Source organism: Chanos chanos, chromosome 4 (assembly GCF_902362185.1).
Source record: "Chanos chanos chromosome 4, fChaCha1.1, whole genome shotgun sequence".
Taxonomy (NCBI): domain Eukaryota; kingdom Metazoa; phylum Chordata; class Actinopteri; order Gonorynchiformes; family Chanidae; genus Chanos; species Chanos chanos.
In genome coordinates this window covers 15,433,498-15,577,676 of record NC_044498.1, presented here as the reverse complement: position 1 = coordinate 15,577,676, position 144,179 = coordinate 15,433,498, and the positions used below count along the sequence as shown (strand labels likewise).

The 144,179-nt window shown below is 38.7% G+C and overlaps 5 protein-coding genes across 6 annotated transcripts; 3 read left to right on the top strand and 2 right to left on the bottom strand.

Moving 5' to 3' along the window:
- Positions 1-54,537: 54,537 nt before the first annotated feature.
- Positions 54,538-61,146, bottom strand: frk (fyn-related Src family tyrosine kinase). The gene is made up of 8 exons (XM_030770844.1): positions 60,600-61,146; positions 59,084-59,205; positions 57,826-57,989; positions 56,623-56,791; positions 55,954-56,112; positions 55,264-55,445; positions 54,924-55,107; positions 54,538-54,796 (listed from the first exon to the last, which is right to left on the bottom strand). Exons 1-8 carry the CDS (start codon positions 60,971-60,973, stop codon positions 54,585-54,587), a joined length of 1,566 nt encoding a protein of 521 aa, XP_030626704.1. The 5' UTR covers positions 60,974-61,146; the 3' UTR covers positions 54,538-54,584.
- Positions 61,147-64,125: 2,979 nt separating this feature from the next.
- Positions 64,126-104,570, top strand: nt5dc1 (5'-nucleotidase domain containing 1). The gene is made up of 12 exons (XM_030772118.1): positions 64,126-64,218; positions 64,812-64,903; positions 65,352-65,423; positions 65,824-65,933; positions 66,259-66,338; positions 66,444-66,525; positions 92,448-92,622; positions 95,063-95,160; positions 97,870-97,991; positions 100,911-101,084; positions 103,159-103,327; positions 104,458-104,570. Exons 1-12 carry the CDS (start codon positions 64,126-64,128, stop codon positions 104,568-104,570), a joined length of 1,380 nt encoding a protein of 459 aa, XP_030627978.1.
- Positions 69,202-77,317, bottom strand: col10a1b (collagen, type X, alpha 1b). The gene is made up of 3 exons (XM_030771371.1): positions 77,298-77,317; positions 73,394-73,503; positions 69,202-71,072 (listed from the first exon to the last, which is right to left on the bottom strand). Exons 2-3 carry the CDS (start codon positions 73,500-73,502, stop codon positions 69,202-69,204), a joined length of 1,980 nt encoding a protein of 659 aa, XP_030627231.1. The 5' UTR covers position 73,503; positions 77,298-77,317.
- Positions 104,571-108,808: 4,238 nt separating the features above from the next.
- On the top strand, positions 108,809-120,970 carry dse (dermatan sulfate epimerase). 2 transcript variants are annotated; one of them, XM_030772680.1, is made up of 6 exons: positions 108,809-109,227; positions 112,590-112,843; positions 115,971-116,210; positions 117,515-117,722; positions 119,224-120,545; positions 120,588-120,970. In XM_030772680.1, the coding sequence occupies exons 1-6, from the start codon at positions 108,809-108,811 to the stop codon at positions 120,968-120,970; spliced, it is 2,826 nt and encodes a 941-aa protein (XP_030628540.1). The 2 variants fall into 2 exon arrangements, with proteins under 2 accessions (XP_030628540.1, XP_030628538.1); XM_030772678.1 differs by having other exon boundaries at positions 119,224-120,970.
- Positions 120,971-135,108: 14,138 nt separating this feature from the next.
- nr0b1 (nuclear receptor subfamily 0, group B, member 1) lies at positions 135,109-136,238 on the top strand. The gene is made up of 2 exons (XM_030772117.1): positions 135,109-135,658; positions 135,928-136,238. Exons 1-2 carry the CDS (start codon positions 135,109-135,111, stop codon positions 136,236-136,238), a joined length of 861 nt encoding a protein of 286 aa, XP_030627977.1.
- The last annotated feature ends 7,941 nt before the right edge of the window (positions 136,239-144,179 follow it).

Sequence of the window (144,179 nt, the reverse complement as noted above, 5' to 3'; positions counted from 1 at the left end):
TGATGAGCAAGTTTCTCTGGGCAGAGCCCCTGAGTTCTGACTTTATCAAGACTGCGGGTCAGACAGTCAGTTTTCAGAACATCAGATTTCTGCAGCACAGTTTGTGAAAAACTGAATGATTAGCTGACAGATTGAAAATGTAAAATGCTTGTTGTACATCCTAGAATGCTGATTACTATTGAACAACAAGCCCTCAAGGCCGGTTTGCCCTGACATATTTAAGTAAACCTCAGTTCTCTTGCATGTTTGATACAGATATTGAACGCATTTTATCAAGGATTAGGAACCTTTCATTCACGTGCTACGAGCCACTGTAACATATGTCAAAGTGATTTATTGCTGCAATCAAATCATAAAAAAGTTGTCTGCTAATTCATAGTCCCTGGGAAGTTTCATTTCAAAGTATAATCCATATCCTACATCCCATACTTTTACAACATAGAATTCAGTTCAATGATTTTAATAACATGCATGGATGGGTAGGTCTCTTTTCTAAAGAGATGGAATGGTTGAAAAGACACCCCCTCCCTTCCTCAAATTTCTCTCTCTCTCCTGACATTGGGGACCAATCAGTGGACAAACAATTTCTTTAACAGTTTATTAGAATCATTTAAATAGTTACATACATTTCAAGGTGTGTAGTCAAATGTCTCCAATGGCCAATTCTTCAGTTTCTGTTACAGTATGGTTAAAAAAAATCAGCAAATAATAAAGATAATGTTCACTGTGCAATGATTTTCCATTTTCTCTAAAGTTGTACCCTGTTATTAGCAAGATCAGTATGGGGGTGAAAATTAATTTCCTTTCCACACAAGGGAAGCATTACCATGATTAATTTCTCTGTGGAGTGGTGGAAACGGGAGGATTTCAGCAATTTGAAAAGTGAAATGAATTTGTCGTGATGCACAAGGAGCCAGAGCGGGCGGTATAAACAAGTATGAAATTACCCTCTCTGTCTTTTCCACTTACAGGAGGAGAGCAGCCATTGGCAAGGCCCTTTATACACAGAAGACATGACCCTTTCTTAAACCCTTCCCAGATGAAAAGAACATGATTTTTTTTAATCTACAAATGGTTACTAAATCTAACACAAAATGGTAATGCTATGGGTTATTGGAAATTTTACAGTTATGTAATTAGGCTCAATCTGAAATGAGATGAAATAAGAGAGAAAACAACTTTGGTAATTTGTAGAAAGTCAGTATGAAAGTGAAGAAAGACTTTTTGAAAATCAGATAAGTCTCAAAATGACACAGTTTTCAAAATGATGGAAACTTGATCTGTTGTCAGTAACTGAAAAAGCCTTTTTTATGTGGACTTCAATTCGTAATATTTCACCATTAGATGCATGCACACATGGGATATAGAATAGAATAGAATAGAATATTTAAGTAATATCACACGAGTAGTATAACAGCACAACCTCGGGTGTGATATTGCTTTTTTATCATACATGTAAAGGCTAGCTATACGGCAGGCAAGCAAGCCACTTTTAATCATAGCCCATTAAGTTCACATTGGTGTAATCAATGTTTACATCAGAACAACTGTAAAGTGAAGGGATACATAATAGTAAAACATCCGAGTACTGTTATCCTCTATATCAGCACTTTTTGGAATGCTCTTGTTCAATCAAATTACTTAACCAGAACTAACTTTTGTATAAAATATGATCTACCACGATATATTTCAATCAGTACAGTACACTAGATGCATAACACAGACAGATTCCTAACTTGTGTGACTGCAGAAATGCTTGCCATGAGCCATATATTAAGTTTACTTTTGAATAAATGAAAGGTTTTGGTTTTATTCATTGAGGGATATGATACGCTTCATCTTCCCTTATTGTTTTGTTTGAGTTGGATTTCAAGTGAACAGGTTTATGGCGACAGGGCTCAGCCCTTTGAGAATCTTAAAAATAATTCCATTTCCAAACCTATTTAACTGGTCCTCACTCTCTTCCAATACTCTCTTCAGCAATGATGTCTGCTTGATTTTGTACATTAAACTTGCATTAGGTTTATTTTTTACAGTGGGATTTCTGCTCTCTGCCTTACATGAAAACGAAAAAAAAAAACCATTGAATTCGTACCATTTACTGTAGTGAGAGGACATATAATTTACCACAATTTACTAGACTAAATTTAACTGTTTTAAAATGTCTTCTCAGTGTTTCTTTCCTCTTATGTTGTTTCTCTAACATTAACTTTAGATATTGAAATTCCTGAACCATCCTTGCTTTTTTCCCTGTCAGATGTCCAAAAAGGCTAATAACTTCTGTTTACTATTCTTGAAATAGTAAACAGAAAGGGGGTGGAGGGGTGAGCAGTGCTTTCCCCTCCCTCAACACCCGCCACGGCTGACGTGCCCTTGAGCAAGGCACTTAACCCCCAACTGCTCCACTGATGGTGGCATGTGAGAAAGTGCAGTGGCTACCTCAGGTCCAGCTTACCATGGTCCTGAGTACCTGCAATTTCGTCCCACTGTGTGTGTAGTTGGGATGGCAATAAAGACAATTTCATTTTCATTTTTCGTCGTGTACTGGTTACTGTTTCTAAGTTACTAACAAGACAGTGGCTAGAGGTGCTTGTATAGAAGCTTCGCCATAATATATTTTAATTCCTTTGCCTACACACAGAGGTTATCAGGTATATATACACTGGAGCTCAATGATCTGGTGAGACTATCTATGTTAAGCCATTGTTTGGACATGAGCTCCCTGTACATATTAAATCTAATGAAAACGGTGGCTCAAATCCCAGTGATCCTTTGAGGCCACAGAGGCTTCTAGATGATGTTACTGTATACTGATCAAATCATCACTCATTCATGCAGACCAGTCTTTTATTGATTGATAGGCTTTTTTGTTGTCAACCACTCTACTCCTGCAAGCTTTAAAGATAAAATGCAACCAGAGCGTACGGGGTGATTCGTGAAATATGTTTTTCTGAAAAGTCCAATTCTGCTCACTCAAGACCAGACATGATTCCAATCTGTCTCTGCAGCTTTACAGAACACACTATTTATTCAGCCAGTGTCTCAAGCCCCCTTTATAAGACTTAGAGAAATGACGTGGTAGGCTGCTCACAGACAGTTCTACATGAAACCCAGAGAAAGGACCATGATGAAGTTGATGGATTGAATTCCGGGCTTGATGGCAGAAAACCTTGTTGGCCCATGAAAAATGGAAAGACTACAGACGGTGCTCTTTGTCCTTGGTCAGAGCTGGACACCTGATGTCATTGCACCTGAACCTGAATCAAGACGAATGGTGTTTCTGTAAGAGCTGCAGACAGGCTGAAGACGCTGCCGAAGGCCTCACACAGACTCTGATAAAGACAGATGAAGACTGATGAGTGCTGATTTGAGGGGCACCTGTAGTCCTATCCCCAGAAGGAAGACCACTGGAGCTAAAGCTGGTGTTGTCCTTGGCCCTTCAGCCTGGTAGATCTGTGGAGGATCTTTGGGGTGGGTTGCGGGGGGGGGGCAGGGGTGGTGAGGAATAGCAGCTTTTGACTGATTGGGGATATATGGAGGAGATGGGCCTCAAGTGTTTTTCATTTGCTGTTCCAGTCTAATCGTCTGATGGATGACAGTGTGTATCCACATGGGTGGGTTTGGAGGATCAATAGCTGGCTTTGGACGGCACACTCTACACGCACATTGTGCATGTCCCACAGTCGTTCATTCTCAAGGTGTGTGAGAGAATGACTGGCAGCAAGAATGGACTTGAATGGACAGTGAGCTCCAGCCTTGAGATATAGCATATCACCCTCACAGAAACAGTCAGAGGGAAAAACAGACACCTTAAAATAAATACCTCTACCTCATAAACCATCCCCCTATGCTACTTTCACATTCCTCTTGTTTTTGCTCAATCTGTTTTCAGTTCTCTGCTTTCATTAAATGTGTTTTATTGTCTTTCAACCACTAAGAAACCCAGTCATTTGTTAATAAAATAATTTCATGTGAGAGGGTATTGACTAATGCTTACTGTTATTGAGAAATTATGCTTTCATCACTAATGATAATTATATTGCTGTTTTCTGCCTACAAAAGCCTCAAAACACTTTACAGTGGAAAAGCCTGCGTAAGATGCAAGATGTTACAAGTGATGCATGGGTGGCCACGATTTGAAGAAAATGCTAAAACAATTACATTCTTCCATGGGGCCTATGTCATGTCATTCAACCATTACTGTCATATCAGAAATGCAGTCTGGTGAGTGGCAAACTGCCTTTAAGTATAGAAAAGAATATTACTTTTCAGTTGTTCCTTGCAGCAGCTGGAAATATACTAGTAACTGTGCTTAATAAACGTAACAGTTTTATGATTTGGTTTGGGATTTGTGGGTTTTTTTCACTACCTCCCAGAGGTGCATATGTTTGAGGCACGATTGTGCAGCTCAGAGGTGCATTTAACACACTGATGAAGGTTAACAGAACATTGTACCTTGATTTAGAAAAGCAGTCTGAATCACCATCTGTTATAGCTATGTAGCGTATGTAGATAATAGATCTATGGTCAGTTCAAAATACACTGCCTTTCAAAATTTGATTGTAATCGAAGCCCTTGCTGAGGCAACCTGGGTCATCCTGGGTCAATCAGCAATGAAGTATGTCATGTACATAAATGCCTCTGTAAGACTGGGATTATAATTTGGTCTTTTGAAATGAACTAATAGAACTGAGAAACATTTCCAAGATTGGAGTTCTTTTAGTCATCATTGTCTCCATACTCTATGTATATGTAAAGCAAACAAAGCAGTGCATGCAGATAAAGTACTAGGAGGTGTGAATGAAATGCTTCTCATTTCCAGATGTGAGGTACACTGTTAGCTCACCATATTACATTGCTGTACTCAGTTACAATGATCAGTCGCATTTCTAATTTTTAGAACACCAATATGATTAGGTGAAGGAGCAACTCGACACTGTCTTCCTGAAATGTGTCTGCTGTTTTAATTGTCAGTTATATACATACTCTCGTTGGCTATATTTTCTTAGTGTGTATCAAATGTATAACACAGAAATTGAGGTACTCTACCTTAGACTGGTCTTAACATCTACTGACAATATGCAGGAAACTAATAGTCTTTCACTGCACAGGGCTTTGTCATTTTGTAAATTTGTTATTATGAAGGAAAGTCTTTCACAGTCCAATCATATTAGTATGAACCTTGAGTTTTTCAGTCCTGAGCTTGCACTATTATTAAACTTTTTCAAACTTTGTCTATGTCTTTTTTTTTGTGGTAGATTAAATCCATTGAAGGTTGATGGGGATTTGAAAATGAATTACAGGCATGAGTTGTTTCAGCATTGTACACTGTTATGTTTGTGACGCATCATGTTCTGCACTGATGGACATTGTCACCTGTCCATTAGCTCCAAACAACATCATGGAGAAATATAGCAGTGGAAATTTGTAGCGGGGACACAGACAGTGACAATCAAGATCCATTTCCTTTTACTGCAGCCTTGTATACCAACTAGCCCTTCTGCAGTGCTTTGGACTTGGTCATAACCTTGTGAAAAATGGTTATGGGACCCTTGTGCAGTTCAACAGCCATTCCTTCTAGCAGTCCAACACAACTGATTTATTTCTACCAATTTTGCCATGTACAGCTGAAATGAGCATAAAATGGAGACCTGTTTGATAGAATGTCAAGTGCAGCACATTACCTTGCCCTGTAGTCCAAGCTCATTCACAAGCTGGTCACAGAGTAATATAACTAAACAAAAAGAAAATATAGACATGTTAATAGCAGACCCTTTTTTCACAAGACGAGGATATGACAGCTTTGAAAATTGAATATAATTAGGGCACTCAAGGAAAAACTCAAGAAATTTCAAGAAGATTTTTTTTAAATAAACAAAAATAATCAAACATCAAAAGTCTTTTCCCAAATAAAATGACATAATGCACCTAGTCAAACAAAAAAACTTTATGATAATGATTACTATATTCTGTATACTACGAACTGTTTAACAGGCAAAATCAACTCAGCTTGTGGGTGCAGAACTAGCTCATCTGGGTGGTATGAACTGTTAATGTGTTCAGCATTACTGTATCACTTTGTCAGAAAAAAAATGTAGCAAAAATGGACAATGTACTTCATTTGATCTTCATCCCGCAGATCTATAAAATTTAAAACAATGCCATACAAATTGTGTCGAATTTGTTGAAAATAAAAGAGAAACTGATCTATGAATTTTTGTACCTTGTGAGTTTTAATATTGACTTTGTAATAAGCTATGGAGAAAGAAAGTATGGTTTTTCAACTCGATACCTCCCAGTTCCCACTGTCACTCTCAGACTTCACATGCACAGAGATGCAATGATGAATTTTTGAGTTTATTGTTTTTAACTTAATTTCTCTGTCATTTCAGTCAGTAGTTTAATGAACATCTAGCTGTTTAGAATGCTGCCATGACAACTTTCTTCAGTCTTCTGTTCTTTTTCCTTTTTTTTTTTGCTTTTTTTTTTTTTTTTGCTTTTTTGTCCCACTAGTGTTTCTTATTCTTAATCATGTCATTAAGCATCCTCATCGTCAATGAGAGTTTCCCCGTATACCCCTGGGAGTGGGGATATCATCAGCAGTTAATTTGCTCTGAGGGGTCAGATTCCGAAAGAGTTTCCTCCCTCTCAGAAAAGTATACTGGAGAAATGCCACCATAAAGAATAGCTTCCAGTAAAGCCCCATTGCTAACATGCTTTAAGCAATGAACACTTCAAACTGTAATAGCTCCCATAACATAAAATAGATAGCCCTTCAAAAGATGTCAAAATACAAAAAAATGGTCAAAACTGGTCCACAAGTATACTTGAGATATCACTCTCTAAGTTATATGAAATTCAGTTGTGGACATTGTCATTTTCCATAGCTGAGAAACGTGACCACTGGAGTTCTTTGAAATATAGAAAATATGTGAGTGTTTCCTAGAACACTCACACACACACACACACACACACACACGGAAATCAATTTAGGAGCACGAAACATTAACATTTGTATTCACACACATACACATTGGCTAGAGCAAAAAGACACATTTGACAAATGAATTTTATCATGTCACTGAATCAGATGTAGCAAGATTCATTTCCAAGAGGTAATTCTTCATTACAAGTAGAAGATATAAGGTTAAATTTTTGACATTACACACTTTACCCATCAATGAATAATTGCAAATCATAAAATGTTTCACCGGCCTCCCACTGTCCATTCAAAAAATCTGGTCAAAAAGAAATTTAAATCTAAGTTTCACATCATGTTTGTTCCTTCCTTCATTTTTTGTAATCTAACCAACTCAGAGTTTTAAACATGAGCTTTGCTCCATGACCCTACACCAGCACTTCATACTGAGTGGCTTTTACAATCACCATGTAAATATTCCTTTATCAAAAAAAGTTTTGTCTAACATAGTGATCCAGATTATTGCAGACAGCTGTGATTTGATATGATCTTACCAAAAAATGTGTTTTAAAAAAGGCATTTAATAAACTGAGGAACTGCATCTTCTTAAAAGTGTAAAACAAAGTGACAATAAATAATAAAACACAATAATACTAAAGTTTATTTACAACAGAACACAGCATTAAGTTGAAAACAAGGACAATGCTTATGAAAATGATTACATACACCATATGTTCAAGGGAATCACCACAACTATCCTTGAGGATTTTGCGGTCTATAGACATTAGCATTGGGTGGTGTTTGGCATATACACAGAAAACCAGGGTTGTTCACTCTCTTTACATATCCCCAAAACATCACTTAACTTTTCACCTCAACACTTCAACTCTCAATGTTATTAAAGATGACACATATTATCTACTTAAGGAAATGGGAGAGGGAAAATGGGTTGTAAATCTTAAGAAGCACTGCTCTCCGGAAACATGCTGATTAGTGTGAAACTTCAGTCAAGATATTATGACTCATAGATGAACCACTGAGAGTGGCAATCAACCAAAGTGCTAATAAATGTGGGTGATATTATAAACCATTTTACAAAACAGAGATGACAGAAAATCAGTTGCTAATGCTGACTGGCCCGGGTTTAATTTAAAAATATTCATGTTCAGTCTTACATCATTGGGTAATTACTGACAACAGGACAGAAATTCGGTCAAAGGAACAGAGCTTGCTCCTATTCAGATTCCTCTCTAATTTGTTTTTAAATACTGCAGTATATTACAATACCCTTTAATTATTTGTTTGATCAGATTTAATGCAGTTTATGTCAATGTTAAATAATATACAGTTTAGTGCCAATGCCAAATTCCAGTTAAAACATCAGACAATTTCAAGTTCTTATTGGTGTGCTGAGAAGTTGGACGTTCTATGTGTTTTTGTTTGTGAATGGAAAAAGTAAGCGATTCCTCTTTTAAGAGAGGAGAGAAAGCCACAGCAGTTGACACAAAAGTCTGTGCTTTCAAACAATACCAGTTTCTTTCTTTTCAGTATGATTCAGCTGCCCTTCACAAACGCGTAGTGGAACGGTTTCACACAAAGTCCCATCGGCCTCACTGTCAGACACCAGAGCCCTGACACATCCTTTTTTGCTGACAGATATCCCATCTACTCACACAGAGCATAACCAACCATACCCAGCAACATGATGTAAAAATGTTCATTTTAAGAGCCATATTGCAGTGATCATATTTAAACAAAAGGGTTACAGATACAATCAGAAAGTGCTAAAATAATTAGATAAGATACAAAATATGGTGCACTGTTCATAGTGCATACTGTGTTGTATCAAATTATACGTCAAGAAATGTATACATAGACAGTACAGTTAATGTATGCTTGTGGCTTTAAAGTAAGGGACCTCACTTAAGCAAGGTTTCTGTCATGTTTGAAAAAAGAATATATTTCTAAAATGCTTCTCTGACCAGTGCGTCAGGTGATGTTTTCGGCCATGTTTTCAAGAGGAGAAGAGAAACTTTTTAACCAAAATAACATTTAGAAGCAAAGATCGAAAATTATTTAACAGAAGACTGTGAACCGCTAATTTATTGTTATACCATTATTCTCCTGAAGTCTGTGTTTCTCTGGCCTAGACAACTGCTAGAGAAAACATTGATTGTAACATAGACAAAGAGTTTCTCTTTCAATCTAAAACTCATTACGGTAATAAGGTAGCAGAGGAAAATATTGTCAGACAGCTGGAAAGTCTTGCCAAGAGTGATCGGTCTCCGTGGTGAGTACATCTTTGTGGGTGTAAAGTGAACAGATGTGCAGTGAAGACAGGCTCATGCTGGGAACTATCAAGTGAAGGAAGTGTAACTCTGGAGAAATGAGCCCTGTGTATGGCTTTCTGGCTGAGCGTTATCTCCTTATGAGGGTAATTATAGGCAGAGTTTCAAGGGTATGTCAGGCTGTTGTTTATTTCATAATACAATGCAGCTGTGTACCTAAAGCATCCTTTTGTGGTTCGAGTGCCTGTCATTTGAGTCTGCTGTGCAAACCAAATCTATGGCTTGTTTTTCACATGTGAATGGCCTATCTTGCAACAAAGAAGTATTCTTTTTTGGTGGTTGCTTAATCCCTGCAGGATTTCAGAGGTGCAGAGAAAATGGGAACAGTTGTGTTTTAAAGTCATGATTATCATATTTTCGTACATCTGCTGACAAAATGAATCAAGCTCTTCTTTTTGCGAGTACAAACATGTTTTCAGAGGAATGTTTTAATATTTTTAGCAAAACCTACCTGGTTTCTAAATAAGCGCACAGATTTACAGATGTTTGGACTTCACAATATGTCCATTTTCATTGCTTTTCGTTTGACTACTGATATTAATCTCTTTTCAGTCGAATCAGTTGCTTGGTAAACATGAAAATGAGCAAATGAAACAAATGTAACCATCTGGGTGATCTTAAAAAAGTATTGTGCATCCATTTTATGTGCATGTATGACAGAGTAATGTTTAACAGATTCAGTTTTCCTTATTTTCATCTCTCCTATTGTCATACTGTGATGATACAGTGATATATCCAGTTTTTTTCTTTTGCTCATTAAAGAGTTTATCATATGACCGAAAATAAAATCCTTCACTTCAAAGGCACGTTGATGATTTTCTTTGTGTGTTCCTTTCAACTTCATGGACTGGATGATTACAAAAGCAACAAAATCCATTTCCTGACAACAGCATAGTGAAACAGAACGAAGTTGAACCAAAAAGCAATATAAAACATAAAAAGCCTACTTTTGCTCTCGGTTGCAAAAAACATCATAAACTCATCTGAAGGCAGATAGATTTTTTTAACCCAAATGCCACCAAGATTTATTCAGTGCTGATAAAATGAAGAGGAAATGCTGATCATTTGTGTATTACAGCACGCACATCTCAGTGCACAGAACAAATGGAAGGCGCTGGAGGTGATTTATACACAGCTGGGTTTCCCTCGTGCTCATATTGGAGGAGGAAAAAAAAAAAACTGAACTCATATTTCTGCACTCACTGGCCACGTGGCAAAGTGATAAATTGCCTCTACTTCCAAACAGGGTGGCATACATTAACATTTATCCTGTCTTTAAAAACACGTACTGTTATTTCCATAAGTCTAACCATAGCATTGACTGGTAATGCCGTTTCTCTGCCTTGCTGCATCCGGTACGTCTCAATGTTTGGCTCCTTGCGGAGACTTCTTTGTTGAGGAGTCAGTTCCATCAAGTTTCCAAAGCAACCTTAATGGAAATTCTTTGTACAATTGTTTGCATGTATGCCATCTAAGCACAGAAACCAGAGTGAATATTAAGATGGGAAAATGGTAATGAAGCTCATCTGAATATTGCCATTAATAGTCACATTTTTTACGCAGGGCACATGCTGCAGCTAGGCCAATGAGCTAGACACACAAATACACACTATTTTGCACCTTTTGTGTACCATCTGCATCAGTTAAGACCTAGGCTTTAAATACCCCGCAAATAGTGCTGTTCCCACACGTGTCCAGTCGGTTGCCATTCAATATAGTAAATAAATAAATAAAACAATGACTTATGACTGAGCCTGCAGATGAAACACGTAAAGACATTTGTCAATAGAAATGTATTGGAGTAAAAAATATAGAATTTCTTTATAATCAGGTTATAATCAGGCGGAAAGTGAATCAGGTGGAAAGTGAAAGTTACTCATATTATTGATAGTCAGAGTACAAATCCACGCAAATCCAAAATCCACCCACTACTTAGGTACAGCGACAAAGTATTTTTACCTGCACACACACACACACACACAAACACACACAATAACACTTACACCTCTGTAAAGAGGTGAAAATTGTGCTATGCTATTAGCATGTTATTTCCATATCCTGACTGACATATCAAATATTTTCCACGCTCAGCAGGCACTAAAGCAGTTGGTATGAACCTACAGCATTCTCATACAATCTCTTACAGAGAAATTTCAAACTACATCAGATCTCCAAACCCTGTAACCACAAGGAGTAGTGGGACAAAACTACAGAGATGTATCGTCCAGAAATACTGCTGCAGGAGAACATGCATACATTATCTTGCCTATATGCCAACAGGAGCAGTTGGACAAGCAGGACCACAGGAACAATGACAGGTTTAGAATTCAACATTCACTTTGGCTTTAGTTTCGGAGCATCAAGGTCATCATAGTCCATTATTCTCTATGTTCTGCTCTTAGTGCCAAAGCACATTTGATATTTTTAGAGGTGTGAATACATATGCATATCTTCAGGTAAAGTGACTTCTCTGTGGTGCCAGTGCATCCCAGAACAAATTTGCTATTCTGTTTCAGTTCTCTTAATGTTAGAGATGGCAGGAAATGCTTGTTGCATATTCTAAACATCGAAGCCAGTTTTATCATCAAGTGCGGTTAAGGAGAGGTTTATCACAGTAACACTGTGTAAAATTTAACTCGTTAAATCAAATAAAACATTATGAGTAAGCATCACTGGGTTCTTCAACTGCTTTCCATTGTAAATAATAACACACGCAGTGCGTTAACACAGAGATTATTTCACCAGTGTGACCTTTCTTTGAAATAACTGAGCTTACTGTACACCTATAAACCAGTTGGAGGTGGCCAGTCAACATGTGTAATGCTCAAGTCCCTTGTTTTTACCTGTGGATTCACTGTGGAGAGGACAATGTCTCTTACACAGAACAGATCACATAAGAATCTAGCTACGTGTTCCTTAAGAAGCTTGGTCAGTTGGGGGTGTGTGTGTGGGGGGGGGGTGCTGTCATTGTAAAAGAGGGCAAAGAACTGTCCTTATTGCACTAGATACTGCATAGACAACGAGGGTTTTCATTTTTTATTGCCCTTCCACATGGTGATCCAGGCTTTGTTTGGACTGGTTCTGCTGAGTGATTTAATGCACCCTGTAAGACCGACTGGACTGTGGGCTAGCATCACGGCTGGAGCACGCAGGAGGAGGAACAGGCTTTCAGAGCAGGGCAAAGTGAGTCACTCTCTCACATTTCAATGAATACATCAAAATATTCCTGCAGCAGGATGGATGTATTACCAGTGGTTGTTGCTGTCTGTGTGTGTGTGCTTGTGTGAAACTGTCCACTCCACTAGTGATAAAAACTTCAGAAATCTCACAAACCTACCCTTACACAACAAGTGGGGGCGTGTCTTATAATGCCATATGCAGCACATTTATGGATCTCACTTGCGCAAACAAATAATTTATGTGATGTAGAAATTGGCATATTGCTATGAGATGAGACTGACCGTTATTAAGGGTATAGACTGAAGATTGTCTAAACAGCAACCACACTCTGGGAAACATCTGGTAACAGGAAAACTCACAGTCGAACCCATCCTTTATTTTCCTAACACCCCACACTGCATATCTGATAAATGCTTCAGTTCAGCAGGCCTAAGGATTGAGGTTGTTTTGTTTCTTATTTCAGACATTGTTGCTCTCTCTGTTCAAATCTGTGTAAAGTGAATGAAAATCAATAACTGAGTTTCTGGCCTTGAGGTATAACTGTATGTTGTACATGATTATAAGACCACAGTACAAACCACTATTCATTACATAAACAAAAGAGACAGAGAATTCCCCCACCAGTGCTGCCCTTTTAAAGCTACTAGAGGTAAAAAAAAAAAAAAAAAAAACAGATGTAAAGAATGTAAGGATAAACCAACAATTATCATTTTCAAGGAAAAGTGTAAAATACACAATTTTATCATCAGTAAACAGGGGAACATTCATTTAGAATGTTTAATGTGAAGTGGTTAAAAGGTCGATGTCTTAGTTTTATACAGGAGCAGATTTAAACTTGTTAACTCCAAGGCTATTCCATTTATATCATTCACATTCTAAATTCAGGATCTGACATTCACTCATACAAAACATTTTGGTATCTTCCACTTATTTAACTATCAGAAAAAAAATCTGTCTAATTACCAATTTAAGCGTAATTTATCAGACAAGTCAGAAACATGGTGTCAATTCCCTGGGTAAAACAGGTTCATTGAGTTTTTCACCGGGGCAGACTCTTTCTCGTCTCGTCTCTGAAAATGAATAGAAGGTGAACATATCTCCTCATGAAATTCTGATGTCTACAGCCTGAGATGACCACGAGCTAGCTGACTCAGCAAGTAAATGGATGAGGCCACTGTAGATTGGTTTGTAGAGAATAAATGATGAAGTGACTCCAAAGGCAAAGTGGAAGAGATTTGGATCAGAGATTAAAATCAGGATTCAGTGGCGTGGATGACAGCCCCTCGAGCCCTTTTCCCGATACTGATAAAGTGATGATGGCAATCCCTTGGGCCATAACCAACCATTACTCATAGGCAGTGTATGAAACTCTCTTTTCAACCAAACACAGTAAAATCGCCTTCACTCAGTCCTTCATGTACTCTGTGCTGATAACGTGTGCATCAGGACAATGGGCTGGTGCAAACGTAGAGCTTTTCTCAAAGAAAAGGCAACTCTGAGAGATAATGACCCGTGACAAAGACTGGAGCTATCGAGGCGTTTCCCAAAAATGCATAAAACTTAAAAATGAAAACGGCTTTATGCAATATGGCCAGCTGTTTGTTATGAAATAATAACCTGTCAAAATCATGGTCCAATGAACAAAAGATTCAGTCTCTCTAACTGATTATACTGAAGGGTTCTAAGTTTCTCAGATGCTCTTTATGCATGGCTATCAGTTGTGTTTTATTAATAACACTTACTGCTGATGATGATGATCTGAGATTTGGTCTCCTCGAAAACGACCAGAGACTCTTCTGTGTGTGTATGTGTGTGCGTGTGTGTGTGTGTGTGTGTGTGTGTGTGTGTGTGTGTGTGTGTGTGTGTGTGAAATCAATGTCAATTGACTCAGTCAGTGAACGCTATATCTGAACAATGTTAATAAAATTGTCATATCTTATGTATAATGGGTTTCCAGTACACAGCTCTCAGTGTACAGATGATAACCAGTTGCAACCCGATGGATGTGATCTCAATTAGCTAATGAACTAACGGGTGCATTCTTGTAATGCAAACAAACAAACAAAAGGACAGTTGTGATACAGAGGAGAAAACTATTCTCAGAAACCTGTGAGAAATGTCCTTCCTGAGCAAAAAACAAAAAAAAAAACAAAAAAAAAAACCTACAGTAAAGATGTGTGAGACATGAAAGAGTGAATGTAGAGCACGGCATCCAAATAACACGATTAAGGATGATGAAGGATGAAGCATGAAGTTTTACCCACATCATGGCCCAAGCACACACAGAAACCAGTCTCATCAGTGTTTTATCTTCATTGCTAGGGAAAAAAAAAATTCTGAAAAATGATATGAACAACATTTTCTAGAGCTTCTGTTTTCATCTCTTTCGTGTATTTGTTCATTTATTCTGCGTTTGTTTTTGCAGCAAGCATCCATTTTGAGTGCTCTGTGTAGAAGAGACCAATCCATCAGAGGCTGCAGTTAATAAAATTACAGCTCACACAGGCTCACACTTCTCCTGATTCATCTCCTGCCTACAGCACACTCTTGCCACACCCCATCTGTCTCAGCCCTGGACAACCAGTACTGTCTAGAGAAGTCGACTTTGGGGAAATCAAAGGAAATCAGTAATGGGATTTTGATTAGCAAACGCTTTACAGCAGCAAAGTACACCCCCTGGTAGTAGTGTGACAGTTTAAAATGTGTATCCATCTTTGGCTAAGGGCGTTATGGCCATGAAGCAGGAATGGGCCTGTTCTTGGCTGTGGTTCAGTGCAGTGGAAAGCTAAGGAGCTGGGCAGACAGTGGCAGATGCTTCAGCCCAGGGGTGACCTCCAAAAGAGAACAGCACATCTGTAAAGCCTGACAGGCCAATAAGAGGCCAGTGCACCATTATCATCATCAGCAGGAGGATAGATCACTGCAGGACACCCTTCTGCAGTCACACTGGCTAAATTACATTCCATTTGACTTCATGGGCTGATGTACTGTTCAACATCTGGGGGTTTTCCTCGTGCATGCCTTATCCCAAACCCTCCCTCAATACCTACTTTATTTAATCAATTATGTTTAAACTGGATGAAATAGTTTCATCTTCATTATTGTTATGATACATTGTTTTCATATTGAGATGGTCTGCTTTTGCACTGCAAGGATTTAAACTTCAATAATAATTCATATTAAATGCGTAACAAGAAGCAGTCAGTTACTGTTACAGTGCATTTAGCCTTCACTAGAAATGTGAATCCAATTTCAAGTCAGTGCATGTTTCCTCAGCCAAGAAATCTTATTTAAAACAAGAAGATAAAACTTCCCAGTCAAAAACTCACAACCGTATGTTAACAGCTGTCAACATATAACGCTTGATGACGTGCAATTTATGTGTTTAACCTGTGAACTGGATTTGAGACCATACTCTGCTGTTGGGTATTTTTTATCTAGGCTAGATACTGTGGCTTGAGAAAGAGGGACCACATTCATATCTCACACTTTCAATTTCCTGATACTGGGGACAGAGAACTCAGAGGGTCCGTATTGGTTTGACTTTATTGCTCCATAGACAGTGTGCTTCCCATCTTCTCAAACGCGCTGAAACCTTATTGCAAGCCAGCACTGGTGACTGAACTCCATAAAAAACTGCATTCAATTATTACATTGCTGCAGGCCTGCTCCCAAGCTTTGTCTTTGGCTGTGGTCTAGACCACTGTATTTGTCATGAAGGAACAAAGGCAATGAGCAGAAACACAACGGACCTATATTCCATTTAGTAGGCACTGCAGTATTAAAACAGTTCCTTGAGAAATCAATAAATTATAGCTTTGCAGCACTGAATGCTGGTTTTAAGAAAAGAATTGTAGAGTGGAACAGTTTTGGACTATAAATGTGTTATGAAGTCCAAGAAAAAGTATCAAGAGCTTCAGTATACTTCTCTAAAGTACAGACAGCAAAACCCACAGTCAAAAGTGAAAGGATAAAATTTTCTTTCTGTCTTGCCTTTGTCCTTTACTTCCTTTGATGACAGTAATATTAATGCAACATGCTTACGAAGATACATAATCCAAACACCTCATATGTTTTTTTTTTCCCCATACCATCATAAATCTGTGTGGAATGTATTTTCCATACTGACAACACTCCAGCAATATTTTAATGATGTTATTTTGATAAAGCTCGGACGAGGTTATTTTACTCCAGCTACCCCAATATTACATGAACTACAAGCGGTGCATAGCAAGATTCATATCTTTCCTGTTGAATCTCTGTTGGCTTCTCAGGAATACATTTCTAAGACATTCCCATACGCCCTCCGTCCCTAGCAGCCATGAGTCTCACTACCACACAGTGGTGGCACAGCACGATGAGAGCCACATTTACAAGAAAAAAAAAAAAAAGAAAAAAGAAAGAAAGAAAGAAAAAGCAAAAAAGAAAGAAAAAAAAAATCACATTCCCATGGAATATTAAAAAAGCAAGTGAATAAATCATTCTAAAGCTCCCTAATGTGTTTATCAGGCTTCAGTTAAGAGAATGCCTCTTCCCTGGTGTGGCCCAGAGAGACACTCTGCCAGTATCATTATGGAAAGACATTAGGGAAGAAATAAATAAAAAAAAAGAGGACAGGGGGATAAGGGAGAGAGAAACAGCCGGCGCCGGCTGCTCCATTTACAAATTCATTACTAAGAGTGAGTGTCTGATTCATTCCAAGAGCTACGATTGATCCTTCTCATATTCTAGCATCCACAGAATCTTCCAGCTGAGCAAAAACACATATCTACCGACAGTCTTTGTATGATAACCAAAGCATATACTTTTTTTTTTTTACTTTGTGTAATTAAAAAATCTATATGGTGTCAATCATATTCCATCTCAAATATGACAGGAACATTTCAAAAGCATATTTACCACATTTAAGGTCTTCACCTGGATTTATTTTTCTAACCAGTAATCCCACACTCCTATGGGAACGAGGCAAGAAGAGTAGCTGTCACAGCAAATCAATACTGAAAAGGCGAATAAATAGATTTTCAATGTAAACATTCCTACTGTTGCTCTGGTATTGACCGAGCCACTGTAATTCAAGGTGTTGAACATGAAAATGCACTCTCTGAGGTAATGCAGGCATAATTTAATCACACTCCAGACATCCCACACTGTCCCTAACAGTCTTTGGAAACACTTTAAAAGGACACTCATCTTTGCCCTAAAGAGAGTCCTCTCATTTGCATTACCTCTTCCAATTTACAGCACACAATAAAATGCCATAATTTACAGCAAAATGGCACTTGTATCAGTTTTGTTATCCTTCCTATAATTAGTTATTGGCATTAAAACATTTTATCAGCTGGAACTTTCACTGTGTTAGCAAGGTTTTGTAGGCTCTATATGCTACTGAAGGGTAAGTTCAATGTGGTTGTTGCTGATGGGCCTCATGAAATCAAGAGCTAGTGACATAATAATAAACTTCAATAGAAAACATACTGAAGATGCTGTCTGAATATGTTGTCACCTATTTTGAGTAGGGACACTGTCTGATCCATTGTCATACCATGCTGCCTAGACAAGGGCAAATGTATTTGACCTTTATTTGCTTTGATTATATTTAGGCTGCTATTTGCTTTAATGTGTCCATGTTTAACTAAAGAGTACTTTAAAGCAAATTCATTTATTGTTAAGTATTTTTACGTTGTGTTTTAACATGCTGATATGCCTACAGTTTCTGTGGTCAAAGACTGAGACCCATGCAGGAATATTTTCATATTCTTCACTTTCTCGTACTTTTTGTGAGTGGGGCTCTTACAAGTTTGTGTAAAATCCAGCACTCTCCTAACTTTACAGAATTGTTGTAAATGAGCGAGGTAAACCAGAAGAATCACACCTTTTTGTAAATAACCACGATTCATGAGAATTGTAAATTAATAATTAATAACTGACACCCCAGATGCCATATGAAACTAAGCATCGCACTCCTTCTAAGTGTCTTTCATAGAAGGGTACCCAAGAGTAAAAAGAACTTTACAGGACTGAAGTCCTGGTTTCATAGATCAGTAAACCAAAACATGTCATTTTCAAAAGCATCAGTGGTGGAATGCAATGACCTGTTTAAGCCAAGGAATGGGAGAATTAGTGGTATTAATGCAGTGTCAATTGATGTCCCTGCTGTCTCTGTATTAAAGAAGCAATGGTTTGGAAGAAAAAATTCATCAGAGAAAGGTGGTCAGTGACTGGCACAGGAGGGTGTCAAGGCAGGGGAAGTCTCCATCGCGGAGACAGATGGAGAGTATATGCCAGAACAGACCATGTTGCATAGTCAGTTTCAGATGTTTATGTTGTAAGATTATACAATAGTCTCAGTTGCCAATTTAAAGTTAATAATATTATTTTATTAGTAAAATTTGAAATGCATTACAATTTCAAACAGCTGAGTAAAACAGTTCAATACCAATGTCAAACATGATAAACTTAACCTGATTATACATTATGAAGTCAAATTTACATATTCAAACTCAAAATTCCCTCAAAGTAATGAAATAGATACAACCCATTAGTCAGCTCCATTTCTCCTTGTAATAAACAACAGGGAGAAAGAAAAAAGAAAGCAAGACAAGAGAGACAAGAGAAAATATCCATACATTGCAGGTTAGCGTTTTTTTTTCACCGCATTAAAGCCGTCCATCTCTATTTTTTACTTTTCTTTTTGCTTTTCTTCTGATTTAAACCAGGTAAAATCATTTGATTACATAAATCATTTGTCTGTATACTCTACTGTTTACTCTTCCGTTTTACATTCTGTACATCTGCATTTTTTTTGTCAGGAACATTCAAACATGAAAGAAAATAGAGAAATAGCTGTCTAAATTAAAGTAGCTACTTGACTAAAATGGTAATAAAATCTGGCAGTTAAAATTTACTGGATAAGTCATGGTTATAAGCTTTTCTATGTTATGCATAAACATCAGACTTTTTAAACATACAACAAAAATTCCATTGTTACACAAAAAATACATCAACATGTCATCATTATTTATATAGTCAAGTGAACCTAACACACAGTTTACAAATGCATCAAATAACTATGATGGATATGTTAATATTTAGAAGAATATTGGAATTACCAAGAAATAATGTGCCAACAATCAATGAGGATCTCATGCATACTTTTATCCTCTTGTAAAATATTAAGATGACTGACATATTCTCAGTTTTTGATACTGTAAACATGTCAACAATATACCATCACTCATAAAGCAAAAATAACACAATTGATTAAAAAAAAATGATATTGTAATAACATAATGCCCTTTTGGGCCTCTCTTTTGAATCCCCCCCACCCCTTCTCTTGACAGTTTTTATCACAAAAGAATGACATTATCCCTCTCACGTGTTCACAGTCACTTAAAGTATTCAGAGTTTCAATTGAAACAAAGATAGTTGCTGTGCTTCCACCTCTTCTAACCCTCTGGTGGATCAGTCCCTTTCACCTACTAACCTGAAATACTGGTGGATAGGCACAGCATCACTTGAATACAGACAACTTTTCAGAATAGTTGTACCCTAAGGTTTAACAGTCCTGTCTGTGGGGCAACTGGAAATCCACATACAAAAACATTAATAAAATTTACTAACAAAAAGAAAGCGAACTTTATGGTAATCCCTCATTTATCAAACTCAGCACTTTTCTCATAGGCCTAATGTTTGCTATGACCCTCTCTATAGTTTCTGGCAGTTAAACAGAGATGCCAAAACTCTCCTTTATGACCTTTGAAATTTGTAATGTCCACTACATGTTTATATGAAGATATATAAACAACTTCTCCTAGGATTCTGAATTCTTCCAAATTGATTTCAGGCACCAAAGACTTAATAATTGCACAGAAGCCTTGCTCTTCTTATCTGAAACATTTCCCCATACACTGTTACTGTGGCACTACTCTAACCTGTCACTTCCTATTGGGACCTGAGAGGTTCCTGTTCCTTCTTCTGCCCTTTTCACCTCAAAGACTTGGAGCCAATCTTCTCCTGGTGGAATATAGGATCCCTTCAGATCTTGATTATTAGAACATTTAGCTTACATGTCTATTAACATAATTTGTCCATTAAGTAAACTGGTGCCCTGAATCATTACCATAATTCATTAATTAATCACAAATGAATAAACAACAGTAATACTTAACCAGTGTCTCCTACAGTATGCTCTGTTTCCTTCACAGTGGGGGTCTGATTACCAAATTTTTTCATCCCATGAGTTGCGTTAGAACAACTTGTCCCAATACAGAAAATCCACTTCAAATATATTTTGTGTTTGGGCTTGAAAATGGGCCCAGCCCAGCTCTGAACCTCTCTGAGACCCACTTAGGACAGATCTCATCTTGTCTGCCCTTTGGGTATGCCATGATGATGGTATGGGATAACATTCCCCTTTGTCGGTAGCTCATGATCGACTCAAAGGGAATGAAAGGTAATTCCTGTAACCACAGCTCCCTGAAGGAGGGCATGAGCTGCTGCCATATGTCACTTAGGCCCCCTCATATTGGGGGTTGTGAAGGACAAAGACTTATCAGTGTGAAACACTTCTACTGTAGATGTATGAGAATCAGTACTTACATTGTGTATTGCTGAGGGTCCTCAGCCAATCTAAGCAAGGTACAGTAGATCAGATTTCCCAGTCTGTGATAGCTTGCTTCCTTTCATTGCTTACTCTATGATACAGTTAAGAGTGCAAAAAAAAAAAAAAAAAAAAAAAGCATCATTACATTAAAAGGTTTATATAAGGCAATAAAATTTTTAGTTTCTTATATGCTTGTAAAAACGTTTTTGTTATGTTTTCAAAACTACAACTGGGAAATCTGAAATAGCTGCAATGTATTCTAGACAATTTTAATATAAAAGTTGACATTTTTTTCCTCTTACCATTGGCCATCAAACTTCTCTTAAGCTACATCTGAGGGGGACCGACACAAAACTCCAAAACAGGCTCCTATGAGAGCCAAACGTAAGGATAACTGCTCAAGGACATAAACTTTCTGGATTAAATAAATTCCACTTATTTAAGTTTATCTAAGTCTTAAGGAACTATACTGAGCCATTTACTCACTTCCTGTTTCACTAGGGTATAAAAATGAGGTAACATGCACAGTATTACCTCATCCTATTACCAGTATCCCTTTGTCATCCAACACCATGAAGAAGACAAAAGAACTGTTCAAAAGAGACAGATTGTCATAGTCCTTGATTAATCTGGTAATGGCTACAAGAAAATCCACAGAATCCACTGTCAGGGAAATTATTAAAAAATTCAAAAGATATGGAACAGTTGAGAACCTCACAGGTAGAGGATGCAATGCATTTTGCCCCCCAGGATAAGGAGGTGGATGGTGAGAGAAACAACAGAATCCTCAAGAGTCACTGTGAAAGAATTTTAGGTCTTGGTGGCATCTTGGGGTCACCAGGTTTCGAAAAGCACCATCAGATGCTACCTCCACAACCACAGGCTCTTTGGAAGGGTTGCCAGAAGAAAGACCTTTCTGACCCCAAGACACAGATGCAAGCTCTTGGAGTTTGCCAAACATTTTCACTGTTGATTGACTAGCGAATCAAATCATATTTTAAAAGATGACATTTGTGTGTTAATTGTAGGGCTGTTCCCGACTCAGAATTTTGTCAGTCGAATCGGATTTGGCTGTTCAATATGAATATTCGACTATTCGTTCCTTTTTTTCCCATATACTGTCTGGCAATCAGAAAATCCACTGGCATGAGTTTCAGTGTTGATTTCGACCATATTAACGTAGTCATAGGGACATATTTTTGAACATTTAAAAATCAATAAAAGACAGCTGCATGATGCAAAATTTGAATTGCGGCCTATTTGAACTGCCGACATATAATGTAGGGCCACCATATGGATTTGTCGGAATTATGAGACGGGCGCACACATGTACACTACTTTATGGCTTTTTTTTAAAATTTCACTTTAAACAACGTGTAGCCTAAATTAATAAACAAATGAAACAGTTTAAAATAAATTCAAGGCGTTGCCCGCGAGGAAACAATAACTTTTCGTCTTCAAGGGGATAGGCTTATTGTATTTCTCTTTGAACATAATGCGTAAATGCGTAATGTGTAGCCTAAACGCAATTTAAGATTTGAGATATTTAAAATAAAAAAGCAAATGTTTGCCTTCAGTCTCTTTGTCGATGGCCGCCTAACTATCCAACTTACCCGTTTCAAATAGTTTGCTGTATTTGATGTTGTTGAATGATCTGTGAATTAAAAGTTCGAAATGCCGTCATACTTAACACTTCTTCTGAGATATGGTTATAGCCAGCCAAGTTTACCAACCACTCCACCTCAGGTTTCAGCTTCTCTAATCAGTTTAAAGTGCTGTGCGGCGAATGGTGTCACATGTTTTGTTTTGTTTTGTTTTTCTTTTTTAGCAGGCGGTCAGTTTACGGAAGTACGGAAGCGAAAAAAATGACACCTTATCTCGTAATTACAAGAAAAGATTTCACAATTAGCCTACTAGAAAGATCTCATAATTACGAGATCAGGGTCTCGTAATAACAGAAGCAGAACTCGTAATTAGGCGGCGCATTGGTTAGCGCTGTCGCCTCACAGCAAGAAGGTCTCGGGTTCGATTCCCGGCCGGGCGTCCCTTCTGTGTGGAGTTTGCATGTTCTCCCCGTGTCTGCGTGGGTTTCCTTCCACAGTCCAAAGACATGCAGGTTAGGTGCATTGGAGATACTAAATTGCTCCTAGGGGTGTGTGTGTTTATCTGGTGGCAGATATGGCAGCACAGGAAAATTAATTAATGGCAATTATCTTTTAAAAATTAACCGTAAAAGTGTCGAAAGAAGTTACAAGTTGCCAGTAAAGGCTGAGAAAATTGTGTAAATTGTGGTTTTCAATCCTGTGTGTTCTTGTTCATAAACAGTTAGGTTTATAGCAAAGTGCATAAACAGTTTACGCCAGTAGCGAACGTCGTGCTTAGGCTACATTGAATCTTTGCAGAACAACACAGTACAGTACTTTAACAACATCATTAGAATTACAGGCTAACGCTCCCTCTCTAAGTGAATACATTGTGTGGTTTTTGTGCCGTAAAATGTTTGCACATGAAGAGTGTCTGGCATTGCCGGAAGCCAATTTTCAAAATGTAGGTTGACAGAGGAATACTCAATAATATTCATAAGAGAAGTGCCACCTGAACTTTGTATCGACCAAACAGGTAGCTGATTACAACTACTTTTATGAATATTAATAAGTTCTCCCTGCCACACTACACATTTCAAAAGTTCGCTTGTTGGAAATGTAACATAGTGTGCGCCTGCTTCCGGAGGGCGCCGCAAATCGGGCAGCTACATTTCATAACTAGGGGATCCTGATCTCGTAATTACGAGGAAAAATCTCGTAATTACGAGATAAGGTGTAATTTTTTTTTCTTTTGTGAATGCAATGCGCTTCCGTAGAGCCCTACTAGAATATAAAAAATATATATTTTTGATTCCCCTTATTTATAATCACCCCTTGAAATGGTATCCCTGTGCATTTTGTGTAAGCTTCTATCTGTTTTATCCTGTTATTGTAATGCACACAGACTGACAAAACCCCCCCCAAAAAAAACCTACGGCTGGACTTGAGTAATCTCAGTCAACTGATGGGTCTCCGACTGATGATTTGATTTCATTTTACAGATTGGGGCCAGCACTGACCAAATACTATCACAACAAAAACCGTTTCTAATTATTTATTTTATATTGTGTACGCCTTTAAAGTAGTCAACCAGAATAGTGTCTTCAATATTTTTTTAAATCTACTTGAATCATAAGCTACTTCCAAGCCAGCTGAACACTGCAATAAAACAGTTAGAGATGAACTTGCAAGAGATGAAATAAAAGTGCAAGTCTTTGCAGTCATCACCATATCTAGGACAAACCTGAAGATTAAATCTTCCCCTTGCATTTCCCAGTTCACAATATATATGAGGTCAGCCAATTGCGAAAGAAAGTGTGGCCTCCTCAATGCTGATTACAACTACTGAAAAACAGTAACACAAACAATAAACATACTGACAGTGTGATTATGATTCAGGAAGGTTCTGCATTGCAAATAGCGTAGATAGTGGAATGATAGATGTAGGCCCACAGTCAAATGTTGACAGAATTAAAATATAAAGTAGTGAAGACAAAGAAGAGGAAGTACATTATTTTTCATACACACACTGAGCAGTGAGCAGTGAAATGCAGCCTCTGCATAATACTCATCTTAACACCAGTAAGCACAAACACACCCTATGAGCTAGGAGCAGCAGGCAGCCGCCACCTGGCAACCAACTCCAGGTCTTTTTGCCAGTGCCTTGGTCAAGGTCACTGACTGGAGTACTAATCCTAACATGCATGTCCTTGTGGTGGGAGGAAATCTACAAAAACATGGAGAGAACATGCAAACTCCACACAGAAATGACCTGGGACAGCTGGAATTCATATCCAGTGCCTTCTTGCTGTAAGGCAACAGTGCTAACCACCGAGCCACCACGAGGATCACGCTGTCTGAGGCAGGATTACCATACCTAGGCCTCTTCTGTGCTCTCTTGCCTTCAGGTTATCACCTTACCACTTAACTGACAGCAACAAACACTTTTGTCTGTTTTTTTTTTTTTTTTTCATTTTGCTAGCTGTCTGCAGACACAACAGTACTTTAAAGTGCTGTTTGCAGGACTTTTTCATGCAAACATTACACCTTTATTTGACCTTCCCCCTCTCCTAAAATTGCTTGTGCACTTCAGTTTTCAAATCTGTTCTAGTCTGTCAGTACTAACTATAGTGGCATCACATGATTGGTTGATGTAAATTTATTCAAGGTGTTTTTGGTAACTTTGTATCAGTGGAATATTTTTTGTCAGTGGAGATGAGCATTAAAGAAAATACATACACTACAGTGTCCTCAGATATATTCTATTTTTTAATTAGAATAGGTTGGTTGTGAGGAAGTTTTTTGCAAATGCATAGCGTGATGTGTGTATATTGTTTAGGCACCCGTATTACCAACTTGCAGAAATGTTTCTTCCTTAGCTGAACATTCAGAATTTGAACCAGCAACTTTATGCATCCTGACATGTGTCCTTAATCTTCTTAATCCCTTTCCGTTACACATTCCTTAATCCTTAAATGCACCAATGGTAAATCTGACCTGTTTTAAATTTTGGCAAATATTTCAGTTGTTTCGGTTTGGGCAAAAGTTCAGTCAGGTAGGGCATGGAACTGAACCAGAGGTCAGCTAAGGAAGTTAATTTAGCCCACTGGTTCTAATGTTTCTACTCATCTTTTGGCCACTGCTGTGCCTTTAAGCAAAACACTTAATATTTTTCCAGAGGTGCTGTGACATGGTAACTCTGTCCCTCCTGCTCCTTGCCATGGCACAGAAATCTTGAAAATCTCCAAATGTACTCAATGTCCCAGCAATGCTTAATTAAAGGGTGATGCCTTGGTTGTTTTGCTGAATTTCTGTTTGAGCAATCATTACAGTAATGAGGGGGCATTCTCGTGTTAATGTGGACATTTGATTGAATGCTCATTTTGCCAATGGGAAATACCCAAATAAGATATTTACACAGGCCACGCAGCACTCAAATAGGCTTAATCCAAACCAATTAATGTACTTACAGGATTTTTGAAACAGGATTCAGGATTCTTGACACATCGACAGTACAATTTCACACACCAAATAATAGAAAACTAGGAGTAGGACAGAACAGGTAGATAAACCAAACCAGGTGCAACAAATGTTATAATTATCAAAATGTAACAAACATGTACAGGGCGCACGGTGGCACTGTCACCTCACAGCAAGAAGGTCTCGGGTTCGATTCCCAGCCAGGGTCCTTTCTGTGTGGAGTTTGCACGTTCTCCCCATGTCTGGGTGGGTTTCGTCCCACAGTCCAAAGACTTGCAGGTCCGGTGAATTGGAGATACTAAATTGCCCCTAGGTGTGAATGAGTGCATGAATGTGTTTGTCTGGGTGTGTCTGCCCTGCGATGGACTGGCGACCTCCCCGCCTTTCGCCCAATGAATGCTGGGATAGGCTCCAGCACCCCCGGCGACCCTAACTAGGATAAGCGGCTTAGCTAGTTAGTGAGTGAGCACATGTACAAATCAACAGAAAATGACCAACCGAGGGGGAAAGAGAGAACCAGGGTGTGACATCTCCATACTTAAAATAAGACAAAGGAAAAGGCAAAAAATCTGAGAGATAAATAAGATATGAGATAAAAAAAAAAGCATTGATAAGCATCAACCTCAAGATAAGTACAAACTTTGTTTAGCATATTAGATACTTGGAGCCAAGCAGGTTAATGATGGCCAAACTGTAGGAGGCCCTTGAAATGAAACGTTTCATTTATCAGCCTTAGTGCATCCATGCTCTTTTTTGACTTACTCAAATACAACACTAAGAGCACTAGAGTGAATTTATGAATACACCAGGACACTCTGTGCTAAGTCTCATGGTATTCCACAACTGTTCAGCATTATTGGGGAAGTTAAGGAAAAGAGAAGTTACATTTCCAACTACGTTTTGTAGCCCTTTTCCAGTCATTAATATCTTTCTTAAAGACAAAGGCGTGTTCTTGGGTTGCGCATTACTGTCCTGCTCAGTACAGCTGCCGATGATGAAGGAGACAGTTCACATTTAGACTTACTTAAGTCGTTGTCAGATAATGGAGGTATGTCTCATTTATAACAAAGACCATATTGTGATCCAGCTGGCCGGTAGATGGGAGATCTCATGGGAAGTATTCATTCTTCACATTTGGGTTCATTGTGATGAAAGTTTCATTATTCGGTGTGCAGCAGTTCAGAAATTGTTGGAGGGTGGGTAGAATGTATGACAAAGAGTTAGAAATTCCCTGAGTTTAAAAATACCCTGAGATTAAAACAAGAACATTGGAAGAATCTTTCCGTGCTTTGCTTATCATGAAATGGATCGCCTTAAACTTAGGCCTGATATCAACCAAAGAAAGAATATATACCACTCCATTTATGGAGTGAATCTTCCTAAAGGAATTAATGAGGACAACTCAAAGCAAGAAGTTCTATGTGAGGTGTAGGCCTACATGTCATTTCCCTCACAGTGCAGTTATCTTTAAGGCACCACCTTTTACTTGTAACTTTGTCATTTCCGTCAACAATCCCTTCAAGGAAATGAATTAGTCAGTATTATCAAAAATAAACCAGCCTTTGCACAAGACACGACAGGTTACAGTTAGAAATCTCACTGTGGTAGTTGTCACGGTAGCTTCCATCTTGTTAGCGAACAATAGTACATATCTCAAAATGACAAATGGTAAGAAAGCCCGAACGTTTCTGTCCTAGAGCCTCTAACAGATTCCACTTCTGTGCCCCTGGGTCTCATGTTCTGCAAGAGATCAAGCTGATCTAGCTGTCAGTATTGGAGGGAAGGCTGCAGGCTATAGAATGAAGTTCATCACGCAGTAGGCATGCAGAAGTTTGAAATCCGCATTGACTGCATATATGAACAGAACAGAACAGTCCTTTGACAGAAAAATACCCATCGGATTCATATGATCCTCAGAACATAATGGCAGATTGAAACAGATAATATGGTCGCATGATGCATAGAGTACTGAGACACTGAGATGCCAGTGCAAAGAGACGTGCAGTACTTCAATCAACCAACATATGTTCCTTATAAACATTGGGAAGATGCATGAAAAATTAGTGTTGAGGAGAAGTAAAGTGTTGACATAATATAAGCAAATTTTGTTGGGCAAAATCCATAAAAATTCTTCAAAGACTGGCAGTTAGCATTTATTCAGGAGATGTTATGACTCAGTTCATGGTATTGTGAAGTATCCTCTTTGTTGTGATACAAAAGAAGCACTTTTATTTCAGGCAAGCTGCTTAGATGATATTGTAGCCTACTTGTGAAATGTGCCTTTTTGTCAGGACTTGATCAAATGTTTTCCGGGCTGTGCATTAATACCTGTTGATTCAATGGAGGTGCAGCAGAAGTAGCACTGATGTCCGTTACAGTCCTGTTTTCCGCAGCAGGCATGTTATTTACCATAAGGGGTTGTGGGATCATGCTGACGAGAGTGTGCTTTATCTCAGTATAGCTTACAGATGCCAAGGGCTAGAATTTGGTAGCAGCAGGATATTAATTCCGCTCTGGAGTACCCATCTCTGGAGGAAAGTGTGTGTCTGTATTTGTGCGTATTTATTTTCACAGACATTCAGTGATCTACAGCACAATAAGATTGCAGTTAAAAGACCCTGTAGTTCAATAAAAATCTAACAAAGTATTGTACAATATTCTAACAAAACAGAGGTGAAACTGTCTTAAAAGCAAGGTCACTAAGTGTGACATTTTTTTTCCCTTTAATACAGTAAGATGGGTGCAAAAGACCAACTGCACATAAATGAAAAAAGCAGTGTGGAGGACATTACATGTGTTTCTGATTTCTCTGCCAATCGGTAAACAAATGATGATTCGATTTAAGCGCATTCCGGGCTCTGTGACATTCACAGAATCGTATTTTGGCGATCATTTTCAGATGAGAATGAATCCAGAAATGCCTCATCAGTAGTAGACAGAAAAAAATGAATGAAAACATGATGAAAGACTGTGGGAATCTCTAGGCCATTTGTGACTGATGGACACAGACACTGAAGCAACCTTGACCTTTCCTGTGACACATTCTAATTTTGTCTGAAAGGTAATTGAGGATTTGATGGATGTCCTGCTCCTTTATTATGTTGATTCATCCACTGAATCTCAAACTGTCTGTCGTGGTATCTTTTTATGATGCTTCATCACTAGCTATGAACGGGAACGATCCTCTTAAATGGATTTAATTGATGCTTAGAGAAGAAATAAATCATTGCCTTGTGACGTCAGTTTCTTGAGGGGCTTGCTCTGCCTCTGGTAAATGTTAGCAGCCGCTGAGAGGTAAGTTCTTCAGCTTCAGAGTACTCCTTTGACGCTGAATCCGCAATATGTGAAGCTAAATAGGAACAGACCGTTGCAGTTTTGTGCATTTAGTTATCAATGGCTTGATGAGAAACCTCGTTTGGTGCTTTTTATTTAATGTGATGCGTGGGGTGACGAGCACCATGACAATGTGGCATTTGTTAAATGTCTCAGTGGAAGATTGCAGTTATTGACAGGCTACTGATATGTCCTAGTCCCAGTTAAATGGAAAACAAAAACTTCATGGAAATCAGACTACTTTATAGTCCATTCCTCTGGTACTTTTACACGTTAGATTTGTTAGAAATGCTCCGGATCAATCAAGCAGCATTGTACTTGACTGTGCTGTGAAGTAGGTTCAGTTATCTGTCTTGTCTTCTCTTGGAAAGGTGCTACTTCTGAAATCTTTCAAGGTGGAATGTAGGACCTCTCAGACAGGAGTGGCTGAATACAAATAGGAACAGCGCTGCAACTGAAGTGTGTCTCATGGACGGGAAACCTGCCCCATGAGCAGAGAGACTCAGCATACCCACTGACATATAACAGAGACATGTTGCACCTGCCACATCAAGTGATATAGAGCAGTACCCAGTATAACAGTCTGGTGCTCATGCATTTAACCCAGGCATGCTGCTCTGCAAATCAGCTGAATGCATTACCATGCCTGGCATAAAGGGATTCATTGCATGAAAGATAGACAGATTTGCGGTGACCACGTGACCTCCCTGCATAAACTCACTGTATAAGGTCATCCATATACTTTCATCTTGTGTCATGAGGTTGCAGAGTATAGTGGCAATAATTTAAAGCTTTGTCATTTTATTCATGATATGCCAATGAATGCAAAGAGGTAAACCATCCATATCGTTCTCTCCTTCATAGCAAATCTCTCACTATGCAATTGCTAGCTGGGGAGCTTTATGATTGTAATTATGTCCGTGGATGTTCATTCTGCCTCATGTGTTGCTTCCAGTCTCTAGCTCATGCATCTGGTACATATTGTGTTTCACAGAAGTGTCAGTTAGCAGTGAGAGAATTCTCATCATTCGCAAAGCGTACTTAAGCGTTATGAATTTTCAGCATATCAGCACTGAAAGCAGAAAAGAGAACAATAAAATAAAGTATGGTTTTGGAGGAGTAATGATCTAAAGGCATGTTCATGCTTGATCTATTAGGACAGTTTCATAGTCAGCTTTAAAATAAAAATATAAAACAGAACACATACATAGTCAAAAATTTGCATTTTTGCTTTTCATTTCGTGTCTCTTCCAAGATATCTGGTTGCAAGAACTTTACTCAGCATAATGGCATTTTCTGGAGATGTTTCTTACATTCACTCATTAACTGCAGTCATGGGAGAGGCAGACTCACAGTTTAATCCTTTTTCAGCGACGTGTTTGTTTGTCATGCACTAGAAACTGTATCTTTCTGTTCTAGCCTTAGAGAACGTTTGTCTTGCCACTGTCTGCCATCAGGGCTTGAAACTAGAGTGAGTAAAACATGGCTGAAGCTGAGAGGAGAAAAGGGCTAATGTATCTGTGTGTATGAATCACATGACTGAATGTGTATATAGTGAAGAAGTGTCTTGAGTATATGCATGTAACATGTTCACTGTTGGTGGAATGTGCTTAGTGTATGTGGTGCGTGTATGTGTGTATTCATCGTGCGTCAAGTGTAGGTGGGTCTTTAAAGTTTAGAATACTATTTGACTTTACAATAGTTCTTGATGTTTTTACAGTACCACTGTTAACAGTCTTAGCAGGAGGACCATCAATAGTGACAACTTGCAATAGTGATAGCGCTGAAAGAAGACTACAGTGCAAGCATGGATGATCATATATGGAGGTGTCTTTGGTACATGTGTGTAGTCTTTATGGTGCAAATAGTGAATTTGTATGTTTATGTTGGACCTACAACAGTGGTGAATGGCAGCCTTTCAATAACTTCTGAATGGTTGAACAATATCAGTGACAAATGGTCATAAATATTGATAAGAAAGCATGGGTTGAGAGTTGCTAAAGAGTATACTGAAAAGTAAGAAATGACATGTTTGAAAAAGTGTGTAAACAGTGCAGAATAGTTTAAAAAGTGTTATAGCGTGAGGGAGAGCTAAATACAAATAGGGATTGATAGACAGACGTAAGAAGATAAACATAGGGAGGGAGGGATAAAGAAGGGGCCAGGCAGGCTTTTCTGAAAAGAAGAGCAGGTTGATCTACAACACTATTACACGTTCTGTAACTGTGATTGATGCTGTAATGGTGTGTGAGTTGAACATTGTTTGAGGAGTCTCAGTCACTGATTTCCCTCCCAGGCCCTGTGATTACAAGCTGTGGGTCCCACAGTGAATGACTGTTTTCTGAATCTGCTTTGTTTGGTCCTCTCAGAAATCCTGCCCTTAGTGTATATATGGCTCCTGTCTCTTAATTTGTGATTTTGTTGTGTGCCTCTGAGCTATGTGTGGCAGAGATTTTAATGAGAGGCAGCATGTATGTGGGAATGTGTTTTTAAAAACGTAAAAGATAAAGTTCAAACAAGACAGGCAAGGTTCACAAAACAACAGGTAAGATACATGAAGAATGCAAGATGGGAATAAACTTGACTGGGCTTGGGAACAAACTTTGTTGGGTATGTTAAATACTAACCTGCTATTAATAACTCTAATAGCAGGAAACAGACTCAGTAAATCACACCAAAGTGTTTATAGACTTCACAACAATACTACAGACAGACAGGGTTATATATATATATATATATATACATGACAGAGAAAATGGGTGATGCTGGCTGAATAATTGACAGGGTTAACTGGTGATCAGTGAGCCACCGATGCCAAACATTGGTAGGAAGTGCAGGAGGGAGAGGAAGATGAAGGTGCAGCAATTTGAAATGATCAAGATTTTAAACTTTATTTCAAGGTTCAAGATTTCAGACTTTGTGTACTTTTGAGATATTGGAGAAAAAAAAATCAAGATATTGCCCTAAGTCAATCTGAGGGACCATAAATCTAGCTATGTACACCACTGGTAAAATATCTGCAAAACAGATATAACATCCATGATAAATTACTCTCGTGAGAGTTTGCAAGAAGGAGACAAAACCAGACCAAGACAATATAAGTATGACTTCCTGATAAGCCTGAGCTTTGGAAAGGTTAATGCACCGGATAATATTTCACTTTCACAGGAATAAAAATATCATATATGAATAGTGGCGAAATTATGCAGTGTACATTGTGAACATTTGTAACATTTTTGAAGGTATAAGCAGCTTAGGCAAGTGGCCTTCACAAATCTTTTTTTATGAGACTGTCTGAAGTTTACAGCATTGAGTTATCAGGTTTAGTCAATTCTGTTCAGTCTTATAACCGTATAATAACCTAGAGTGAAAAATCAGATTTTATCGCCCTGGGCTAAATAGATAAAATAACATATTTAATGTATTTTTCAGTGAGCTCTTGTATTGTTTTGTCTTTGATCGTTTAACCAAGACTTGAATAATCTTATATTATTGTTACTTGAGAGCTTTCTGAAAAATCAAGTAGGCTAATATTATCTGGTTTAATCCATTTTAGCTTTTGACCTATTCCATTTTCTTGACAGCTCCCACTGGCATTAAAAGCTCAGTCAAAGGCAGGGAAAGTATGCAAATCTAAGTATTGTTTAGATCTCTTTATGTACATGCCAGAGAATGTTGACACCAGTAGTTGTAGTAATGATCGATGGATTTACATATATTAAATGTGACAAAAAAGCCTTAAAATATGACAAATCCATAGAATATTTTGGAAAAGTCCAGCTACAGCACAGTATGTCTCCTCTTTCATTGTCTGTGTATTTGGGGGGAGATGAATCTCTGTGAGACAATTGCCAAAGTGTGCAATCAAAATGTGTGTGTGTGTGTGTGTGTGCGCGCACACGCATGTGTGTGTGTGTTTGCGTGTGCACTCAAATTTTGGACAACTGTTGTTTATAAACACTTCATTTATTTCCTGCACAGCAGTCACTAGACATAACATATGAGTCCCGGGCCATATTACGTAGCATGTATGGGCCATAAACTGTTTATAGCATGAAATAAACATTGTGTAAGCTGTAATACATCAAAGTGTTTTAGGTATCATTGCTGTACTTTGCCAGCTATTTAAGGTCTATCTTACATTTTACACATGTAACCCTACTGAGTTCAGTCAGTTCACATAAAATTCAGTTGTATGAAATGGACTTTGTGAGATATGTGCTTGAGGGAACCTACACTTGTCTTACCTCTTAGCAGTCATTGTGTTATTGGTAATGGTCAAAATCTGTCATCATCGTAATAGAGGTATTTCAGAGGTATTTCAGAAACAAGTGCTCACAAAATTTCTGAAAAGGTTCAGTCATAATCATTTTAGAATGGAAGTACAGCCACTAGCTCTTATCCACATTATATCAGGATACAATAACACAGGACCTAACCCTAAGTGAAGTTAACAATATGAAGGAAATCTGGGTCTATGTTAAGCTACTTTCCTAAGATGCAGCAATAGGGGTGCTACATACGAGAGTAGTGCAGTTATAACTAAATCAACCAGCAAGCATAGAGCTTATTTTGCGTGTTCTCATTTACTGTTTTAATAGCTCAGACAAATAGTTCTGGAGGTGTGATTATGAATACACTATTTTGTGCATGATTTATTAGAGGTGAACAGGACTTGGCACTGAAAATTCATAATACAAAATAACACACATGACAAACTTCATTCATTCATTTGATGTCTTCCTTTTGCACTCTACTGAACTTGCAACTGTGGCAAAACAATCCCTCTTAATTGCTAAAAACAAGAGTCCAAGTAATGTGTACATTCATGTTATTCAGTGATTGTTGATTCTCTGGCTTATTTCTTCTCAACAGCTAGTTTGTACAATTCTGAAACTGTCCAAAGATTATTAGACTCCTCCTGTGAAATGAGATACTAAAATTCCATTTTACGGTGTCCAAAAATTAAATTAGAGCAGGTGTAGTTGCCATGCTGGACTTTTTTTTTTTTGAGCCCATAAAAAAGTTCATAATGCTTTTACATTAGATTATGAATAATTCTAGACAGCACACCTTATAGACCTTGCTGGACTGTGCCAAACAGACCATTAACACAAGGACTCTCCTCTTGTACATCCCGACTGCACACGTACAGCCAGGTTTCCTGCTATAAATATTACACACTTCAGCTGCCAGGGCGATGAGGGAGAACTTTCAGTTATCTTATGGCCAGCAGAGTCAACAAAGCCCACTGAGGTGAGTCAAGCCTGGAGCCATGTGACCTGTTCATTAAATAGTGCAGATTACTTCATCCTTACCAGTAAAAGACCCGCTCTTGCTCTTCATGAGTTCATTCTGCTGAATCAAGTGACTGTGACTGAGGTGTGATTTCTCGCTTAGTGTGAAAGGTAGTAGGTAGACTCTCCCTAGGGTCAGCATAAAGATGTCAGCCCGCTCAGGCCTTTGGCACAGTGGAGTGATATAGCATTGGATTCTCATGCCCAGACAGTCCCAGGCTGAAGCAATCAATGCAGTGCCAGGTGAGCTGTGCTCCATAGTTGAACAATGTGGTCTGCCCTGTGTCTGTATTTAGGTTCAGACTCCAGTGATACTTGTATTACTTGTACAAAGTACATTGGTGTCGTGACTTATTTGCATAACAATCATTGGAATGTTCAGGTGGTTAGTAATAATGAGTTACAAGCATTAATATTTTAACTGTGCAGAAATAATACAGAAATATATGCATATGGTCTAGATCCCATATTTTTGGTTACTTATCCTCTCATGTACCAATGAATATATGTCTTCTGTAAATGTTTTTAAATCTATGTTTTCAAATATAAACCAAACTTAAATATGTGCTTTCATTATCCGATTTACCTCTCTATATGCATTGATTAAATGATATAGACAGTTCCTCTGGGCCTCATGCATTAAAATTTTCTAAAAATGTCCTCACATTCCCTCTTGAGTATGAATATTTAATGATGTGTGTTTAAAGATGAAAGCCACTTATTCTGAAATTGCACACACTTGCATTCAAGACACAGTAGGAGACTACTACGGCCTTTTTAGGGTCTATATTGAAATTTCAATGGCTGATGGACAATATACTGTAGTTACAGTGATTTTAGTCTAAGACCACTTTTACATACTTAACATGTACTACATTTCCTAAAAATAACAACGTGCAGTATTATGCATTGATCATCCAGGCATGAAACACTTAGACCTGTGTAAATGTATCATAAAGGAAACCTTGAAAAGTGATTTTGTTGCATTTTGCATTTAGCAATTGTTAATAAAAAGGAAAATGTGCTACTGTGAAGAGAAGATATCTTTTTCCTATTTGTTATTGTAAACTGGGGACGCCTTAGCCACTATATGCAGCCTGCATTTCTTTGTCTGTAATGAATCATGAATAAAAAGAGAGTTTATATTGTCAATACCCCTCGAAATAGTTATTTGGTGCCTGAAAGTCTCATTTGCTTCCACAGTATTGTTTGTGCTTTTGGCTCTCGCGTGTGTGGCTGAATAGTGTTTGTAAGGAGAAAAAAAAGGCCTCTTCATGCAGAACAAAGCCCTGCATTCATCATACTGAAATGGCCTTGGTTGTCCTCGGGGACCCAGTTGGACACACCAAAAAGTCAGGTTGATAGGAAGGACTGTTCAGAAACTGTATGAAAGGTCATGCAGAATAAAAAGACCGGAATGTGATTGTGAGATACAAAAGAATATAGTTAAGCTTTTTAATCAGCATTTTGGGTTGTATTTGTCAGAGATATCTTGAAGTTTCAAGCTGGTGACATGTCGAAACTGACCCTGAAAAGCATGGAGCACAAGCAACAGCTTAGAGTGCCACATCAGTTCTCTCAGAGAGTTCAAGCTAAAAGCAGATCTGTTTAATGGCAGATCTGTGCCCCCTGCTCAATGGGCTCCACTTGAATTTGATAAGAGGCAGAGGTGTGTATTCATGAACATGGTCAGGGGTTTACCGGGGCTTGATCCATTGTGAAGGGCTCTTCAAAGTCACATTTTGTCAAGAGCACTCCACACAAGTGGTACTGAGGTAGTTGAGGAGCTTCAAGTGAAAATCACATTGTACATCATCGAGCCCTCAGTGTGAGAGAGGTTCTTTATGTTCCAGTTGAGGCACCGGAAGAAATTACACACAACAGTCTGGGGCTTTTGGAGGAAATTCAAAATGTCATGATAAAAATTCTAGCTCTTCAGCTGTAAAGAGGTAATTCTAAAAGTTTTCAGCAATCAATGATACTCGACAAGTTAAAATTGTAACTTGTAGAAGGATCGCATGTACCTAACATATTTTTAAATATAAGTGATTATTTATATTCAGTATGAGTGTAGTTTAGTTTAAAAAAAAAACCTCTTGTCAAAATCCATTATTTTGTAAAAAAAAATGCACTGAATAAATATACCTAATATAACACACAATTATACTATATTTCCTTTATAAAGAGTGTGCATTTTGTTTAATAGTTTTGTTAGATCATTTTCAGTTGAGGGCTTTTGATGTCAGGCAGCGCTTTTGATGAAGTCCTTTATGAAATGTCAGACATGCAGAGGCTGTTTAGGGAAAAATGGTTTTAGATGGCTAGTTCTCTTTGTAGAATTTTTTTGAGATTCTTGATCAAATAAATATTCCTTAACACTGTTTTGGTGCTAAGTAAATATGATAATGTAATGAAGCAGTTCATTTGAAAAAATCTCTTGCGGTCTGAAACTTTTGTCCAAAACAAAACAAAACAAAACAAAACAAAACAAAACAAAACAAAACAAAAGTTTCAATAAGATTATTGTAAGGTCAGTTCAACTCTGCTAATCAAAAGATATTATCCTTGGAAAGCTATTGACTACATGAAGCAATATGGTTAATTCTGGGGTTACAGTACTAACCACTGTTATGAAACTGGTCAAATTTAGACTTGAGAAGTAAGTTCAGCAGGAGCTGAGGAAGCCACAGTTTTGAGCTTTCTTACAAATTAAGTTTGAGGAGCGAGGTATAGGAAACATACTTATACTTTTAACATCTTTTTCTCTATAAGATGTCATCTGTTTTCTTTTCGTTTCTTCTCTGTCATGATTTCCTATATATGAAAGACAGAAAATGCAGTCGGTAAGTTGCTAGAACAATCAAAACTGAACTGAACTGAACAGTCTAATCAACCATGCACCAGCTACTGTACTTTAATAGCCAATGTAAGATATTGTATAGCTCATGCTTTGACTGTACAGTTGATGTTGATTGTATAGCGCCTATTGTCATCTACTTTCATGTTAGTTACCGACAGAAATGAATGACTCTATCTGTTGTATGCTGCATTTGAAGCCATAGTCAAGATGCTATCAAAGGTAACATATGGGAATTGCAAACTGATTACTTGTAATTATCGTTGAAAAATGTCAGCCTAAACCTTACAATAGAACAATATGTGGAACTTCTAATCTAAACAGTCTTGTAAGCATCCTTTGCTTGCCAAGAAATGTCTTGTTTTTCTATATTTGGTTTACAGATTATCTTGGAGATTTTACATGAAAATTAGTTGTTTTTTTTAAAATACCTGTACATTAAAACACCCTACTCACATTCACAGCGTATTCCACTGGATGAAAATGAACTTTAAATGAACTTCCTTAATGTGATAACATAATGTTACCCTTCCCACATACGCAGTATAATGAGAAAGAGATGCCAGGATAGCTTCGACATTAGCCCATGAGCACTGATGATGTTGTAAGTCTTATACCCTCTCTTGTGTAATGATTCTCCTAAATTTAGGCACAAAGTGTCATCTGGACGTCCCCTCAATTTACTAAGTATTGCAACTACATTAGTAATGATCTATTCAGATACAAAAATAAACATGGCTAAGACTTTAAACTAGAAGAGGATTTTTGACATCCCAGGTTACTGTCTTCCCATGGAACATTTCTGATGATTTCCTATAACTTGAAATCTTGAGGAGGATTCCCTTTAAGTGTGAGCATGCCATAAATGCCTGGTTTTAAATCAACTTTTTAAACTTAAAATTTCACTCGACTTTAAATCAAATCTCCCAGAAACATCTCTTTTAGATGATATGCTCCTCATGTTGTATGTCTTAAAATGAAATCATCATCATATAAAATATGAGAGACCTTCTGATTACTGAACTCGAAATAGAATAGTTCTAGAAAACAAGAGATTTTGATTCTCTCCATTGTTTTGATTCTCTTCCCATTGTGGCATCATCTCAGCTATGAGAACCTAGAATGTATGGCTCATTCCACACGGGGATTCATCGACTCTCTTCTTTTCAATTTACATTTACAATGCTGTAGTTGAGTGGATGGTCACCTCAGTGACAGGGAAATATCAATGCTTTGCTTTAATAATTGACATTCCACAAACGATGCCAAGGCAACTGGAAATAAACATTGCAAATGAGTCGTTCACATGGTGAAAACGACCTTGCTTTATGGCTTAAGTGCTTCCCTCCCCTCTTCGTCTGATCTGCCAATCCTATCTATCACTCTAATGGTGTGGCAACAGGCCAGTCCAATCAAATTCAATTACTTTTAGCCTCATTAGTGACTGACAACATCTTAGCAATGCCTCAGATTGAAAAAGGTCATGTAACATGTTAGACAACTTTGTGAATTTAAGAGACAGTCCATTTGAGATATAATGTGTCATTTTAAAGATCAGTGTGGCTCGGTATTGTGCATAATAGCACATGCTGAGTAACAGCATTCAGTTTATTTATACCGATTGATCATTTATTTATACTGATTGTTCATCATCGCATTCGCTGTCCATTACAGTTTACTTTGATTTTTTAATTATGTGAGGTGTGTTGATTTGTAAAAAAAAAAAAAAGAGTTATCACCAAGCAAGAATGTCACAACATACAATGTTAAAGAGGATTGCTTTTAAAGTTTAGCAAAATGTTGTAATCCCTGTCCACACTAATTGTGTGAAGCTGTTTAGCAGTCTGCAGATGGTGCCCTGCTGGTACTACATATTTGCCTCCAGGTTTCACTCAGGCTTACTGTTCAACATGCGAGTGGACACCTTTGCACAGAGGGCCACTGCCAACTCAAGGCCCTATTGACTCCCTCACTCCCTGGAAGGGAAGCTTCATTTGCTTTCAGTGACCCTCCTAATATGGGTCAGGCTGTTAGACAGTGATAGCAGAGAGCCCTCAGGTGTCCATCAGACAGCCAGACAATTAGGTAGGCAGGGGGCTAAGGGGCTGAGAATTGAACTTGCACTAAGCACATTTAAATGACCCAATTTAAACCAAGGCCCAACAAATAGTTCAGTTTTTTTTTTTTTTTACATCTACTTTTCCACAAGCTAAAGACTTTTCAGTGAGTTCAAACCAATTTAAATCAAGAGGATTTTGTTGTATTTTCACAAACATCATAAGGTATTTATTTATATTACATTCCCCTCAGCATTACTAAGACTCAAGATATCTTACTATGGACAAAATTTAATTGACATTTTACTAGATTGTCTCCAGCTCTCTTTTTTTTAGCCTCGTCCAACGTCTATAACATTCAGTTCCATGTTAAATGCAACATGTAATTAAATAAGCAATTGGTTATAATTATAAAGTAATTGAAATTAAACAGAGGATTAATAGATCCTTAGTTGTAGGGCTAATGACTGAGCTGAGCTGACTGAACTTACCTTTAAAACACAAATTTGGAAAAGGAGCTGTCATATACTGTCATGACTTTCATTGTCCCTGCTTCAAATGTTTCTGTATCGGACATGCTTGAGAAACTGAGAATGATGAACTTCATTAAAAGAACATTAATTGAAATGGGAATGGGGATTGAAGGACATGACTGGCATAGGCCACAGAGACAAAATTTTAGTTTAGTACTGCTGATTATCTATGTTCACCACTATGCCTCTCAGCAAAGACAGTGGGATTTTAGCACCCAAGCAACCATAAAAGAAACTGTAGAAACTGTTTAATATATATATATATATATATATATATATATATATATATATATATATATATATATATATATATATATGTGTGTGTGTGTGTGTGTGTGTGTGTGTATGTATATATATATATATTTATGGCCTGCACTTAAATATACAAAACAATACAAACACAGGTAAAATTGGCATTCAGTTAAGTATGTCCTTGCATACAGGCATGATTCCTGTATTGAACAGGTCCCATCATAGTTACAGGAAGACATCACTGGAATCAACTGTGATCAGAATGGCATACTTCTCTGCTGTGATGTCTCTCCGCTGGTCTGATATGCAAGGCAAAAAACAAACAAGTAGCTCTGTATCAGTTGACTGTGAATTTCACACACCAGAAAGATAGTTGAATTACAGGGTATAAAACCTTATTAAAAGTTACAACAAGCACAGTTGTGATTAAAGTGGTGCAAAGGACATAAGCAGTGCTCTGCTAAGCATGTAGAAAAGTCATCCTAATTGAGTCATCCTTCACCCCGCTCTCAGCAGCAGATGGGGCCATGTGTGGTACATGTTAAAGGAAACCTACAGGCTTGAATGGGAGTACTTTCTCTCAGGGTAACAATACTTCCATCCACAGGCTATCATGAGGTCACTCAGTGCTTTCATGAGCATAAAAGACAATGTAAAAAACGGTCATAGTTGCCTCAGTCCACAGGTCACAACCCAGTTGAACCCTTATGGTAAATTCTGGAGTGGCACCTAAATTAGAATTTTTCACCATTATCGACAAAACAACAAATGACAGAATTTCTTGTGGAAGACTTGTGGCTTCTGGTGACCCAAAGTTCTAATAAGGCACTTTATGTTGTTGTTCTTCTGGCATATAAGTAGGTGATCATTCATAGAGCTTACAGAATTTCATCTCTTGACAGACAGAACCTCAGTTGAACTTTGGAACTGATTAGCCTTAGAAGGAGACACTGCTCTTTTGTTCCAGACTTTATTAATTGAAGTGTCAATTGCTCAGTTTGACCCTGTGTGGGACTTTTATCATCACAATGCCATGCAAAGTAATGTGGGCCAAGGAAAACAGATGTGGGCATCACTGCTTTATCTGGTGGCTGAAAACACGTGACAAGAACATTCTCTCAGCAGAAATGGCAGCAATTTCACCCAAAGTCAAATAATTCATCTTAGTTTGGCCAACCATTTGTCTGTGTCAGAGTTTCTGTGATGCTACCAAACACTTTGCCTAGCCCCCCCAAGTTTTCTTACTTGTAGCTTATGAGGGTGAATCAATCAAGCTTGGCCATGCAAGCAAATGCTGAAATAAAGACACAATGAAGTGCAATGAGGAATAGCAGGACTGATGGCATTAGGGAGATTTCAGACAACCTGAGAGGAATTTCATGTGCACTGACTATGTGGTGAGTGAAACGCACTTCTTGCCATGTTGTTGAATGAGAAATATGCAGTTTTATTCTATATCTTCTTGTGGAATTACTTTGAGCTGTTATCCATTGAATGGCCCTCTGTGGTAGACAATGTTATATGTGCTCTATTTCTTTTTCCTTGGTTACACTTTGCAGTGAGTGTAGAGTTTAATGCTTTTTTCATCCACTGAGAAAGAGCACTCTTAGCAGAAATTCTTATGCCATACATGGTGATGGCCTCTGCATCTTATTAGAGGTCCCCTTCTCCCCTATGAGCTTTATCTCTTAGTTCAGTAAAGCTGAACTCCTTTCAACAATTGCATTCTCATGCTGCTGAGGATTTCCTGCATAGAGGTTTCTTGTAGTCCTGTGCCTCTTCACATATTGGCTGAAATGTGTAATCATTTCCATTCAGTATGGACACACAAGATTTTATAAGTTATTGATGTGTGTGTACTCTTCCACGATTTGAAGTTTCTGGAAAATGCGTAAATAACAGTGGTATTCAACACTGTAGTGCAAAAATGTATACTTTTACGTTAACATTGAACTTGTATCAATCCATTGTTGGCATTGTGTTTTCTGGTTGGTGTTGTAAGCATTGTTCCACAATCCTGCATGAAAACAACTCTCATCTGAACCTTTTCTCCGATGGCTGTTATGTTCATCCCATCTGATACATATTTTTTTTACGCTAAGACAAAAGTTTCCCTCTTCAATTCATCAGTCACTTTATTTGGGGTGCTTTGGTCACAGACTACCTTTACAGACATTATTACGGTATGACTGTGCAATGATTATCTGCAGTATACCTTTAAAGAAGGTATACTGCCAGGCTATTAATTTTGAATGTCCATGAAACCTTGTGAATTGACAGGACCTTCAAACAGCATCTGTTCACCAGTATCTTACTGTGCCATGTCCAGTCCATTCTAGCAAATGAAAAATGAGAGTACGTTCAAGTGGAAGGGCACTTTCCCTTCATTCAAAAGGAAAGCCGGAACTTGCAGATTAGTATATGCAAGTGGTTTCTTGGCTTGCCTCGTCAACGGTCATGGCAGTCCTTGAACAGCATTTGATAGACTCGGACATCTGTGAGAATTTCAGAGAATTCTTGGCAAGAGGGATTTTTTATTATCCAAGGGTGGAGGCGGACACATTTGGCTCTTGTTCAGATTTCTCATTTGTAGAAGAGACACTTATGGTTGATCAACATCTGTCGTTAAGTTCATTTTCCAAATGGATTGAAACTGATCACGAGTTTATGGAGTCACGAATTTTACGGACATATTTAGAATGTCCTGTCCATTGTGAAAGTCTTTCAGAATACTTGACAAAAATTCACAGCAAACAATATTGTGGTATGATTATTGCAGCATGTCAATGACAATATCACAGTTATGAACACAGCATGTCTCATATTATATATAATATAGTATGTGGGTTACACATTAACACAGATGTCAAACCGATAAAGTGAGAAAAAAGTTGAAAATGAAAAACAACAAATTTTACATTCAATATCAATAGCCTTGAGGACAAAGGATGTTAGAGAAGGGTCATAATATGTGAGGTACTATATGGCATTATAATATCCATATGCATTATATAAAGTATTGTCAGCTTGCTTTGAGTATATTTTTGTGCAGGTATGATAAGCATATATGCAGTGGTGCATGAAATACACACATCCTATACTTAAGTGAAGTTAGAGGTACCTTTAGTAAAATATTACTGTGGTAGAAATAAGAAGTCCTCAATTTTAATATTTGCCTGAGTTATACTAGTAAGTAAAAGAAGTACTTGCTTTTAGATGTACTTAAGTATCAAAAGTAAAAGTACTGTGATGTGATTTACTATAGTTATAATGCTGTTACACTATTATTTTTGTAATTAGGTATGTTCCTTGTCCTTGAGCTTGTTTGGAGGTTCTCACAGGGCAGTGAGGCTACTTCTGTACCAGCGATGCTCGTCCGCCGGGGGAGCACGTCCTCTTCCACGAAGTTTTGGGAGGGACACACATGGAGTGGTGAGGGAGGAAAGGGACACCCGCCTAGCCAGGCAGATCAGCTGAATCAACCCTAGCAATCAATGGGGTGGCAGATGTTGCAGACAGATCGCCCTCACATCCATGTTCCCTCCTCTTACGTAATCAACCTGCGAAAAGTCTCTAATGTCACTCTGGGCACACAGATCTGCAAATATATCCTCGGTAATTCAGTCTGACGTCAAGATTGTCATGGGTAGTAAACATACAGGTGAACAATTACCATTAGGGAGATCTGAGTGGCTACAGACAGAGTGGCTACAGAGAGACTATTTTCATATTACATGTCTGTAATTTATATTCATATCCTAATGTCTTTTACTCTTTTAAAATCCCAAAAGATGTGAATTGAGGGTAAAGTTTTTCATGTACATTAAAACCCTACAAACCATCTGATCCAATGAATATGTTATATTTAATCTCACCTTGTTAGCAGCACTCTACTGCCTTAAAATATGGTCTGATAAAGAGACAAAAGTAAATGGACAAGCAACTGGACCTGGGTTTTAATTCATTCTACTGTCATATCTCCCCTAGCCTGTATTGTCATAGCTCTAATTGTTGGTGCCACTGTCAGAAACAGAGAGAGATACCCACATTACTCAGTCATATACCTGATATTGGTTGCTGTTATTCTTAATATCTACCTCAGACATTTGTATTTTAATGACATGTGTAAACATAAAAGATCACCTGAAGAAAGACATGCTTATGTCCTCATTTGAAAAGTAGATTTTTTTATGTTGAACAGGCCAGGGGTGATAGACCTCAGCAACCACATTTGGAGCTGCAGACACAAGCTTTTGTGTACACAAGGAGGCATATCTAACTAATTGTTGCCAAGTTTGCAGATAGAACCTGAGGAAAGTCTTCAGGTCTTTCAGATCTTCCTTGAATGTGTCAGTTTTGGTTACTCTCATCCAGGAAAATAGGCCATGTATTGATATATATTATGGGGGACACATGTCTTTATGGGATAGGGGTTTCATGTAGTTCTGCTCCTTTTCAGGGTTTAATATGGTCCAGTGGCTAGTTAGCTGAGCAGGTGGTCACTGTTTCATGGAATGGAGGCAGCTTGATATACAATAACAGGCCCTTTGGGAGTGAAACCATCTTATGAAGTGTCACTCTGCAAATGCCCTCTTAACCATTTGATTTTTTTCATGAATCACAAATAAAACATTAATGACTGGAACTGTGAAATGGGCTGGTGTAACTCCAATTAGCATGAATATTTGATCCATAATTGAGGATGTGGCAGATTGGAGTAGACTGGAAACTGTGGAGAGAGAGAGAGAGAGAGATAGAGAGAGAGAGAGAGAGAGAGAGAGAGAGAGACAGAAGCACTTACATTATTACCCATTCTATTTTGGAGCAGTCACTTGCATTCATAACAGATTTTTATACATTAAAATTCAGATATCATTAAAAAGAAATTTGTATACTGAAAATGTCCTGATTTAAAAAAAAAAAATTATATATATATATATATATATATATATATATATTTTTTTTTTTTTTTTCCCCTGAAGTTCTTCCTTTCAAAACCAGCAAAGTCTAAGAGGTTTTGGGGACATTGTGTAGCTGTCGGTGCCAATGTCTAACAGGTCAAGTTTCCTGCAGTATGTAGATACAGCTCAGAGCCTCTCTGTCTGTTTTTTCTCATTCCTTGATCTCAATGGTCAAATCATTTCCACATAATCTGATCCATGCTTCAGGCTACATAGTAATGTAAACGCGACAAGAGCAAGAGGGTACTATTGTACTCCAAGACATACCGCTGCTTCACATAATGGCCCCTGATGAATGAAGCACTTTGGTCATACTAAAAGTGTTGAGCACCACAATTTGGAATTGTCAAAACAGGGACAATGAAATCAAGTCGGTATTACCTAAGGCATTAGAAAAAAGGATGGAGTTTTAGCGCAGCTGCCAAAAGGAGGGTTGCTAAAGCTATGCTGCTAAGCCCCACAGGAGAGCAGAGATCCAGGAAGGGCCATCCGTCTCCTGCCGGACTTCTCAGGCCTCCTCCACAGGCCATTAGGACTGGTGGGATCAATGTGTCCGACTGAGGACAAGTCCATCCATCACGCCTTTCACATACCCATCCACTCACAGCTGGAGGTGGCCCCATGACCTTGACCTGATCCCTCATCATAAATATAATTACATCCCACTCCCCTTACCTGCTGCTAAAACACTCACTAGCTACACAGTTTTCCAGAAGCATTATGAATCTCTGCTAATGTACACCTATTTGTAAGTTTTTATGCGGTTGAAAAAAAAAAATACGCCAGTTATTTAATCAAACAGGCTGAATGCATATTGATTTCTTTCAACTGACTACACATGTTAAGATATGTAAATGTGTTTTGTGGCACCTTTCTAGTTACAATAATGGTTATACTTTCTTTTAGGTTGCCAAAGATGCTGTGGTATACGATATGTTCTCTGATCAGTGATAAAGATTGCAAACTTCTTTTGTTTGTTCTTACTATTGAGAAAGATTCTGATTAGTATCTTCTCTTACATTACTTAAAGAGTCATAGGTCAAAAAGACACAAGCTATTGACCACCATAAGTGAGAAAATAAAAGAGAGAGAGAGATAGGTATGACTCCTTTATTACTTTTTTAAAAATTGCCTCTGATTTCATTTAGATTGTTAGCTGAAAAAAACTTGGTGGGGAAATGGAAAAAGCTAATAATGGAAATTCACTTTTGAAGCCAAGTCTAAAATGTCATTTTGACCAATACTGGCATGGATAATTGGATAGTTTAACAAGCAGGCATTCCCTAAAGCCTTCAAGAAAGCTCACACACAATTCTAAAGTGCAATACGACAATTCATATCGCTCTGTGAGGAGGTTCTTGAAATTTCACAATAGTTCACTTGTGGATCCATCTGGAATATCTCTGAGGAAAATAAACACTCTGGTTTGTTTTTATTGTTTAGGACAGTAAGAGATCCAGAACAGGGCCTATGCTCTCCATCTTGAGCGGCGATAAGGAAAGGTCAGTATGTGAAGTGTGACAGAGAGAGTGTGATTGTCCTTTTTTCATCCTGGGTGCATTCCTCCAGTGCAATGTGACATTTGCAGATAAGACTTTAAATGATCCATTGATTGCAGGAAAATTGCCTAGAACGTGATCCCAAAGCTATCAATCAACAAATGAACAAACAAATTGTCTGATGGGTGAGGTTTGGCTTAAGATGTTTGATGTATCCAGTCAGCTTGTCATGGCATCATTCATTTTTAAATATGGAGCAGAATGTTGTAAACAAAACAAGCAAACTAGTGTCATGCAATCTTGCAAGCTATACTGCCATTCTGTGCTCATCTTATTTTGTATGGGCCTGTTTAATCACTGTGCAAAAAAAACGGGATTTATAACAACAATCAGAATTTACATGTTTCCCCCCATGAAATAGGATTTTCACTTCAATACTGTTTTATTGTCTTTAAATAGATTTTTATATAGAAGCATCATAATGCTGACGCAAGACCTGTAACTCACACAGCTGAATTAAACTCTGTATTGAACAGCATGTTGAAGCGACACACTGTTGTTCTGCCACAGTCAATCACGGATGCTTTCAGACAGCCAAGGGAAGATTCGCATGGTGAGCATCTTTGGACTTGTCTCTCTGAATGAAGGAATTAAATCTGTACGCATAAATATGTGGAGAGGAGATGAGGAATAAATTACCCATTCCATTCTGCCAGGCATGTCCTGCCTGAAACCCTTTTCTATGCAAACAAGAACAATTCATTTGAATATTTCTCCCTAAACCTGTCTCATTCACTTGTTTTCCCTTTCGAAGAGTAATCACTCCTTGTCTGTATGTAATTTACGATCACTTTTGAACGTGTCTTGCTTCTACAGGGATGCACGCCAAACACACTCTGTTATAGTGTTAACTTCTGTTGTAAATGTGGAAAAATACAGATTTTAATGGGAACAGACAGGTATTTTCCATGTTGTGTCCCAGCAAGCATGTTTTTTTTTTAAATTGCACAGAATAGAGACTGATTACTTTGCATTACTATTAGTGCTTTTTTAAAATTGATTATTTGTTTTACACTTTTTGGCTGTACCATAAACTGTTTGCCATAAATTCTGTATTTTAATCATTTTAAAGGTCCACAAATGGCTCTGACTGATGCACCTGTGAATTTAAAATGAAAGCATCTCACATTTTTATACATATATATGTCCTATATTTCTTTGATCAAATACATAATGGAAACCAATTAATATTGGATTTTTTTCCCAGGAAGAAGCATATACCATATTTGTGTATCTCGCCCATAGATATTAAAGTTTTTGTGATGTGTGTGTGGGTGTGTGTGTGTGTCTCTCTCAAAATCATCTTGAGTAAGAAAAAGCACAGAGTCAAATAACTGCTCATGCCCCACATTATAATTTACTTTTCAAATGAACAGCTAAAATCTTGGCCATCAACAGAGTAGTTTAAAACACTGCTGGACTTAGTAAACGACAACTAGTTAGCTTGCAAGAGGAAACCTTGACAACTTTGCATTTGTTTGAAGGAAGTTCCAGGTGCATGCACAAGATTTCTCAGTTTTGTTGAAAATGAACAGGATGAAACAATACACTTCTGAGAATTTACAGGTTCAGGATTCGGGATTCAGAGGACAGGATGACAATGCACAACACACACAACTAAAGAAGGCAAAACTAGGGGTATTTACAGTGAACAAACGATGACAAGAAAAACCAAAAACAGGTGGAACTAATGGTTCAATTAACAAGATGAAATAAGGAACCAGGGAGTCACAAAAACCTAACATAAACTGCCCAGTAGAGGGGGAAAGAGAGAAGCAGGGCGTGACAACACTGACTAACACTCACTCTTACTCACTCGTTATCTAAGCCGCTTATCCTGATTAGGGTCGCGGGGGGTGCTGACAGGACGCCAGTCCATCGCAGGTACTGACTAACAGAGTAGCTGATAGCCAGTTTCTGAGGTGCTCTTTTCTGCTAATTATGTGTTTCAACTAGTGTCACCGGCAGAGCAGAAAACTAACCCGTTGACAAGGAGTTGTATTTCCTTCTATCGATGACACAGTGTGCTTTTGTCTTGTTCCCTTGACTAATTTCATCAGTACTTAATTACTGACTAAAACATATCTGTAGCATCAAAACCTTTGTGCCACACCAGTCAAAATAGATTGAAGACTCAAAATACATTTATGCTTTGAAATAAATAAGAATAGGCTCAACAGCTGAAAAGCAACTGATTCATACTCAGCAAAACATATACTGGTATTCAGTGAAACTTAGAATTATTGGTCCAGTGAATAAAATATGGGTTGCCACATACGCTCCAGCTGTGGGGTCTTTTGTGCCCTAATGTTCAAAAGTCACAGTCAAAAGTCACAGTGGGCCCACTGTGGATAGCCCATGAGAGGCTTTCTTTTTCAGCTTGTAAATAACTGTGCATGAGTTTTATAAATACCTTACATAGAAACATATTAAATTCAGTCTGAACTAACTATAATCAAAACTCCAATGAGACAGGAGCATTAGAATGTTGGCAGAAATGTGTGTGATAGGCCTATATATATACGAATAAAATAATACTGTAACTGTTACACTGTTACATTACAACAGATAAATTCAAATGGTACAGAACAAAGACACACACACACACACACACACACACACACACAAAACAACTCAATACAACGAAACACAAACGTCTAAACAATACACAGGAGAGCCAACAAACTAGAAACTGTGGAGTAGCCTCTCTGCTCTCAGTATATCAGAATGACACAATGTAGGCCTATTAATTATTAGTCACGCAAAGGCAATTTCAACGAAAATAAGCTATCTAAATGTTGTTCTAATGAAGTTGGAAGTACCTTCAGGCGTCGCGCATCTTCCCAAGTGGTGACACTGGACGAATCTTCGCAGAGGCGGGGACGAGCCGAGGGTGACACGAAGTATGGATGTACTGCACGATGGTTGACTGACTGAAAATGATAGCCATGTGTTGGGTTTTTATCTGATTCGAAAACGAAGCGTTGCAATCCTTTTTGGAGGTGCCTCAGCCGAGAGGGTGTGTCGGGTCTGTTAATAAAAACACAGTTTTGAGTATTTTAATAACTTTCATTAACTGGGAAATCATCTAACACGCGCCTAATCGTTTCTGCGGCATTCTACGTTTATCAGAGACACCATACATGGTTCTTCTTGCGTTATAAATGAATGTAGAACTTCTGAAACAGTACTTAACTGGTTGTCCTTGCATATAAGGCAGCGTGGCACCTTTTTGGTGACGAGGTTCGTATGCAGTTAATCTGCGAAATTATTTCATAATGACACGTAGGTTCATTTTCCTGTCATTGTATATGGTTGTCTGCGAGTGAGCAAACGACTGTGGATTGAAATGATGGAGCTGTCTAAGTTGGGTTCGCCATAGAGTTCTGTCCTCTGAGGTGATCTGAGATTTCACTGTATTTCTTTTCTTTTTCTTTTTCATGTTTTTTTTTTCATCATCCAAAATATTTCAAATATGATAGCAAATAGCACAATACAAAACATAGCATCACAGAAACAGTCTTGGAGTATTCATGGGGTTACGTGTCATCAAGACGATATTAAGACAAAGTGCACACCGTATTTATTTTCTGATAACACGTAAATAATTCTGAAAATAAGTAACAAACATTATGACACCTGCCAAACATAATGATATAATAAACACCTTACTGCACAGCACTAGTAGTATCTTTTATGTGACCCACATTAAGTGCCAATAATATTAAGTTGTAAACAAACAAACAAAAAGAAAGAGCAGGAAAAAAGTGACCAAATGTTATTTCAACAAAATATAATTCACAATGTGAGATCTGGGCTTACCCAAGCCCCAACTCTTCCCACAAGATTCCCTGAGTTGGCTAACATTGACATATGTGCTATGTGCCAGCATTCACTGATCCACCAATGGCCCTGCGTAGGTTTTGTGTTGGCTATCCTATGTGCAGGCTGCCCACCAAAAACCCATAGTACCCACCTCTGAGTATTATCAAAATACTGTGTTATCACATTTTGCCTGGTGTGCAGATATAGATAATCATACACTTTTATGCTTAGTAAATACTGGATTGTTTCTTACCAGAGCAATCACATAACAAATAAAATATGAATGTGCTTTGATGACAATTAAATGAAGAAAGGGATTTATCCATTGGAGTAAATCTTAGACAGTTCACAAGGCTCTTTCAAAATAAAAGCAAAGTGTGGAATCATTGAAAGACTCCTCCTTTCCCTCAATGGCTCTATAAGTGTAGCTAACATATGGCTTTGTTAGGAGAGATGAGAGAGTGACATTCACTGATGCTATGGTGACATAACATTTTCATATGTTTGATGCTTGATTTATTACAAAATACACAATATATTGGCAACAAGAAATGGTTGCATGTCTGTACTGTTTCAATTACAGCATTGGATACTAGCCACCATGAGACAACATTACAGCTCCTTGATCCTGCCACTGCACCATACTTTTGCCTCTAGAATGAACTGGCTGTGCAAGTTAGTTACATCATTCATGGTACTCACCACGAGATGATATCTGCAGCTTTGCAACCAAAGTTCATTCAGTTGGCTCATGCCGCTCCCCCAAGGAATTGTACGCACAAAGCAGAGACTCTGTCTTCCAAGTTGGCTCCTTTGTTTGCATCATGATGCCTGGAAAATTTAAGAAAGGACATTCCAAGTTTAATAAGCCTTATCTGGTCGTGACTCATAAAGGCCCTGCATTTTATCTCTTGTCAGATAATAAAGTATGGAATGTGATCTACCTTGCTCTAGTACTTCCTATCCAAGCTCTATCACAACAATGCTGCCAGAGGACACTTATATGTCACTACAAGCACTTCAGACACCTTCTACGTCTGATGTCACTCCTTCCTCTACTACACAAATACATAGAGTATGTGAGGCCTCAGTGTGGCCCAGTGTGGTCTAAAAAAATGCTACAAGAATCAAAAGCTTTTTGTTTTGCCTAGAGTTAAAGGTTATGCTGTTCATTTGATGATTTGTTTCCCCTAACATTATGCAATTAGAGTAAGACATTGGTTGTTTACCTCTGTGCAGACTACTTAAAAAAGAGGATTTCTGTGTGATTACATTTTGTGTTCATTGAAATATCTATCGTTCTACAGGTGCTACTTGTTATTCAAAATATATTAGTTTAGATTATGTTACCATTGCTGCATTATATTTCACATTTAGAGATACTCTCTGTTTCCCTGCAAAAGGGGAATAGCTAGTATTTTGAAATCCTCCTGCTTTCCCTTTGCTGTATAGCTAATATAGCTAACGTAAGGCTTCGCAAAGAAGGTTGAGGAGAGTGATGTGCATTACAGCTACAGTGAAAGAGACATAAAGTTTACATCTGTCAGTGTCTGGTATGTGCTTTATTGCTAAATAAACAACACAAAGTATGTCAGTGAAGCGACTTGTGACTGCCATGACTGGAAGCCCAATGGAATTAAAGTCATGTCATAATGTCTATAAACAGGCTCTGCTGTCCCATCATCTTTTAGTTTTAAGAGACACCAGATATTTCAAGAAGAACTCATTTTCATTCTTTACTCCATTTGACTACTTTTGAAATTAAGTATCTGGATTCTCTGAAAGCTCAGAGGAGAAAGGGGAAAAGAGGTTTAAGAAGTGGGATGAGAAGAGAAAGCAAGACTCAAAGCAGACTTGACCTCTAGTAAGAACTTTAGTAAGGCTCATTTGCAGAGTCTCCAATGGCTACTAAGCCGCTTTATCGAAGAACAGACAAGATTGCTCATTTCTTTTTGTTACTTTGTTTGCAAGGCTTTTGAAGTATGCAGTCACTGACTGGCACATGCTGGAAATTTATAATGTCTAAGGATAAGGAAATCCTCTCCCACACAAACACTGGATAGTTTAAGCAGCTCAAAAAGTACTGTTAATTTCCTTTTTTATCATATTCTAATTATATCAACAGCTGAAAATTTTTGAAACTATTTGCATTTATATATTTGTGTGTCTCATTGAAAATATCAAGAATATGGGAAAGATCAAACAATGCATCTTGAAATGCAGATTCATTAAAATGAAATGAATGAAAGGCCAACAGTCCATCACTCCAGTTGAGCAAAGTTAAATTTGAAAAAACTGTTTTCTAAAGGAAACATTTACTGAAATGATCAGACGGTTCCTGTCTTTCTACCGATGCTGTGTGTTTGGATAAACAGATGGATATTGAACTACTAAACCAGACCAAAACAAGCCAAAATTAACCTGTTTCGAACAAATGTTTAGCATTCATATTTCTAACATGCAAATACATTTTTGATTCACCCACATGAATTTCTCCAGACTATTATCGTGGAATATCTAAGCATAAACAAAGCAGAAGGTATGTGCATGCTTAGAGTAGTAGCCCCACCACGTGGTGAGTAGCAGAAATCACATGCAAGTAAAAATAAGAATACATATTAAAATATTTATTTGAAAAGAATGACAAACCACAGAAACATAAAGAATCTCGAGAAATCTTAATTTAACTTTCGATTCTAAAAATGCACTCCAGGATGCAATAGAAATTACAGAAACATTGCTTTTGGTCTACAAGAGATTGGGATAAAAAGTGCAAAGAAAAATTAAAAAGTGCTTTTCTCAAGTAATAATACAGTACTTCTCATCACTGAATGGACAGTCCATTCATTCGCCTCTATAAAACCTTTCACTGAACATAGCCTCTATCAATTCATATAGAACAGATTACAATTGTGAATCACTTGGTTGCATCCAAACAACTTCATGAGACAATTATGAGTTAATTTAACATAACTGGTAAGATCTTGAGGAAAATAAATTACAGTCAAAGAATTGTTGATAAAACTTCTCTTTACAACAAATTATTTCAATCTAAAACTGAAAGAAAGTCTTCTCATTTCAAAATATTTGGTGAAGGTCTTGTTGTCTGACAGGTTTTTCAACTTAAATCTCAGGGCAGAAACAATTACCTACAACAGTAATATTCAAATATCTAACTCATTTCTCTTTGAAACTTTCTTCTTTGTAGTTCAGGAACTTGTACAAACTTTATTTCCATGTCATACTTTGGCAATGAGGATAGACTTCTCTCCATAGGTTTCAGAAAGAGGACATGTAGTCATAATCGGGCCATGACTGGCAGATCACTGAAGTATGTGTGTTATGCTGAACTGGTTCATCAACATACATGGTTACTCCGTCACAGGTCTAGATGAAGTCACAGATCAACTTCACTGTACCTAAAAAAACACAGACTCAAAGAGAGGAAAATACCTGCATGTCAATAGCAAAGTACCTCTGTGGAATGTCTCAGGGTGTAGAATCTGCCATCACAGGAATGGCTGGGAAAAGTTTTACGTATCATATGATGACACACATGCCTCAAAATATTTAATTTTGATAGCTTCCTATTTTTCATATATATTTGTTCGAGGTCTTTTGTATGACAATCACTCGTAAATTCACATTTCATTATCAAGTGTCAGGAAAAATAGACTTGTTTTGCCGGTGCTGAAATGATATCTCTATCGGGAATCACTGCGTCATCACCACACCCAATGGCACAGATAATAATTTCCACTTCCAACTGAAAGGCATGTTAACAGCATGTGTTGAGCTTCAATAGTAGCGATTGGCATCATCGTAAGAGGACACGTCCATATCAAAAAAGTCCTCCAGTTTCCACTGTAGTGTTTCAAAAGTGGGTCTGTCTGCTGGGTTCTCCTTCCAACATTCCAGCATGACATCATACAACCGTTTGGGGCATGCGGGTGGGCAGGGCATCCTGTAGCCTGTGGGTAGTTTCTCTACCACCTGATAGTTGGTCATGTCTAGTCAGAAAAAGACATTCATGTCAAAGTGAGACTTACTCAGACACTGAACAATGGTAAAGCTGAACATACTGTTTAAAATGAAGGTGTGGAATGTTTGAACTGCTTATTACAGCGTGACTCGTACCTGGGTAAGGCATCTGTCCGTAGGTCATTATCTCATACAGCAGAATACCAAATGACCATACGTCAGACTTGATACTGAACTTGTTTGCATGCAGGGCTTCAAGCGCAGTCCACTTGACAGGGAATTTGGTCCCCTCCTTGGCTTCATAGATATTCTCCCCATCCATACTATCGTCATTGTCCATCTTATCCAAACACACACAAAGTTTGGCTTTTTTCAATTATCAGAAGAACAAAGCAGTGTAGGACAGTATGGTAGCTGATTGACATAAGACTTATGCTGAAAAAATACAAACGATTCATTGGTGGTACCAAGCCATGAGAATGACAAAAAGTCTCACCATAAATACTCGTGCCAGACCAAAGTCAGCCACTTTACAAATATTATTCTCTCCAACCAGGACATTCCTTGCAGCCAAATCCCTATGGATATAATTCTGTTGCTCCAGATATGCCATCCCAGCAGCAACCTGAGCACCCACTTCAATCAGATCTGTATGCTTCAGGTTTGCTCCTTTATCCTCTGTAAGGAAGCCGTACAGGTAAAAGGCACTTTAATACTTTGAAGGAGCAGTTATGCACTAGTCATCTGGTTACATAGAAAGCCTCAAAACACATGCAACCACTTTTGTGAATATCTGTCTAAACTAAAAGTTGCTAAAAATCTGAACTAGAAGACCCGGTAAAGGAAAAAGCAACATTTCATTCAAGCACTATGAAAATACTGAAGCAACACAAGGATGGTGAAACCCATTAAACTCTGTGTCAGAGTGTAAGGGCATGCAGTGAAATATGGAGAAAATGTTCCTCAGGCCTCAGACATTCATTGCACACACGCAGACAGAAAAACAGCTGACATTGTGACAGGAAGATGTACAGTGTTTTTCTTGTAATGCATCTACCATCCTTGAGGAGAGGAGAGGCCCTGAAAAACCTAAACTTTCTTTTACTTTTGTCTTTGACAAGCTTTTGTACCAAAGGTCATGTTAGAAGCTGTACTTCCTGATGAGATGAGCCAAAAGTTGTCTTACTCTGCAGGTAACCCAGCAGACTGCCATTCGTCATCAGTTCAGTGATGATGTAGACAGGTTCTTCCACAGTACAGACAGCATAAAGCTGGATCAGTTTAGGGTGTCGCAACCTCTTCATGATTTGAGCCTCTCGCAGGAAGTCCTCAGGATCCATGGAACCTGTGACACACAGTCAACGAGAAGTGAGCAAGTAGAATTCTGCTCAAACTTACACCTTTACTGTTTGTGGTCTGTGGCACATAGATCATTAAATACGTATAAACTGGTCTGATTACTTTTAAGTGTTGTGGAGATTAAAAAAACGATGTAAATCTTAAGAATGGAAACAAAGTATTTGGGAAGAAATAACAGTCTAAACACAGACAGTGCTATAATACAAAGCGAATGACCTGATCTGGATAACTAAAAAATAAAGTTCAATTCTGTATATCCACAGAATCCCACAGTGACACAGGCTAAGATTTAACCGCCAAATTGCCAGAGAAGTGCACATTTTACTTTTACGCACTCCCAAAAGTGTCTAAATAGTGTCTGAGAGGCTAGGATCATTTGCTTATTGTCAATGAAGCTAGCTTACTAATGAGATCATTTCTAAGTACACAGGAAGCTGAGGAAAATAATCAGGTGAAGTGGTGACAGCTGAATGTCAAGTAGGCATTCTCTGTTAACCTGGCTTCAGGGTCTTCACTGCAACTTGCGTGGTATCATTCCATAATCCCTCATACACCTCTCCAAACTGCCCAGCACCCAGCTTCCTGATTAAATGCACAGAGGCGCGGTCAATCTCCCAGTGATCCACTGTGTTATAGGACAAGCCATAGGTCTGTGGTGTCTCTATCTGGAGGGGAAGGAAAACATGCAACAGACGGTCAGCTGAAAGTACTGGTAATTCGGTACCAGTTTAATCATCTTTTATTAAAGTAAATTCTAGGGATTTGTTCTTATAAAATTCTCAGTGATAAGAGCCAGTGAGTGTGTAAATGTGCAGAAATACACATTACAGATATTTATAATACAGAGACGATTTCTTAAAAAGCACAAAGGTTGCCTTAATTAACAAAGTTAAAACTTTTCATCGCTGACAAAAGGACCGCAGGACTGCCTCCTATGTCATTCATTAAATCTTTACTTGTTTTTAACATTGTCCACTGATTTGGAAGTCTAAAAATAAAATTACTGAGGACTATTCATATCCACTCTGCAATAACTGATGCTGACTGAGGCTGCATAATCACCACATACACACAGCAATGGCTACTGTAGATGATCCACCTATCTCCCATTTACAATTCCAGCTCCACCCTTTGGTCATCATTAAAGAATACTAATGTCTAGATCTCAAAGGACAGACATGACTTTCATCCACAAGGCTTGAGGGCATTAAAAATATGCAGCCTCTGATGATTTTTTGTAACTTATTATTGTGTTTAGTGTAATTTATGATAGCACAATTGTTTCTTAAAATGTACAAGACCATTCACCAGTATGTTTCCATAGATTTCTATTTCATGCATCTGTCATATTTACTATATGTCTCCTGTTCCATGCTCTCAAAAGAATGCATCATAGCACAGCTAAGATTTCATGTATTTTAATACACTGAATTTTGACAGGCACACTTTCTTACATCTGATATAGTCATTTAGATATCTGACAAAATTCTAGGTTTGTACCTCCAAAGAGAACAGCTAGGGTCAGACATGCAAAGAGAAACTGCTGAAAACTATATCCTGAGTGTAACTGGACTCATCTGACTGTCAGTTTTACTTTTCTTCTTTATTTGAGGGCATGTGTTTGCATAACATTAATAATGCACAAGAGAAAAGTATTTTTCTTATCTATGACAGCGTCTTTTAAATAAAGAGCCAATACCTTCCTGCATGGCTTCCCAAGACGAACACAAAGACCATCGTCATAGTTTGAGTAGTGATCCACAAGTTCTCGCAGAGTAAGGAAACTCCTGGTCCTTGACACATAGTAACCACCACCGTCCAGTTTACGAATTTTGTAGTGTTTCACTTGGTCATTGTCCAACACTGCAACAAATTCAAGCATGCATACAAGCAGGATATTATATGACCATGTTTGAAATCTGAGACACACAGAAAGTCGATATATTGGCACAAACAATTTCTTCACAATGAAATAATCAGTGTATCAATAAAAAGCAAATGTTCAACAGGCTCATCATCTGTAGAATTAGGGAGTGGAGTGTACTATGCATGCTATGAGACCAAGAAAACTAAACTTAAACACTTAAAATCTTTGAGGGTATTGTGAATCCTCTCACAACGGGCCCTTCAGACTAACTTTCTGTCAAAACCCCCCTCTGACGTCATAATTCATCTCTGTATGTGAATTTATTACTTTAAGTGTTTTATTAACTGAGTGAACTATGTACTGGTGGGCTGTTACCAACAGATGAGATAATGTATGGAAACTGTATCAGAAGGTTTTCTGATACAAAATGATAATGATCGTTGGATTGTAATGACCAGACATACTCCATGTGTTAATAAGCAACCCCACTCTGCTGAACTTGTTTGATCCAAATTTGAATGACCACAGACTCTTTATGAGTGCAAAGGTCTCTCTATTTATTAACTTTATTGCCTTGTATCATTAGTCACTTGAGGAATGTGTGAGACAGCTAGTGCTAAACCTACACTATGCCAAAGAATCATGCCTATCCTGAAATAAGGAAATGGAGGCACTGCAGTGAAAAGTCTTATCCCGTCAGTAATCAGGAAATTGTTAGGTACTTAAAATGACAAAATATCTAACTACCAAAGGCTAGAATTGTAGTACAGAATTTCATTAATCATAATAATTCTCAGTAAAATCTTCAAGTCATAGCTTTTTTTTGTCAACTTGGACCAAAAATGATAACCAGCCTTATAATACTTTCTCACTTAAGTGCCTTAAAATACTTATTTGGTGTAAACAGACTGGGAAACTGGGAAATTTGAATTTGGGCAATTGGTACAACTTTTACACTTTGATAAAACACCAAAATAGGTTTGCAAAATAGGCTAACTCTAACCCTAACCCTTGCCTATGCACAGGACTATATTTTGGTTAGCGAGAGCTAAGATACAGGCATAGAATACATAAGAGGGCTAACATGTACCTGAAAGTGAGAGCTCTCCTTTCTGACTCTCACACTGCCTGATGAGAAAAGCCCCGTGCTGATTCTGTCCAGACAACAGACACTTCTCTGCATCCAGTCTTTTTGTGTCTGCAAAATACCATCTGTAAGATACAGAGAGAAATTAACATGCTTGCAATGACCTCCCACTGTATACAAACTTTTTCTCCTGTTTAAAAAATCTTCTTCTCTATGAAAATCTCTCTTGACATAAGAGACAGGCCTAGTCTCATTAATAATTAACAATCAAGCTGGCAGATAACCATGTAGGATGTCATGTATGAACTGTATGCAATCATGTTTGGGAAATTCAGTGTAATAAATGGATTTTGAAGTGTCAAGTAGTAAGATGAGGATATTCTGGTATCTCAAAGTAAATCTCATATATTACTATTAATTTGGTTGTACCATCCACACAAATCCCCAAGTTAAACAATTTTTTTTTCTCATTTCAGGTTATAATAAGCCCTCGGAAGCCTAAAACATCTTTAATTACACAACTCTTGATGACGTTTTCTGGATAAAAGTGTAGTACAGATGATAATGTGAGTGGGAGAGTATTATTTCTTAATTGTGATAAGTTCTTTGACCAAGAAAAGTAAAATCTGCTCAGTAATGAGAGGCATTTCCCAGGTGTTCTGGGAAGTGTCACACCCAGCCATTACCTCACACGTTTACTGATAACATTAAATCTGCTTTCTTTTTGTCAGTGACTCAAATATTCTTTATTTGAGATACTATGCATTTTATTTTGTTTTGTCAATAATGACCACATTCTTTAGTTGAGATTTCAAGGACATTTAACGTTAGTAGTGTTTCTCTTACAAATTTTCAGCACATGAGAACCCTATAAATTATTAACAGATCCAGAAAAAACTTCCTCATCAGTGCCAATCATTAACCATGGTTTAAACCACATCTTGAGCGGCAGAGAAAAACAATCAAGCTGTAAAGTGGCTGTAAAGCAGCATAGTACAAGTGGTAGACTTTGCAACAGTTTTGTAAACGTTTGTGTTTATGAGAACACTACTGGCACTACAGGTGCATAATCCACCGAACGATTTTATGCTCTCATCTGAATCAAATGATTCGTCGATATAGATTATAGATTTATTATAGGTATAGATTACAGATGATTCGTCCCCTCAAACTGTTTTGATTTCTGTGAATGGCTACATTTTGTACCTTCTTACTAAGGAAAGTGTGCGTGGGACCTACGGCATAAATACTAGGCACAAAACATGGCGTGACGTGTAATTATACTTCATAGCATTGTTACTTGTATTGACATTTATGCCTTTGCCAACAGTTTTAGAAACTTGTGGGACTTGTTTGAGCGGAGGCACTGAGTAATAATACTGAAACATCTACAATTCAGCCGATACCTATGACTGACAAATTTAATTTTTGACACTAGTTTAATGTAGATCAATTCAGCATTCAACAGAACTTTAACATAACAACTATGCCCAGAAAAAATGTAACAAAGAGAACTTACGGCTCAGCGTCGACGCTTTCTTCGAGAGCAACATAATTAGCAGGAATGTAACCCTTCTTGTTGGCCGATATTCCAGTAAGAGCTCTAGCGTACCACCACTCATCCCCAGTTTTATTTAAAGCTTCCAACTTGTCCCCTGCCCGGAAAGTTAAGTCCTCCTCAGTGCGAGCGGTGTAGTCGTATAGAGCTATATAAACGTACAGTGGTGTCTCGGTAGGCAAAGGAGGCAATGACCGAGCAGAAATATCAGTATGTTGATTAATTATCACGATGTCCTTTTTAAGATCGTTTGTCGCAGTGTTGGAAGCTTTTTCTTTGAAGCACGGACAGGCATTTTTGCACCACTCTTGGACCCTTTCTCGTAAAGCATCCATTGCGACAGTCCACAAGTCAGTTCACACGCCAGAAGAAATTGTTGTTTAAAATAAATCACAGAAGCGATTTTAGTGATCTGTAACACTGACGTTTCATTTTCCGGGCTCAAGCCATTAGTGATAAACCTCAGAGGATTTTGCTCACTTGACTCTTGACAGTCCAGGTCCAGAGTGCGAGAGAGACGCTGGAAACACTCTCGGTCGCGCACTGAGCGATTTATTGCCCACAGTAAAACATCTCAGTGTTTCCTGGTTGGTGTATTGTTCTGTCACTTGTCAGCAGAGTAACCTGTGCACTCTGCGCTCTACCTGCTCTTGGTAATTTGAGTTTGTTAACTGTTGCGATGCTGCTTTGGTGCGCTCCTTAACTATGGTAATGTATGAGGCAAATCTAGTTGCACTTAAATTTAGTTTCATTTAATAAACAAGTATATATAATGTTTGCATCTTAGAATTATGCGTTCATTAAAAGATCACACGGGATATTTTGTACGATACATATTAAAGCATTACTAACATTTTAAATTAAATATACCGATCAATAGTGAAATTTAGTCCACAGCGGTGCGAATCGGTGTTCGAAACACCCAGGAAAACTGTAAGAAAAGAAGGGGGAAATTATCTACTCATGTGCAGTTAAGCCTGGGCTAAGACACATGCAATGCATGAATGAAACATCAACATTTCTGTACATTATTTGGCTACTCATGAAAACTTGGCTACATGTTGTCCATGACACAAAACTACAACCAGTGTTAGGGAAACTACTTTGAAAGCATAGCTTTGCAAGCTACCAATTACTTCACACTGGAATAAGTTGAAGTACAGCAAAGCTACCCTGGGGAGAAATCTAGTTTGGTTAACTAAAGCTGTTTAGAAAAAGTAGTTTAAACTACTTTGTAAAAAAAAAAAAAAAAAGATCAAATTGACAGTGTGCACGTGATGCGAAATTATAACAAAATATAATAATATAATACAAAAAAGTCACATGCCAGCAAAAAATGCCACTCAATTGAGTTCTTCGCAAAAAGTGCCCACTTGTTCACAGGTCATACATAACCCAACCCCCCCAATAAATAGATAAATAAAATACCCCACTATTCATGGGACAGTGGAGGGACTGTCAGCTTTGGTTTTGTATACAATGTCCATCAGTCAGACACCTGCCCTCCAGAAACTAGACTCCAGGTCAGGGTATCGCACCAAGCAGGATTATTCAGTTAGTCAGGTCACTTCTAAAATAGCATGCAACAACTTCTCTGAACATTTGTTGATAAATAGCAATAATCAATACTTATGACTAACTGACACCTAATATATTCTAATTCTACAAATTAAGATTCAAAACATTAGAGAGCCAAATATTTTTCACAGATGAGCTGACATTCCAGCTTCCTAGAATACCCCTGAGACTTAAACCTGTCCTAAACAAAACAATCCCATCGGGGCAAGGACAAAATTGCAAGACATGTTATATTTTTGGTGTAAACAAATCTGGATTTTGTATTATTTGATTACAACTAAAACAGTACAGAAAAAAATAAATATTAACTTGCACCATTTTAGACCCTTTGACTGACTTGAGCACTAGTCTAAAAAAAAAAGGGCTTGTTGTTTTACTCATCAGTGTTGTAACATCTGACTTGTACAATCTTAACAACTAAAGCAGTCTTCAACTCGCGCCTTTTTTTGACAGTATGAACAGCTTGAACACTAAGCAATCTTTTCACTTGTAAGAGCAGAATCTCTTGTTTATATGACACATGACAGTCTCTCAAAGTTTTTAATTGACAGGCGGTTCCATTTGGCACTCAGCACTGAAACGCCACTCACGTGCAGCACGGGCAGGGACACCAGTGTTGAACTTTATGAAGACTTTTCACATTTTTGGCAGAGATGAGAAAAACTGACCCAGAATTGTTTATAATTTCAGTAGTTCACTATACAAAGATTGGCAAAAAAGTAATTAAACTACTTGGATCACTATACAAACATGAATTTAATTAAACTACCAGCAAGCTACTGCAAAATGTACTTAAACTACTAGTTTAATTACATGTAGTTCACTACTCCCCAACACCAATTACAACAGCCTACACTATATATTCCACATGTGATTATACTGTTTCACCTAAAAGTCAGTCAAATGTATTAGATGTGATAAAACACGTGTCACTGATTGAATTTATTGACAAAAGTTGTCCCATCTTTAAATTTGAGAGCTACAAAATCTTATTTTTGAAACCCTCGGAGATCATAAAAGTTGTTCATTGAAGGTCTTACTGTAAAATTGAGTTATTACATATTTATTTTCATAATGCCTCTTTTTTTATTTTATTTTAGAATGCGTTATATAACAATGCTGTACAAAATAAGATCAGAAAAAACACTAAGCATCGAGTAACTACAAGAAAAGTTCAGAATACACTCAAATAGACATGAGATTTTGGTGCACGTATTTACGTTACATTACATAAAACGAGCTATAAAAGGCACGCACGCACGCACGCACACATACACGCTCTCTCTCTCTCTCTCTCTCTCTCTCATATGTGGAAAGTATGTCGTTCGTCCCTAAGTTTTGTAGGGGGAGAAGAGTCGGCCAGGAATTGAAGAATCTTTTTGATGAATAAAAGAATTACCATATACAATGAAGAAACACATGACAACTTCTTTCAGAATGCCTGTAAAATTGATTTTTATGTATTTTAGATAGAGTTGACGTCATCAAAAGAACAATGCACGCGCTTGATTTCATATGCGCCTCGACATGCGGTATTACGGTATGATTACCCGGAAGTATCTCTTTGTAAAAACTAAACCGGCGACAATTACGTGAATAAGCAGTTGAAAGGACCAAAACCATCACTATTTCTGGTAGAAGATTACTGACTTAATTGAACCGTCCAGTATATTTTACGATATAAAAAGGAAATACCATTTGTGATACACTGTTTATTAGCGTCCATCTTTTGTAACTGAAACGTTACCACACGTGTTGTGGTGCAGACTAATGCACTGCAGATTGCCGCCAGAGAGCTAGCAATATTGTGCATCCTTGAGTCATCGTTGACATTGTTAGAACTAACGTCAGCAATCTAGAGGACGAGTTTGCATTCATTATTCTTCCATTTTTCACTGAAGTCGGCATTATGAGTGAATATTTCTCGCTCTTCGATTGTGATGTGATAGGTTTCGATTTAGACCACACACTCTGTCGGTACCATTTGAAGGAGACCTCTCGGGTGAGTCGGTTTAATGCACATATCATCTTTACTCTTGTGAACCGAATAGCGGAATTGAACCTATTGTATCTGCTTTTCGGTACCTTGCAAATCGACCGACAAACCTTGCGTTAATTTTCCAAAAATAATTTACTGACTTATGAGTTCGCACAAAATCAGAGAAGCTTTCCCCTTCGCCTCACACACCTTTGTGTTCCTCCCAGAAAAGTAACCGATGATGTATTTGCTCTGAGCGTAATTGGCAGAGTTCCCCTGAGGTTCATCTGAGCTGTCCATGTTCAGCACTTGGATGGAGCTCTGGGAAAGGCCCTGTCAACATCATGTGTGAAGCAAACAGCTCTGAGCTGTGGCAACGCAATGTAGTGCACGCTCTGCACTTTGAACAGCGAGTGTCCGATTGATCATCAACTGGAACAAATAGATATCATTTGCATGCTTTCAAACGGCACAATTTAACATTGAAATGAGTGTAAATAACTCTATAGGAACAGGAACTGAAGTCTAATCGAGTGCCGAGCCCCACTAAAGATCCCATCAGAAGAGATGAATGCGTGAACGTTCATGATCTTTGGTCTTTTTATGCACTGTTGCAGCTAATCTACGAGAGCTTTGCCAGATATTTGGTGGAACACAAAGGCTATGACAAGGATCTGCTGAATTTAACCCCCGCAACATGGGATTTCTGGTGAATTATGTTTAAGATGTTTAATGTGTTCCTTAAATAACTAATAGTAAAGATGGTTACTCTAAGTCTGTTTGTTCTTTTTTCAAATACATTGCATTTGAGGCTGAATGATTCAAAGTTATTAGAGTGAGGTTCTCTTAAAAGCAAATTTAGGACAATTAGAAGAACATCAAAATAATGCGTGACAACAAACCAAAGGTTGCTTTCATACATTATTTTCAACTCTACAAGACAATATGGAAAATGCTCTTTATGTTGTTTGTATAGTTTTTCACCCTCTGGATGTGTTGACTTACTGTAAAGGCAAAAGTTTTGAGTGTGTAGTGCATGAGTATGAATATTATACTCACTTGCCTCTGTTCAGAAAAGTGAGTTATTCAGTTGAGCCACATTTTTTATTTATTGCCTTTGAAAAGTTAACATAATAATATGTGTGATATATGTTCAGTTTTAAGGGCCTTGTGGTGGACCTCGAGGATGGAAATCTAGTTAAATTAGCAGAAGATGGAACTGTTTTAAGGTATGACATGTTGACTTGGAAATTGAAAGTGCTGCAAAATGTTGATTAATAAAAAAAAAGTATTCCAAGGACTGCAGAATTTTGGTTCACTATCAGAAATAAAATATGTTGATTTACTGAAAAGACATGAAGTATTTGCAGCTGTTTTGGCACAGGGGACCTGTTACGTTTGGTAGTGTTTACAACAAACACTTATATAAAAGCTAATAGAGGAGTGTAATTACAACTAAACAGGGAAACAAAGGAAGCATACTTGGAGATTGATTTATTTTTTAATAGGATATTATATCTTTGTTTGTATGTATATATACTGTATGTATGTGTGTGTGTGTGTGTATATATATTTAAGATAACTATTATCCTCTTATTTTTTTTTTCTTTTTTCATGTAAAAAATTTAGAGCCACCCATGGAACACATGATCTCAGCACAGAGGAGATTATAAAACATTATGGCCCAAAGAGGGAGTGGAAGCATTTCAATAGCCTCAATACCTCATACACTCGATCCGGTAGGTGTTCCTCTTTATGTTAAGAGTTCTTTGAAATCTTCAGTCATAATGAAGGATAAGGAGAGAAAAAGCCAATGTAGTCAGACAAGACCAATTACATTAAACATTTCATATACTATCAAATAGGCATTTCATGTAGTTCGTCTTTGTGTTGTGGTAAATTTGTGTCATTTTGTGGAACTCTTTTGTAACTTTTATTCCACTGTGTGGAAATCATATCAGCTAAATTAGTCTCTGTTTATATGTGATCATTTGTATTTTCATGGCCCTGTTTGTTGTGAATGCAGACTAATTCCTAATTATTTAATTTGTTCTCTCCCTGCAGCCAAGTACTATTTCTATGACAATTATTTTGACCTTCCCGGAGCCCTTCTGTGTGCAAAAGTAGTGGATATGTTGCACAAGGTGAATAGAAATATAGTGGTATTTTAAAATTTAATGATTTTTGTATCTGTGTATTTTACCAGTTTATTTGATTTGTTTTGACCCCCATATGTTTGCCTTAAACAGAGAGGTAATGAGGTGACATCTGACTTTTGGAAAGACATGGTTGCGGCCATTGACCACAACTACAACACATCTGCATTCAGGGGTAGGTAAACAATGCTGCTTATAGTACAGCATAACTATACCTTTCCTACAAATACATTTATTAATTATTATTAGTTAAATGGCTTAAAGTTCTCTGGCACTGTGCCGGAATTCCAGCACGGGCCCGCGGTGGTTTTAGAGTCGAAAACAGATAATTATGTCTTTGGAAAATATTGTGTATTTTTTTGTCACGTAGCAAGAGTATGGCTGTATATATGTATATAGCCATAAGGAACCCTATATTTTGTATTAATCAAGTGGACCTACTTTATTGATAAAAGCCTTTATTTACACTGTGGCTCAGTGAAGCGTCAGCTCAATAATGCATGTGACTGTGCTACTTTGAAAAAGCACTGCAATGAATAGGCTATTTGTTTTGTTTTCATATCATCGTCTTGGTCTTTTGGACTAATTTAGCAATCATCTGACAGCGGTAGGCCTATTATGCCGAATACGCTGTTTACAGACCAACAGCGGAACGTATGTTGAAAAGTTTGGAAGATAGGTGTATTAGATAGACTATTCTTTATGGCTTTGAGAGTTGTGCTTGGACTTGGATACAATTACCGGACAACGGTTTCCCACTGGGGAATGGGTGAGTAGATAATACATTTCTCCCCCATTTGGACCTTTCAAGTGAATGTGAGGATTCACATTTAGGAACGATTAGATTTGGTGTCTTTCTGAAACGGGTCAGGATATGTGCCACAGCCGTCATCCATCTGGCTTAGCCTACAGATGTTTTTAGCATCTTATACCACCAAAGTATCCCCAATGTCTTCCATTTACGTTTGTTTGTGTGCATATATTTTGTTCATTTTGAGTGTATAACAGTAGCCTCGGTATCCAATCACGTTCAGCCATCATCAACACTTCAAATCACGCGCACAAAATGTAATGTCTTTTGGTGAAGAATGGAAACGAAATTTATTAAACCTCGTTCAAACACACCCGTAGTTGACAGATATGTGAAAAATAAATGGAGATGGACTTGGATAGAGGAAACAAGTGGAGACAGAGGCTCCTCCACCCCCTTAGGAGCCCCAAGACTCCCGTTGAAATGGACTGGCTTAGATCGGCTCAGAATTACATTTACAATCCCAAACGAATCAGGAAACAGTGACACTGCACTTTACCTTTTTGTTCGTTTTGCACAATTTGTTATTGCACAATTTATTATTGTTTGTAATTTGTATCAGGTGTGGTAATAAACATGTTCATTTTCAATTAATTAACTTCTTTATTTCGTGAGCCCCATTCCCTCCATTCTTTCTCATGGCCCCTGAACACATTTCAGGCACAGAAATTTTCCTTACTTTAAGCCCTGTTAGTCATTAATTATTAGGCAGTATTGTTTGGTTCCTAATTTATGTATTCATTTAATGAAGTTAATTTGTTTGTCTATCATCTGTCCATCAGTGTTATCCATCAAAAAACCAAAAAAACAGTTTGTTTCAGCTGAAGGCATAGTCTTCCTTTTTTTACCTGCTATATGTTAATGTACCCTAAGTAGCTTCAGTGAGGCAGAATGAAAATGCTCCCCATCTCCTTAGAAAAACTGGACAATTGCTTTATACCTGATTCCACTGATATTTGGTTATGATATTAAATTTATGTTAACAAATACTGATTGAGGTCTCATGAGGGCTAGCACTGGCCTTGAGTAAATGTAATAAAAGTAAATTAATGTGGGGGAAAAAATAAAGCCATCACACTGATGTGATTTTTTTATGCATTTTACATGCATTTAACTGCCTCTCTATTCTCGCATTTTCTGGAGGGTGACTTGCAGTAACCTGTTGATATTGTGTAATATATGGTTATTCAGTTATTGTTATTCAGTTATTCAGCTTATTCAGTTATTGATTTAACAAACTGAAAATCCATTGCTTATGAAATCTAAGAAGCCGTGTAACTGAGAATGATCTTAAACCAAATTGCTCTTCCAAAAATGTTCTTACTCTAGTCTGTAGTATACTAGTCTCTAATGCTTTGTGTACAAGAGACAGACATTAACAAAGCACTCAGTTCAGTGATGAAAACAAACAGGGTGGCACTAGAATTTTATTTATTTTGGTCGTTATTTTGTACATGGTGTAAGACATCTTGAGAGATACTACATCATACCCAAACAACAAACTAAATTTTATTTGTTTTTTTCCCGCTCATATCAGTTAGCACGCTTACATTTTTGCTGCTTGTGGAAATAGGTTATTGATTTGAAAAAAAAAAAAAAAGTTATAGTTGGTATCTCTCAAAGACACTCAAAACAGAAACCATATGCCATTTTTAAAGGCATCAACAGAGCACCGTTTTATAAAATAGCACCTCAGTCAATTTATCACCATGGACCAATTATTTTGTCAGTCACATTTTGAAGTAGTAATATTGTAAGGCAAAATGAAAAACAACAATGCTGTCATGTTCTATCTTGTTTTTGTTGTTTCTATTGCAAGTTTCTTTGATAAAAGTTTTCTGTCATTTCAACATACCTTTCTTAGATATTCATTCTGGGAATCAAAACTACTGAAACAATGCACAAAAGTGCTTATACTATTATACTGGTATTTTCCAAAAAGAAAAAAATCCTCCACTTAATGGTTGTGAGGTTGAATGGGGCTTGGTTAGAGGAGTAGCTCCTAAATTTCAGAGCTTGAGGTTATTATTAGCGTACGTATCACGTTGAGGCAATCAAGAACCCAGAGAAGGAACAGTGGACATTGTCATCAGCATAAATGCCATTGGATTGGTCATCTGGGACTTGGATATATACTGTATCATGGGTATGCAACAGGAGGACTGCACTGCCAGACAATTGATCCAGGAAACCTTTGTTGTACTCATCATAAGAGAACATTACAGGCTCACTATTTTTGTAAAGCGCCACCAATGCATTTGCCCCATTGACGTGCATGTGGAAGGAGAAGTAGTAGATTCCAGGGACTTGGCAGGTAAAAACTCCACTGTTAGGGTCATAGTGGTTTTCTGCATTGTACACGATCTGACTGAATACAATGGGAGTTCCTGCAGCTGGATAAGCCCTTGTCAATAGAGCAGTAAATGCAGACATGGGAGCCTTCATCAACTCATGACTAACAGGCATTACTAGCTCATGGGATTTAATTGGCATGCTTTTCTCATGATGGTAAATTATCTCTCCTGGGGGACCAGGTGGACCAGGTGGTCCAGCTGGACCTGGGAGACCATCGTGACCTCTGGCTCCTGGAATTCCAGGAGGGCCCTGAGGTCCACTCATTCCCTTAGCCACAAGTCCTGGTGGGCCAGGAGGCCCAGGCAGACCTGGATGACCTTTAAGACCTGGGGAACCTGCTGGACCTACTGGTCCGACTGGTCCTCTTGCCCCTGGAATACCATTGTCCCCCCTCTCCCCTGGAAGTCCTGGTGCCCCTGGATGCCCCTTAACTCCTGGTGGTCCCTTAGAGCCTGGAATGCCTGGTGCACCTGTAAAGCCTGGCTCCCCTTTACTGCCTTGAGGCCCATGAGGACCCGTTGCACCTTGTGGACCAATAGCTCCAGGAATTCCTGGTTTCCCTGCAAAACCTTGTGCTCCCTGGTCACCCTTTCCACCTCTTGGGCCTGGTGGCCCCATTAAACCAATATCACCTTTAGGCCCTTGTGCCCCTTGCTCTCCTTGGAATCCCCTAGCACCCTGAGGACCAGCAGGACCCATAGGTCCAACAGCACCTGGCTGACCAGTGAAACCTGTTGGTCCAGGCTCACCCTTCTGACCAGTGGTCCCAGGTGAACCTGGGCCTCCTCTTTCCCCTGGCATTCCTGGCACTCCTGGTTTTCCCACTCCTGGCAAACCTGGAGCTCCAGGTTGGCCAGCTGGTCCTTGGGGACCCTTTGCTCCCATAGGTCCAGGCATACCTGGAGAGCCATTTTGACCGGGTTTTCCAGGTGCACCTACTCCAGGTGCACCAGTGTGGCCTTTTGCACCTGGCATGCCCATAGCTCCAGGAGCCCCATCCCTACCTGGCAAACCTGGCTTTCCAGGTTCACCAGGGAATCCTTGTGGGCCGCTCTTTCCAATTCCAGGTTGACCAGGTTGTCCAGCAGGACCCATTGGTCCCATGGGACCTGTTTTGCCTGGTGCACCTGGAATGCCATGACCTGGATCTCCTTTTTGGCCAGGCAGGCCAGGAATACCGTGCTGTCCCTTCAGACCTGGCTCTCCTCTAGGTCCCATTGGTCCAGGTAGACCATGTGGACCAGGCTTTCCTGGAGATGAGATGCCAGCAGGTCCTGGGCTACCAGGAGCTCCTGGTGCCCCTCTTGGACCCTGAGGTCCTGCTGGACCTTGCTGTCCTCTCTCACCTGGCATTCCGTTGAGACCTGGTTTCCCAGGTCCACCAGGGGTGCCAGGTTTGCCAGGTGCTGAATAGCCAGATGGGCCAGGTGGTCCAGGTGGGCCTTGTGGTCCAGGGTGTCCCATGCCACTCTTTCCTGGAGCTCCAGGGGGCCCGGGGGGTCCAGGTGGTCCTGGTTCACCTGGGGTGCCTGGTATACCTGGCTCACCTGAAACAGCTTGAACAAGAATAGTATGTCTCAGCTGGTGTAGAAAACATCATGCTATTTTCACACTGTTTTCTCATTGTTTAATCAAGGCTGTCTCACACTTCTCCACTCTTTGTCCACAGATCTCCATTTGTGTTATGAATTTATCACTGATGATATTTAAGTTCTCAGAATTTGAGATTGTGGTAAACTATTGTATTTTTGAGGATAGGCACTGATAACAAGTGAAACTGTTTATGACTATCAGTTGAATTTTTTGGCCTGCCAGTTGTTTGCTCCCCAGAGTTTTTCATCGAAACCTATTAAGAAACATTATTTTAACCTATTATTTTAAACCATCATATGGACATTTAATGAATTTCCTGACTTAAAAACCTCTGCTGGAGAGTTTCTGTTCTCTTGTTAGTTGATGATTGAAGTGTTTATGAAAAGTTAATACTGGCAGAAACACTTCACTGTGGTTTGAAGATATGAACCTTTGCCAGTGCGCCTTGGATCTGTGTCTTTAAATGATTGTTCTCTTTAAGTATCAGTTGTTGATTTGTGCATCATTTAAGCCTTGCACAACCTGAATGGTTTTCTTTCTGCTACTACATCATGCTGTGCCAGTAAAGAATTTAGTTGTAAGATTATGAGGAGAGAATTTACAGACAGAATATCCTTTCATTTTAACAACTAAACCAATGGCTCCAAATTGATTGATTCTTGTTTTGATTAAATAAGTTTAAATGAATAAGAATGATATTCATGTCATGAGAAGATTTTGTAAACTTCTCATGACATGAATATCTTGTGTTATGAGTTTGTTCCAGCATACTGAAGTAATGGTAAGTACACTGGGTAAGACTGGGTGCTCATGGTGTGTTTTTAGAAGCCCCTGTGTTATAAAAGTCTCTTAGAGCAGTATGACCCAGAGTCATCAATGGTAAAATGTTATGTGGAGAGATGATGGATTATATCTCATTTGAGAGATGGGAACTAAATGGGAACACAATCCTTTTCCCCCTCTCTTTTTTTTCCCTGTTTAGAGACATGCTGGTAGAATGTAAAGTTTGAACACAGAACTGTTGTCTGTAGGCCTAAATGGGTTTTTAAAGTCCATATTAACAGGTAATAATTTTCACCTCCCAAACCTGAGTTGATACTACTTGACAATCAAAATTCACATGAAGGTGAACTGAAAAGTGAACACCTTACCACAGTATATTGAGGAGTCAAGCACGTTGCACTTACACTGGATAACACTCCCTGATGTTTGACATTTTGTAAAAAAAAGTAATTCAATCAAATATTCTGTTTCCTGAGGGTTTCCCAGCCAGAGTGCTTTCTGTTCTGAATTATTTTAAGGTTACTTTTAAGCGTTGAAACAGTGGTGTAATTTAACACTACAAAGTGGTTTGCCTGGGTGTGCCTTCTGTTATGTGGTTACATCTGTTCTGGAGATTTATCAGAACTAAACCGTAGTTGAAAGACCTTGTGTATATGAAGTAGTAAACTTCCCTTGCAAACCACATAATAACTGATGTCAAATACATTACATGCTGACTCCTTGAATAGCCATAAATACCGAAGTCCCGTTCAGGAAGACTGTATTTCAATTGACACTGCATCCTGGGTGGCAGTTTAGAGAAGAGGTAGGTGCCTTAACAGACTGCTGCTTTACATATGTCATAAAATGGTCTATGACGAGATCAGTTTGATTGCTGAAATGGTTGTTTTTTTTTGCCTTTCACTGCTGAAGGATCTGTGGTTGTTCTGTAGTATGACTGTGATACCCACGAATATATATTTACAATTTTTTCAAAAGCAGTTATCTTTATGGAACAACATTTCATGCATGATATCAATATTTTGCCTTATATTTTTAAAATGGGTGGTTAAAGGTATATTTTAAGTTAGGTAGATGAAGTAGCTTTTACATCAGTTCACCAAAGTCAAACTTTTATTTATTCTTACTGAGATTATTATTGTATCTGTGCTACGTGTTAACTTTTTCCAGGCTGTTGACATCTGTGATGATAATCCTGCATAATTACTCACTATACATACTGAATACTCTGAGTATTTACCATAATTATTACAAAATCACTGTTGTAGTCTCTTAAATATACCATACTAATGTCTTAATCTCAAATGTAGTGACAAAAAGGAGACATTTGCATCTTGGTATTTTAACCTGTGCACGCCTAAAGTTTTATCCCTAAGGCTTTTGCTGAATCACAAGATGCACACATTGTCTCTCCATTCCTGATTGGCTGTGGTAAAGTCAGCCAGTTAAATTTTGAAAGTGTCTGTGCAGAGAATGCATGATTATATTAGTGTAGACCTACTGTGAACCTTTGAAGGATAGGGCTGCTTCTTCACATGGTAGTATCTTTCAGGAGTTGCCTCGGCCAAAGCCAGCAGGAGAAGTAGAACGCTTGTCACTCGGAGATCCATCCTCTGAAGCTAAACCTGCCAGTAAAAAGATGTTACTTTTAGCCACCCTGTATAGTAATGCAAAGCTTTGAACTTTTTTTGATGTCATTTTTGATTCATCGAAAGAAATAAAGCTTTTAAAGTTTTATTACTGTGTGACAGAATACAGTGATGGTATTCTAGGCACAGAAACATCTCAGTTTTCAGCAGAAATGTCAGAAATATGCCAATAATATAGTGCCTCTCCAAGTATGCGATATCTGTGCCCTTACTGTGTAGTTGACCACCCCACTGTGCCATTTAAAAAGTACAAAACTCAAAGCTCTGCTCTACCAGTATGGTCACCCAAAGATTTACATCCCTTGACCCCACACCACAATAGCCAGGCAGCATCATGCTTTGAGAGAAAAGCCACTGTGGGCAAACATACCAGCAGGCTTTAGCTCCAAAAAAGCAGAGGGGTCGGGGCTGTTGTCCCGGCTGGAGCTGTATATCCTTAGATCTGTAGTCTGTCCGAGGAGCTGCTGCTGTTTCTTGTTGTAATGGGCCTATTTATACTAAATCTATCTCTGTGGAATAACACTAAAGCTACCTACAGTACTAGCTCCTCCCCCCCTCTCAGCTTTAATGAGGGGTGTGATGTCCCTTGTGAAGGCATGACAGTTGAAGATGATTGCTTGCTCCTATAGTTCAGACCCATGATTATCTTTGTTGCACAGCCACAAGAGAAAAAAAGAAAAAAAAAAAGAAAAGACAGGAAAAACAAAAACGTAAGGATGTCAACCTTATATGTACTCTCTGGAGTCAGAGTTTGCATTATGAGTAAATAAGGCAGAAATATCTGTGCATCTGTACTTTATTTTTTTATTTGTCAAATTATTCATTTGCTGTAATCAATTTCTGGGTTCATATTGGTGTTTGTTCATTTTACATTTGAATATTTTGCTTTGAACAGGTGGAAGCCTTGAATAGCCACAACTAGCTCTTAAAATGACAGTATATAAAATGTAAATATTAGCTAGCTCTTTTGGTCAGTGTTTGTATTTTTTTTTTTTTTTTTGCTGTAGTCTTTCTTACTGCTCACTGAAAATAGTGGCAAAAGCCTTTTTATTTCAATAAACTAAAGGAACTTTGGAGCCACTGTACAATGAAAGTCTGCTATAAACTTTTCCACCAGAGGGCAGAGTTAAAGGTTGTTTTGCATTTTCGTGGGAACCTCTCTCTGTGTTTGTGAGTGTGGTCACACTGTAAGTTATTTTTAAAATCTTGAACCAAGTGTGTAGTGTCAAAAAATATTACACTGGGTTTGTTTAACAACAGAACCCGGCAATTATGATTAGCTATTATCTTTGATTCAATGGATGCTCACTCCACCCCATACGATTTATCTGCACAATTTATTATCTTTTTTTATTTTTTTTCTCTGTGGTATTCCTAATGTCATCATGGAAGAATAGGCATGGCTCCCAAATTACTACATGGCTCCAAGCTTTGAAAATGTCACACACAATGATATATACTGTAGAGTTTCCCTTACATTTCTTGAGGCATGGTATGCTACATTGGATTTGTTAGTTTTGAAATTGAAATTTCTAGATGAAAATTAGAAGATTTTTTTTTCAATGAATGTGAGACACTGTACTCGTAGAGCATTTTTTCAAATGCCCAAAATAAGAAGAGTGACTCATTTTTAAAAGGAAGAGCACAACAGAGGCTGTGCAAATCCTCATTTTATGAGACAGAAAAGTAAAGTTTGTGATGTTTGTCAACAGTCTGTGTTCCTTCATGTTTTTAAACCATGTTCCTTAAACCTATTTATTCTAGAAGTGAAGCACAAGGGAACTGTTTCACACTATATTTACATATACTATATTTGAATGTTTGTTCTACTAGTTTTCCTCTTCTTTGTCCTTCTCATACTGAAATATTAATACAATTCCTTTGTTCTCCTTCCCTGATTTCCTTCTGTGGAATGGAATGGGTTGGCATCTAAGAATGTTGCACATGTGTTCCAGTAAACCTTAATCGTTATTTTCTGTGCATCTTTTTTCTAAACCTCTCTGTTTTATAGCCCACAGGAGAAAGCCCACAGAGTCGTGGCCATCCTGATTTAACCCCATTTAGTTAAATGACAGAGCTTCAGGAGTTGAAGTCAGTGCTTATAAATGTTGAAGTCTCCAGTGTCTCAAAGCATGTCTCTCCCTGGATGCCCTGTGACTTTACTCTGTGCTCTTTATAAAGCACAGTGGCAGCTTATGCACTAACCACAAGATATATTTTGCACTGTATATGAGACTTAATGATGGCGTCTCTTATAAGATAGTACTCTTACAATCTGAATTCAGGTGAGCTTTTTTAAATGTCAATGGATTTCAGGAAATTATTGCTCCCTCTCATGTGGTTTCCAGTTTCTTAAAAGGTTAAGAGAGAACTAAAATTACAAAAAAAAGTGGTACCACAAATAACAAGCTCACCCTGCTAAAAAAAAAAAAGAAAGAAAAAAAAAGGATCAAGGACAGGCTATCACATATGTTTTCACGTATGCGCTACAGCCTATAACCGCAGAATCAGATTTGCATTATGTCCAGAGTTGTCCTTTCACACATGCAGCTCACAGCAGCAGATAGTCCGAGTCAGACGCTTTCACACATACTCGAAATACTCCGTTTGCTTTAGGCGGGGGGTGGCGCCTGGGTGGAGCGTGCAGGAAGGCCAGGAGGACGTGACGCAAAAAGTACCCTGCGGAAATGGAAGTGTTTTGTTTACAACCAGTCGAAAAAAGTGGATGAAGCTACCAACTTTTGTCTGGCGATTTTGGCGTCGGCCCGACAGAAGTTCCTGAATTTCGTTGTCTCTCCGGTTAGGCGTATTCGTTGGTGTCTTCATGTAAATGACCCTTCTGCTTCACCCTCGAATGTTTGTATTCTTTTGGTTTCGCGACAGTTGCATGTTAGAAACGGCATCAACACGCCCAATTGCTCGCATTGTATACTCCGTAGTATAAACCGCTCTATTCACACACAGACCCAAACAAAGAGAAAACGGAGTTTGTCCTAGGGGGCTGGTAGAATACAGTCCATTTAGAGTTGACTGATTCGGACATTTTTGTTCACACATACAGCCCCCTGGTTAAAATCCCAATTATCTTAGGGTTGCAGTGCATTTGTGAAAGGGGCTTCAGGGTGTTTTCACATTTGGTCTTTTTCAGCCGTCAGAATGAACTCAGAGTGATTGCCTTAAGCTGTAGGAACCCTGAACATTGCAAGCTAAAACAAAGGTTATCTGTAGTGTTCTCAGTCCTTTGGCAAGATTCACAGTATACATATACAGTCTACCTTTAGAATGTATTGTAGGCATTTATTGTTTCATGAATAGCTATACTTTTTTGTTGCTTAAATATCCCATGGCTGTTTATCACATTCACATGAAGTGGTTTGTTAAATATTGGTGGCCTTAGGAACAGGCAGACATTTTAGTTACTTTGTTTTTTTATCTATTTATTTTTTTATTTTTAAATAACTCTTTTGTGACATATAATCTGTTCAAAACCAATCCATTTAGAGTTGACTGATTCGGACATTTTTGTTCACACATACAGCCCCCTGGTTAAAATCCCAATTATCTTAGGGCTGCAGTGCATTTGTGAAAGGGGCTTCAGGGTGTTTTCACATTTGGTCATTTTCAGCTGTCAAAACGAACTCAGAGTGATTAGTCAGCATTTTTTGTGCATATGTGAATGCTCTAAACAAACTCAGACCCTTCTGAAACGAACTGAACTGAGACCACCTTGGCTTTGGTTCTGCAGAAGTCTTCAACGTCCTAAGCTGTCTCTTTTTTATGATTCTACATTTAGAATGTGTCTCAGTAAATTCAGACCTGGGCTCTCCCTAATCTGCTGCATTCTAGATGGGCTCCAGACATGATTTAATAATTCACATTCAATGTTCAGATTTTTCAACATTCATGGCTCCCGCATATCCTTAAAAAGTCTTAAAAGGCATTGAATTCATTGATTTAAAAATAAGGCCTTAATTAGTATTAAAATGTATTAAATCAATCTTTCAAAAATGGTAAGACATGAGAAAGCAAATTGATGATTTGTATTTTAAGTATTTTCGTAGATTAACTAAACAGCCTGTATGAGCTGATATTATTGACTTGATCTCAAGTGCGCTCATTGTAAACCAGCGGGCTTGTCATTAACACACAGAGGTGTAAGAATGCACAGAATGCCTATTGGCTGCTCAGCGATGTGTCCAGATCTTGAATAATATGAATGTTGTATATTTTGAATAGCCACTATTTCATTTCAACAGCGTCGCAACATTTCTCAGATTGATAAAGTTGTATAAAACATTGACTAATTGACAACAACTTTCCGTTTTATCTCGAAGGGATGGTCATAAATTGGTCCATTTCTGCTGCTTTTATCAATGAGAGGGAGGTTATCCTTACTGGATGGTATCAAGCCATTAAAATGGGAATGAGAATCCGATCGCACACGGGGGATTTTGTTGTAGAAGTTTTTGTTGGACCTGTTAAAAGCCTATGCAATTTAGTTGTGCCACACAAAACACAGAAATATTTTACGCTTAAGTATGAAGAATACACTTCATTTATATTTTAGTTGTTGTATAGTTGGTCTTAAATTTCATTCCTAGCAGCATTAAAAAGTCTTAAAAAGACTTAATCTAACTTGTGTAAGATTATAGTGACATCTGAACAGACATGGTTCATGATAGGAGAACTGTTTAACCTGATGGTCTTATTACCACAGATACAAAGAAAGCTTCACACCTTTGGCGCCGCATTACTGTTGGAGCCAAGAGCAATTGATTAAGGCAAAATACAACCGGTAATGGGCGAATGGCAGCCATCACAGACAAAAGGGGAATTTAGCATTAACACCTAGATTCTGATTTGCATCAAGCAACGTTGTACACCTATTGCTGCCGTATTCCACCACCACCAAATAAAGCTTTTCTCCAAGCGCGCTTTTGCTCCGGTTCGTTTACTTGTAAAATCACAAGAAAATCCAACACTTGCCTTAAGCTGTAGGAACCCTGAACATTGCAAGCTAAAACAAAGGTTATCTGTAGTGTTCTCAGTCCTTTGGCAAGATTCACAGTACACATATACAGTGTAGCTTTAGAATGTATTGTAGGCATTTATTGTTTCATGAATAGCTATACTTTTTTGTTGCTTAAATATCCCATGGCTGTTTATCACATTCACATGAAGTGGTTTGTTAAATATTGGTGGCCTTAGGAACAGGCAGACATTTTAGTTACTTTGTTTTTATATCTATTTATTTTTTTATTTTTAAATAACTCTTTTGTGACATATAATCTGTTCAAAACCAATCCCGCTGCTGTGGTTAAAAATATTGAGGTAGAATAAAGAACTGTTCAACAGTTCTCAATTAAAAAAACCCAAAAAACTTGAATCTTGTTTCAAAATAATGAAATTCCCTGGCAAGTGGACAAAGAATAAGGGGATAACAGGAGCCTCACTTCCTGCACATAAACTCTTACACGTTTGCCAGTACAAATGCAACAGAATCTCAGCGTTCTTTCAAAAGTCTTCTTTTGTGCTTTTGCTGCATACCTTGCAATCATGTTTCGCGTGATTTTGGATAACATCATGCTTATTCCTCCCTCTAGAGTGGCATCACATGATTTACTTGTAGCATTTCACATGACCGTAACCTGAACATTGTGGCAGACTAACTTGGTTAGACTGGTTGCTTTTTGGTCGGTTGTTTGGGTGGTGTTGTTAAGGTTTCCATAGCTCTAAGCAGCAGATGCTCTGTATAGTTGTTTGTCTACTTTTACTTTGTCTGCCCGTAAACTCCTGGTGACATGGGGATGCCAGAGAAAGGAGAAAGTAATTGAAGGTTGATGAGACTTCTCCATTTAGAGGGGTGGAAATGTGGGACTAAAGATAGCATGTCTTAGTAAGGAAGTAGATGGTATACAGATTTAACGTTTTAATAAACCAGATTTGCCACTAAGAGGCACTTGTAGCTTTATAAATGGAAGGATTGATTGTGGCCCTCTAAGCAAAATGTGGGTACAATTACAGAGACCCAAAGACAAACAGCTTGGAATCTCATTTACTAGTGAACAATCTGAAGCAAAGTTTAAGACTTTAAACCTAAAACTGCAATCCACTTAATATTATTTAGGTTGTATAATAATAAAGAAATTGTATAAAGAAATTGCTGAAGAGCCTAAAATCTCTGATCAAAAATGATGAACATATGATGTGAGTAGTTTTTCCTCACATATTATTATTTTTTTAAATTAGTTTCCTCACCAGAGCTTATTCTCTAGTTTCATTCAGCTCTATGAATTAGCAGTTCAGCACTAATCAGCGTTAGATACACTTAGTATTTGAAAGTGATATGCTTTGTGTTTGGACCTTGCAAAAGTGTGAAACTACTTTGTTCATGTCGCGATGGACCCCCACATGACACCACAAGACACCACATGACACCACAAGACACCACAGGCAATGAACAGAGCTGTATATGTAAGCATTGTCTCACTGTGAATCAGCTGCTGCTAGCAAACTATAGACACCTGTCTCTGAAAACAGCCTCTCGAACTGTTACACTCCTTCAGTGCCTGAAAAGTTTAGCAAGCCATTAACTTTTGGCTGAGTGGAAGGCTAACCCAGGAATTAGCCTCAGGAAGGTTGTTTTAACCAGTAGTTAGGCTAAGGCTGCTGTTCTGAATAACAGACAGGATTTTTTTTTTCTCTTTTTGTTTGTTCTTTTGAAATAACTGAATTTTGTTAGCTAAAGTATTTTAAGATTGATATATTGATTTATAAACATGTAAGCCAACTTGTCTTTTTTCGCAAATGCTTGAGAATGTATAGAGCAGAGCTTGTTGTTTGTTTTATTGTAATTATAGTTTGACATTTGGTCAGTCCCTCCTTTTGTCCCTCTATTCTCAAAGCAGCTTCATAGTTTTATCTGTTCCAGGATGCAGCACAGTCAACTGTGTGCTTTTATCCTGGTCCATTGATAGTGTATTCCAAATCAGAAAGCACAATGTTATCATCAGCAGAGTCCAGATTCTGGATGCTCCTTGCTTGTTATTTGTATTTTTGATTTTGGAAATAATATGAATGGAAGTAACTAGTCTATATTTAAATACTGGTGCATTGTCTTTGATGACAATGGATTTGTTTTAATTGCCCAAGGGGTATTTTTGGTATTCCTTCAGATTTGTACTTACCAGAAACATTAATGTCCTCATACAGGCAATTTGTCTTGCAGTACAATTTTAAAATAAGATAACGGGTAAAGTAATATAATAAAGCCACAACAAACTAGTACCAAACACAGCACCATGGGAACTCCAAACATGAAAATGCACACCATTAGTGTGAATGAGGTCCCGAATCAGATTCTTTATTTTAGGTGTGTGTGTGTGTTTAAATTTGTTTATTTTGTGTTTGTCTGTATTGTGTGTGTGTGTGTGTGTCTTGTCTTTTTTTCCCCCTTTGCCAGTAATAGTAATTTGGCATGTATAGGAAAGCCTTTCCCCAGAAATAAGGTGCAATCATGTTAATTAAGTCAGTAAAAATAGAATTTTCTATCAACCTGTTACAATTTTGTCTACCTGGCAGCCAGTGGTGCTAAATCATCTGTGTTAAAGTTTTCCTGGAGTTGTGCTGGAGTTAAAATAGTTTTCTCTGAGTCTCTGCTGAATTTCTTCTCCTAAACTTCATGTTTGAGACTAAATCATGTGTTAATTCATCATTTTGCCTGCTTTCCATAAAAATTGTGTCAAAAAGTTGTTTTTGAGGTACCAGTTGTTTTTGAGTTGCAGTGCTTATGTAATTTTTATGTAACTAGAAAATTATGTGGCCTTTGTTAGCCAAGAAAGACAAGTATAAGCTGAGATGTTGATCAAGAACACGTCTTGCTCTTCTGGTCCATTCACAGGCCACAGTATCTGTTTTGTCCAAATTCTGCAGGCCACTTTTGAGCTGGATGTTGTGATTGAAAACATGAAGGAGAATGACAAGACATGGTATTTCTGGCACAATGGGCAGGTGGAGCTGAAAGTGCAGGACATTTAAAGATAGTGTAGAGATTCTTTTGTTTCCTTAAATGGGTGCTCCACGTGTCCAGCAGCCATCACTGTACTGTTTTAGGCACTACAGCATTTGGCTGTCGAGACTGCTATTGTGTTCAGAAGGTAGTTAACTATCTAAGGTTGGAGTGAAGGCTTTAATTCTTCGCCTCCACATTTTCTGCCCACCGCCAAAGGTGTCTGCAATAGGGCTGATTTTGTTTTGGTCTGCTATTTTCCTGCTTTTTCAGAAGTGTGGTTATGTCGAACTTTTCTATCATTTTGTCTTTTTATCCTTCTTCCTCAGAAAATTCCCACTTTTCATGCTCATCACCACATTGCCTTTTGGACACAGTGGACAGTGTCATACTTTGGACATTTCCTTAAAGCTCATCTTCTAGTTATCACCTCATTCAGATATGAATGAGTGAATTGCCACCTTTACTGCTCTGAAAGTTCTACTTGTGGTTTTATTCAGATGTGATTTGTAGAATCAGTTGTTGTTCCATCCTTTATATGGGATGATTTAATTCAGTGTCATTCCACAGACTTCGACACCCAAAATAAGATGCTCCCTTTGAAGATGGTTTGCTTAATGTTCATATGAATGAGAAAAGAACTCTATTTTTATGCATTGCAAAGAATTGTTAGGACCCTTGAAATACAGCCAAGACTGATTGTACAGGGATCAGATTCTGTCACTTAGTCTTTTGAGGTACTGAAATCAGACAACAGACTTCTTAACTTCTCCCTTATAGATTTTGATTTGTATGTTATTTTTATAGCTTTTCATATAAAGTCAAGAGATGTCCATTTATATGATGTGAAAAACTCAGATGAGTCAATGGACTGTTACTGAAGGAACTCTATTTATGAGTGCTGGAGTCAAACTGCCTTAACCATGAGAGTTTTCTTTCACGAATAAACCAGTCACTGGGAATCCAAAAAAAGAGAATCAAGTCACTGTTGTAATTGCTTTGGTCTCTAAAATGGTCCTATAATGACCACTGTACAGGCATCGTTAACTATGGTCAATCCATTCTCCCAATTTAATAATGACAGTGTGACTTCAGAATGTGGTTTCCGCCTTGGCATTTTTTAGAAACTAACACAAAACGATCTGCTTAGTGTTTTATTAGGCTCCCTTTGAGCTCTTTACCCCAGACATATCTGTGTGTATTTGTGGCAGTTGCTGCTGCTGGCAGGTTTTTCCCTGTCAGTTAGTGTTGTCTACTTTTTATGCTAAGGATCAGGTGATTCAAGCAGTTTGGGGTTGCCATTTGTACAATCTGATAGCAACCACAGTAGAATTTAGGTCGTAATACCATGAATTTATACGAACTGTTGTAGCTATTTAAATTGAAAAGAAGTTCTTGTTCTTAATGGGTTGTAAAATTAAGTTTAAATTTAACTCACTTTGGCACAAAGTATAGTAGTACTCCCAGCTGTACCAGTTTATACTTGCTTTCCACCAGTTAGCATTGGCTGACTGGGAATTTAGCCAATATAAACTCAATATGTTACATTTAATATGTTAAATAGTGATCTGTAACATATTATATAACAATGTTTTATATATTTACAATAAGACAGTGTTTAGTTTAACTCATTAGGAGTGCCATTGATGGATTTCATGTATCATACAGTAACAATATTTTAGCTGGACACAGTAGAGTAACATCGGAAGGGCAATCTCCGAGTCTTCAAAACATTTATTATGTGGACTGAAGTGTCTTATTCTGTACTAATTTCTCTGATTAGTTTTCAGTTTCCAAAATCAGTAAATAAAAAGAAATTAAAATTACATACTATGCTATTGCATGTAAATGTCATATGCAAAATAAACAAACTTGAATTTCTTTTCAAGAAAAGCTGAATATATTTTTATTTAAAAAATACTGTTATTTTATAATGCTTTTACTGTGACCCGACACAGCCTAAGCATGAAAGTTGGAGTTTAATTTTGCCAGTAAAAAGTAGAATCCTCAGCCCAGCTGAATCTGACTTTGGGGTGTTTTCTGGGTTTGTGGTGAGTCTGCTAATCTAAATAAGGACTAGTTTATGGCCCTCCATGCTTTTCAGAACATTTTATTAAGGTGCAAAAATATCTGAATGTTTTCATCAACCTCACCAAGCTCTATGCTGTTACACTGGTGTATTCTATAAAAGATCCACATTCTGGTTATGACTGCTGATAAAGCTGAAGTCATTCAGACTTAGGGGTGTGTATCATTCATTCAATTTTCACTTGTTTACTTTTATGAGAAGAAAGTTTCACTGAGGATTTTTTGAGAAGGAAGCACAAGGCATACTTTTTTCTTCTCACATTTTAATGGCCAGAGAAAAATACCGAATGTGATTTTGTGGACACTGAATGCGTGTGAACGCACAGTTTTGTATGTGTTAAATGAACCATGTTTTAGCTTGTTCCTGTCTTGTTTAATGAACAGATCTGAAAAATAAAGCTGTAGTCATTTGACATATATCATCGAGCGTGTCAATTCCGTTGACGTGCAAAGTTAGTCCTGTTGACACTTTCTTTATGCAAAATCGTTCAGGAAGCTTTGGAGTGGTCCACCCTAAAACCCATGCGGGAAGAACACATATAATTATAGAATACTTTGTTTACATCTCTCCTCTATTTATATTTATCTTAGAGCCATTCTTTGTGGCAGAGGATGAATCATGATGGCTAAGCAGTGTCCCCTAGTGTGGCACAAGTGGTTTAAGGTCATCGAATTTAGGCGAATTGCACACTCTTCATAGATGTGCCACTTACTTGTTGGGTTAGCGACTTCCTCACCAAAGATAAGTACCGTCAGTGCACACAGAGTGCACTGCCTGTTCTTAGGAACTGTCCACACTGTTCGGCCACAGCTGGAATGAGAAAGATTTGGCATCACAAACTTTGTTTATCTCCATCTTAGGTTTCCTTTTTAGTTCTTCATTCTCAACAATAGACTGAGATTTGTTTGTCTGTATAAACACATACACAGCTGAAACACTGATAATCTAAGTAATACAATAACTTTTTAGAGAAAGACTAGCGCACACACACACACACGTGTGTGTGTGTGTGTGTGTGTGTGTATATATATATATATATATATATATATATATATATATGCACACACACATGGACAAACATATACAGATGTTTGGCAAATTGAAAGGTGTGATTGTATGTTTAACAGTAATATGGTTGACTGACATTTATTAAGCCACTTTATTAGCTACATGTACTTCTTAACACACACACACGCACAGAACCATCTTCTTTTGATCTCTGTTTTGCAGTTTCTGCTTGGACATATACAATGCTGGTTGACCTGGCAACAGTTCTCATGTTTTGCAGTTTCATACGACTTCATGTTAAACTTGTCCAATGATGTCATTCATGACTGCTTATTTTATGAGCATGTTAGTTCCATTGTGGAAAATTTGTAGGCAGTATCTTTGTCACAGCTGTAACTTTCATTTACGGTCTACCCCTTAACACAGTAGACCAAGATTTTGTACGCCACGCTATCCAGACTGAAGTTAAGCAGGTGGAATTAAGTTCGCACAATGTTTTGAGTCAGTGGCCCTTTCCTAATTGTTAAAAGATTTTTAGCGTGGTTTTAAACCTGCTGTTTCAACCAAATCTCTGATAGTATTGTTAGTGACAAGTGCTTTGTGCTTTTGTGTTGGCTTAAAACTCTAGATTCTAACAGTGTTGGCACTAACTTGTTAAAGTGGTAACACCAGCAAATGATTTTGTTACGCATAAAATGTAAACAAAGTTACAGTTTAAGTATTTGAAAATTTGCGTATCACTCTACATTCAACCAAAATAAGAAGAACCCAGCTTTGTCCAATTGCATTTGTCCAAATGTAACCAAGCCCAAAGTTGAACTGGCTTAGGAAGGTAAAGGTCACCAAATCAGCCACGGTCTGGAGCTATGTGTCCTCATTGAGAAAACGTTGCCTTTGATGGGCTGAGATCCTTAGAATGTGTCTCCTCTGAAATCCAGGGAAGAAGTGGTTTACATCAACACATTTCCTGTGAAAGAAATTACAGCACGCAATGTTGACATGATATATTATATTTATGTTACTCTTTCTGAGTAGTTGTACTGTCTTTTATGTTTTTGCTGTTTTACTTTTGTAATTGCAGTTTGTGGTGCTTCACTTGATGGTTAAACTGCAGTTTGGAACAAAATAAGTATAAACTAAAATCTCAGTTCAAATATATTCTGATGTGAAGATCAGAAAAACATTCCAGTAATTGTTCTTGGGTGGGAATATATACAGTTATGTTTCTTCATCTAAATACTGTCTTGATGTTGTTTGGTCTTTGGTCTCTGTTCCTCTGACTCTTAGATAAGTTGAGTGGTTTTGTTATGCATGTAATAATAACAGCCTGGGAACTCACTGTGCTAAGGCAAATAGCCTGAGAAGAACTTTAGAGACTTAGGTTGCCAGACTTCTAAGACTTTCTCAGGTTTGTTTGTTAATATTTGTTTTTGGGGAGGGAAGGTGAAAGTTTATTCTACCAAATTAACCCAGAATTTAATGTTTACACTTGTAGAACCTCAGTCTGTTTCAGTCATGCAATTCAGTCATGCAATCAGGGTTCTTGAAGATTTGTTTTGGAGTGTTGAAGTCTCTTCATGAGGTCCCCAAGTTCATGTCTGAAGCTCTGAAATTAATTGCGAAAGTATTTCAGAAGTGACTAAAAAGATGTGAATTCAAATATATTCCTAAGATTTCAAAAGTACCTGGCTAATATGCTCATAGTCTTGTAGAAAAAAGGGAATAAATTAATTTGCTGTATATATTTCTTTTATAATTTGACCTGTTGAGCACAGTTTTGCTTCTTTTTTTTTTTTAATATTTGTACAGAGCACCATCACTGTACACCATGTTCAAAGCCATGATCATTTCCAGTTGATTTAAAAAAAGTCATTGCCTTTGCATTTATAGGTTGAGTTACATTTTCAGAAATTTCTTTGTGGAGATGTTTGGGTTACCTTGTCTGTCATTAATGTACATAATTGCAGTCTGGCACCAGATAAAGGTGCCCATTCTGAGAGTGGAAAAGTCTGAAGTATTTTGCAGTAGCTGAAAGTGCTTACACATAGTTTAAGGAGATTATAAGTCACTGTCACTGAACCATTTATCACCATGAATGCCAAGAGGCTCTTGCTGTTATAAAGCCCCTTCCTAGAATAGTACAAAATTTTCACCTGCACTTTAACTTTTTTTTTTTTTTTTTTTTGTTTAATTGGCATGAATCAGAAGCCGCTTTGTAATGTTTTGTTTGCTGGATGTGAATTTCTGTTGCACAACCAATGTTGTCTAAGTGAACAAACTGAATGTTATTGTCTGTTTATTTGTCTAGTTTGATTATGTTACAGCACCTCCATGTTGCTCCCCTGCCTGGTCCTTTTTCGGATTAATCACAATGAATTTAGTACAAATGCTCTCCAGATTTGTGATGTGAGAACTCCTCTTGAGGGGAAGATCCTGAAATACAGTCCCACCCTATTCCTCACTTCCAGAGATGTGGATGCTGAGCTGGGGTTTTCATAATGACAGATTGCTACGTCCACAGTACTGCCTCAAAAAGAGAATGACTGTGCACTTGGCTTCAGGGTTCTTAAATGTAACTGCAGATTGGTATCCCAAAAAACCACCACCCTTTTTTAACTCAATAGCCAGGCACTGTTGTCTATCCTCTTTCTCTATCTTCTCTTTCTCCTGCATTTTAGATTGCATCCTAGATTAAATGAAGACATCAACCCTCTAATCATAGTGAACATCTGGCTCCATGGCAAAAAATAAGTACCACAAAAGATAAATAAGATGAATCAGAGTTGATGATTAAAATCAAAATTAAGTTGATGCCTTTCTGTTTGTTTCTAACTGAAGCACAGAGACCTCTGTAGGTCTTAACAGTAATACTCAACCTGGTATCACTAAGCCTCCTCAACAGAGATGAGCTTGCTGTTTTTTGCTGAGTCACTCTGGTAGTTTTCTGATGGGGCTTTTTTCAGTGCTCTACCATTGTTGCTCTAATTGTTCACTGGCAAAGTTTTCACTGCCACGTCCACTTCAGAAAGGGAAGAAAGTGTATTGTTGAGTCACTACACTGTGTTATTTAAATGACTGGCCATTATCACAGCCTCTGTATGGTCAAGGTTCCAGAGAGGTGGAGGTAGCACATAGCCACATATAAATGTACCACACATTCTTCCCATGGAGTTAGACAGGACTGTAGACAAATGTGTTTTTGTCCTTATAAATACTCATGCTGTATATATTTTCAAGATTTTGTTGGGAGATAAAATAAGATAATTGCATGCTTTTATCATGGGGTTTTATTTTTGCAACTTAATATTTGTAATGTAGGCCGTAAATCAACTCCACCTTTAAATTAGTGACCGAAAGCAGAAATATATAGAACATATATCACAGAGGACATGTGCAGCACCTTGTGGCCTCCCCTCTAAACTGGTGAGTGCTGGTTCTCTCCGAATTTTTCCCATGGTTTGAGCAAGAAAGAGCATTTAAGAGTTAACATAGAGAAGATGAGAATTTTGTGTAGTACCGTCAGTGGGTGTTCATTCAGCTTGCGTATATTTCAGACTATATGGATGGTACTCTTGTTAACCGGTTGTATTTGGTAATGGCATCAATGGAATACGGTTGTAATTTTTTATATATATATATATATATATATATATATATATATCTGTGCATACTTGAAAATTTCACTATCACAAAAATGATCTGATATTGAGCTGAAACATATACAGTAAATAGCTCCTTTTAGTTTTAGTGCCTTTATTTCAGTTAAACTACAAAAACACACATTGCAGTTTTGTACTTATGATAACCTGTCTCTTTGATTCTACAGTTTATGTGCGTGTAAATGAGGCTGAATGTTGCTCTTTTCTTCCTGCCTGTGGTATGAGCTTTACCGAAAAAGCCGTAATTTTGCACACCAACTGCTGATTTCTGTATCCTGCATGTGCAGTTTGATGGGACTTTCTGCCTCGTATAATACAGCCCACAGAAGCTTGGCATCCCTTCCAAAGAGCCACAGTAGCACAGAACAAAACTACCAAGAGCTCTCTAAACCTGACACAACAGCGACATACACCTATTCATAACACAGGTACCTGCACCTTACCCAGCGTGGCCAGTGATTCGAGTCACTGTTGACAACTCAGTGCAGTGTGATATAGTCCAGAGCTCTTCCACAAAGCACAGCTCATTGCACGCAGTACAATACAGAACCTCTTGTGTGTGTTCAACAGAGTGCAACTCGGGTTGGTTTCTTTGGAGGCTGGAAGTGAGACCACTCTTACTCTTCTCCTGTGTATATTACCTGAGGCGTTGTGTGATGGTCATAGTGATCATTTTGACCGTGGAGCATAGTGTGTCGTGTCTAAATCATCGTCTTTCCCATTCACACCTCCTCTGACCTTTGACTCTGTTGTCAACTATGTATTTGTATCTGTGTCCTGTGAACACTCTTAAGTGCCTATGTGTCAGGACTGGAGTGAATTGAACTGTAATGATGGTTTCTCAACAATGCATTTTAGAAATGTTTCAGACTCTGATCATGACTTGGGTGACTAGACCATCTGGGATGAGTCAGTTCAGTTCCTACACTGCTGCTCCGCCATTGTATGTTTGTTGCTGTGAGAACGCCACTGGTTTGAGTACTCCCTTTAGCAGTTTCAAGGCCTTGGAAAATCCTCGGAATTAATCTCAGCTCAGACTCCAGAAGGAGGACACATGGGTGTCATTTGCACGTCACGCCAAGGGTCGTGCACGCGGGTGGTCGAGAGCCGACCTCCTAATCCAAACTGCTGCAACAACGGCTCCTTTTGAAAAGTGAGACACTTGTTTCGGAATCTCACGGAGCATTCTGTGCTCCCCTCAGAGTCGCAAGATAAGATCACAGTCAGAGCAGGGTCCACCCAGAGGTCATCAAGACTGCGATCCTCACGGAGTGACTGGACTGTTTATCTCAGGAGCAAATGAGGTGTGATAAAGTGCCAGTGGCAGCTAACGTCTACACTGGCACTGCCCTCACTGTGGCCCTTTTCATCTCATACCATGACTAATATGCAGACAGAAGTTAATCAAATGAGATTTGAGTTAAAACGGCTTTTCTCATGCATGCGTAGGACATCAAATTGAGGCCATGTTGTTATCTTTGTGTGAGGATATAAGACCCTGTCATATTAGTAAAACTAATTATGAAGTGATGATGCACCTAATGGTAGGACAACTAGATTGGCATAATGTGTTGGTAAAAAAAATATTCATGTGAGAAGAGGTAACAGTTTTTTGTTTTTATTTTTGTGATGAATCCCTTTCATAGTGGGTGGTCTTTTAAGAAGAGAGAAGAAGAAGAAGAAGAAGAAGAAGTACTTCACTGGTCACACTCACACACACACACACACACGCACCAGAGCAGTGAGCCGTGAAATGCAGACTTTGCATTTAACCCATCCTATACACCAGTGAGCACACACACGCTAGAGCAGTGAGCACACACACACTAGGAGCTAGTGGCAGTGGGCAGACCCAGGCGCCCGGGGACCAACTCCACGTCTTTTTGCCTGTGACTCGGTCAAGGTCACTGACAGGAATATAAATGTGATGGTGGGAGGAAACTGGAGCACCGGGAGGTAACCCACACAAACACGGGGAGAACATGCAAACTCCACACAGAAAGGACCGGGATTTGGACCCAGGGCCTTCTTGGTGTGTGAGGCAACAGTGCTAACCACCGTGAAGCCCTTTTTTTATAGCGTGTGTGTGTATGTGTTGGCATGGGGCAGGTTCATGGGTCAATACAGGGCACTGAGATTGCAGTGACTGAGCATCATATGCAACACTGCCATCTGCTGTTGATATCAACAACAGATAAGTTGGCTGCATTGCTTTTCATTCTGAGAGAGGCTTTCTTGTTAATTTTCTGCATGTAATGGCTCCATTTGTGAATACATTTAATAATGTGCCTATAATGTTTTTTTTGTTTGTTTGTTTGGTTTTTTTTGGCTGTATACAATTGCTTGGGACAGTGTTTGGATTGGTGACTTTAAAAATCACCAAATAGTAATTGCAAATGCAGGGAGATGTTGATTGTAATTCTAAAAATCACCACCAGATAGCAGTATTGTGAAAATAATGCAGCCATCTATCAGGCCTTTCCATTGTTTTTCTTGATCTACGTTTGACCACACAGTTATATGAAGCATTCCATTAGATTGTTTCGGTTGTGTGAAACAAACAAACAAAAAAAGATTAAATCACATGTTCATGTTGTGATATGGCAAAATATGACATAATTTGAGAGTCAAATGCACTACTGGCGTGAACATACACGCACAAAGATCCACATAGTTCTAGCTACTGCCACGCTTTCCTACAGGAGAGTGAATCTGTAGCTGTCTGTGTTCCAGCTGTAGCTCTGCACACAATGAGCCTTGTGCGCCGTCCTGTGCCAGGATAAACACCTGATCTGATGAATATATGCCTCTCATCTGGGTGCAGCCTGCTGCCCAAAAGCCCTCTTTTCCCCTGCTTGTGAGAAAAAGAAACGCTACTTCTCACATATGTCTCACATTCTTCTCATCTTAAATAGTTTTAAATAGCTTGCAACTATGTTTATGCTGATCCGCAGGAAAGTAAAATTGCTGTAATTAAAAGAGTTGCGGATATGAAACAGTGTTTTTTGATTTCCTTGACTACCTTCAAATATTGGACTCTGAATTTCCATGTTGCAGTTTAGGGCTCAAACAAAGTTAAATGTTTTTTGAAACGGAAGAATTATTGTTTGTAATACACATGAGTCAAGGATTAGAAATGTGTGAAATTGCTTCAAGAATAACTGGCTTGTGATCACAGGAACTTTTTTCCCCCGAGTTAGAGAGATATGAGGCGTAGCTAACATGAAAGCCTTTGGTTCTCTGATAAAGGCACTTTCTTTGGAAAAAAACAAACAAAAACTGGGAATCAGGTATTTTTATCGCATAGAGTAGGTATCCCATTACATACATATTTTTCTTTGCATGTAGAAATAAATAACAGGTCATTCCATCTGAAATAATAACCAAAAGAGGTTGGAAAATAGTTTCTATAGTCAAAGATAAACATCCTGATGGCATAAAATATCATTTGATTTGTGAAATCAGTGCAAAGGCATGGACATTTTGATCATGTAGGTATGACACAATATGAATGTTTCTATCTTCTGATTTGTCAGAAACCCATCAATTAGAAAATCTGGAAGATGAAGAAAGTTGTCAATGATTTTAAATTTTTACATTTAAAAGATGGTTTACCCACATAAGCAAAGGGTCATTTTTGGATGTTGTCAGTTAGATTTGTCTTTGAATAAAATAATATTTTTGCAAATAAATGTTGCAAAAATGCTTGCCTTATCAATCTCTGCATGAGAGAGAGAGATAAAATAAGCATTGAAAACAATTTGAGAATAGTCTTAGAAGACCGGCATCATTGTCTGCGATTTGAGTTGGAACAACCCCTGTTGTGGCCACCGCCAAGCCTGTCTATGACCAGTAACATGGGTTTTAAAAAGATTCAGCTAGTTTTAAAACATGGACAGTGAAATGTAATCAAATAAGCAGTCATAACCCTTTGGATGTTCTTGGCTATGTTTTCATTTATGAGTCATAGTGGTTGGTGAAGTCAAATGTTTCCCTAACTTTAAGTCTGCACTGGAACTAATAACGCATCATCCGGAATGAGACATGAATAAACAATGAGAAACGCCCAAAGTGATACCCATGGCTACAAATGAAGAAGATACTATCCTGTTCTTATCATGTAACTTTCTTGTGTCTCTTAGAGGATGCGGGCACTTATTTCCCAAATGTGAAGAGGAACCCAGGCCGTTATCTGCAGCCCTGTTCGGACTCAGTTAAGAACTGGCTCCGTAGCATGAAGAATGCCGGCAAGGTCCTACTCCTCATCACTAGCTCTCACAGTGACTACTGCAGACTGGTGTGTGAACACATTCTGGGGTGAGTTCAGAACCACAGTTCACAAACAAGTTATGAAAAATGAGAAGTCAACAACTTCAAACTTGGCAGTATGTACAGGATTCCACTTCCAGTCAACACTGCCTCTCACTGCTGCTTGACTATAATTTGCGCACCAACATATGTACACAATCTGTGTGTGTGGGGCGGGGGGGGGGGGGGGGGGGGGGGCATACACAGCCATACAAAACTCAGTGCCTATATACTTGCATTTCCACCTAGAGCCTACACATCTCTTAGAGCTATGCAAACATTCATAGACACTCTCTCTCTCTCTCACACACATACACACACCCCTTCTTACCTCAGCAGACCTCTCTGGGGTCCTGTGGTGCAACTGGGTGAACAGGACTGTATGTGGTTTGCTGTACACTGGCTCCACTCTGTGGTTTGTGGGTTGTCATTACAGCCTGCTCCTTCTTACAGTCTGCTAAGACTGTCAGCAGATGCTTTGAGGACATCTGTGATAATTTGACAATACTTAAACCCTTAAGAAACCCTGCCCCACTTGTGAGGGAAAAAGACACTATATGACTGTTCAATTGTCTTGGCCTGGGATTTACAGATAGAAAAGAGGAATATAAGTTTTAGGATCTGAAAGTGAAAGTGAGCTCTGTGTTCTGGCTGCACTCTGAATATGCTGAACTGTTCTGCTGGACACACTCCTCCCATGACCATTTCCTGTCAGAAGACCTGGCTGCTTTGCCATTCCTCTCTTTCTCTGGACTACCCCCCCCCCCCCCCGCCCACGAATTGAACCATTTGCCCACCCTCCTCCCTACCATGACCTTTCACCTTTGACCATGTGTCAGCTTCCCTTTCTGAGCTGGCTCATCTAATGCATGTCCCACAAAGCATACGTGGGGGGTGGCAGGGGGAGGGGGGGGGTGTCTTTAACAAGGCAAGTGGACTCAGATTTATAGGCTGAGAGGCAGCGGAGGAGGAAGGGCAGGCTATCACATGCCCAGCAGGGCTTGAAGAGAAATATCCTTTGTTCTGTAGAACTCTCTGTCCTGAATACAGCCTAGTCCCTCCCTTATGTGGTGTGTAGTGCAGTTGTTTTTTGTGGTCCTAGCATATTTCCTGGCCCCTCACTGAACGTTCTTACATAAACAGTTAACCTGTATGGACTGGGACATCTTTGGAGTCACTCAACGGTGGCCAGTGCTTGTCTTAGGGAGATTCCAAGGAGCTGAAACTGTGACTCCCTCTCAGTTTCCAAAGCTTGCTGGGCCTAGGGCCAATCCCAGACAGCTGCGATATGTCACACGACAAGCCCAATACTGCCTCACAGCTTCCTGCCAACTAGTGTTCACTACCGCACCCTCCCCTAACCAAGACTGCCCCTCTGGTCCTCAACCATCCTTGGCACACCTGTTCTAATGTCATATATGATGGATTGAGACAGGTTGGACATTTCATGTCTTGGTGCAGCCCTATGTCAAGTGGTGTAGTATTTATATATATATTTTTTTCCTGCTTCCTATAGACCCGTCGTAACTGACAGAGTTAGGAGGGAACTTGTCTACATGTTCCTGATACACAACATATATAGTTATATTATGTAGTATGTGTATCTAGCTTTGAGCTATTTTTGTATCAAATCATGACCTGCTGGTATTACCATATGGTCTTTTGCAGAGATGAAACATTTTAATGGATAGATAGTGTTAGTCTTAATAGATGTGATATTTGCCCACAATATCAATAGCCTAGGTTGTTTTTAAACCTGGTGTGGGCAAGTCTTACAGCATTTCCTCATTTTTCAAGCAGAGGGTTTTGAACCTTAGTCTGCAAATGTTGAGAGAAATTAGCTTAAAGTTGCATGTTTGTTCACAATTGAAAAGCTAGTAGCTATTGAGTTAAAGCAGTGGCGTTGAAGTTTTTTTTTTTTTTTTTTTGCTTATGGTTTTTACTGCGTAATGAGTCCACAGCTGCCCAGCACTGAACACATGGACCATAGGGCGTATTGACCATGTACCCCTCACTGCCTACATAGACCTGAAAGGAAAACATGTAACTCTGTCAAGAGTCCAAGTCAGATGTAGCCAGATTAGGAAACGTGCCCCATTCCCACAGCGATGTAATTCTCCACACAGGTCACTCCAGATAATCTATGGGTGACCTGGGTGAAAACAGGCTCTTACTTAACGTCGGTATGCAATTTTGATGTAAACAACCAGTGTATATGTGTTTATCATTTGTTAATTTGATGTTTATTTCACAGTATAATGTTTACATGTGTCCTCCCTTGTCCCCTGCAAAACTGCATTTTTACTGATTTATGTCCTAATAGATAAATTTCATGAACTTGCTAGTGCCGTGTAAAAATGTGTTGTATAAATTTCTTTGAGTGTTTACCAGTCTTTTGTGTCACTTCTGTAACGGTCTGTTACGTATTTGCTTAATACTCCCTTTACAGAAAGGATTTTGAGGAGCTGTTTGACGTCATCATTACCAATGCTTTGAAGCCTGGCTTCTTCTCCTTGGTACCACAACAAAGGCCCTTCAGGATCCTGGGTAAGTCCTTGGCAATCAGCAGAGGCACACACACACACTCACACACACACATACATGCACACACTACTTATGTCATTGCAAGGTTCTGGTAGGATGACAGTTTAGGTTCACATTGCTTCTCTGTTAACTCCTCTGATATGTTCAATTAAAGTGACAGATTGACGAGTCATGTAAATTTTGGTATGGTAGAAATGTACATTTAAGAGAAATTAAAAAAAGTGAACCCAGTTTTACTTTGATTCACTTGGGTTTTCTTCCTATCCCCTGTCCATGGCTCCACTCACATAACATTTTGATTTTGATTATTATATCACTGTTTTTTTTTTTTTTTCTTTTGGTCTTGTCCACTCTCCTGTGAGTTCATTTTTTTTCTTCATAATCCACGACCTCAGCCCTAGCTCTGCTTGTAATACGTGTCTCATCCTTTGGTATGAGTGCCCCCATCTGCTCTCACCTCTTGCCAGAAACAGCGCTGATGGGATGCGTTATATGTGAAACAGAGTGACCCAGTCTCTGAAATATTCACTTCACTTCATTCAGAGCGCACTGCCACGCTGGCAAAAACAAACACCATGGCCCCTCTTCAATCTGAATGTCCATGCACAACATCACTTAACACGGCTGCTTTATTCTCCTGTCATTGCTGTTTATATTCTACTCATTGGAGGCTGTTCATCTCTTTTCACATTGATGATTCTGTACCGCTCAGCGTACTAGAAGCCATGCCATGGCTTCACCTACAGATAAAGTATGTGTTGAGAATTATTTTGTTGAGAATTATCTACAGCTCGTAGCTCTTATTTAAAGCGATGCTGAATGAGACAACTGTGGCTAATGGGATAAGTTAGCACATAACACATTTTCTGATTTTGGATCTGTCATGTGGTTTAACTGTTGAAATTATGAGAAATGATGCGGCTTTTCGATATGCGTTTTTATTTTGGAATATTTTGACATTTTTCCTGGCCCCATATAGCATGGTCAGTTTGGGAAACTACCCCATAACATGCCAGGTCTGTGTAAATATTTGCCTGGAACACACAGACAGGCTCGAGTTTCTCTGAAAACTTCAGACGCTGTCTTCCTGAAGCTCCTGGTATTCTTAATGCTGGTGTTTCTGCTCAGTCTGAAACCACATACCTGTCATTCCTTTCTTTCTTTCTTTCTTTCTTTCTTTCTTTCTTTCTTTCTTTCTTTCTGTCTTTCTCTCTCTCCCCCCTTCTTGTAATGAGCATTGATCTTCCCTGTCGATAAGGGAGTGCTGTACAAATAAGTTTTAGGATACCTTCCCTGGAGCTCCTGGCCTTAGCCAGAGGTCAACAAGCTCCTCCCACTGTGTTAATCCAGACACTTGGACAAGAACACCCTTCATCTTCTGATGGTTTTGCGTTATTTTTCACGTGCCTTTTTTTTCTCCCTGAAATGGTTCTGAATTAATTAGGTCACTCTTAGCTTATATAATGGCCTTAGCTTATATAATGTGTTTAAGGGGAGTACATTATTTTGTATTTAAATTTTGTGAAAGTGATATGAGAAAATGTTTTTAAAATAACTCTATTACTGGATGATAGAACAGCAGGGTGGCAGTGCTTCTTAATTGTGGTTGTTAGTCTTAATTCAGATATGACCCTGAAAAGAGAACGGGATGACACGACCTTACATTCCACAGCACATTAAGTTTATTTTTTAGAGGAGCTTTTCCAGGGGCCAGCTGAAGTTTCTAGTGCATGAGTAATGTCCTGGGAGTTGTGTGGTCAGATTCTTTTCTTTGTGTTTTCTGAGGATTCCTTGGAGAGCCAACTAACGGCCACGCATACAGGAATCACTTGCTAATACAGCTAGCAGGCCTACTGAGTAACTCCAGACAGTGGTGAATGACTGTTTTTTTTCTTCTTCTTCTTCTTCTGCATATCATCATGGCTATACACATTTTTGCGCAAAATGTCTATGGCTTTCTTTTTTTGTAATTAGCCTCTTCTACTTTCCTGTGAACAATGACAATAAAAATGGTTAGTTCTGAACTTAGCTATGAATTGTGGTTGATGTAAATAATGAGATTTCTTTCCCTCTGACCAAAAGTCGAAGTGGAGGAGGGCTTCAAAGGGTCTCTCCCTCCTTTAGGGAGGGGGGAAGTAGGAGGGTTCAGGAAGGGGGTGAGTCACTCTGGGTCTGTTTTTAATCAGCTGGTGTTTTTAAGTGCTCCTGCCCCTCTGCTGAGCTGAGCTTAGCTGATGGAATGGCTGCAAGAAATTTAACCAGCAGAAGCCCAGGAATGTGGATAAAAACAAAATGCTGAGTTACCCAGCAGGACCTGTGGCCTCACAGACATTTCAGACATAAAAAAAAAAAAAAAAACACACTGCATTGTCCCATTAGGTTGGACTGATAGGTACCGAGAAACAAGATGGTAGTTCTTAAAACTGGAACTGTGATTCTTAAGCAAAACTGTGTTTTTCAGAGACCTAATCCAATTCTTTGATTCCGTTCTCACAAATATCTTATTTTCCCTATGGCATCTTTAAATTTCACATTGCCTTATCAAGATTTTAGTCCAAATCACATTTCAAATAACATTGTTATGGTACATTGTTGATTTAGTGTGGCAATGAAATGCACAAAACTGTGCGCCCAGAGGCGACTTTATCCGTGTTGCTGTGTGCCGATTTTGTGGTTTTGAGATCTGTCTGCCTCTCTCTGTGTGCTGTGAAGTGAATGATTTGGAGGATAGTGAGGGCCTGCCATCTCTGGACAAACCTGGTTGGTACTCTCAAGGCAACTGGCCCCATCTACACGAGCTGCTCAAGTCCATGACCGGAAAGCCCGAGCCTAAGGTGAGACAAAAGTGTGGGTGTGTGGGTGCGCGCATGTGTGTTTTTGTGTGTGTGCGTTTGTGTGTCTTTGTGTACGTGACTGTGGTTATTTGGGAGCATTTGTACACAGTTTTTGCATTTCTAGGATGTAGGTCATTAATGGACTTCATGTTTTATATGAGGTTGAGTTTTAGCTGGTATGATTTATACAAGGTTTAATTTGTTTGAAAGGATACAAATGTCATCGTTTGTGAAAAGTCTTAGCCGCCCATTGTACCTGTCAGAGAGCATTTGATGGTTTTGTTTGTAGTTTGAGTTAAATGAAAGGCATTCATTATTTATTGCAAAAGGAGTAAATGTTTAGCATGACAAAATAACCTTAAGAAGAAATAACAGGTGCTGTTAGCTAACCTTGAAAGTGGACTTTGAGCAATTTTTTTTTCTTTGCACAAGAAAGAATTAGGCTGTGCATTGAAGCTACAAAAGCCAGTCAACACTGCAGTGCTCTGCAAACATAGACTATTTCACTCTCTTGGATATGCCAGGAAAAGAAAAAAATATTTCACATTACATTGGAAACAAATGTTCTTCTCTTTTAGCTCAGCTGAAGAGAATATTACTCGTTGTGTATAAGTGAAAACATTGTGGAATGAATGCCAATCCTTGGCTAAACATTTGAAAGCACATTTCTCACATTTGAATGCACATTTTTCCTCCTATATTTCACAAATGTTTGAACATTGATATTCAGTTTAACAGCCCCATTATACATGGACATATACATCTGCCTTGACTGCCTCAAGTAACAACACTATAAAAGCTAGCAAAGAGGTCATGATTTATCAGATGCTGGGTGTGGGAAAATCAGTATTCACACAGAACAACACATGAAGAGTTTCTAAGAAACTTTTGAGTGCATCTAGGGTCACCCATCATCCTTTCTCTCCCTCCCTCGTTTATCTCTCTTTTTTTGGAGCGTGGCTGAATGCTGCCGCTTTTTGGCAGGCACACGGCAGAGGTGCCAGAGAAATGCTGTGTCAGTCCTCATTTGAGGTGGGGCAAGCCGTTGACCTGGGCTTGTTACACTTTTGGATTCATTCTGCTTTCACCTGACGGGACGCATTGCAGACTGTCTGAATGGCCTTCATTCAGAGCCCCTTATAGATGTGTCTGAGCAAAGACTCTTTGACTATCAAACCTCAGACAACCTTTCTGCTGAACGAATCAGGAGAGATATCACTATCAGCCCCTTAGAAACATTTTTAAAAAAGGGGTTTTAAGAGACTCATATACCTACCATCATGTTATGACAGTTCGAATTATATCAACAGTTAAGCCTGAACATATTTTTAAGTGCTTAACTTCATTGGTTTTGATTCTTGTGATTCTGGTGTATTCTCTCTCTCCCCAAATCACATTACTGATCACAGCTGAATAATGCTTTGATGTATTTGAATGTATTATCAAAGATGTTGTTAAAAGAAGCCTGTAGTTGAAACAGTGTTACTTGGGAGCATTTTAAAATCAGCAGTAAGGTCTTTCCCCCTCTTCACCCAACTGTTGCTGTCAGTATGGTGGAGCTGGAGGCAGAACCATATATTTGAATCTGAATCCTCTGGTGAGCACAAGATATATTTTGATCCAGACCTTCTGATATAAATATGTGTGACCCATGAAAGCCCTTTTCTATATGGCCATGCCACTGGGCTGGAATTTCATGCACTGTAAATATTTTTCATACTTTTTCAAGCCCTTTGGCAGCAGGAACCTGGAAGGAGATCACTCTGCACCAGTGCTCTTTGGCCTTGCCGACTTCTGGGAATGCCAGGAAATCTGACACTTGAGCCAAGCCCACCTCGGAGCTCCAGCCACCTGGTTTATTTATGCCTATATAGCCTACTCTCAGACGCAGCACTGATTTGAGGGAGTAAGGGGGTTTCCGGATTGTTCTGGCAGTCTCCCTGAGGTCTGCCAGAGCACCACCACCCTTTGCACTAATGTACTCTGGAGCATACCATCTCGGCTGGAAGAGTCTTGCACTGCCCCCATTCTCCTGCAGACCCCTAGTTTTGCCCTGAGTAAGACTAAATCACCAGCAATATTTGTGCTCAGTGATGCAGACAGCCATGACTGTAACCCTGACTTTGAATGGCATCCGTATCATAAGTAGAACTATCCATTTTATAATATGACATAGACTACTAATTATGCCTGCTAGTGCTACCCTTAACTATTTCCTTACCGTTAACTATTTTATACATTCTCCCTCTGACTTTATACCAAGCTTCACTACATGCTTAACCTGAGGAGTCATGAGAGGAGCTCTTAAGTGCAGCTCTTGAGCACCAAATTGCTCTCCATACTCCCTTACACATAGTGTAATGTTCTCCCAACTGGTCCCTCTTTGTATTATGTCACCAGTGGTCTATACCTGTACAGAAAGAAAGTCTTTTCCTTCTTACAGCTTCCCAGTGCAGTCTCAGTGACTGTGCTTGTTTGGTCTGCGTGTCCCGTTTTATTTTGTTTAGATGCAGCTCTCTTTAAAGGCTCATGCCAGTTTTCCCATTTCCTGGATAAGGCCCCTTCAACTGGAGGAAGGTTTGATTGATGAGACAAGGGAAAGAGAGAGAGTGAAAGGGACCATCCCTTACTTCACATGAGCCTGTTTTAACTTTGTCTGCAGTCACAGAGCACATGTGAAAAAAAATGATACTCAGGGAGACCACAGTGATCTGCACTCCTGCTTTGTTGTCCTGATGTCTAAACAGCATACTTGTAAGGCATTTACAACAGGCAAGACAGGAGTTTACAGTTACTTCTAATAGCAACCAAACAAAAAACTCAAATGCTCTCTAACCTTAATTCATCTCTTTCACTCAGGATGGTCTGCATTAACTACATCTCGATATAAATGTTCTCTGTGCACCCCCCCCTTTGCAGGTGGTGTATTTTGGGGACAGCATGCGTTCGGACATGTTCCCAGCCAGCAGCTATGGGAAGTGGGAGACTGTGATGATTGTGGAGGAGATGGAGGGCGAGGGCGTGCCCAGGAGCAACCCAGCCAAAGCCAGTGAGGCCCATGCGGAGCCCCTGGAGAAGAGGGGAAAGTTTGAAGTGAGTCTGGAGTGGAGTGCAGTCAAACAGCTGTTTCCTTTTAAGTTAGTCTGCCCACCTGCCCCGTGTCTGACACCCCATCCCAGCCCCCGCCCCCAATATGTGTTCGTTGCGCACGCATATAAGTTACTGTTCCTGTCCTTTTTGGATCTTTGGATCTTGATATGCACATTGTGTCGTGTACAGCTGGTGAAAAATGTGTGTCCATCAAAGGTGGAAGGCAGTTCAGGACTCATGAGGTGACATAAGGAAATGCATGTAAATGATGAAGGAAAGAGAGAGCTGTTTAGCTTGCAACTCTAACAGATTTCCTTTATCTCCACACAAATATCAAATAATATAGATGAAGATTATGGAAATGGGGGGATTCATTTTATTTTCATCTTGGACTGGCCCATAAGTAGGACATCAGAGTTTTTCTTTAATTGGTTTTAATTGATTAACTCAGTCCTTAAGAGATCAGTGCACCCTTTTTTCCCCCAAATGCCTTGTTTAACAAACTTGCATTAGTTATTTCATGACAGCATTATTACATTAATTAAACATGTTCGATAGCCGCAGATAATGAGCTGTTTTGAATTCAGTTCATTTATTTACAGTCATGGGCAGTGTGGATATGTGTGAAGAAATGTATTAACCAGCTTTGCAGACACTTTAAACAGTAAATTCTCACATATAACCCGTAAGACTGTACACAGCAGAATGTATTCTGGGGGAAAAAATTATTTCTAGAAAGGAAGATGATGTCGACAGGACAACTGATGTAACTCTCAAGTGGATTGCAGAATCTGAGAAAAAGGAAGCAGAATCACTGACTGGAGCCTTTTTACTTCCTGGACAGGTCTCAAGTTTGTCACGATATTTGTGTATTCAGCAGCTAGTTTCCTATATATGATACTATACCAGGCCGCAGGATATGTGTGCATCAGATGAAATGCAGGCCTGATAAGCTGAGTCAACACAGCTTTTGGTAAGAGAATCAGAGTCTATGCAGGAAAATGACTCGCTCAATCGCTGGAACATCATTTTAGGAATTTTGCAATGCCTATACATATATATATATAAACACTCTCTGTAACTACCTCTGTAAGTTCCTCTTGTTAAGTCTTTCAAGAGCTCTCTCCCTCTTTCACTCATTGACTCAGTCATTCATTAACTTGTTCACACACGCACAAACACACTCTGGTGCTCACTCGCTTACTTGTTCATCCACTGACTCAGTCTGATGATATGCAGCACATCTCAAAAAAAAAACAACAAAAAATTGACTCAGTTTCTCACGTTTCAGTGGGGCAGGGTCATTCTTTTTCTCGAGATTTCTGCTGTAGTGCCTAATGTTGTGGAAAAAGGTCAATAGTGTTGGTAAATTATTTATTTGAAGGGTGACTGTTGTGAAAAGAGTACATTTATTTGCTTTTGAGGACAGACAACACAAAGGCACAGTGTTTTGACTGAGCTTTTTTTTCCTCAGCTAGACTGTGGGGATCTGATGGATATCTTCCTTTCATCCGACTTAAAGGAGTTTGGTTTGGCCAGATCTTCTTTTAATGACATACAGCAGAGATCTCTGTGACTGTTTGAAGTCTCCTCTGAAGAGACAGTGATACAAACGCACTATGAAGTGCTATCAAATGTAGTATATCAAAGAGCAACAATTCTTAGAATATCATTTAGTCAGAAAATTCTAGAGAAACCGCTACCGTCATTTTATATAATATTGAACTCAGCGAAAATGGTGATATTTCATAGGAACATACAGTTCACTGCTTCCTCTTCTGATAAGCGTCACTCCTCTACTAAGAATAGAAGAGATTATTCTGAATACTGTCAGAGAGATTTTCTGAGGAAAAAACACAAAACATTTGATACTGGGCTCATTTCGCTTGTATTTTGATGATGTGAATACATAACACTGTAAGGAACTGCATAAAAAATGTAAGGTTAACTCAGACGTAATGTAAGAAAATGCCACATACTTGTGCAAGGGATACAAAAATGTGTTGTGTCTGAAATTATTCCGAAAGTTTGCCCAGACTAAGCCACTCTCTTTCATCGTTCTTTGATCTGCTCTCAGGACCAGGGCATGAAAACCCCCTCAGCAGTGTCAGAGCAGTGGGGTTCATATTTTGTGGATGTGTATCGCAGTGGTGGAGGTGAGGAGGAAACTCAGAAGCTCACTTGGTGTTGCCATAGCATCCATACCTATAGCACCATGGCAATTCCCAGTGTGGAGGCCATAGCAGGTATGTGAGTTCATTCACTAAGACAGCAAATACAGTTAAGCCCAAAATTATGCGTACCCATGCCAAATTTGGATTTATAGTGATTTTTTTATTTGACCAATAGGTTTCATCTGGCTGGAAATGCCATAAACAAGTGACAAAAGACAGTTAGACATTGTGTCAGAGATGTTAATGATAAATCCTGTGTCTTGTTAGCAACCACAATGTGCAACCGAAAGTTCTCACTAAGCTCTTTGGTTTTAGCCATGACTTTCAATTGACTAGTAACTGACTGGAGAACTATTGCATGAGCTGTTCTCAATTTATAGTTGATTAGAATGCTCTAGAACATGGTAGAAATTACCTGGACCATTTGGAACTGTTTAGGAGCTTGCATTTTCTTAAAAATTTGTGACAATTTCAAGGAGTATGAATAATTGTGAATATGATATTTTTAGTAAGACTGTAAAAAAAAAACATAGAAATAATTCAAATTTATCATTAACATCACTGACACGTCTTACTGTCTTTCGTCACATTGGTCAAATAAAAATTCACTCTAAATCCAAATTTGGCATGGGTATGAATAATTTTGGGCTTAACTGTACATTTCTATGGAAATGTTTCGACATGGGTATTGCTGTAACACAGTGCTACACCTAAGAGTTTTGTCAGTTATGACTGACACACTGTGACATTTTCTCCAATAACTGTCAACATATAAATGAAATGGATCTGTTTCCTGTAATGTTGTGAAACAACAAAAGTTGAAAAACCATGTTTCTACATGCATAAATTGACAGGACTAAAAGATTCTGCCACACAATGAAAACAGGTACAAACTTTTGAGATGATCCTCTTTTTTGAGCAAAGTGTACAAACTTGCTCTAGGTTTGTTTAACAGTTTACATGTTTCAGTGCCCAGACATGTAAATCACATCATATCATTAATGCAAACGTGGGAAATTTCTGTCAGAAAAAAGGGTTAAGTTAAAACAAGCAAAGGTTGATGAAAAAGTCCTCAGGAGTATTTTGATGTAAATTTGTAAATTCCAAGCGTTTCACTCTTGTCAGCTGTACTTTGAAGTCACAGTTAGCACAGATCATAGTCAATCGTAGTTTCTTTCTTGTGGTCCTCTTGTCTGTCCCAGATCTCCCTCTGGACTATAAATTCCCAAGGTTCTCCCCTGAGAAGCCCTGTACCACAGGATATTACCCAAGACCCCCAGATTCCCTACTGAAGAGAGTCCAGAGCCAGCCTTGAGTCTTCCCATCCTGCTCCCACTTCCAAGAAAAGCAGCAACTAAGCCCCCTAAACTTCTGAACCCATTGTTAATAGCACAGAACTCCGATTTACTCATGCACAGCACAGGATTCATCCACTTATTGTTAGAAACCAGGTGAATGTACTGTACTGGATAGTAAAGCAGTATGTTTTGTAGTTTGCTTATTTTTACATTAGGTAGATCATTAATCGCAGTTAAAATGGCCTGTATGTGTGAGTGTGAGTGTGAGAAAGTCTGTGTAAATACACTACTGGTATATGTGTATTGTTTGTTTCTCTTTGATTTTGCTTCACAAAGCAAGAAATGTCCAAATGTCACTTGATGTAAGACAAAAAAAAAATTGAATGTTTTCATATGTAAAAGTATTTCATTTTCAATGCTGATCTGCTACTACTGAATACACACCCTATAAAGATTGACATTTACATTTTTTCTTACACTGTAAGTATAGTCTGTCCTTTGTCTCAACCTAAATTACCGTTTGTGTATTTTACAGCATTTTATGAATGATTACCTCGAAAAATGAGTCTGCAAGTCACTGCCTATAATTAAGTTTATGCTTCCTGATCAAAACAACTCTGAACAAATCATTGAGCTTAAGTTGCAGTGATTCAGAATAAAACACACGTGTGGATGAATATTAATACTGTAATTTTGAGGTTTACATTTTACATACTGATAGCAATGTGAGGATGCTTTCACACAATAAGCCACATTTACAATGTGCTGATAAATGCCCTATTTATTTTTAAACTTTTTTTTTCCCCCCTCAGTGCTCTGAAACTTCAAAAAGAATAATGTAAAGTAGAAAAGTTAGAGTTCTACTCTGTGCTCTGTTAGTATTGTTTAAGTGCAGAAGTGTACACAGTATTGTGCTGTTGAGTGGTAGTACAAAACTATGGAATTCATATGCAGTGCCAATGTAAGACATGCTTGAACCGACCATGGAATGGTTTCATGTTCATCGTTGGGTACCATTAATGACAATGTATTGAGTATTTGTGCTCACATAAAGCAGTACTTTTACTGTTTTGACTGATGTGACCTTATTCAGCCAAACCATTATGGATGTTCTGTTGTCTGTATATGGAACCGTCATGCCAATGCAAGTATAATCGTAATATCCCTGGTCTTGTATTTTATTGTTGACATTTCTGTGAAAAGGTCCTGTGTGAAAGCTTTCATGTTTGTGACATATGCATAAGCTTTACAGAACATCGTATGAACATCACAGCAAAATCACATTGATCAGTAAGGCCGTTACACTTTACCTTATAATTGGTTGATAAATTGTCTATTTAGCCACAATTAGTTGCTACATCTGGATGCAATACGTGTTTGGGTTTAGGTATGAAAATGTCCTGCAGGTGTCATTCCAGGGCCTAAAATTATGTGTCTTGCATTTTGTTCTCCCTTAAAAAAAAGAAGAAAAAAACATTTGAGATGTCTATTTTGCCTTATGTTGCAAACATTGGTATGTGTTCTATAAAATGCAGGGATTGTGTTCTGTGTTCCATCTGTGAAATAAAATAAGGAAGTAAGTAAATAATGTAGACATTATTTCATTTTCTTTTACTGGCTGTATCAGCGTAGTGTCACAATTGTTGACCCCTGTTCTATTGTCTTTTGATAAGTTTATTATCCGCTTAAAGTACAGACATTGCACGGTTTTTACCTACTAGATGATTCTGTTACATGAACTTAATAAACTCATAAAGGTTGAAACGAATATCTTATATTCCCTACTTCAGAGACGAGTTTTCACTCTCCGAACACCAGATGATAAGTAGGATGCAACGATGTCTGAGCGATCTTATGTATGGGGGATCACTATGTTCTCTTTTCCCCCTACTGCTCCTCCTTAAACGCTAATGCTGATGACGTCGCCAAGCCAACAAACTCTCCTTCTGCGCGGCCGATTGTGGTTTTGTCCCGAACAGTTGCTATATATCGAAGGACAAGGTGATAAATACAGAGAAGGTAGCTGATCAGTCAAGATAAGATGAGCGTGCCGAACTCACCTCATAACCCTAATGCAACTGGATCAGAAAGGTAATTTAGGTCTTTTTAACAGCTCTTCGCGAAAGGCAGGCACTTATAGAGGCGTCTGCGTGGAAATTTATTAGCCAAATACTAAGTCATCTTTGTCGGATATGAAATGAAGTTCGCAAAAGTTGGGGGTTTTCTTCATATAGATGTACGATAGGAAAGCCATTGCTTGAAGATTTAAAAGCTGACACTGTATAGTCTACTGATTATCAAAATTGTTGTCAAAAATTTTTACCTTAGTTCATTTATGGTATAATCTCACTAAGTCAGTTTTTAGTCCTTTCTTTCTTTTGGAATACGTGACTCAGTGGAAATTTCCAACAGAGGGAGAAAAAGACGTGTCAGCCTAGAACATTTACTGTGATCTGTCTCGTTTGTTACACCTTTACGACACTTCTACCTTGTCTGTATGTAAATAAGGACAAGCACGGAATGACATTTCTCCTGAGCAGTTTAAAAGATATGGTGGTAAGGAGATGTGTTAACCCACGTTGCTTCGCCAAATTCTTTTGGTTTATGTGGTTTGCCAACAGGAGAAACAGAGTTTAGAAGGGTCAATTAAGAGAAACCTTTGACATAAGAAAATTGTTTTCAAGCTTGCAAATTGAAGTCCGTACTGTGGTGATTGACGTGACATTTTGAAAGATGGTATGTCTGTGTAAATCTCACAGCAAGTTAGGATTTGTTTTTTGTTTTTTTTCGTGTAGCAATTAATTTGACACGTCTGAAGGAAAGAAAAAGAATGAATATATATATATATATATATATATATATATATATCCTTAAAAGGGTCAGCATTCAGCTATTAAATATAGCTGCAACTGATAAACCACTACTGCAGACTGAATTTCTTCAAAGAGACATAAGACAAAGATCCTCATGTATATGAAGTGCACAATGAGTTAGTGTATCTTTTAGTTTTGTATTGCACTTGGTTTTAGTGTAGTTTAGACACAGAGTGAAAGGTTAAGCCAAACACAAAGAGGAATGACTACATTTTCTCATCTGGTTTCTCTTAAATGAATCAGTTCTCCACGTCTTCTCCGCCACATGTGTGCATAGCTCCCACCTACGAGGGCTTATGCAAGCTTTATATTTCTTAAGGCAAAGGTATTTAACCATGTGCTCCTCCAGAAGGAATGCAGAGGTCAAGGGGTCAGATGTGGTACAGCTGAAGCTCATCATACTTTTGCTTGCCAGTTCTTAAAAGCTAACACACATACACATATGTATTAAATGTTCAATTGTGTGTGCATAGAATTACCACTGTGATGTGCAAAACTACCCATGAGCTCAAAACAAATGCAAAAATGGAAAAGTGTAGTTCAAATTTTCCTCCTATTGCCATTTGTTGTAACATGTTTTGAAACAGCTAAGAAAATAAAGGGAATTGATACTACCCTGCCTGGGTTAGTGTCTAGACAACTCATAAAAGAGGGCCAACTGATTTTCCATTTGGCAATGCCTTGGGGTCACCCCACTGTATGGTCAGAGTAGGTGCAGATCTGCCTACACCCTGTCAGTTTTTGGCAGTATTCATGCATTCCACCCCATGGAAAGATACTCTAGCATGTAACTAAACATTTGTTAGCAGGCTTGTGGTACTCATACAAAATGGGCAGTATTCACTCCATGAAATCTTGCACTATTAACAAAGAGCATTGCATGCAAAAGTACAATAACTAAACAATGGGCTGCTAAATATCCTCTGCACTGCTAATCCTTTTGTTGTTTTGTTGATTGTGGAAATTACTGTGATGGCTGCATGTCTTCAGTGATACTTGCAAGACTCTGACAGATCTCTGCGATGTGTAGTCAATGACAATTGAGCAACATTCGCCTAAGCAAGAGTATAATATATGTTTCAACACATATAGATAAGTGTCTTTTTCTGCATTATGTGAATAGCACAGAATGAAGCAATAGGATGGCATTTCCTGAAACTTCTCTGAAATTTATATAGAAAGTCTACTGTGAATGCTAAGCTTTCTTATTTTATTTTCATAAGACGGGATACCGTTAGGGAAGCCAAAATGATCAGAAATACAGCTGTGTCCAATTATTTCTGGCATGAGCATGCTGAGTCTTTATATGAGAACCTCTTTTCTCCTCATTCAGCTGAGAACAGACAATCTGGCAATGCCAGCACCCCCACTCTGATGTCAGGATGAGGACCTACACCCGTGGGGCTCCCACGGTGTTCTTCATAAATCTACTTTGGACCCAGGTAGTCCTGGTGCCAGGTGAGGTGGACCCTAGCGGAGGTGTACCCTTCCTGGGAGGGAACTATGATGGACACCCCATGCTGTACTTCGGTCAAGAGGAGGTGGAGGAGCTTCAGAGGGCAGCCGCAGGAACTCATAGCTTCTTGGCCAAGAAGATCCGAGATGCTGGGGAGGCCATGCTGGAGCATCCAGAAGAATACCTGCCGCCATGGAGCCCGGAGGAATTTAGCGCGCGATGGAATGAAGTCTATGGGAATAATCTGGGCATCCTCTCTATGTTCTGCTTGCTTTACCCCCACAGGGCTGGAGCTTTGGATCTTGCCCGGGACTATATGGAAAGAATGGCGGCTCAACCTAACTGGTATGAGATATGTCTTCTCAATATTGCCTTTAACTTTATATTCTATTTTTTTGGTTTGTATTCTGTTTCCTAAAAATACATCCATATTCATCCCATACATCATACATCTTTTCTCAAACATCATATAACTTTTCTCACTCTGATAAATGCATCTTAACTGAATCCACTGCTGAGTAATGCCATACTGAATTGAATTCTTTATGTTTATTGGCAAGCGACGTAGTATGAACACAGATAGTGTTTACATGACAACTTTTTTGTCATCCAACCTTTGTGAGCAATGATTATGTGTGTGAGGCATTCATACACAGTCCGTTCTCTCACTGGGGTTTATTGGGCTTCATGCATTTGCTGTTCTATTAGTCTGGACCTACATGTGTTAGTCTCATTAAAAAATGAACTGGACATCTCTACAGAGGAATAAGGACAGGCCTTGTCACCTTCTGTATGAACGTACTTCATTCACCATATCTCATGTAGCATGTTTTCAGTCAGAGAAAAACCCCAAATCCCCATTTTATTGCTTTCAAAAGACCCACGAGGTAATCCCTTTATCAGGCTGCAGGTCTGTCTGTCTATGGGTTTAGAATGCACATGGTGGTCTGATGGTCTTAGGCTCCAGGAAATATGTTTAGCAGCTGTCTAAATGCATCGCAGAACATGTCTCTGTTCAAAGAAAGTAAAATGATCATGTCAGGAGAATGCCTGTAAACAGTTTGGCCTAATATTTCGGAGTCGTCTGAAAGAGGTATCAGCATGTGGATGAATTCACCGTTGTGTACCACAACAGCATGCGCTGTGACTTTGTTTTATTAATCGTAGTTGTTTTGAACATTCCAGAGTGATAGTAATGGTGGCTAAAGTGGATGGTAGAGTTTAGAGGTAAAGGGTAATATCATAGACCAGTTTGACTTAGCCATTTGACTGTAGTGTTTGAGAAGAAAAATACAATTTGGGTTGGGAGAATTATATTGCAACTAAGCATTTCATACTACTTCCAAGAAAATCTGGAATCTGGAGTAAGATGTGTTCCTAATAGCATCAACACAGAATTCATGGGGGTTATTTCTCAGAAAGTCTCATTAGTGCTTTTGCTCTCTGTCACTTATCTCATGATAATGGAAAATAAACATTAACTTCTTTCCATCAGCTCTGCCTCTTCATGACTCCCAGTGGCAGAATAGAATACCATTGAGAGCTTATCTGAGTCAAAGCCTTCAAAACTAGCTTGCAGTTCAAATCATCTAGAAATAATTATTCAGATTCTTTATTGTTTGAGCACTTGTGGCTTTGTCCAGTGCTTAAGGAATGTCGTTTGAATTTTTATACCACCTCTTAAAGAAATAAACACCCTCTTCAAACTGTTCTTTTCCCGTTATGAAATAGGTTTTTTTTTGTTTTTTTTTACTCATTCACACACCAAGCTCAACATGTTAATGTTGTATGTGTGTGTTTTTGGTGTATTTGAAACACACACACACACACACACACACACACACACAAAATGAGAAACTGAAATGTAATGCATAGTTGTACTCCTGAGTTGATTCTTTGTACAAAAGAACATGTGGCAGCAAGTACGGCAGTGCGTCTTTATAGGTATATACAGTATATGCTCTTTTTTTAAAATGTACATACGGTGATTTTCTGCATTCCTCCCCAAAGAGTTTATTAAGATCCTGTAAGTTGAACTTCCCTTTAAGTTGGACCTCATATAGGTCACTTCTGGTGAGGTGCAAGGGTGACTTGTGGTGGGATTTCCCATGTAAACCATGGTACTATGGAATTCCAGTTTTGTGGTCAGTGGGTTCTTGGACGCTTCCCTGACCAAGTACCTTCTTACACAGTTTTGCTTTGCTGATTTTACTGTTCTAGGAGCCTGAGCGGCTCTATATTCTATGCATGTCTACATGATGGACCTCACAATGCCTCAGGGAACGTTAAACACCTCTGAATGTTTATACCCGTCCCCAAAACTATTCCTCAACACAGTTCTATCATAGTGTTTGTTGTACAGTTTAGTGGTTTTCATTGTTATGTTTCTGCTCAGACACAGACAGTCAGTTTAGGGACTGCAGCTCTGTCATTCAGTTAAACTTACTACAGGTGGATTATGTGAAAGGAAAATGCATACACCTGAGCTTAGAGTCACAATAAAACGTGGTGAATACTTATGTCTCAAATATGAAAAAATTTGTGAAATATTTGTAAAATTTTCCCACACTTTAATATTACAGAGTAACTTGTGTAGATAACTAGTGAGATATTACATGGATTGTTTTTATATTTATGTTTAAAGCATAAAACAGTAAACCACAGTGAAAAACTCAAGGAAGTGAATACTATATGATGGAAATATGTTTAGTTTCTCTTTGCTAGTCTTTACAGTAACGCAAAAAGAGTTAAGTTCACCATAAAAGTGTAATTGGTTTCTATGCTCAAACTAGCATTACACCAGAGATAGATGTTGCTGTATTATTTTCTTCAGTGTTTGTGCCTTTGACACTTTTGAAAAGTCTATATCCAAAAAGCATATGTTCTCACATTCTTTTAAAGGCTTAATAGGAGTTTTCTCTTCACCCACACTTTTATTATAGGCTGAATCCTTACAGGGAAGCTTACAAGTGGTTTTTGAAATCATTTGTGGTTTTCTTGACCTTTAATTATATATATACTAACATGTTATGGAGAGCCATACTCTGTCTGACGAAAACCTTCAACTTGTGGCATTCTGATTCTAGGCTCATTCTTACATACTACATAGTGTACATCACACCAAAGTAAAATGATTGTGTATTGGCTGGCATAAATGAAAACACAATGACTTTTGTTTAATTTTGTAATGTTTCAAATTTTTTATGCATATTTTAGATGTTGCAAATAACCTACCATTACATGCATGTAGTCACTGCTTTTGAGGACATCTTCCTTTCATAAAAGTCTCTGATGGTGAGTGATAGAAGGTAGTCATATATTAATCTAGACAGTTAAAGAGACATCAAAGGATATTTTCATCTTTTTGATGGGTGTTAAAGAGATGTTGCAATTTGCAGGTTCTGATAATGAAAGGAGCATCAGGGAAAGAAGTATAATACATTTAAATTGGTAGATACACTCTTTAATTCTTAGACATTTTCACATTTGACATTTGATTTGCTTAAAATTGTGTGATATTGTCTGAGAAAATGTCTTAGAGGAGCACCTGCTAAAGCTGAACGTAAAACGCTCAATGTCTTTGTGTTCTGCCATTAGTACCTATGAAATAACAGTTTGACGTAATGGATTTAAAAAATGCCTGTGTTTCATCTAATTGAGTCATGCTGAAAATGTGTGATTCAGACTGCTTTCTCCTTGGTTTTCAGGTTGGTGAAAGATGCTCCATGGGATGAAGTTCCCTTGGCACATTCCCTGGTTGGCTTTGCCACTGCTTACGACTTCCTGTACGAGTACCTAAGCAAACCTCAGCAGGAACGATTCTTGCAAGTGATTGGAAATGCCTCACGTTACATGTACGAGAAATCCTACCATCGTGGCTGGGGATTCCAGTATCTACATAACCACCAGCCCACCAACTGTGTGGCTCTGCTCACAGGCAGCCTTGTTTTCATGAACCAGGGTAAGCACCAGAAAACCATACAGAGCCTTCATGTGCATGATCCTATCTGGGAAATGCACATGAACCATTAACAAACATAGTCAAATTCCCCCAAAAGTGACCTTAGAAATCATTATTGTATTTTAGTTCATTTCCCCAAAATGGCCTAAAATATCACCATATAGCGGAACTTGAGACAGTTTTGGGGAAATAGAGTACGCTCTCAGTATTTTCACTCCTTCCTGTAGAGAGGACGTGTTGTTTTGAGAAAAGGAACACTTTGCTGCCGCATATGAATTGAGTCAAAAAGGGTTCCTTCAGTGAGCTTTGCCAGCCCCTTACACTCGGGAAGCAAAGTGGAATGTGTGTTTGCTTGGCCCTGGGTCATTCTCCATTGCTCCACTTAATCCCACATAATTGTTTCTCCAGTGGAGCAACTCTCCACATGATTCCATAACTTTCAGCATGGATTTTTCCCCCCTTTTTTGCCTTTCCCACTTGAGTCCTACCCCCTCACAAAATCTTAATATTTGACAAACTAGTACTGTGTTGCTTATGTTTCACAGCCATTTTTCAGAAAAGTATGTGAATTTTTTTTTTTTGCTTCTACTCTGTGCACATCTGATTTGTGTCACTTACGATGGAAAAATGAAATTTGATCACTTTTAGCTGCAGCATGAATGTCGCCTTACAGACAGAACAGGAAATGACCTTAATCTGAGTTCTAGGGCCGGTTCAAAGTCACATTGTTCTCAGCTGTCATGAGCCATATTCTGATGTATTTACCAAGAAGTGTTTATATTATCCCTTCAGAGTTGAAGTTAAATGAATGAGAATTGCCTAATGGAGATTATTGTGGTAAATGTGGTTTTCTTTGAACTGGTTTTATAATACTGAACAGAGAGCTGTTTACAGCGGGGGGTTGATGAGTCAGTGTTGTTGTTTGTTTGGAGTTAAGGAGGGAGAAAGTCTTTGTGACTTTATAGAGTATTTTACCTGGAAAACAGTTCTCATTAACACTTTCAAACACCTTTGCGTTTTTCTTTTTGCTTACTGTAAGCACATGGCACTATGCTGACTTTGCAGTTTTCAAACACCGTAGCTATATATTATATGTACATGTTTCAGTGGCACAACAAACTGTCCACAGAGACAGCTAAGCCTAGACCCTTATTTGATCCTGTCTGATGGTGAGATTAACGATGTGTCTCTGGCCTGCGTTTTTATGTAGCAGTAGTGCTGGGGTTGGGATGTTGTTCACTTGCCTCAAGGAGTGACTGAATCAGATAAATGGATCAGTTGACTGAAGCTTAAGAGATAAATGCATTCCTGGTGCAGGTGTCTGCATGTCAGTACTTGATGGCTCGTCTGTTTTCAATGTCATCTGTAAGTTTACTGGTGAATGAACAGCAAATTCTGTTTGCTCTTGCAGTTTCTGCAGTGCACTTATCATTTGAGTGTATAATTAGTGACAGAATTAGTAAACAGTTCTCTACTTTAACGTTACGTTGCACAGATAACCATATTGTATATTTGCTCGCACTTCACTTCAACAGTTCCACAGCAGCTACGTAGAACTTACATTGTTCTCACTAAATCTGTACATACATAGTGGTGTAAAATTCTACTTACTGTAAAACTGAAACTTTACACATTTTAGCTGTGAGGACATAGATATAGATTCTTTTCAATATCGCACCTGATTGCTGATTGCTTATATGTTTGTCTATGTGTAATGAAAATGAGTTTTTTGGTCCATAACATGTTTTAGTTTCTTGGCTCTGTGCTATGGTTTTATGTGTAGTTAACAGGAAAACTTGCCCCAGACATCACCCTGTCTAACCCATAGCTCCAGTGTTAGCACTTAGGTGTCATTCATTGGAGCTCAAGTGTAATTCAAGTACCACCTGCTTTAAAGTGAAGGATAAGACTTCATTGTTACAGCAACATTATTCTCAATGTTGCAAATGTGATATATTGCAGAGATCATTAGCTTACAGAGAGTTTAGCAAAATTATTTTTCATCACAATGTAAGCTGTCTGTAATGAAGTAAAAGTTTGTGCCTAAAATGTGGTGTAGACTGTAGGCAAAAAGTGTAGCAGTCTGAAAATTAAGGCACCAACCTAAATCGTATGTTACATTTTGAAAGCTGAAGATGCAGAATTTTATTGAGACGGTCCGCAAAAAAAAACGCTGCATGGTCTTGTTGTCCAGTGGAAAAACGCTCCTGCCCAGCCCATGTGGCACAGAGAGCATACTTTAAGCATCGCAAAACACTGCAACACTGGAAAAATAGTCAGTTTCCATGTATTTGTATTTACATAAAATTCAGTCTTTTGACAGTGGAACATTGAATTCTGAACAACCAAATGCTTGTATGGTGCAGTAGTGTGGATTTAGAGCACTAGCATGGTGACATAGTATTTGTGTAAATGTGGTCCTTGTGTCCCTGTTTAATGGTAAATAGACTACTCTGACTGAATGTGTGTGTTTGTGTGTGTCTGTGTGTGTGTGTGTGTGTATGAGAGAGAGAGAGAGAGTGTGTTAGTGTGTCTCACTCTGTGTGTGTGTGTGTATGTGTGTGTGTGTGTGTGTGTGTGTGTTTGTGTGTGTGTTCTCAGGAGTTGGCTTGCCAGTGCCAGAGGTGCTCTTGTCTAAGAATTGCTCAATGAACTGTGGTTTAAATGTTAATGTGGCTCTGCTCAAAGTAAACCATGAATTCTAATACAGCGTTCTGAAACTGGCATGCCACTCTCCCTTTCCAAATAAAAGTAGTGCTATGTGTGTAAAAGAGATTATGTCACAGATTTTTGGCTTAGATTAATTCAGGAAGTGTCAGAAGGAGGCTGAAAGGAGACACTGTTTCTAAAGGATCATATAGGGATAATTTGGCCTAAAAACTGAACTACTTTTCAGCTCTTGACACACAGTGACACCCATTCTGTTGGAAAACACAGGCCTTGTACCAGACATTCTGTACAGAGTGCCTTGTTTTATGTGGTATGAACTTCATCAGTTCATAATTTGAATTCATAATTTGTGGTATTGTCAGCTTTCCCAGCCTCTAACATTGGTTAAATCACTGCCAGTTATTTAGAGGAGAGTAAATCTTTTTGAGCTTTGGAATGTATGTCCTCTCTGTTCCAGGCTATCTGCAGGAAGCCTACCTCTGGACTAAGCAGGCTCTGGCTATCATGGAGAAGTCCATGGTCCTCCTGCAAGATGTGACAGATGGTTCATTATATGAAGGTGTTGCCTATGGAACCTATACCACTCGCTCCCTCTTCCAGTATATTTTCCTAGTGCAGCGGCACTTTGCAATTGGCCATTTCAACCATCCATGGCTCCACAAACACTTTGCTTTCTTATATAGGACTCTGCTTCCAGGTAAGGCACTTGTATGGTGAATTTCACCAAATCAGATTGTAAATTGACTGTTTTTGTGTTCCATGTAGCAATCTGTCACACTTCCAGATCTTATCAGGTTTATTTTGCAATATGGTCAAAACCTGCTGTGCTTATAACTTTGTACTGATCTGTATCATACTTGATGTTAGTAAACATAATATTACTCATGCTAGCTCTGCAAAAGAAAGCCCTGTCTAGTCAATGACTGTAAAAAGAGTTATGTTTTTACTGAATCTGAATTATGGGTCTTTGTGCAAATATGCCCTGCTTTGCTTTGTACACTATGGGGAGATCATTTCCTCTGTTTAGAAGCTCTTGTGCAGTTCAAGAGCAGGGTAGCAGATGGGACAGGCTGTCAGATCAGGCCTGGACGTTTCACAGGCCCTTGCCAACAGGCGTTGTATTGTCGCCGAATGCAGGGCCACCTCATCTGTTCAGGGTTTAATTACCTCTGAAAGGATCATGGAGGTCTAACACCCACAATGCCAGCTCTCTCCCCTGGCTACCTACAGCTCCAAATTAGCCGGAAACAGCAACACTAACAGTTGCTTTGTTTCTGTATTTCTCTGCCTGTGTACAAATCCGGTTCAGGGAGGGGGAGTGGTTCTGCAAACAGTAACTCCTTTTTTTTTTTTTTTTTTAACTGCACCATGCTGAGCAGTCGTGAGATTGTATGGTCTTTGTAACCCCACAGATTTAACAGGGTATTTTGTTTGTAGAATTCAAATCTTTTTGTAGCTTGCTTGGAATGCGCTAAATAAACATTTGCTGGCTTGCCCTTAGGAAGGAATCCCACTCACATTTGTTAGTATTTTCCCTCCCTTGATTTTTGTTATTGTCGTCATTATTTTTGAATTACAAGTGATTTATTTTGGTTGAATATTTACTACCAGTGTCTAGGTTTTAAAGTAATGTTTCGTTCCAAACTGCTATTCTTTCTCTTAGATCCCAAGAGAGAGCTAAATTAATGAATACCTTGTGTTCTGAAATGTCCACAACATTGCAGCTACCAAACCTTGTCCTTTGTTGACAAGAGAGGAGATGACTGCATACAGTTAGAAGTCTTCTCTTTAAACCATGACCTACTTCTCATTAGAAGTGTTTTTCGAGTATGTCAATAAAATCAGGCAACATGTATGGAACAAATTACCTGTGATCACATTTTTTTAACCTGTTTATTACCTTTCATTTTAATTTAATTCACTTTCCTTTGAATAAACTAAACTCTTGTGCGCATTCCTTGTCTTATCTTTTTTTCATGTTCTTTTTACTAATGTTCATAGGCTTTCAGAGAAGTGTTGCAATAGCAGATTCCAACTACAATTGGTTCTATGGTCCAGAGAGCCAGCTTGTGTTCCTGGACCGCTTTGTCATGCGAAATGGTAGTGGAAACTGGCTGGCTGACATAATTCGACAGAACCGGGTACTGGATGGTCCAGGACAAGCTGGAAAGGGCCAGAGATGGTGTACACTTCACACTGAGTTCCTCTGGTAAGAGCTAACAGACACTGGTCTGCCAGTATGTACTGCATGCATCCTTCTGTGCCCAAACAGAAATTCTTCAATGAATCAAGGGATTCTAAGTAGATTAACCAACCAAAATAAGGGAAACACTGTAAGTTGCATGTGTAAATACAGGATACAAGCTATACTTGAAGTACACCATACTGAAGCTATAATAGAAGCCACATCCACACAGTTATGGTTTCTAAATTCATCGATCATATAACATTACACCATGCTTAAGGTAGGGTGACCATATTTTGGTTTTCAAAAAAGAGGATGGGGGGGGGGGGGGTGCATGCCCCTCCTAACTTACAGAGAAATTTAAGGGTATGTCACTTTTGGCTGATGCTTGAAAATGCAATGTGAAGCCGCATCTGTACTTAACTGCTGCAATATATAGCCAGCTAGTCTTTAATGAGACAAATAACTGCTAGCATAATAAGAGTGGCAAGATGACCTTATTTCTTTCCATTCAAGTTTTGGTAGCGATACGGCTTTCTTAAGATCTCTTGGCTGTTGCTGCACTGTTAACAGTAATGAATGAGATGCAGTTTAACCAAAGTTTATAGCATGATAGTGTACGTGACCGTCCACTGGTGGCGTGTGAGAGGGCAGGACCTAAAGAAAAAGGTTAAATGCACACACAGTGCATGGCGACTGCAGAAAGCAAAAGCAAAATCCCGGACATTTTTGGCAATTTAGAAATCCCAGCCGGATGCATTTTCTAGGTCCGAAAAAGAGGACATGTCCAGGAAAAAGAGGACGTATGGTCACCCTACTTAAGGTCATGTGTGAAAATACCTGGCAGGCCCAGCCATCCCCTGTTTTTTACTCCCATGGCTAGAGGAAGATATTTGAAAGTGGTTTAACTTGGTTTTCGGCTTTGGTTTGGCTTTGGTTATGAGGACTGATCATCTAGCATTTGTTATTTACTGAGCATTAGGAAAAAGTCATATGGCCAAATAAATCATATGACTCAGACTGTTTACAATGTTTTCAAAAAGTGGACCGGACCATGGAACACATCGAAAGGAATCTGGAGGTGAGAATAGTTCTTTCCCATGGTGACAAATGGTCACTGATGGGTTTGATTAGCATGAAAACATTGTAAGCTATAAGCTGTCTGGCTATCCCCAATACCAGATCTTCACCATCATCAGCAAAACACCAATTACTGGAATTCTTCTTGGATGTTGTATCTCTCCAGAAGAGCTATACACACAAGAATTTTAACCAATGACCATTAAAACGGTTTTGGTGACTCATAGTGGCCTACCATTTTATTAAGACATTTTACGTTAACGTTTCCCCTTTTGGCAGTTACCTGTATGTCTCCTTGTACAATCCTCCACAAATCCATTCAATGTGCGGTGCATTGATTTTATTAAAAAGTATATTGGGTGGCTGGAAAAAGTTAGCTCTCATGTCGGCTTTCTTTCCTTTGGAGTAGCCTTTACTAAGGTTTATTTATATTTCATTTCCACAGGTATGATCCCTCACTGAGAGCCACACCACCTCCTGATTATGGGACATCACAGCTACATTACTTTGAAGACTGGGGAGTGGTCACTTATGGCAGTGCATTACCAGCAGGGAACAACCACACATTTTTGTCTTTTAAGTCTGGAAAATTGGGTGGGCGTGCCATATTTGACATCGTACACCAGAACAAGTACAAAGAATGGATAAAAGGGTGGCGAAACTTTAATGCTGGGCATGAGCACCCAGACCAGAACTCTTTTACATTTGCCCCCAATGGTGTTCCTTTCATCACTGAAGCTCTATATGGGCCTAAATACACCTTCCTTAACAATGCTGCAATGTTTGCTCCAGCTGTATCCGAGAGCTGCTTTGCACCTTGGGAGGGCCAGGTGACGGAGGCCTGCACATCCAAGTGGTTGAAGTATAAACATGGTCAGGCCGCTGATTGCCAAGGCAAGGTTGAGGCTGCACTAGACAGGCAGGGCATGGTCTTCATCCGTGGGGAGGGTCAATCCGCGTACAGTCCTGAATTGAAGATGAAGAACTTTCAGCGGAACCTGCTGCTTGTTCACCCTCAGTTGCTTGTCCTGGTGGACCACATTCATCTCAAAACAGACAGCCCCACACGGACCATCAGTACTTTCTTTCACAATACAGATTTGCCTTTCAAGGAAACCCAAATCGATGGAGTACATGGGGCATTTATTAGACAAGGAGAGGATACATATAAAATGTTCTGGTTGGATGACACCGGCAATAGTGAGAAAGCAACAGTGGGATACAAGACCTACCCTCGTGGATACCCGTACAATGGCTCTAACTACGTGAATGTCACAATGCCATTAAGGTATCCCATCACTAGAATTGCTTATATCTTTTTTGGACCTGGAGTAGATGTTCAGAGCTTTAGTCTGCGTGGTGATGCTCAGAGGGTTGATATCTACCTGTCTACAAGTGAGCACACCTATACCATTTATCTGCTAACGGGAGAGATCACCAGCAAGCCACTGTATGCTATGGTGCTGGCAGACAAGAAAAAGGTGGTGTTTGAGAAGACAGCAGGGATACAGGAGAGGGCCCTTGAGGAGGTGGAAGAGTATGTAAATGTGGTGGAGGACAACCTTCAGCAGGTTAAGCCTGTTTTCCAGCAATTAGAGAGGCACATCCTTGCCCGGGTTCTCAACAGCGATAGTTTCCACAAAACTGCCGAGCGCCTTCTGAAGTTTGCTGACAAGAAAAAGACTGCAGAAGTGGTTGAAAAAATGTTTGCTCTTTCCAAGAAACAGAGCAAAAGTAAGGGTGCCAAGAAAGGTATCCTAAATGACCGTTTCTCTGATAGTCTCCCAGACATCTTTGCCCAGATTGAAGTCAGTGAGAAGAGAGAGAGGCAAAGGACAATGAAGCGAGTATATGAGGAGATTCCTGATGAAGGTGATGGTGACTCTAGGGCTTTTGTGGATTATGGAGATTTCCGTAAAGGCAGAAAGGCAGGTTTTGTAAAGGGCCGTAAATTCAAGGAAGTTCGCACAGCTGCCACAGCTAGAAGTGATGATGTGTCTAGCTCAATCTCATACATACGACTGTTCCTTGTTTTAAACACAGCCACTTTCTTTCTGCTTTTGACTGTGCTTCTGACCCGCTTTCAGAGGGCTCAGAGTCTGCACACCCAGAGGTGTTTTTATTGCGTCTTGCTCATAGACAGTTTCATCCTTCTCTGCCTCTACTCTTCATGCTCTCAGACACAGTGCTGACATAACTGTGTCAAGAAGACATGTCCATTCCTAGTGTGGTGGAATAGTTGCAGTCTATGAAAGTGGAGTTTGTTTTGTGCAACTCAGTCTGAGCCAATTCTACCTAATGGGTGTCAAGGAAAAGTTAATTCCAAATAGGAATTGATAAGATTAGCCAGACCACCTCTGAGATCATAAGCTTCTGTGGAGCTTTTTAATCAAGTCTGTATGAACTTAATCGTGTCATAGGACTTTGAGACTCATATCAAAAACCTCCAAGGAAAGCCACTAAAAAAGTAGAGATGTTGCAATCTATGCAAATTTGTACAGACATCTTACATTCATCAAGAATACATGTAAATGTATATATGCTAAAACAAGATATATTTTCATTTGTAATTTTGTACTCTCTGAAATTAAAAAAACACAGAATTTTGCTTTTGTTGCTATATTCTTCTTAATATGGTTTGGTTGTCTGACAGATGATATATATGAATGAGAAGCTTGATAATGGATTCACTGTGTGCCAGCCTCTCACTATCAGCCTTGTGGTAGAGAGATGAGCCTTAGGAAGTGAGCTGAAAACTCTGTTTGAGACATGAGAAGACAGAATAAATGTGAATCGCATCTTATTTGTCATCAAACCTTGGTACTTACTGAGCCATGATGACTTGTTTTTCAGAAATGTCTCACACAGTTGTGGCAGTATGTAGTCAGGTTCACCTTGAACATTCCTCAATGTATGCCAGAAACGGGCTTAGTCAACATTGTCTAGACATCATGAATCTTTGGCACACAGCCGAAGAGAGCATCACTTGTCAATGTTCAGTTTATGACCAATTACAAATATGATTGCTACTTCAGTATCTTCAGAAGATTCAAGAATTTCATAAACACAGTGTACAATATACAGAATACAATGCAAAACTACTTGCATTAGCAGTATACAGTGTAATCCAGGGGTTTATTAAAAAGTCAAAGCTTTTCAAACTTTAATTAATCAGCATGTTTGAACTGTCCTAATACCCCTTGGTAGTATTGCTAATAATATATTATTTCCTATGCCCTTTCAGCACATTCACTTACTCTCCCATTTTTCCACCACATTTAAAATGTCAATTTAATATGATTTATATTAAATAATTTGTATAATACCATATTTTCTGTTTACCACAGTATACGCATTGTACAGTCACAGTAATTTCTGTTTAGGGAAATGTTCCTGTAAATCATCCCAGTAACAAAAATTTGTCATATTTTCATGTATTTCTTGAACAATGTGATGGGTTCTATGCTCTCCTTGAATCACACAAAAGGAAGGAAATATTGCAAGTCATGCATAAAATCATCCCAAACAGAACAGCTCTTTACCAATAACAAGAGACTTTGTTTTTGCCTGCCTTCATATTTTGGCCACATTCTTTGAAACAACTCCTTTATTAATTGAGACTGAAACTACTAAAAAAAGAGGTTTTGGCTTTTCCTCCTTCCCTCTGCTTTTCTTCCCCTCTTCTTTCAATGATGAGTTCATTGAAAGGTCAGCAAATCATAAAAGAACAGCTGCAAATTTTATGTTAGGCTAAATGACCAAAAATACCTTTGCAAATGTATGTCTGCCTTCAGACAGTATTTCTAATATTTAGTATTATATATAATCTCTTCTCTAAAAGTAAATTTCCAAGCTTGCAAAGTGACCTGCTCACTTTTGACTTCACTCAAGAGCTTGAGAACGTTATGACATCATGTAGCTTTGTTTTGATATCATAGCTTTGTGTCATATCTGGAATTACATGGTGACAAGCTCATTCATTCTGAGGAGGACCAAATCTATCCTCAGAGAGAGAAACGCTGCATTCCTGTCTGTGATTCACAAGATCTCATCAAACTCCAATCACCGACCAACGTGTTATGGAAGTGTTTTGTTGCCATCTACTGGTTGGATAACTCCTCAACCACCTTCAGCAATAATCTAAGTGATCGTGTAGCTGTTAAATCATAAATACCATCCTTGTGTTTGGTCTAAAATAGAAGACGAAGAGAAATGCTAATTTAGATTAACAAAAATGTCAATATGATATCAGATAAATGTGAGTTCTTTGTTACTTTGTCACCAATCTCATCATATCACAAACTACTTACTATGAATGAAATGAGCTATTTGTCTCTGTGTCATATTATGAAAGACTATTTACTTTACCATCTTCATTCCACTGAATTTCTGTGGGCAAAACTATGGTGCTGATCAGCAAAGATGTAATTCTCCATTTCCTAATTTTTTGCCAAACTATCCAGGCAAAAATTCCATAACTTGGTGATTGTGTAAAGAGTGCCAGATTATGTTTTACTTTTTTTTTTATGTTGATCATACAAACATGGCCAGTCATTTAGAAAACATAATCCATTTTCTGTCTGGAATCCAGAGCTTTCTAATTTGTGTAAATGTAAAGTTGATCAGATGGATGAAATAAAAGAAAGGTAACGAACATTCATATTGTAGTGATTAATATGTAATGTGTTTCACCACTAGAGAGAGTCATTGTGCCAACACTTGAGAACGTATTGTCTTACTCTAACTGAAAAGGTATTTGGAAGATATCTTAATCCATAATCATCTTTTCTGTAGGGAAATACAGTGATAGTACATATTATTATTATTATTATTATTATTGTTATTGTTATTGTTATTATTATTATTATCCAGGATCTTGAAAAGGATGTATTTGCTTCCAAGTAGCATTGCTTTGATGAGGGCTGCTGCCTTCTGTGTTCCAGGCAGGCGTCCTAGGTATTTGTTCAGCTGCTCAGTTAAACATTGTTGTATCACATTTTAAAGAAATACGTTCATTCAAATGTTCCCTATACAAAAGGTGATATACATGAGTTATAAGTTCATAAAGTAATTTCCCAATCACAAAATGATATTGGGTCGGTAGTTGCAAGGACAGAACACCTCATATCAAACTGAAGGCCAGTTTTTTTTTATCACAACTGTTTCTCTTTCTTTTTCTTTCTTTCTTTCTTTCTTTCTTTCTTTCTTTCTTTCTTTCTTTCTTTCTTTCTTGTCGCTGTCTACTATAATGTGAGACTGACATCATGTATTTGAATGGAGAAATGGTTCTTTTAAAATACTCTCATTGTTAATTCCCACATTTGCTGGCTTTTCAAATAATGTGTTTCTTTTTGATGACTGTATATGATCAAGGTCACATTTTTGTGGTTTCATCAAGATAATTTCATAACAAAAAATGTAAATTTCTCACAGTTGCAAGTATGAGTAAGTACAAGCAAGAACGATAGACAGAGAGAGAGAGAAAGATGGAGTCTATTAAGATCTTTCAGAGTCTAAGCACTTGGTTGTATATAGGTTGTATATGTCGTCAGTTCCCTATGTTAAAGTACCAGTGCAGTACCCCTCCTCCAACCCATCCTATACCAGCCATCCAACCCTGACCTTCCTTATTCACATCCTGTGCTCCACAAATGGGTTTTATTACAGGTGACAGGGGCCTGATTTATGATTACTGGAATCCAGGACTGCAACTCCAGCTCCGTTCTCAGTAGAGCTTGTGTCTCCTATTTATTTACCATAAAAAACCATTGTTGCTATGCATGTGTATAGATATTCAGTCGATAGAGTTGAAAATCACTGTTAATTCAGATGAAAAGCCTCCAAAAATTACACAGGCATATCAGGCAACAAAGCGTACTACTTCAGGTTGGTGGGTATGTCTGCGTGTCTGTACACACACACACACATAAAGTGAGGAGACAGAGAGAGAGAGAGAGAGAGAGAGAGAGAGAGAACAAGAGAACAAGAGAAATACAGCAGTTTTGTCCCTGTATTTATCGTTGCCATTCAAGGCCTCATGCTGAAATCCCTATTTTTCTGCTCTTTGAATTTGAAAATATGTGGCCGGACATACAGATACGCAGTAAGCATATGCTTTGAGTGCAAGGTCTCAATATTTAATTAAACAGCAATTTACATCTGGGTTCACTGTTTTGAAACGGCCTTGAATGAGACGCTTGTTTGTAATTACATCAGCTGAAGACATAGCAGAGGGCTAGGAGAATAGTGTGTCGTACATTACCCTGCAGATTGACATTGAGAATTGCAAGAATAAAGCATACACTTTCCTGGTCTGTGAGGACTTCAAGGTTCTCTGCTACCTAGCGAGCGACCTTCGCTTTGAGAGCCCACAGAGGGAGGCCTTGAGACATGGATAATCGAGATTTCACTGTAAAATACAGCGAGACTGATGTACAAAAACACAATGTGTGTCCTCGCATTGCTGCTCAGCCAAAGTTCAGACATAGCTGTAAAAGACTTAAATGAAGCCAGACTTTTCTCCTCTTCAAATTAAAGGGACAATTTGGAGTGGTGATAAAAAATCAGTGTTTTGGGGTGATATTTCCCCTCACATTTCTTAGTTTGCTCTCAAAAGTATGTGATATATTTAGCAACAACGATACTAAATGTCTGAGCTGCTGTAAAGTCCTGCAGATTTTAAATTTAAGTCCTGTAAATTTAAATGAAATAGTTTAATGATGTAATTCCTATACTAAAACTATGCAGCAATAGGAGCAGTGATGGTAATGTAAAATCCATTCAAAGATATTTTCCTCAGTATTTCAAAAATAAAAGCAGTGTGTACAGTATCTAATGTGTATTTTTTCCTAAAAAAATTGAGAAAGTGTCATATTGAAAAGGTCAGTGGAATCCAGCCAACAGAAATAACATAAAACCTCTCTTTTGATTTGCTGCACATGCACAACACAACTCAACTCTTACTGATATATTACAATGTCACTTTCACTCAACAAAATACTCCCAAATAATGCAGACACTGCTCAATTCTGAGGGAATATTTCCTCACCCATCCTATTGTCAAGACGATTAGGGCCATAATTTAACCTTTTATGCAAACATGGTCCTCTTCTGCTCACCTGTGAAGGCAACATATACATGGCCTATTCAAACGGCCCCTATAAAAGGTGATGAAAGGACCATAAATTACATCTCAAGCCCATTTCATCTCTGCTCAAATAGCCAGCTCCTCCCTCTCTCTCAATTACAGCCCTACAGGACATAAATTAATATGTAAAATTGCCAGTGCATGCTGCTGGTGCTTCAGCAGCTAAGGCCATTTCCATCAATCTCCCCCAGGCAGAGTGCCGACTGCTGACGGATGCCCCACCTGAAGAGACGGACTGGTTTGATTGAAAGGCACAATGCCGTATGAACTGTGTGTAACCTGATTCACCTCTAACTGCCAGAAAATGTTTCCTTTAACCAGAGGATGATCATTAGCTAAAAACAAAAATGAGCGTTACAATTCAGACGCCATAAAGATGTAGGAAAAATTTTTTAAAAGATTAAAGATTAAGTACTCTCTTTTCTTTTCTTTTTTTTTTTTTTTTACACAATTAATTACACAGTTGTTTCTCTGATATAAAACGAATTTAATAAGCCCAGGCCTTCATCCAGATCTTTTCAGATTTTCAGATTCTTTGAAAGCGAGACCAGTGAATTATATATGAGACCTTGACAGGGCTTAGCCGTGGATTGTCTCTCCTGATCTTTTGTAATTAGGGTTGATCGTAAACAGACAAACATGATACAAATGTTTGCAAGGCCATCTCTTTACATACTGAGGCTCAGTTTTTCGTTTAACATTTAACACTGAATATTGTTTACTGGCCCAATCTGTTTGTTTGAATACACAAGGGTTATATCTATGTGGACAACTTTCTTATCTACATTTCAAAGCAGAGACCCCGGGGACAGCAAACTGAACCTAATCAATTTCAATTTCAATTTATTTATTTTATTTAGAAGATTCACAGATTCAAAATTCTTTTGAATCACTCAAACTGTGACTAAATATTTGCTTTGTGCTGGAACTGTGTAGGTAGAAAAAAAATTGTACCAAACTATGAATTCCATTAGGGCAATGAGCATGTTTCTTTAAGCACTGCTGCAATCCAAGATTAGCAAGGAGTTGGATTGTATATGATTCAAATATAACTTCACAATTCACAATTATGTCCTAAGCAATTTTCAAGACTTTTCTTATTCTCAAACTATATTAGCTATTAATATTTGGTGTTAGAACTTTCAGCCTATTGCAGCCAACAGTTCTTTAGAAAAAGAGTCAAAAAGAGTAACAGTCCACTTTTAATCGGATAGCTCTGGTTAGTATTAGTACATGGCTGAGGATAATGTCTCAAAATGCTTTTTTGCCCTTCTCTAAAAGAATAGTTTTCGTTGTTGCACTCACAGTAGAGAGAAGGACAGAGCCAAGGACAATTATTTAGTCAGTCTTAGAGTCACAGCAAAAAAATATATAGTCCACACAACTAGTCTTTAAATGAACCACACAAAAGATGGAGGAAGGACCATTGTGCGCTAAATGAGGACTCTAAGTTGTTCTGCAAGAAAGGTCCATTTGCTCAACTCCTGAGCAATTTCTCTTTCCCGTTCCCCTCCCCTCTGCCTGCACAGTGGCCCCAGCACTAACCCTGAAGGGCCATTAGACGGCGGAAGCCATCAGGGCAGGTTGTTAAAGCCAACAAACGTGTGAGTGCTGGCTGGCCTGTGGAGCTGAAGCTTCCAATCGCAGTTTGGCATCTGCTCTTTTATGTGCTGTGAGCAGGCTGGCCTTGCGTTTGTGTGCCTGTGTACTGACCTTGGACTGGGCTGAAGCGGCAGACACTGCTGCTGAATGACCCTGAAAGTAGATGTGTATATGTGTGTGAGAGTGTGTGTGTGTGTGTGTGTGAGAGAGTGTGAGTGTGTGTGTGTGTGTGTGTGTGTGTGAGAGAGAGAGAGAGAGAGAGAGAGAGAGAGAGAGTGTTTGTGAGAAAGAGGGGATGGGGAGAGGCAAATGGAATACAGAGCTGCTGCTCTCAAACCTTTGTGAGTGAACAGCATATGGTCATATGTAAGTGCTCTGCCATTAAGGTTGCACTAAGAACTTTGTGGCTTTAGCTTAAGGGTTAATTGATGATCAAAATCAACCACTCTCCATTAGCGTTAGTTTGGATAATGCCTATATTTGCCCTTCAAGATGAGAGTCTCTAAAATTTTCTGTGGTGCAATGAACAATTCAGTTTATCATACATGCAACCAATGTATTTAATGATTTCAAACGCTGTATTATTCTATTGTGAGTAAATTAATGACAGTGAGACTGAACAAGAATAAGAATCATCACCAGCCCTAGTCCTAAAGAGAACAAAAAATGTTGTGGACATGTCATGCTCAAACTTGGTACTTTGCCTTGTACAAAGCTTGCTGTAGTTTTGCACAGATCAGGTACACATTTAGACTCTCCTCAGCACAAAATACTTAGAAAAAAAAAAATATCCTCAACATAAAGTGTGTCCTTGGGTTCTAGATATATTCTCCTTCTTTACACCGCAGACTCCCTTCAGTCATGCTGGAGTGATTTATCTTTACTCTATCACTGTCTATTATGTGATGTTTCTCTTGCTTGGCTTATCTGCATGTGTCATTGTTCTTGTCTTAGGCAGTAGTGCAGTGGCTGTCAGCTGGAGGTCTTATCAGCATCTGGGGGCCTAAAGGCCCAGCTACTGGTTTCTCATTCATGGCCACTGTCCTCTGGGCCAACGTTTCACACGCCACTGTGCAGTAGACAGCCAGCTCTCACTGGGCAGTCAAGGCAAGCCTGGAAAGGCAAGGGAGGGGGAGGCACCTTTTATTTATTTGCTCAAGGTAATGACGGGGCAACGGAAGGAGGTCAATGCCTGTTTTTTTATGAGTGTGCTGACACGCGCCACTGCCCTACCAGTGCCGAGTGTCATGGTAAAAGACTTCACACAGAACACACCAACCCATCAAAATATTTTCCGCCAAAAGGAGAACAATAGAATTTAAAAAAAAAAAAATGCAGGTAGGCAGTAGAGCAGAAACAATGAAGTTTAAATTATATGAACACACTTTTTTTTTCGACTGCCCTTGAGTGGAACAGAAAAAAAAAAAAAGAAATTCAAAAGCTAATCAGAGTAGAGCAAACAGCTTCGAAATTAGGAGATACACCATTTGAACTTATAATTGCAGCTGTCTTCATTTTCACTACACATTAAAACAGTCTGTAAACCAGCTATTGAACTGCTTCAGTCTGCATGTCATATTTGTTTATCTGTGTGCTGCTTTCTGCTGTCTCATGCATATCACAGAGAGTCATGCACACTGTAATGAAAGCCAGGCTTCTCTAGCTTGGCAGTGTCCACACTGCCAATCTATCCACTGTGCTGTTTAGATATATGCAGCCAGGGAGAGAGCCAGACAACTCAGAAGAAAAATCAACTGGCCACTTTTTTCTGTGTCAGGCCCTTGGACTTAAAGGATTATGGAGACCATTGGATGCATTCAACAGAAGCAAATGAATGGTGTTTCATCGTGCAATATGTGTGTTTCTTTTCTCCTCTATACCCCCCTCCCCCCAGCCCTGTTGCTGTCTGTCTTCTTTTACTCACGCAAAGACACCTACATACACATATATGCACACACATGCACTCACACGGTTACACACAAACACAAGCACTTATAACAGTGTCAAATGAATTTCCCCTTCCATACTTCTTTAAGCTACCGGCAGAATGACAGAAGCCCTTGAAAAAGGGAGTATTCAATTTGTAACTCTCTTAGCCACAAGGCCACATCATTTTATGGGTAAACTCATGGAAGGAGGAGGGAGAGAGAAAATCAAGGTAGTTACTATAGTAACAGTCAGTTCTTCCCACACCACAACAAACAACTAGGAACATTTAGACAGGAGAAACTTCCACATGTATGACTTACGGAAAGTTCTTTTATTTTTTGCTCAGCAAGAGGGGACGACAACAACATTTTTGGAAAGCTCCTCAAGGCTGCTGCTGCTGAATTGTGCCAAATACTTATTCTCATGGGGTCATGACAACCTTGCAGCCGGTTTCTGCGTTTCATTTGAATATGTCAGTACCGAGCATTTCAAGTCTTACGAGCTGTTTCAGCTTCACACAACCCAGACTTCACACAAAAGTACATGTGAAGCAGATTTGTTCTTTTCTTCCCATTTTTTTTAGACAGATATTTAAACCACACATAATTAGTACAGTTATGGTACAAAGTATGCACCGCAAAATATGGAGTTTTCAAATTCTGCCAGTTGTTGCTATATGTTGTTTCTTTGATTTAAATGACCAACGTAAAAGGCATGAGTTGTGGATACTAAATATAAAAAGTACAACTGAAGGTGATAGTTCAGATCAGTTTTTAATGGCTCAATTTCTGGCCTTCTCTGTCTTTCAAAAAATGAGAAGCTATCAGTTTTTTCACTGTTAAGATTTTAGATAATAACCCGTCACTGTGCAGTTACTCTCAATGTGTTAACAACTTCAGTCATACAACTGCACTGTAATAGCAGTCTTAACTGACTATCTAACCTAGCTAGCCAGCTATAGTTATTGTGCATGTGGAGTACAACCCAGCAAGTGTAACCTACCATACCATGATAAACATTCTTCTACTTTGTATTTGAAAAAATGTACAACCACATCTAACCAGAGACCAGGAGACTGAAGGATAGAGAACAAGAGTGAATTTGGAAAAGACTCAACACTTTGTCCAAGTTACTTTTATCTTTAGCCGAACACTGGCCATTTTACTGTGTGCCATCTAGAGCACTGTGTAGTGACTGGAAACCATCCAGTAAGGAAACTAAATTCAAAGACCCATCCATATAACAAGTTTACGTTACAGTGAAGGAGGCAATTTCAGCTTTAAGGTTATGAAGAACACATAAAAGTGTATATCCTCTCCAGGGTAATTGGAGATGTAATCTATTTACTCTAAACTGAAAGAAAAGAAAGATGCGAACACATGAGCAACAACTTCTTTTAAAATGAACAAAAAGAAGCGTTCACAAAAAGAGTGTTCATGAGTACAGCTAGGATTAAGACTGACTGCAGATGTTTTCTGCATCCTTTAATAGGCACATGCAATGAAGTCAGAAATAACTAACAAACGACAAGAACACAACACACAAGCTACCCAAGTCCAAACATGGGCTAAGCTCATTTTATACTGATTCAGTAATTCATACAGTTTTGCCTTTTTAATCTAGTAAATGAACTCAAAGTAGAGGTCCTCTGACAGAAAACATGATAATAATGAAAACACGCATTTAATCTCTTAGGTCAGCGTGAAGAATGAAACACATAGTTCCAGGCACCAATGACTGTCTCTCTGAAAACTGTCCTCGTCGCGTACGAGGGAGTGAGATTTCAATATGAAGTGATGCATACTATCATGTGGTACACGACAGAATACGAACTTCAGAATATGATAATCTGGCAGTCAGGGGAAAAAAATGCGCCTTTGTGAACATGCAGTGAGTTTCACCTACAGCCTTACCCTCTTGAAGGTCCCTCGTTCCCTTGTTCCTCATGAAAGGCATAGTGATCAGGCTTTTGTTTGTTTGTTTGTTTTTAAACTCATATGACACATAGATAAACCCACCAGAATCCCCAACCCCCTAACAAATAAACAAACGTGAGCGCACACACTCACACACACACACACACACACACACACACACGCACACACACACACACACACAATTTAAGCAGCAATATAACCTTTTGATGTATTTAAATCAGAGAGGCAGGAAATAATGCCTTTGATCTGCTTTTGTGCCTCTGGCTTCTTGGTGTTACTGATATTTTCTTCATTGTCAACTGACTGTTCGTCAACAGCACTTCAATTACAATTGAAGAGATCTAAAGAGCAGCGTTTCTGAGAATACCCCTAATGCAGGTTTAGGAGTTCAGATAATTGGAAGCTTTTTGAACATGTTAAAAATTTGGATTTTTGGAAAGGATCCTTTGAACCACCATTAGTTTTATGAAAATAGAACAAAACTGTCTCCTGTCAACCATTCAAATAGGGCTCTTAGTAAACAATCTGACATAAAGTTTTTATGGACACAGACCAAGGATTTTCTCTAGAAGGTTCTTTACACAATGATGGTGTTTTTGGAGAAAGACATCAGAGCACTGTATCAGCTAGTAACCAGTTATGGCGTAAGTGAAATTTAAGACCTTCATTTTACCTTAAAGGCAAAAAAAGATAATATATTTGTAATGGATTTGCCATAATCAATTTATATCATGTACGGCCTTTATATGTAACTGCTCCTAAGAAAATGATAGGTCTTCACTGGTATGCACTGTACAAAGCATCATAGCATCAGTATTTTTTTTTTTTTTTCATTTATAGGCACTAAAATGTTTAAACTTTCTAATTTGTTCTGTTCTTGCATTGTTATATTCATATTTGTTGGTTAGCTCTGCTGCTGTCTTTTAAATAACATCCTTGTCCATAACCTTCCTGTGTTTGTCTGTTGTCAGTATCTCTGTGGAAAAAAAAAAACCCACTGTAAACAAGAGAGGCTTACAACACTATTGCCGTAGTACCACATTATGCTTAGTTTGAGGTCCAGACAAATCCTATGATTAGCTTGCAAATCATATTACCAGGTGGGTCAGATGCATTAAGCTTAGAAAGCAGACAGGTAGGTTACCTTGTTTTAGTTGGATGTCCATATCAAATTAGTCTGCATGGCTTTTACAGAGACAGAATTACCATTTTATGCCTGTTAGGACATTGTTTGGTCCATTTTAAAAGAACTCCACTGTTGGGGTCAACAAACCTTGAGACTATAATGCAAACAATACACGGCAGATGGTATGTGACCCAAATGTTGAGAGGAAACAGCTCGATAACCAAGCACAGCTGAAAAATATCAAAAAGTATTTGAGCTTTCTCAGTAAAATGTGTTACAAATATTGCTTTGCTTGCTAATTAGTTAATAAGAAACAGTCACACAATTCACTTGTTCAGCAAGTTCAGCTGAAAAGTTTGCTATGTCCTTTAAAAAGTTTCTAAAATATACTGTGAAATCAATTCAGTCTACCTCAGTCTTGAACCACAGAATTTTTAACTTGTCATCTGTATGAGGCAAGGTTCCGTTCATCTTCCAATCAAATCCAGTAAGCACTCCGTACAAAAAGCCATCTGGTGATTTAAACAGCGGTAATTAGACATCCAAAGTGCTTTGTATACTAAGTTATTTATTTTTCATTTTGCCCCCCCCCCCTCAAGAAAAAACAAACAAACAAACAAATAAATAAATAAAAGGGGGATCAATGGATCAAATAACAATGATTAAATAACATCACTGCAGTGCCCCTGATTTCCTGTGATCAACTTTAGCTACTGCAGACAGCGGCAACTTTCTTGGATTTGTGCGTTAGGGGGTGGTGTCCTTAGTCTTCAAGGCCAACTCTCAAATTAACAAAAGGGAACATGACCCAGAAAAAAAAATGCAAGCTATATTATGTGGCTCTGCAGTGAGGCATAATCTGAGTAAAATCTAATTTCAGAGAAATGGCGAGGATTTGTACAATTTGTCTGTCAGACTCGTGGACCTTGAACAGAAGCTCAGTTGGATACAAGACAGAGAGAGTAGGGGGAAGGGAGTGAGTGAAGGCTGTTTACTTGACATTGGCCTTGATGTAAACGGTAAAAAACATTCTCTTTTTCAAATAAATCAATCGTGAGAGTTCTCCTTTCAGCACAATATTCTAATCCCACTGTGTCGACTTTCATCTGCTACATCATAAACTTGTCCTTCAGCCATTCAGAAAGAAGAACAGTGCCTTGATACAACTTTCCATACAGGCAGAAAATCAATGTTTTATAATCCTTTCTAAGAGAGGCATGACATCACCCCCTAATGTCTAAGTGTCTGACAAACCTCACACACAAAAGTTTAATAAAGTGATCAAAATTGAAAAGTTTTGGTGATAACTTTAGACAGTCAGACAAAACTTTAGAAAGACTAAGACAGGGTCTCAGCTACTGCCTTATTTCTTGTTGGCTCAAAAAGAAATATGCAATTCAAACAAATTATTGACTGACCTCACATAAGAGGATTCTCTTCCTTAAAAGTGCATCACTGAATACTTCATAAAACTGAATGTCTCCTACAGTTCTTTTTATGCATAGTTTTACCTTGAAGATGCATGTTCATGCTTTCTTTAGAGACAATTGCCCTCTGGTGGGTCCCGCCTCAAATTTAGAGTGCAAACTACAGTTTAAATTAACTTCAGAAACTGCCACCTGAGAGACACACACCCATTAGCGGTAATGCAAATCAAGAGAGCACACACAGTGAAACACAAAGCTCTAGGACTGGACACCCTTAAAAGGGCAAAATTCTATAGCAGGTGACTATGGAGCAAGGAGATGTGAGAAATGTATACTTTCTTTTTTTTTCCTTTTTCCCTTCTTAAGAGTGTTTTTTGACAAATAAAAGTCATATTTAGGAACTGATGCCTAATTATGACACTGATCATAACTGCCCATAGTTAGGTTCTGTTTTATAACGCGTTTACATACGTTGACAAAAGGTGTATTGAATTGATTTGTTCCCTTAAAACATCTTAACATTACATACATAGTCTATTTAAAAAAAAATTCAATTTTACATTTGATATGTGTGCTTAGGTTTCTTGTCCAGTAAGCTGTAGTCAAAATATGAGCTGTGGAATCAAGATAATAAAGGGAAGGTACTGACTCCCTGGTGAGACAATCAGATCACACCGTCTTTATGAAGCCCTGAAGCCCTGAACTGGTCACTGTGGGGGGTGCATACCGCAAGGTACATAAAATGATAAAGATGATAATTGATTAACAACAACAACAACTACAACAAAACATCAAAATAACTTCTGTCCAGTATACTGAGTTTTACTTTATTCTTAAATGCATTTTGGACCGATTAGTCCCTTTAAGTGAAAGTATAGTGAGATACAAGATAAGATAACAGACTGAAGGCAAACAAAATATAATTGCTGGACCATAGAAATAACACTGATCAAATCAGCCAATACCGCCCCCCTCATTTTGTGGGGGCTAGCACCCCCTATGTGGACGTCAGTGAAAAGGTAGTGGGAGGTGTTTAAAAAGTCTCAACAACTTGCCCTTCGGGAGGAGGGAAATACAACAGGCAAGCTTACATGGGAGTCGTTTGGTTGAGAAATTACCGTTTCAAGTACGAAACAACAGGTCGCACCGCAGAGTTGACAGCATGGCTTACTTTGACAGCTGTCACTGCAGCAGCGAAAGGAGGCAGAACAGCATCTTGTACAACATTTTGAAAAATGATAGTCAGTCTGCGCAGCACACGCAAAGGACGCCAAGGGTCTCAGTTTCGATGCAAGCGTGTGCGTGTGGGTCTAAGAAGAAGGTCGTGCTCCGGTCCCCTCAAACGACGTGCAAAGCTGCCTCGGCAGTTTTGGTTAAAACGCTAAAGTTTGTGAAAAACGTACCTTGCTTTCGGGAGTTGCCAGTGGACGACCAACATGTACTTGTCCGGAGCAGCTGGGCGCCTTTGCTTGTGCTCGGCATGGCTCAGGACAGGATTGACTTCGAGACCACGGAGACGCCCGAACCAAGCATGCTACAGAGGATTCTAACTAGCGGCCGGGATAAACACGAAAATTTGCAGGGGCAGAGTAATGCAGGGGTGTCGTTAACCGATGTTCAGGGTATAAAAATGTTTCTCACTAAATGCTGGGCACTCGACATAAGCACCAAGGAGTATGCGTATTTGAAAGGAGCTATTCTGTTCAATCCAGGTGCGTATAATTTTTTTTAAACAACGGTTTATGTAATATAGCCATAAATGATTGTTGCTGTGTTGTTGTTATTATTATTATTATTATTGTTGTTGTTGTTGTTGTTGTTGTTGTTGTTGTTGTTGTTGTTGCTGATGATGATGATAATGATGATGATGATGATGATGATGATTAGTGCCAGATATGAACTGGCAGACCTGAGCTCTTCCATGCCATTATGCTGTTTTACAATGAAGTAGCGTACTGTCTGCTCTCTGTTGCTTTCATAGATGTGACAGGACTGCAGTGCCAACACTACATTCAGGGGTTGCAGAGCGAGGCGCACCAAGCACTTAATGAATATGTCAAAATGATTCACCGAGGGGACGCCACAAGGTTCGCCAAACTATTCATCGCGCTATCCATGCTGCGATCCATCAATGCAAACGTGGTTGCGGGTCTCTTTTTCAAACCCGTCATTGGAACGGTCAACATGGAAGAACTTCTAATCGAGATGTTTTACGGGAAATCAACCAACGTTACGATTGCGCATGAAAATGCTGGGCTGGACAAAGTTGTTAGAACTCATAATGAGTGGTAATTGGTCAGATGCTGGACTGTGCTTCAAATAACTTATTACTTTTTACACATGCTATTTTTGTATAATACAATATTTCCCAGTGCTGAACTGCCTTTGCCTTGTGAGTTTAACACATCGCTGAATCCAAAGCTGAAGATCACTTAATCTCAACAAAGGATGGACTTTATTACTTTTTCAGTAAACTCGCTTTCCTGTATGTATTACATTGTGCAGCCTCATGCTTTGATCACATATTTATTGGAATATATTTGAATATTCGGACATCTTGTACATTTTTTTTCCAGGTCAAGGGAATGAAAATTTAACACTTCTGTGCACTCCATAGCTTTTATGCCTTAATTGATAACGTGTTTTTTTTTTAATTATTGCCATAGAACAAAAGAAAGCGTAATATTGAGGTAATGACACAAAGGACGCAATTGGAAAATAGTAATTAGAAATACATGTTGTGTTTATGTTTCAAACCTGAAGAGGGCAATGTTAATCCATAAATGTGCAGGTGAGATTTAGCAGGTCCATTTTGACTATAATAGAGGGCAACTGCTTTAAAAACATATGGATATAAATGTATGCACCAGGTTTGCCCTTTTAGTTTAACTTTATAACAGATGTCAGTGCACTCAAACAGCGTGATATATGAGTGTTATTGTGCGCTGATTCAGTTGTTGAAACACATGTCACATATGGGCTATTATTTCCCTAAGAGTGCAATGTTAAAATATGCCCCCCACAGAAGACTGTACTTGCTTGTTTACGTAATTATTTTGTAAATAAAGACTCTAAAGAGTGGAACTGAACCTCTTTCTTACATAGCAAATTATGTATGTCAATGTATTATTGAAATCAAAGTAACTTGTTTCAATGTGTATTGTGCAGAACACAAATGCATCATGTTGTCAGGAGATACAAAGCCTGAATTCATAATGCACACTATAAGACAAATGAACATGGTGTTATACATCATCATCTCAGTGTAGTCCAAAACAAGACACCTCACCATATGCTGTTCCACTTACAACATGTCACCGAAGAGGTGAACGGCTGTGGTTTAGTCAAGCATGGAAGGACATGACAGGTGAACACTTTGGATGTCCACAACAGGTAGGGCTACTGGTCAAGCCACACGGTGACACACAAGCAGAAGGCAGGTGCTTGAAAGACAGGAGCAGCTGCAACAGTTTTCCTGTAAGCGGAAGAGTGGTTAATCTTGATGAGTATAGTACCAATTTCACCATTCCAAAGAATCAGTCCTGTTACAAAGAAAAGTGCCACACAGTATATTTGTTTTAACTGATTACACCTTCGTAAATGTGCCAATCCAAACAAAATGTTAAAATCTTCTTACTTGTACATTATATAAACAGAACAGACAAAGGCCTGCCTCATAAAAGGTTAAAAAAAAGGGGGTGAAAAAAACTCCCTTATGCGGTAGAAGATAAAATCATTGTTTGCCATGCAGCTATGCCTCCCTCCCCCATCTCATTCCATTCAGGAAGAGGAACGCGATCAGGATAGATTGATCCTTGAAACCCACAGCGCTGCGAGGGCCTATCCCGATATGGAAGTCCTTTTTGTGGGGCTCAGCTAATTAATCTGCTCCCTGGGGAACACACACACACACACACACACACACACACACACACACACACACAAGATAAAAGTCGCTCTTTCCCTTTCTCCCTCTTTTCCTCTCTCTCTCTCTCTCTCTCTCTCTCTCTCTCTCTCTCTCGCTGTCTCTCTCTCTTCATTTTCAGTTTTTCTGCCGTTCAGCACAGGGGTTTTCTCTCTCTCTGGTTCTGCCCTCCTACCCTTTCCCCATCTCTCTTTTATTAACAGATGAGACTCTGACGGGATGATGTCAAGGCCTGTTTACACCATCTCAATCAGTCTTAATGTCAGAGGCAACAGCCTGTGCTTTATTTAAGTCTGACTGTTCGGTTATGTGCTCACTGGAAAAGGGCATAGATTGCTTTCTTTCCGTTGCCTCAGATCCAAATAAGCAACCTCTACTCATTCCCCAGCATCTGAAGGCATCATAGCTTAACTGCATGTTTAGAACTTATATGTCACCCAGGAACATTGCAATGCTGTTCAAAACAAATAATAGAATTGAAAGAGCTCACAAGTAGCTCAAGTACCTTTAATACATATGTTTGAATCATAAAACCAAGGACAGATCAAATGGTTTTGCGTTACTTGTTCTTCTAGGTACAAGCAAACCATCTCCCACTTCAGAACAGCTTGTATTTTTACTACACAATCATGTATTGAGACAAAATATCTTAAAATTAAAAACAAACAAATAAAACATTACACATATTTTGACCAGTATTACCGTACTTACCCTGGAATGGTCTGGTGAGAAGGTTTAAAAGTAACTTCACATCTTCTCCAAAACACTGTCAATTATCAAATGTCAATATCTGAATATACAAAAATACAATGAAACAGCCCAGAGGCTTGCAGTGCTTTGGTATAATCATACGGTATCATCCCTGGGAAGATCAGCCAGGCGATTATATTTCTCAGAGATCTCGTTTAATTAGCTGAAAGTTTTATCTGGCTCATGCTGGGTTTTCTGTCCCAGAAGAGATGCCTTTCTCAGTGTGGCTCCCTTTCTGAGAACTAACCCGAACACAGGATGCCGTTCCCTCTGACAGTTACACCTGTATTCCAGTTGGGTTTCCTTTATGCCTAATTTCATTCATGTTTGCAAGCCAGTGGAGGATCCACAGCCACCTTTGATTCCTGCCCCAGGTGTGCTTCACTGCCTGAGAGCTTAAATTCAGTAGAGTGAGAATTAACGCAAATAGCTCAGAGCATACCAACAGACAATGACACAATGATTCACCTACCAATCATTTCCTTCAGAGGACTGTACCCTTTCATTTATTTCATATATTTGTTTTTGTATCTACTTCAATGCCTGCCCCCCTCAATGAGCCTTATTTTCTTTCCAATTAAATTCTTAATTGCCAAAGATAATAACGAGTTAATTATTCCCCACCATGCTAATAAAAACACAGCTGTCACATAGCTGGGCCATGCCGTTGCAAGAGCTGGAGCTGCTGTCGCCCGTCACCACGGAAACACCATGAGATGTTGTTGAGAAAACAATTCTGTGTAACTAGCAATGCTATCAGTGAGCAAATGTACGAGGCAAGTTTAGGCAATTTACAGTTCCTCACCAAGAAGATCATATATCTTCAATAACTGAAACAGCCTTTATCATTGACACACAATTTTTTGACAGTGTTAGGCACCCATACTGAAGTCAACAAGCTCAAATTACAGGATTTTGGCTTTCCTAGTTCGCACTTGTCCCAATTCAATTGCTACCATAGCTATGCTATAGTCTGATTTGAGTTTAACAAGAATCGATTTGACCTGTTAAAGTCTGTGAAATTATTATGAGTGAAAAAAGGTATAGTTAAACTTTTTAACGGACCTTATGTAAAGACATCCTCAAAGGCACACAAAAGATGCCTTCTTATTATAAATTGCATTACAGTATTAAAGGTGGATACAAGCACAAACTGAAATAAAATGATCTGTGGAATGCCAATCCATTCAGGCTGAGGCTATAACGCTATGCATGGACTCCACAATCTGGCTTGATTTGTGCAAACAATCAGAGAGCAGTGATCAGCCAACCAAGACTAATAAATCCATAGGATGAAAAGGACCATTGCTGTCCATTGCTGTTTCTGTTCTATCAAAGTGCTGTAATAACATGAGTTCCAGCCCATCTTTCTGCCCCAGCTATTTTCTCTGTTTCATTTTCCACTGATGGTGAAAGACTTTTCTTTGTTTGTAAGCCTAACTCTATGTTCAATGGAAAAAGATTATAGAACATCATGGATCAACAGCGGGCAAATAGGAGATAAAGTAAATCATAAAAAGAGGGTAAACATGACAGAGTGAATGATGGTTAACAGTCATGTGGTAATCTATATGTCTCAACAATCTGTTTGCCATACGTGACTTTGACACACACCAAACGGCATATGTTCCAGAGACTCAAGTGACCTTGATCAAGGACAGATCCTAAGTGATGACAATCTAAACATTCATAGACTCATTATCCACATCCACAGTGTGATTATAACAGCTTCACAGCAATAAAAAGCCCCCCCCCCCCACCACACTTACTAGAGTAAAATAATTTTACTACTTTTATTTGTGGCTGCTGTTACATCTACAATTACAGCTATTAATACTGGCAATAATATTAGTAATAGAAGAAGAATAAAATGGTGCTTAAAGCAGGGCTAAATGACTTGTGGTTTGAGAAAGTGTCTTATGATGAAAGAACATAATATCTACTGCAGCTCTTAGAGTCTTCTTGGGTCACATTGAGAACATTCATAAAATAGGTCTATGAGTCCATGGAGAGAACAGTATTTCCAAACCTCAGATGAGAATTATGTATTCCACTCTGTGCAAAAATGTTTAACAAGATGCCAGTGATAGAGGTCATTTCTCCCTTAAGACTGGCTTTGGCCGTGCTCAGTCATTAACATCAGAAAATAGATCAGCTGTCTCCCTGACCCAGTCTTTCTTTCTTTCTTTTTTTTTTTTTTAGTTACATGAGTGTAAAGAACAAAACTGGTCTAGAATCTGTGGAACTATGTATGTGGCACGGCAGTACCTCTAAGATCACAGTCCTGGGAACAGTGGTTTCTACTCTGCACTGATGTAGTGTACTCCACTATAAAGTACTGATCAAGCCTCTTATTGGCTGATTGTCAGCTCTAGGCTAGAGCAAAAGTATGCAGCCTTATGGGCTCTCCAAATTGGAGTTCAATGACACTGATCCTTCATTACTGTGTCTAAATGACAGTTAGATTTATATAGATTTAACTAGTAGTTCAACTATTTCATTTTGCAACTCAGTATGAAAACTGGCATTGTTATCTGCCATTTTTGCATTCTGTGGCAGTTTTGATAAAATTAGAAATCCTAAGCAGCTGCAAGTGTAATTCTGAATCTCTGAAAGGAAATTTATTTCCGTAACCCTCCAGTTCTCAGTCTCACTCCTTTTTTTCTATGATTCTCAAATCTTTACATCTACTGTGCATGTGTATTCTCTAACTGTACATCTCCTTTAGACTTATATGGTAGGCCATCCTCACAGATGGTTGAATTTATCATTTACGAAAATCATTGCTGTCTGCCAAAAGCAAACAAAGGCAAAAGCAGTAAGCCTAAAGCCTCATTGCTTTTCATAGGACTAGAGGAAGCCATGACCATATTTGGAGATGTTAGGCCATTTCATATCCGCAAGAGCATCCCCTTTTGAACAACAGATGGCAGTATTTCACAGAGAATGAAAAGCAGAGAAAAAAAGACCTTTCTGAAGCTATGTCTTACCATCGTTATTATTTTTTCTCTTAGTTTGTGATCATGCTGGTTCTGTTTAGGCAGATTTGTTAAAAAATGTACAAGAAGATGTGGCTCTATCATGAGATAAAATCAGATATAATAAGCCGGGGGGGGGGGGGGGGGGGGTGTAATATTAAATGAAAAAAAATAAAGAGATTATGTTTTGATAACAGAAGCTATATTGATCAGATTTCTACTGCAGCAAATCTGATTGCTCCATATAATGCTTCCTCACTCAGATATCTGGTGTATTGACACCCAAGTACCGACGGCTGTGGAGGTGGGCAGCAGCACTTAGTATTTTCACACTGAGCTGGCCAGACACAGAAGCTCCACGAGTCCACAAACTACTGAGTGAAAGCATAAAATCATGTCTTATATTAGGTATTCATAATCTTTATGCACGCTATGTACATTTATGTATGGCTGGCAGTGAAAGAACACTTTTCAAATAATGACCGGTTCTTAAAGTAAAATGTGAGAGAATATTTAAGGCAGTGTGTGTGTGTGTGTGTGTGTTGGGGGTTGGGGGGTGGAGGGGGGGGGGGCTGGTAGAGCTGCTTTCATTACTTTCTTCCCTTAGATGTCGCATTATGCTGGGAATTATACAGCACATTAATTACATGAGCTCAGTGCTGAGGGGTATAATATTGCATGGCCAACTAACCAGACCTCATACAGTCAAGCAGGCTGTGCAAGTGAACAGCTTCCCACTCTGAAACAAAACAAATACACAAACAAACAAACAACAAAATGTTTGTGCATGACCCGTTTTCACCCCACCCTCCTTTTCATCCTTGAGGGCGACTGACCCTGTCTCAAGCACCTTTAACACGTGAGTCACGGAGAGTGGAAATACTCAAGTCCTGCAGTGAAGGAGAAAAAGGACAGACAACAATCTGTCATCTGTCCATGTGAGCTTCATATGAGCTAATATAAGGATATGGCTTTTTTCCTTGTAGATGCTTGGTGACAGCCCCTTCACAGTACGACGCTGTGATGAAATGAGCATGATTTTATTTGAGAGAGGAATGTAGAGATCGAACACCATAACAGATGGTGTTATTTTATCTCAAAAGAAAACACCTGGAGGTTTTTTTTTTGCATATCAGAGTTCTACAGCCTGGATGAGATGAGCTTAGGTTTACCACACTGTTTTGTCATTAAGAATTATCTTTATAGGATGTGATGAAAGTTATCCATTTGTTTGTATCTCAGGGTTATGAGAATTATAGTACTGAATGTTGTTGCATGTTGTGCAGCACTCTTCAGCGTGTCGATCTTGGCATCCATTGTGAAGTGTTCTACAGTAGCAGTGAATATGTAAGGTGATTGAAACTTCAAAGCTTATGTGAAAGTATACAGTGAAAGAAATACCTTACCGAGTAGCACCAACACAAAGCAGACACACTCACGACTTCTTTAACTGTTAATGAAGCAAGTGTCCTTGAAATGCGAAATAAAGCAAACTGAAGGAAAAAAAAAAATGTTTTTTTATAACACTGCTTTTAAACCAGGCTGACAAAGTAACATTCACAATGCCTACACAAAAGTACTTTTCACTCTAGCTGCCAATAAGAAAAGGAACATGGCAGAAACCCACAAACAGGTTAGAGGCAGAGCTGTTCTGAAGGCTGGTTTGATATTTGCAGTGTGTATTGACTCACCTGATACGGGTTGCGTTTCTCGTAGTGGCTGATTCAGTGGCTTAGGCAGTTGGATGCAGAGCAGAGTGAGGAGTCGTATTGATTGTTGTCTCCAGGTTTTACAGCAGCGCACTGAATTATGGGCTCTCTGCTGCTCTGTGGAGAGGGAACTGGGCCTCGTCAGCAATTCGCCCTCACAGCCATAAACAAGGGCTCACTCTCATTCAGTAGCACACAAACACACAAACTCAGGCATATAACTATTTCAACACTGCTACATGTACCATTGTGCAGACATGTGCTGCAACATAACAAACAAATCACGTACAAACGTGTGTTCACACTCACCCTAAACAAGCACACACACAAAAGCGTGCGATCAGTGTGATTTTTTTTTTTTTTTGTTAACTCTCTTGCTAGTAAGACGCAAGAAGCATTGCTGTAAATCTTCGCTAGCCAGGCAGCATGCTGGGAAGTCTAGTGACATCAAAAAACCACAAAAGTCAGATTTATAGGCGTGTTCCTCTGGAAGGCAGCCATCCTCGGATCGGCTCGGTGTTTGGTTCAATGAACGGATGCCTAAACATGCCTCTGCATTCAACCTGATTTGTTTGACTCATCAGGGAATTAACAGGGCAACCATTGGCTTTATTGTCTCTAGACAGTGATCAGCATTAGGGCAAAACACAATTATCTTAATTAGGCCTGAAATGGAGGATTGCCTCTTGGTCAGCACTCTCTTGAATGGGCCAATTAAAGCTCAGAGTCCACGGCCATGGGCGCGCGGTCAGACCAATCTGATCTCTGTTTGCCTTTTCTCATTTCTCTCTCTCTCTTACACTATCAACCCTCATGTAAGACGCTGAAATCTTTGCTCAAATTGCTCCCTGTAGATTCACTTCACTTCAGA

What these genes read in the sequence shown, in the direction of transcription:
- nr0b1 (XM_030772117.1), top strand. Translation starts at nt 135,109, where the DNA reads ATGGCTTACTTTGACAGCTGTCACTGCAGCAGCGAAAGGAGGCAGAAC. An exon ending in AGCTATTCTGTTCAATCCAG is followed by an intron (nt 135,659 to 135,927) that starts GTGCGTATAATT and finishes TTGCTTTCATAG; the next exon opens with ATGTGACAGGACTGCAGTGC.
- col10a1b (XM_030771371.1), bottom strand. Translation starts at nt 73,502, where the DNA reads ATGGATCTCCGAGTGACAAGCGTTCTACTTCTCCTGCTGGCTTTGGCC. An exon ending in CTATCCTTCAAAGGTTCACA is followed by an intron (nt 71,073 to 73,393) that starts GTAGGTCTACAC and finishes TTCTTGTTCAAG; the next exon opens with CTGTTTCAGGTGAGCCAGGT.
- dse (XM_030772678.1), top strand. Translation starts at nt 108,809, where the DNA reads ATGAGGACCTACACCCGTGGGGCTCCCACGGTGTTCTTCATAAATCTA. An exon ending in ATATAGGACTCTGCTTCCAG is followed by an intron (nt 116,211 to 117,514) that starts GTAAGGCACTTG and finishes TAATGTTCATAG; the next exon opens with GCTTTCAGAGAAGTGTTGCA. An exon ending in CTTCACACTGAGTTCCTCTG is followed by an intron (nt 117,723 to 119,223) that starts GTAAGAGCTAAC and finishes TCATTTCCACAG; the next exon opens with GTATGATCCCTCACTGAGAG.
- nt5dc1 (XM_030772118.1), top strand. Translation starts at nt 64,126, where the DNA reads ATGAGTGAATATTTCTCGCTCTTCGATTGTGATGTGATAGGTTTCGAT. An exon ending in TACCTCATACACTCGATCCG is followed by an intron (nt 65,934 to 66,258) that starts GTAGGTGTTCCT and finishes CTCTCCCTGCAG; the next exon opens with CCAAGTACTATTTCTATGAC. An exon ending in AAGGCCCTTCAGGATCCTGG is followed by an intron (nt 95,161 to 97,869) that starts GTAAGTCCTTGG and finishes TGTGCTGTGAAG; the next exon opens with TGAATGATTTGGAGGATAGT.
- frk (XM_030770844.1), bottom strand. Translation starts at nt 60,973, where the DNA reads ATGGATGCTTTACGAGAAAGGGTCCAAGAGTGGTGCAAAAATGCCTGT. An exon ending in TTGGGAAGCCATGCAGGAAG is followed by an intron (nt 56,792 to 57,825) that starts GTATTGGCTCTT and finishes CTTCCCCTCCAG; the next exon opens with ATAGAGACACCACAGACCTA. An exon ending in TCTGCTGGGTTACCTGCAGA is followed by an intron (nt 55,446 to 55,953) that starts GTAAGACAACTT and finishes GCTTCCTTACAG; the next exon opens with AGGATAAAGGAGCAAACCTG.